At 43.0% G+C, this 126,611-nt stretch overlaps 12 protein-coding genes across 18 annotated transcripts; 4 read left to right on the forward strand and 8 right to left on the reverse strand.

The window, feature by feature from the left end:
* Positions 1–1,669: 1,669 nt before the first annotated feature.
* On the reverse strand, positions 1,670–7,008 carry mettl13 (methyltransferase 13, eEF1A lysine and N-terminal methyltransferase). Its single transcript, XM_053430011.1, has 9 exons — positions 6,318–7,008; positions 5,640–5,912; positions 5,078–5,546; positions 4,785–4,984; positions 4,512–4,701; positions 3,612–3,776; positions 3,267–3,479; positions 3,032–3,163; positions 1,670–2,509 (listed from the first exon to the last, which is right to left on the reverse strand). Exons 1-9 carry the CDS (start codon positions 6,468–6,470, stop codon positions 2,220–2,222), a joined length of 2,085 nt encoding a protein of 694 aa, XP_053285986.1. The 5' UTR covers positions 6,471–7,008; the 3' UTR covers positions 1,670–2,219.
* itpa (inosine triphosphatase (nucleoside triphosphate pyrophosphatase)) lies at positions 6,686–8,489 on the forward strand. 2 transcript variants are annotated; one of them, XR_008339662.1, is made up of 8 exons: positions 6,686–6,795; positions 6,982–7,039; positions 7,120–7,184; positions 7,268–7,341; positions 7,425–7,456; positions 7,565–7,677; positions 7,935–8,109; positions 8,204–8,342. XR_008339662.1 is itself a non-coding variant. In XM_053430012.1 (8 exons), exons 1-8 carry the CDS (start codon positions 6,733–6,735, stop codon positions 8,337–8,339), a joined length of 618 nt encoding a protein of 205 aa, XP_053285987.1. In that variant the 5' UTR covers positions 6,686–6,732; the 3' UTR covers positions 8,340–8,489. The 2 variants fall into 2 exon arrangements, 1 of the variants encoding a protein (XP_053285987.1); XM_053430012.1 differs by having other exon boundaries at positions 7,935–8,011; positions 8,204–8,489.
* A 2,683-nt stretch (positions 8,490–11,172) lies between these two features.
* On the reverse strand, positions 11,173–18,496 carry rangrf (RAN guanine nucleotide release factor). 4 transcript variants are annotated; one of them, XM_053430013.1, is made up of 4 exons: positions 18,303–18,496; positions 13,195–13,566; positions 12,462–12,640; positions 11,173–12,285 (listed from the first exon to the last, which is right to left on the reverse strand). In XM_053430013.1, the coding sequence occupies exon 4, from the start codon at positions 12,281–12,283 to the stop codon at positions 11,714–11,716; it is 570 nt and encodes a 189-aa protein (XP_053285988.1). In that variant the 5' UTR covers positions 12,284–12,285; positions 12,462–12,640; positions 13,195–13,566; positions 18,303–18,496; the 3' UTR covers positions 11,173–11,713. The 4 variants fall into 4 exon arrangements, with proteins under 4 accessions (XP_053285988.1, XP_053285989.1, XP_053285991.1 ...); XM_053430014.1 differs by adding an exon at positions 15,937–15,994 and having other exon boundaries at positions 12,462–13,566; XM_053430016.1 differs by having other exon boundaries at positions 12,466–13,566.
* Positions 13,249–23,573, forward strand: vamp4 (vesicle-associated membrane protein 4). Its single transcript, XM_053430017.1, has 8 exons — positions 13,249–13,479; positions 15,514–15,615; positions 18,098–18,144; positions 18,345–18,395; positions 19,730–19,830; positions 21,832–21,911; positions 22,056–22,107; positions 22,213–23,573. The coding sequence occupies exons 2-8, from the start codon at positions 15,550–15,552 to the stop codon at positions 22,236–22,238; spliced, it is 423 nt and encodes a 140-aa protein (XP_053285992.1). The 5' UTR covers positions 13,249–13,479; positions 15,514–15,549; the 3' UTR covers positions 22,239–23,573.
* Positions 23,574–27,279: 3,706 nt separating this feature from the next.
* On the forward strand, positions 27,280–36,084 carry myoc (myocilin). The gene is made up of 5 exons (XM_053430018.1): positions 27,280–27,998; positions 31,363–31,428; positions 31,512–31,604; positions 34,656–34,867; positions 34,949–36,084. The coding sequence occupies exons 1-5, from the start codon at positions 27,512–27,514 to the stop codon at positions 35,528–35,530; spliced, it is 1,440 nt and encodes a 479-aa protein (XP_053285993.1). The 5' UTR covers positions 27,280–27,511; the 3' UTR covers positions 35,531–36,084.
* A 767-nt stretch (positions 36,085–36,851) lies between these two features.
* On the reverse strand, positions 36,852–58,947 carry prrc2c (proline-rich coiled-coil 2C). The gene is made up of 34 exons (XM_053430333.1): positions 58,569–58,947; positions 53,102–53,271; positions 52,789–52,963; positions 52,540–52,649; positions 52,100–52,225; positions 51,701–51,981; positions 50,922–51,001; positions 50,435–50,580; positions 50,203–50,290; positions 49,805–49,976; positions 49,080–49,722; positions 48,815–48,987; positions 47,557–47,806; positions 47,240–47,450; positions 44,616–47,156; positions 43,837–44,000; positions 43,582–43,736; positions 43,065–43,461; positions 42,873–42,958; positions 42,585–42,779; positions 42,244–42,498; positions 42,059–42,151; positions 41,809–41,910; positions 41,522–41,693; positions 41,124–41,333; positions 40,847–40,968; positions 40,547–40,767; positions 40,187–40,418; positions 39,986–40,096; positions 39,589–39,783; positions 39,393–39,490; positions 39,066–39,192; positions 38,735–38,977; positions 36,852–38,629 (listed from the first exon to the last, which is right to left on the reverse strand). The coding sequence occupies exons 2-34, from the start codon at positions 53,214–53,216 to the stop codon at positions 38,378–38,380; spliced, it is 8,541 nt and encodes a 2,846-aa protein (XP_053286308.1). The 5' UTR covers positions 53,217–53,271; positions 58,569–58,947; the 3' UTR covers positions 36,852–38,377.
* Positions 58,948–63,732: 4,785 nt separating this feature from the next.
* LOC128448409 (flavin-containing monooxygenase 5) lies at positions 63,733–70,019 on the reverse strand. 2 transcript variants are annotated; one of them, XM_053431047.1, is made up of 10 exons: positions 69,862–70,019; positions 69,268–69,714; positions 68,527–68,715; positions 68,185–68,350; positions 67,688–67,830; positions 66,659–66,855; positions 65,580–65,727; positions 65,275–65,482; positions 65,121–65,193; positions 63,733–65,015 (listed from the first exon to the last, which is right to left on the reverse strand). In XM_053431047.1, the coding sequence occupies exons 2-10, from the start codon at positions 69,397–69,399 to the stop codon at positions 64,598–64,600; spliced, it is 1,674 nt and encodes a 557-aa protein (XP_053287022.1). In that variant the 5' UTR covers positions 69,400–69,714; positions 69,862–70,019; the 3' UTR covers positions 63,733–64,597. The 2 variants fall into 2 exon arrangements, with proteins under 2 accessions (XP_053287022.1, XP_053287023.1); XM_053431048.1 differs by having other exon boundaries at positions 69,268–69,721; positions 69,862–69,997.
* Positions 70,020–70,914: 895 nt separating this feature from the next.
* Positions 70,915–76,086, reverse strand: LOC128448410 (flavin-containing monooxygenase 5). The gene is made up of 10 exons (XM_053431049.1): positions 76,072–76,086; positions 75,474–75,593; positions 74,810–74,998; positions 74,022–74,187; positions 73,758–73,900; positions 73,436–73,632; positions 73,127–73,262; positions 72,560–72,779; positions 72,274–72,346; positions 70,915–71,303 (listed from the first exon to the last, which is right to left on the reverse strand). The coding sequence occupies exons 1-10, from the start codon at positions 76,084–76,086 to the stop codon at positions 70,928–70,930; spliced, it is 1,635 nt and encodes a 544-aa protein (XP_053287024.1). The 3' UTR covers positions 70,915–70,927.
* Positions 76,087–80,529: 4,443 nt separating this feature from the next.
* Positions 80,530–87,714, reverse strand: LOC128447876 (dimethylaniline monooxygenase [N-oxide-forming] 2). 2 transcript variants are annotated; one of them, XM_053430267.1, is made up of 11 exons: positions 87,577–87,714; positions 85,678–85,821; positions 85,332–85,520; positions 85,074–85,239; positions 84,799–84,941; positions 83,540–83,739; positions 82,847–83,080; positions 82,016–82,137; positions 81,861–81,933; positions 81,682–81,751; positions 80,530–81,601 (listed from the first exon to the last, which is right to left on the reverse strand). In XM_053430267.1, exons 2-11 carry the CDS (start codon positions 85,807–85,809, stop codon positions 81,245–81,247), a joined length of 1,686 nt encoding a protein of 561 aa, XP_053286242.1. In that variant the 5' UTR covers positions 85,810–85,821; positions 87,577–87,714; the 3' UTR covers positions 80,530–81,244. The 2 variants fall into 2 exon arrangements, with proteins under 2 accessions (XP_053286242.1, XP_053286244.1); XM_053430269.1 differs by having other exon boundaries at positions 85,678–85,834; positions 87,577–87,647.
* Positions 87,715–88,853: 1,139 nt separating this feature from the next.
* On the reverse strand, positions 88,854–93,260 carry LOC128447877 (flavin-containing monooxygenase 5). Its single transcript, XM_053430270.1, has 10 exons — positions 92,553–93,260; positions 92,113–92,301; positions 91,845–92,010; positions 91,438–91,580; positions 91,139–91,338; positions 90,847–90,982; positions 90,535–90,754; positions 90,377–90,449; positions 89,878–90,130; positions 88,854–89,739 (listed from the first exon to the last, which is right to left on the reverse strand). The coding sequence occupies exons 1-10, from the start codon at positions 92,682–92,684 to the stop codon at positions 89,590–89,592; spliced, it is 1,662 nt and encodes a 553-aa protein (XP_053286245.1). The 5' UTR covers positions 92,685–93,260; the 3' UTR covers positions 88,854–89,589.
* A 131-nt stretch (positions 93,261–93,391) lies between these two features.
* plpp6 (phospholipid phosphatase 6) lies at positions 93,392–100,368 on the reverse strand. Its single transcript, XM_053430271.1, has 2 exons — positions 99,720–100,368; positions 93,392–97,370 (listed from the first exon to the last, which is right to left on the reverse strand). Exons 1-2 carry the CDS (start codon positions 100,198–100,200, stop codon positions 97,003–97,005), a joined length of 849 nt encoding a protein of 282 aa, XP_053286246.1. The 5' UTR covers positions 100,201–100,368; the 3' UTR covers positions 93,392–97,002.
* A 620-nt stretch (positions 100,369–100,988) lies between these two features.
* prdx6 (peroxiredoxin 6) lies at positions 100,989–106,373 on the forward strand. The gene is made up of 5 exons (XM_053430496.1): positions 100,989–101,201; positions 102,316–102,472; positions 103,682–103,825; positions 105,016–105,162; positions 106,037–106,373. Exons 1-5 carry the CDS (start codon positions 101,110–101,112, stop codon positions 106,160–106,162), a joined length of 666 nt encoding a protein of 221 aa, XP_053286471.1. The 5' UTR covers positions 100,989–101,109; the 3' UTR covers positions 106,163–106,373.
* The last annotated feature ends 20,238 nt before the right edge of the window (positions 106,374–126,611 follow it).

Raw genomic sequence — 126,611 nt, forward strand, 5'->3', positions numbered from 1 at the left:
CAGATCTTAAATTCGATCTCAATGTGTCTTTGGTGCGTTCACACATGTTCTCAAAGCTGTACACTTGTGATCTGATCAGCTGAGACTGATGTTAAGACCAGGTCTGAACTGGGCCTCTTACTGGTGTTGACGGACACAATGATAAAGCCGATCCTCTCCAAAGAATCAGTGCAACAATATCACAACTACACATATTTCATACAAAAACATTTCAATGTAAGATGAAGGATGAAGAAGGTGTAGTGACACATTCACAAGACATATTAACAACACTCTCTCTCTAGCACACACACGCACACAAACTCACACACCCACACACACACGTACACACACAGACAGATTAAATAGAGTGAAGACAAAAACAACAGGTCCCAAACTGTCAGATATGGCGTCTTCACAATGAGTGGCCTACAGATGAATTGCCTGATCACATCTCATACCTGTGACTCCTCCTACCAGGAGGAGTCCTGGTAGGACTCCTCCAGGCAGATCCAAGAGAGTCAGGTATATCCCTGCAAACACACATGTCAGATTTTTAGATTTTATGTGGAACATACACTAACGCAGTGTTTGACCATGTGGGGAATGAATCCATAGGTTGATGGGGATAGGAGAGTTGTCTAGATCTGTTCGTCTCTGCCTCTAGGTCCTTGCAGAACTTCTTTCTCTTACATTGGAGAATTCAGCATCATCAACTGGACAAACAAGACACAGCAGGCACAGGAAAGTGTGAACTGTGCATGCTAATGTTGGCTACTTTAAAAAAAAAGTTTTTTGGGTGGTGTGCCATAATAGACAAGTATAATTTGGTGAACAAGTGAAATATTATACTGCCATCTTGTGGTAGCTTTACATAACAGATGACCCAAAAATGAACTATAGAAATAAGTGTGTTGAATCCACCGGTGTTGGCATCAGGCAGCCGGAGGATTAAAGGTCTGCAAGTGACAATTCCTGAGCTCCATGGAAGAATGTCTGTTGGAAAACACAGACTGAACTGATGCATGACACATGCAAACTCTTGTATCTGATGTGAATTCATAATATAGTCTTGGCCTGAACATTAGCTCCACATCCACCATTTTAACATATTTACACATGCTCTACTTAATGTACATGCAAAGATACGACGATAATGGTAAGATAATATGTATAATAAAAATATAGACAGCTCAATAACTCGAGTAACTAAACAAGTAAATACCAAAATGAATACTTAAATATCTAAATAAATGAAAAAAATACAGTTTGGTGTTGAAATGGGCTACTTATATGTATATTTCTACATTTGTATGTTATTTATGTAGGCGGGGTTAACTGTGTCTCTAGTCAGACAGTTTATAGTAGCAAATGAGGGGCTGTCATTCAAAGTGTATCATGGTGTCGAACATTTCACCGACTGTATTGTGAGTGCACAGCTTGACTCTACATTCTATACTAGGACCACACTATACTTGTTCCACACAGTGGTGATCAAAAAGTATTGTTATGTCACCAAACAACAAACCGAGGGGGCCAAGCCTGATTATGGTAAAGCAGAGGTTAAACTGCTGTTCTTAACCTTAATAATTTAACATTGACTTTCACTTTGTGCAACTAAAAACAGCCCGGCTTCAGACGGAGTCAACACCACCTTCATAATTAACATACTGACACAGAAATAGAGAAATACATTATTATAGTATTTATAGTAATAAATAATAGTACAAGTACATATTCATTATATATATTAATGCACAATTGTGGGAATAGATAAAAAGATAGAATTACATACATAACCTTTTCCCTCAGCAAACTGTATGCGTTTTTTAAATCTATTAATGAATTGACTTATCTATTCCTGCATATACATACTTTTTATTTTGGCCATGTTCTGTGCCCTTGATAGAACACAGACAAACTCATGGCCCATTCTGAAAGTACCCAGACTGATCTGAGCTGCTTCATTCTAGCGCAATGAGTCAAAGAGCAAGAACCATGTTCTGTACTGACAACTACTAGTAACTTGGAAGAGAAACTATAGTTATATAGATACATAATAAAAACAACAATAACGTGAATTCATTTTTTGTAGAAGCACCACAATAAGATGTCAAGATAAAACATTCTTTACTTGTAATTGCATGTTGATGTTATACATCATATTACTTTACAGTTGGCAAAGACAAAGTACTTTTTCCCATATTTCATCCCATTCACCATATTGATACAAACAAACGTTATTCTACTTTAAGGTCTTTTAGCAGCTCTGCAATGTCTATATGTGCCTTGTGGTCGCTGCTGCCGTTCGAGCTCAGGGCGCTCTGCAAATTCTTGGCAGCCTGGTTCAGGGACTGAGGGATGCGGGCGCCGTCCGATGCCGCGTTTCCTCCACAAGAGCACAGAAGGACTTCGTTGACCTCCCCTTCAATCTTTCGAGAGAGAATACTGGGGAACAAGGTGCTGAGACGCTGCAGCACGCTGTTCCTCAAGGCCGAGTCACGACACACGAGATTCAACATGAATATGCCTGGTTGAGTGGCCGGGAGAGATAAAAAGGGAGAAACTTTTAAATATAGGTGAAACACAAAAATCATTCAAATGTTTTATAGCCTTTTAATTACATCGACCAAAAAGGTTATGGTTTCATCCCTTCCCCTTTGTTTGTTGCTTGATTTTATTTGTCAGCAATACTTCAGAAAAACTCTTTGGATAAAGGAGTAGATGCAGGTATATTTGTTCACTTTCTTTAACATGGTGAGATAAGGTGATTTTTGTTGATCTCATGGAAATAATTCATGGCTCGTGATGAGTCAGGCACATTTAGGGGTCAGATTTCTGTAAGAATGTGCAATTTGGTGCAGCTTGGTTAAATTTAGGTGGACTGTTGGGCCCTTGGGGAAGAAATGTGCTCTACTGAGTGTTCTAGTTGTCTACTGAATTTATCAGCAGGAATGCTGCTGATAACACTTCTTCCCACAGAGTATTTGTCATCGTTTTATGGAAAACTTGACAGATACATATTTTGTATTCATTAGTAATGGAACTGTACCTCTGGGCGTCAGCAGGCTGCAGACCTTCTGCAGGATGGAGGTTTCCACAAAGGCACCAGGCGGACAGCTCATACCCACAGTGCTATCTTTATTGTCTACATCAAACATGATGACGTCAAACAAACCTCCACCTGCACAGATAAAAAAACAATGTCACTTCTTTGTAAAGTTAATATATTGACTGGTCCAGCTTCACATTAAACTGCCCTCTTTCCTCCTCCCTCCTTCACTGACCTTCCTTCTCGAGGGCACAGATGCGATCGAGGCCGTCCCCGAGCGTGACCGTCAAACGTTCGTCCGGTCTGAATCCGAACCATTCCTTCGCCACTTCCAGCACAACTGCATCTAATTCCACAACCTCAACGGTGACATTGGGCACAAAGTCCCGCAGGAACTGAGGCAGACCTCCTCCACCGAGACCCACCAGGAGCACCGACACTGGGACGTCTGCGAAGGGAGAGAAATGTCACAGTGAAGCTCAGTCAAGTGGGATGTCTAATGCCAGAGGATGAAAACCTGTGTCTGTTTTTTCTTCCTCTACCACAATGACATGACTGTAAGGTTGTAAGCTGAACTGACCTTTGCTCTCTGGCGCGCCCACCCCGAGCACGGTGAGGCCGGCCACCATGACCTCATGGTGAGCGCAGCAGAGGAAGCCACTGTCCACTGACAGAGAGGATGAGGACGTTGTTGGAGGAGCAGCTGGCTTGGTTTTCTTTTTGTTCCTCTTCTTCTGACTTGAGGCTGCAGGGACACAAATATTCATTTATTTAAACCGTACACATCCTAAATAAATGCTTTAAACTGGAGGATCCAAGACCCGTTCGATAATTCCGGGTCCTGGGTCTTTTAAAAATGATGTGTAATTACTGATGGGACTCAAGAAGACCCGGCTGGAGAGTGTAGATGATAGCTAATTAGCAACAGTAGCAGCAAAGGAAAAATCTTTATTTGTAAAAGAGGCGAATAGTCCGAGCTATCTTTATTTTACTGCAACAAAACTACAATGATCATTGTAAAAAATTTGCGTTTTGTCATGTCACCGCAAAAATAAAAGGACTTTTAATCTGAAATCACGAGTGAATTAAGTTAGCAAATCTGGTATTTCTATCACCAGGGAAGGATAATAGAAAACCTGGATGTATTTTACGAACTGTCTTTGAGAATGAATCATCTTCCTCATGAACAGGCACACGGGAGACGGCTGCTAAAGTTACAACTGGTACGACACAAAGTTTGGTTTAACACCTTTTGAATATATCAACTTGTTAAAGTTATCAGATGTGAAATCTGTTGCTATCGGGTCTGTGTCCCCTGGCCGGGTTGAGGTCCAGCAGTACTCAGCTCTGCATGGATCTGGGTTCCACCTGTCAAATGATAGACTGGTCCAGTACGGGCTCATTGCTAAGGGGATTTTAGGACCAGCAAAGAACTATTTGATGATAAACTGAAAGACAAGAGGAAGGAAAAAGAACTGACTGGTCTTTGAGGAAACGAGGCGGCTTTCTGATTGGACGAGGGCGGAATTAGACAGAAAGACAAGCCTGCGATACAGCTCTCCGTCTTCTCCTTTGACATTCTCCACACAGTACTCTCCGCTCAGCTCGCTCACTCCCCTGCTGACCTCCTCTCGCCAGCCCAGGTCTCCTCCTACCGACAGAAACGGCACCTGAGTGGGGACAAAAAAATCTAAATGAATTTTGGTAAATTATCTTTTAACATTTAAGGGCGTTTCTAAAAGGGAATGTTTACCTGCTGATTGGCTGGCATACCCGGAGGAGCAAGGTCCATCACCATTGGTGAGAGTTCTGCTTGGACAGCTTGCATGTCTGTGTATTCCTGATTCCTGTGCATTGCCACAATAACCAGGCGTCGAAAGTTAGCACTGGCTGCCAGCTGCTTTTGCCCCTCGCTGGAGCAGTAGAGCCAAGCTGTCTCGCTGCCTTGAGGCACTGACATGATGAGCAGAGGGAAGAAGGGATCACACAAGAACTGAATACAACTATAGGAAGGTAGAGACATGATGAAATAATGGGAAAACTCACCAATAAATATAGCAAAATGGTTTGATCTTGGCACCTTGGCTCCTGGGGAACAATCTTGAACTGTGAGTGTGTATCTGGGAAGGCCAGATTTGGTGTGGCAGAGAGTGAGTGACAGGTTGGAGCTGGCGTCTGTGCCTGTACGGAGCTTTTTTCTCAACACAGAGTAAGCCTGGTGCTCCCTAACCGCTGACAACAACTCAGAAACCTGCGTGAGACGCGTTGGGGCTCCATCCTCCCCGAGACACATCTCCAGGATGGGTATTGGCATCGGCTGTCGAAATTTGGTGCAGACCAGAACAAAGACGGGCAGAGAGAACGAGTCCTCTTCTTTTCCACTATCCCCCTGCAGGCAGTGGAGCCTCACAGCCCACCCCAGCTGTACAAAGTGCTCCACGGCCAACTTGATCACACTCTCCTGAGCCAACGTCACACAGACATACCGGCCTCCGACACTTAGCACGCGGCCCACCTGCGGATACGAGCAAACTTCTGTAAGGAGAATGAAAAGCTGTATGTGGATGATATGATATCTGTGCAGATAACAGCTAATTGCTTTTATTACCTCGGTGAGCATGTTCCTGGCCAGAGCTCCTTCCTCCTCGGAGGCCATGGCATCCAGCGTCCCTTTGTCCAGAGCAGCCTGGTAGCAGGCGTCCTCATACGGGGTTTGTGTAGCATCCACCTGCTGGAAGGTCAGTCCTGGCCTGCGCTCTGCATTTCGCTGGTTCATATGAGTCACCACTGTCTCACTGATGTCAATGTTAGTCAGATGTTTGTAGCCGACATCATAAAGCTGTTCACTCAGCTCAGAGTTACCACAACCGACCACCAACACCTCAAGGATAGGAATATACATATTTAGCTATTGTCACTGGCAGTGCAATATGCAGAAATGATACTACCTTAAAAAATAAGGTTATTTATTTATTACATTTTTATAGATTAAAAATACTATTTTATCTTTTGATAATTGAAATGCATTTATGCTGATACACTTTACTACGCCAATATTGGATCAAATGTATATATATTGTATATGTTTTATATATCAGTGTAACTTTTCATATCCTTTGCCTATATTATGTACCTAGACATATCCTGTACCTTTACATATTCTATAACTTTATATGTTTTATACCTAGTAATATCCTTTATCCAGACACATCCTGTACCTGTATACATCCTGTACCTGTACACATCCAGTACCTGTAGATCACTTGCACATAGACGTCATGTTTACCTGATCTTGTACTTTGATGTATTTGTGCAGGACCCCGCACAGTGTGTTGTAGTCTCCATACCACTCAAAGGCCTTGTCCCCTCTCTTCTTGAAGAACCTCTCCCAGTACTCAGCAGAGCTGAACTCCTCCGCGGTGCGAGGTAAAAGACTCATTCTCCACTAACAAGTTTCTCTTTACTGTGTCACAACCTGTGTTTTGTTATTTTCCTGTTATTTTCTCCACATGGCACTTCGCACTGACTTTTCACTCCGGATAACTTTGTTCGATGTACCACTCACTGATTGGTGGGGTCTTTGTAGGCGGAGCTACAAACTATCCGGTGATTCGCTGGAGCTCCCTGATGTGATTTTATTGGCCGCTGCTTAGCCGGAAGTGCTCGGTCCAGCTCTGATAGAAGTCCGTGTGTCGCTCATCATGGCCGCGCAAGCAGGAAGGTCTGTAGTCTTCGTTACTGGAAACGCGAAAAAACTCGAAGAGGTCAGACTGTCTAAAAACATTCGTTACATATATTAATTATTATTTTCGACTTTATCCTCGTTGTGCTTTTACAGACTCTGCTCGACAAACAGTGAGCACGAGCTGTACTAATCCAGAAGTTTGTAGTTTCACAATAATCTATAAACAGTCCTGCTGGATTCACGCTTTTCCCTTCACATCCATCAGGTCATTCAGATCCTGGGAGACACGTTTCCTTACAAACTAGTGTCAAGAAAGATCGACTGTAAGTATCTATCTATAGAGATCACACTTTTAAAGAATTACTGATGATTCATGTAATAATTGATCTGTTCCTTTGTCAAGTGCCTGAGTACCAGGGGGAGCCCGATGAGATCTCCATACAGAAGTGTAAGGAGGCTGTAAAAGAGGTACAGTCACTAAACTGTAACTTCTGTGTATGGGCAGCGTGTGTGTGACATGATTGAGATGTGTGTTTGTTTCTCCCCTGCAGATCGATGGGCCGGTCATAGTGGAGGACACTTGTCTGTGTTTCACAGCGTTAGGAGGCCTGCCCGGTCCTTACATGTTCGTATACTAACCTCTTCAGCTGTTTATCTGTCATAGTGGTAACTCACAGTAATAATCACAAGTGATCTTTGTTGTTGTAGAAAATGGTTCCTGGATAAACTCAAGCCAGAAGGTAAGAGTGGTGTTAGATGAAATACTGCACAGTTATTACAAGAGAGAACGTTAGAGCTGGATATAAACATAGAGTGGTCTCTAATCAATGCTTAATGTTTTGTTGTAGGCTTGTTTAAACTCCTGGCTGGGTTTGAGGATAAATCAGCGTGGGCCCTCTGCACGTTTGCTTTCTGTGCTGGTAAAGACGAACCAGTGCAGCTCTTCAGAGGGAAAACAGAGGTCAGAGCCTGTCTCTATCAGTGTGGGGGTGTGTGTGTGCGTGTGTGTGTGTACTTATACGGATGTCTTTGTGAGGATAATTTTGATCCTCACTTTCTGACCTACTTCTAATGGGCTGTTTTAGGATTAAGATTTTGTTTTAGGTATAGGGTTAGAATTAGATTAGGGTAAGGCTTAAGGTCAGGTTTTCAGTTATACAAGAATGTGTACAAGTGTGTTTTACTTTACCTTTTCTCTTTTCTTTGGGATATTTTTAGGGGCACATTGTGGAACCCCGTGGCCCTCGAGACTTCGGATGGGATCCATGTTTCCAGCCAAAGGGATATAGCAAAACGTGAGCAAGGATTGAATTTCCCTATTCCTGCCACAAGGGGGAGCCAGATGTTAACTCATTGTGTTGGGGAAACTACGTAGCTAGAATTTAATTTCTAGGTTAGTTGGATCTGTGGTTGCCATTATATCTCATTTGTTTCAACGTTAAAAAGAGACTCATACTCACTATCAATTATGTTGCTCTAATCTACAGCTACGCTGAACTGCCCAAAGAAGTGAAGAATTCAATCTCTCACCGCTACCGGGCACTGGCTGCCATGTCTGAGCACTTCTCTCAAACCAAGGATACCTCACCAAAGAACAAGAAGAAGAAGGAGCAGGAGGATTAAACCGTCACTTTAGGCCAAGTTTCTAGTTTCTGCATCAAACCTCAAATCATCAGATTTGCCAAAGCAGAGGATACTTCTTCACATTAAGAATCTGTCGAATTTGTTTTACAGTATTTTTAATAAACCTTGCATTCATTTATAAAAAGAAAATTCTTTGTGATGCTGACTTCTGATTTGTAGTGAGAGTTTTGATCAGTTGAGCGTAGTAAAAATATCTTTCCTACCTTATGGGAGGATAACTGAAATTGCTCCAAGCTTTTTTTCCCATTGTTGTCTAGGGGATACTCAAGAGAGATTTTTAGAATTTTTACTTTCAAAGACGGACAAAGATAGACTTGGTGAATAACATAAATCATGAAAGGAGGAGCTCAGAGGTCCTGATTAGAGGAGCAGACGACTCTGGGGCCAAGAACAGCTCCTGGACCTGGCGAGGAAAACAGAGGGTTGTTCGTGCTGGAGTCCGAACAGAGGGGAAGTGGGGCGGGGGTGTGGGAGTAGTGGAGAGGGAGATGATTTGTGCAAACACAACAGTAATGACGGGGGGAGTTTGGGTAATAAATGACCCTGGGACTTGAATTCTTTGAACAGGAACTGTGCATACACCTGTGACAGATGCCTCCCAGATGTACCGAAGCTCCAAAACGTCACACATCCTCCTAGTGAGACCAGGAAACCGGGACAAAAAGAGGAGTCTACTTTATTCAGCACAGATTACAGCAGGCTGTTGATAACATTCAGCCAGTAAAACCACCACTTCTTGAGCAAAACAGAAGTTTTTGTTGGTGACAGAACTGGATTTCTGCTTGTTTGGACATCCAGTTTTGTTCAGGGACTCGTCCGGAAGCTGACAGTTGTTGTGAGCAGGAACAGGAAAGATGTATTAGTCTTCATCAGTGAGACGTCACTTCACATGTCAGCAAAGTTTTTCTTAGCAGAACATGGAAGACGAGTGCCAGACTTCGGGTCACTGGAGGTCAAAGACATCACCACGACTCAGGCATCCCTCCTTTCCCCCCCGGTGACTCAGAGTAAACATCGTTACTCTCAGTGCTGCAGATCCACAGGGGGCCTCACATACTGCAATTCTGAGAATTAAGAACCTTTAACATTTACAATGTCGGCTAAATTTAAAAGAACATGCTGTTGTTTTCTGGCTCCTTTCTTCACAGCATCAGTCTTCTTATGCCATACTCCCCTTTCTCCAACATCTGGATAAATATGAGTGTTCTTTAGTTTTAATAGACCCACTACAGGTTCCAATTTTAACTCTAAAACTATTTTAACTTAAACTTTTCAGACTACCTGTCAGCAGCATGCAGAGGCTGACATCACTGTGAGGGGATTTATTCAAAACTGATTAAATTTTGGTTGTCAAAGGTTGCTGTGAACACACATAGCACATTTTTTGTATAAGCTACTTTGAGAACGTCTCAAAAGAATCTTTTAAAATTTGGCAAAAATGTTCACTGGTTAGATTGTTGTCCATTGGTCAACGTGGTAAAACCTGTTTTAGCCCCTTGAACATATCCTGTGTGCCTCTAAGGGATTTCTTAGAGTTACATTTTCACAGTTCATCATTTTAACCCAAGACAGGATACACATTTTGCCTCTTAAGCCAACAGAGTTTCTAGTAAATGTTAATACAAGATATTTTTCAACTTACAAGAACATGAGCTCTGCCACTGATACCACATAACTGCCCAGTTAATGTCCCGTGTCTTTGTATGGAATCGCTCTGCCACAACATTTTTTCCCCCAACTTTCAAATGAAACAACAGAAACAGTCATTCTTTCGTTAAACTGTTCATCACTCTGTATAAACATGTTCATGTGAGAAATATCATGATGTAAACAGTTTGAGACCACTCCACTAGGAGTATCCCATAGGGGCCTTTTCAGGACCTGGAAATAGTTTTATAATGTTGGGGAATTGTTTCCTCCTGTGAGCTGCAAGTCAATTTTCTCAAACCCTTGTCAGGGCTGAAAAGACAGGATGTTTGGAGACTTAATTACAACCAGAACCAACAGCAGCAAATTATCCAAAGTAGACAGAGGGAGACTCTGCTGTTGTGACACAGTGAATGTTGTGGTGAACGAAGGAATGTGCTGCACTGGGATGCCTGAATTTATGAGATGTTAACCTGACGTGTTTGCTCTGGAGGATGAGGAGGGTTTTGATGTGGCTTTCAGGAGACAGACTGTGCTTCCTCTTATACGTTACACAGCTCTGACTGGATGCCAACGCCTGCAGAGATGAGTTTGGTTTAGCAGCAGACTGAAGTTAAAATCATTTAGAATTCAAATAGCAGAGCGAAATGGCTTCTTTTAAATTCAGCATGACTTTGGACTTCAAAAGTGCAGAGGGCTGGTTTTGATTTCAAAGCAACGATTAATAAAGGCTATTTTATAATTCTTATTTTTTTACTTCACCAAGCTAACCCTTAAATTAAGTCTTTTCATTCCAGGGTTCTGGCTAATGGATTACTCCACCATGAGGCCACTGCAGTGCATGATGGAAACCGTTGACATTACACATATTTCTGCTGTGACCTGTTATCTCAATTTTCACTGTTTAACGACCAAAACCCAGGTCCCACCGAGGACACTGGTGATCCCTCAATATTACCTCCAATATAACTGCAAGCATAACTGTGTAAGCATGAAAACACCAGAGGATGACGGCAGAATTTTGGGATTAAAGTAACAGAGGTGTAATAAGTGAAGAAAGAGGAGAGGCTCGGGGGGCAAAGGGCTGTCTAAAGGGAAAAGTGCTGCACATATCGTATTATATATTACAAAGAAATGGAGAAATTTCACAAAATGGATCCCAATCTTTGCTTGGCACATTTAGAAGAACAGGTTTGTATTTATTTTCATATTTTCCATTTTTATTTTTACTACATTTGCTGCTGCGTCGATTGTGAATTTCCTCTACGGAGGATCAATAAAGGTCATATCATCTTATCTCAAGTGTTGGAAGACAAAAGTGGAGAATCTGCATGTCTGCAGGGAATTTCTAAACTCATTCAAATTATGAATAAGCCTTACTCAGGCCATCCAAAAATAATGGAATAGTCCTTTTCTTTTCTTCTAAAATGTATTATGATAGAAATAACTTCACGTTGTGTGATCATTTGTTTTTTTCAGTTCATTTTCAATGTACGACAAAGTCAGAGGTGGAACAGAATGTGTATTTGTGTGTGTCAGGGCAGAGGAAGGACTGCTTTCAAGTCTTCTGGGCTGAGACTCAAGAGCGTCCCACAGGTCTGTTTATCATGGGGCCCCAGGATAAGCACAGTCCTGGTGGGTTTGAATGTAGCACACTGGTATCACAGAGATAGACTGAATGATATCAGGTGAGGCTGCCAGTGGTTCTATTCAAACAGCCCGGGGTTGTGCAGAGTCAGAGTCTGCAACAAGCGCTGAAAGTCCTGCAGGCTCCACAGCAGTTTGTGTGTCTCCAGAGCTGCTGCACTGGTGCTGTCAGGGCTGATGCTCTGCGGGTCATTGAAGGTGATCAGGACGTCTGTGGAGAACTGAGGCAGGCGGAACACACCCAGGTGAAGGGTCACCACGTTCCTCGCCTCCTCGTTGAACTTGGACACACTCTGCGTCCCCGTCAGCATCCAGGCTGAGCTGCACTGGGACAGGGACAGGTCCGATTTGGGCAGAGCCACAACACTGATCACCGCACAGGCCCCCGCCTCCAGAGCTTTGTTGCTGCCTGCGATGTCCTCAAAGTGATACCTGGCGGAGTCCGGGTCTGCCACCTGGGCCTGGTACTCCACCAGCTCCACTATGAGGCTCTGGTCGGTGTGAGTGTGGGCGAACACCTCCTGGTTGTCCGGGATCTCCCTCAGCTCGCTGATGTCTGTGGCGGTGTGGGGGATGACTGCTGACAGTGCTCCTCCAAACAGAGGATGAGGCTGCTCCGCTCCCTGCATCTCTGTGTGAGGACAGTGAGGGGATCTGTACAAACAACCACCGACACTGGTCTGCTTTCAACTTCCTGCTGTCACTAACCCTAACCCTATCCCCGGTTTATATGATAAGTCTAGAAATACAACAAGTAGCTGTTAAGTAGCTGTTAAACAGCGTGATACACACAGATCCGGGTCTTACCGACTTGTCACGTTGTTCTTCTTTCCTTCTTCGGGCTGTTGCTTTTCTTCTTCTTCAGAGTTTCCGGAATATTGTGGCCTAAAGAGCGTAATGCTGCCCCCTACAGACCAAGAGTGGATGTTGCTTTGGACCAGTGGTTCTCAAGTGGTGGGTCGCAAACCCCAGTGTGAAGCATGAAGCTTACAAAACAACAGTTTCAAGGGCTCAAGGTTAGAGAAATTTGAGTTGTTTGGTCCTTGTGCCGACATTTTATATATACAAAACACTTGTATAGAGCACAGACGTTTAGATAAAGCGATATAAATATATAAGAAATAAGTAAAAAAGGGTTGGGAGCAAATAATGCACTCAAAGTTTCAATGCTATTGACTAGATTGTTTTGTAGTCCCAAATGACGCCTATCTGTATATTTAGAAAGAAAAACAAAAATATATGCATATGGATTTGGATCTGAGGTAATCATGCATTGCTCTCCGTAAGATTTGTATGGTTTTATAATCATAAACTACCTCTTCAGTTGTTTCCACATTTTATTGTATGGGTGAAGATACATTAAATCAAATCAATTGTCCAATTTTGACACAAGTAAAAGTATTTATACAGAAATAGAGGTTTCCCTGAGAGTGATGTACTAACATAATTTCATATTAGACTACTTGAGTTGATCTTGTAATTGGTTGCGGTGAAGCTTAAAAATGGTTTGATGAACATTCTTTTGGCAAATAATAATCACCTTCATCATAATAATCCTAATAATTCCCCACGCTGTCAAACATCTGGATCCCTCTCCTCCTCCAGCTGTGTGTGGTTCCCGGTCAGCTGATCCAGGCTGAGCCAGAGAGAGGGATAAGCCAAGCGCTAGCATCCATGGTGATAATCCAGCCTCGTCGTCCGGGCAGCGCGTGAAATGAATGAGATCAACCTGTAAAAGACGCTTTGACGCCGCGGAGCCTCACCGGACCAGCACCAGAGTCTCTGTGCTAAACACCGAGCTTCGGATCTTGTAGGAAAGCAGCAGGTAATTAGCCACGTTAGCATCCTTAGCTTAGCTTGGCCGGGTAGCTTGGCCGGGTAGCTAGGCTTGACAGTGAACCAGGCGGCCTGTCTGAAACAGCACAGAGTGAGTTGTTAGTTAGCTACATTAGCAAAGGTTCGCGTTTATCACTGTGGTGTGGCAGAGGGCTGGAGTGGGCGAGCCTCAGTATTTGCTCTGTAGCTCAAGCTAACAGGCAGCTAAGCTAGCTAACTGCGATGTGATCATTCCATAGATGTCAGCTTCACTGTCACTCCCAGCTCCTCGCAGGGGGGGGTTCTTTCTAACGCAGCAGGATCTTCCCACATTCATTCAGTAGCATCTGTATAACTGTCCTCCTTTATTTTGTTATGACATGTTTCTGACTTAACTTCTCTCCTTGACTGGTTTTCTAAAGTCCCACTTGGCCTTTTTTCTTTCTGTGTCTGTGTTTGTCTTCATGCTGCCACTGGTTCAGTCCTCCTCTCTGCTGTTTACTGGACACTTCCTCTGAAAGGCCTTTTTCCTTCAGCAGTGCCAGACAAGGACGCTGCTGAAAACCCCAGTGTCAGACTGAACTGGATTCAATGGTATTAGTTGCATTGTTGCTGAGAGAGAGAGAGAGAGAGAGAGAGAGAGAGAGAGAGAGAGAGAGAGAGAGAGAGTATATCTGCAATGTTCCCCCCCATGAGTAATAAAGCAGGAGCTGAGGATCATTATTCAGTTTAGCGTCACTGGGACCTCGTTCAAATCTGGTATTAACATCCGTCCGGATGAGCACACACAAACACACAACGCACCCAAATGCGTCCTCAATATGTCCTGAGATTCAATCATACAAAACCACATTCCGAGGTGGTCTGGGAAACATGTGGCCACATTATTTGGCTCTGTGAACGCAAATGCATCCTGGGCCACATCTGAAGGGCCGTCCACTCAGCTGAGGTCGTCTGACCCCCCCCGGCACTTTCACAATAAACACGTTTATACTCTTTTCAGTGTCCATACTTTGATTGTTTTTTGGCCACAGTATCAACACTGATCACCACATAATGATTGATAGTGTCGTTTATAGTATTATCTGCCATCATATTTGAGCTGTACAAGATTAATTTAACCACTCCTGACCCCCCCCCCCCCCCCTCTCTCTCTTCACCTCTCTGTCTTGCTCACTCATGTCACACACACACACACACACATTGACCACATGCCCATCTGTAAACTGAGCCTGAGTAAAAACAACATCATTTGATCTTTGTGACAACAAATGATTAATTGTATATAGAGTGGGAAAGTAAGATCCATTCACAAATGGAAACAGGAGGCAGATGCAGATGCCAGGTGTGAACACATGTAGTTAGCGCTGTCCACTTCAGGTCCCATCAGATCTCTCAGGACACATGGTAATACCAGGTCTGAATAGGGCCAGAGTCCCTGCTGTGTTGTGTCACATTGTTTGGAACATGTAACACACCAACACAAACTCAAGGGGGTACAGATGGAAGAACATTATGTTTTCCACAGCCGACATTGTCGGGTTTTTCACTCAAAGACGCTGAGCAGTGATGACATTTCCTTTCATACGGTAGAGAGTGAGACTTACAGACGGCTGACAGCAGATACATGAGAAATCAAGACTTCTGTATTTTTAACTGACAAGATATTAAACTGTTTTTCACAGAAAGTGATGTTTTTTAAACATGTTCCATTTGAAAGTAAGTCTTCCGAGGAAATGAAAGAAATCCTCACTGTGACTAATAACAAAGTCAGACAGTCTAACAGGCCGAGTTAGGGCCAGAGTCCTCATATTGCTTGAGAATGACCAGACTCCTTTATGCAATCATTAGTATGTGAATGAATTTTGTTGTTGTTCTGCTCCCAGCCGCGGTCTGGTTGCAGTTATGCCTGCAACTCGGATTACTTACTTCCACCTGCCAATAGTAAAGTGCTTTTGTTCAGCAGGCTCAATGCACTGTCTGTTTTGGTTCTCTGCTTTACAATGTCACAGACTTTAACAAATCTTTTCCTCCTGTCCTCCAGAGGGAGCCAGATCAGGAGGAGCAGCCTGAAGCCACCATGCCCCCCAAGTTTAAAAGACACCTGAATGATGACGAGGTCACGGGATCTATCCGCAGTGAGAGGGTGAGACGCACGTGAAGGGAGGGCGGGGCCATGTTTCATCTCAAAACGTATTTCACCATTTTCTCCGGTCTGTGGGTTGAACAACATGTTTGCTCAAACAGAGTGTGCAGCAGTCTCCGAAGCATGCTTTCTCTCATTTGGTGGGTGTGTCAGAAGTGTTGCCCAATCAGGACACATTCGGCAGGGTTTGTATAAACACCCTGGATTCTAAAATCCTCTACAAATGGGCCAGCTGCAGCTTAGTGTTTGCGTCAGTTAAAGACAACCAGTAGATTTTGAAGTATTACACACGTATTTAAACCCACGTCATCTGGCTCATACCTTTCTGAACACAGCCAAGACTTAGTTCAACACCATCATCAGGACACAGGGGTGATTTCTGAATATGTTTAGAAACGGACAGTCAGCTGTGTTGAAAAACAGTCCAGCTGAGGATCTCTGCAAAAATAATGAAGGCATTGATTCCTTTTACACAATAAGTGCAAGTACATTGATGTGAGATTTCTTTTTAAATGTCCAAACAGATAGAAATGCAGAATTTTGCCGTAAGATATTTGGTTCACCAGACTAATACTAGTGGAATAACTGAGGGGAGAGTAAAGGAGAGAATAAAAGGGAGTGGAGGAGGTTGGGGAATTCATGGATGGTAACGTGAAGAATTCCCTTGGCCAAATGTCTGGAGATAATCAAAGCGATCACCCACCTCCACCCCGCTTTGTCCTCTCGCTCATTCTTTACTTTATACCATCATTTGTTTCCTCTATGGCATCTTGTTTACTCTCGTGTTGAAGTGGGATCAAAGGTAAGCTTACGGGGGAGAACAAAATGATCCCTTCCACCTAACCTGCTTCTCCTTTAGTGCTCCACCCCCCCTGTCCTCTGATAATAGCTAACAGTTCCCTTCACGTTGCCCATCTTAGACCGAAAGTAAGAAATCACACAGAAGGAGACTATTAGTGCCTCAGCTTATAAAGTTCCTTATGATCATGTGGCCCCCATCCCCTCAGCGTTCTTTGCAGATGGCCGTGTATTTACAAGAAAATAAAGGCCTATGTTGGCATGGCGGCGTCCATGGGGTTTCCACCGTGCTGAGTGTCATGTAGGATAGAAGATGAATACCATGACAGATGGTTTTGGATATAACTGAAGCTGCTTTTAGACAAGAACTGCACTCCAGATAATCCCCTAAAATCTTTTACAATGGACATTCTCTAGAGTTTCTCCTTCCAGCTCTCTACTAAGAACTACGGAGAATGTTTGAGTGATCCCACACTGAAGAAAAGTCTCCGGAGGATTCACTTTGAGAAAATTGCTGTGTTGATACCCCCAAGAGAATACAAATATCTCATGACGAAAAAGAGGTGTCATAACACAGAAGACACAAATAAGGATGTCGACTTATACAGACAACAAAATTTGAGTGGTAAACAGAAACAGTGTAGTTAATGCATTATGTGTCGCCTCCTGCGTGCAGTGCTGCACCACGGTCAATGTCTGAAAATGGCTTAACAACAAGGATCTGCTGACTTTGTGAAAGACTCCAGCATCAAGGACTTCCAGCGTCTAAACTTCTCCTGCGTCCTGTCTTTCAAATGTGATAAATGCTCCAGAACACATGGAGCAACACACTGTAGACACGCAATGTCTGCTGCCGTCCTTCAATATGATCTCGTAAAAATGCAGACCATTCCTTCCCAGTATCAGGGAATATAATCCTGCCTACAACTATCCAATGAAAAACAGACTCCTAACTGTCTCCTCCTGTGAGAATTTAATGCAGCTGTCCTCACTCTTTCTCCTGTCTGATAATCTCCTTTTAAGATCACGGAGATCTGTCTTTTCTTATACCTGAATCTGAAGATGCATTTTGGAATTTCAGCAAACTGAGTGTCCTTGTCAGAATGAGATGTTCAGGTGTCTCAGCCAGCAGAAGAAGGTTGGATTATATTGAGCCCTGGCAAGCACAACAGCAGAACTTTATTGGTAGTCATCATATCTTAAGTGCACTACAATAATAATAGTGCATTTGGACCCTATCTGCACATCATCTGAATGGCACATCAGTTTCATGTCTGCCAGTCAGCAGCACCAGTTGCGAGTGCCAGGAATGTACTCTCTACATTCTGGTTCTGGAACTGGCCTGAACTTGATGGGAAACATTTCCAGCTATAAAACACTTAATTATGGCCATTTGTTTTTAAAGTGTTTATCCACAGCAATGGAATCAATGACATAGTGTTGGTGGCAGGGTCATTACCCCCGAAATACAAAGTTGGTGTCAGACAAACACAACTTTCTAAAAACCAGTGGAAATGTTTTGGTTGTTCACAGTTCTTACACAGATACTGATCTCAGAACAGCAGAAAAAGCTTGATTCTGCAGTGAAGCCACCGTCCCTGCTCTCGTCACAAGACGTCCTCTGAAAAATATTAATATCCAGAGTTGATCCTTGTTTGACCTGTGACCTTTTCCTCTTTTACAGAGGAACCTGCTGGAAGAGGACTCTGACGAGGAGGAAGACTTCTTTTTGTAAGGATGAATTGTTTTCGGACACTGAGCTTATTAGACCAACAATAGATATGTAAAGTACATTTTACACAGCAGAGTCACAATTAAACACAATTTGTGACAGCAGTATTACCGAGTAACACTACATAGCAGAGTAGAGTAAAGTTGAAAGTTCCTACATTCAGTTGGTAACCTTGGCTTCGTTGATGTGTGTTTTCCAGGAGAGGCCCCACAGGACCCAGGTTTGGACCTCAAAGTGACAAAATCAAGCAGTAAGTACAAACACATTCCCCATTACAGCAAAAAGCCAGAGGTCAGAGCTGTTTAACCAGCGCTCATTAAATTTGGTGTTGGTGTTATGTAACCGTGGTTCAGCGTGTTTACCAGAAGTCGTAGTTATTAGCATATTGTGTAAGAGAGGCCGTCATGTGCAGGTTATTGTGTAACCTTCCCAGGACAACCCCAGTCCCACTGCAGTCTGTTTCCACATTAAACTGCAGTTGCAGACAAGCAGGAGAACAGAGGAGGTCATTGTTGAGACAGTCTGGCATCCAGATTTGTTTCTCCACGCTCTCTTCATACTTTACAATTTGTCGTTGTTGTTAGTGCCAGGCATTACTGATTCCAGGGTTGTCTCATGCTCCTCACCTCTGTGTGTGTGAACCTTTGAGGTCAGGTCCCTCAAAATAGTTAATTTGTGTTTGTGGCAGCTGTCCCCCACGTCCTGATGTCAATATTTACTATGGCTGTGTATATTCATGTTTCTAATACAAAGCTGAAGTCCATCTCTGACAATCAGTGGAATGATAGTGGAAAATGTGACTTTCTGTTGGAGTAAACAAACCCTGCTGACCCTGCATCCCTCAAACAACTCCTGCTCAAGGTTACTTTCAAATAAGATCGACAGAAGGCTAATATGCCCTGGTCATGCCACGCTCAGGTATGAGTTGCGTGAATAAAGCAATAGAGCAGATTTTTCAGACGGGTCAATGTAAGGCTGAAAATCATCTGACAGGCTTTTTATTGCCCACCAGCTGGACAAGGTTAGATGTAGAGGGGAGGATATTGCTGGAAAAACAGGTGCTCTGTGCTGCGAACCATAACAAACCAAATCCAGAACTTTGGCAGGACAAACTGCAGTTTAGGCCCATGTCTGACCAGACTCGTGTAATAAATGCAGTGTCGACTTTTAATCAATTTAATAAAAGGTGCAATATTAAGGGCATTAGCGTAAGAAGGCTTCAGTTAATACTTGTTTTTTCAACTTCTATTCGTGCCAGATGTAGTGAAATTCCCAGTAGGCCTTACTGATGTATCGAGTTCTCCACAATGGGATGGATGTAAGCTCCGTGACCTTGACCTTTGACCCCCCAAAAAATCGAATGAAAGAGAATGTTTGTGCCAAATTTGAGAAAATGCCTGAAAGGTTGGTTTCATGAGAATGGGATGACCAGACAACCCAAAAATTGTAATGCCTCTGCCGGGCCAAGGCTTTAGCTGGAGCTTTGGAAAAGAGCACAAATTATTGACAAATTTGGCACATTTCCCGTTTCATGATTTATATCCATTATTTACGATTCGGTCTCACGCCAACTCGTGTCCATAGGGTGCAGTCGCAGGTTGATGAAGTGATCGATGTGATGCAGGAGAACATCTCAAAAGTGATCGAGAGGGGCGAACGTCTCGACGACCTGCAGGACAAGTCGGGTAAGTCTCACCTGTGCAGTGTGTGTGTGTCTGCATGGGCAAAACAAGTGCTTTTTTGATTTGCAAAGTAAAACGACACCAGCAAAAACTCCACAGGTAGCATACACATGGTTTGCACATGGCTCTACGGATCATTAATCTCACCTCATGTGAGCATTGTCATGGGAAATTTACACTTGTTAATAGCGACATTTGTGCAATGTGCATCCAATTTAAAAGACAAACACAAGTTAATGATGCCTAGTGATCCTAAATGTGAGGAATCCACTTGATTATAATGTAATTTCAAATCAGTGGCTGATCTCAAACCTGCCTGTATGTGAGATACACTTAAATATTTTCATATAAAGAAACTTTATGCAAGAGAAAAGACCAAATTGAAACAAGCCCAGACAAATGATCAACTATTTGCATTAAATATTTTGAGCCCAAGAGGATACAGCATGTTCTGGCTGAGGTGATTGATGCATTTGGATTTTATTGTTCTTTAACTTAATCACCAAAAGTAGTTGAGCAGAGGCTCAAACACACGCTGCAACTAACAAGATGTCTTGTGTCTGAGCAACAGTCCAAACAGTCCAACTGTCAAATCATGATATTGGAGAAGAACATTCTCCTTAAATTCAACCAAGCTGTGACTGATTTTTTTCCCCACCAAGACCCATAAATGATTCCCTGGGAAATGTATTAAAATGGCAAAAAGCACCCTATCTCGTAGTATTAAAGAAAGATTTACAAATTCAAGATCCACCCCAAATCGTATTGGTCCTTTCTTGACCAATTTATGATTCGTTCACCAGGTTTTGTGAAAATTCATTCAGTAGTTTTTGCGTAATCTGACAAACCAACCAACCGACAACCGGACAGGAGTAACACAACCTCCCTGGTGGAAGTAAACATTTTCGCACCTCATTTACATTGTGTAATATTTGTCAAAAATTTGAGGTACAAATACGTATCCAGGAGTAGTAACACTTTTAAACAACCTGGACAACTTTGGTGGAGCAGGAATTTTTGTGTGTGTGAGAGCAGTTGCTTACACACCAGGTTTAGTGTTTTACCAGGTTGTGTGTGTCTGAAAGCGTTCTCATTCACACAGCTCCACTTTTTTCACTTGGTGTATATCAAGCATGTGTGTGAAACCTGTTAGAGTCACCCTGTTACACAACTTTTTACACACACACACACACACACACACACACACACACACACACACAGGTCTTCTTCTCTTTCTCCTCCACTGATGAAGAGATTAGGCTTGTTGTCCAGCCAACTGAGATAATGATACTCATCTGGAACACGTGTGGTTTGTGTGTGTCTCTGCAGTACATGCAGCTCTTAACAGTAGATTTTATACGAGTATACAATATCATGTGATTGACGTGTGCAGTCTGCCCCTCTGAGCCGTTTACAGGTAAACTGTTAACTGTTAAATTCCCCCCGATTAACAAGCATCTTCTCAGAGGTCCCGTCTGCGTGCTTCTCTTTGTAGTAGCGACAGGTCGTTAAAAGGCACATGGCCGAGGAAACCGCACACAGATGACAGACACAAAGGGTCTAAAAGGGGGACAGGGGCTTGGACAAGTAGGACGCCGCACGCTAGGGAGCCTCAATGTTCCTGTTAACATGAATAAACATCAAGTTAACAACAGTATCCAAGACACAGAAGACAGAGGGGCGTGCACGAGCAGTTTGGAGCGAGGACAGAAGGGAGGAAGCCGGAGGAAATGTGTTTTTCCTCCACTGGGTGTAAATTTGGCATCGTGCTGTTAACGTCAACAGAGTTAACGTTTAAATCTTCACCAGAAGCCTTACGTAACTTTAACACATTATAATAACTGCACACGCACAGCACAGGGCCACACAGCTCGAGTAACCTCATTTATAACATCAAACTGCAAACAATAGCTTGTTTATTGTTCACTTTGGTCTCTCTTCTGCTTTTTCTTTCTCTCTCTCCTCGCGTGTTCCTATCTCTCCTGCGTTCATGTGATTCTCCAGAGAGCCTATCGGACAATGCGTCTGCCTTCAGTAGCCGAGCCAAACAGATGCACAGGAGGATGTGGTGGAGAGACATGAAGGTGGGCTGTGTGTGTGTGTGTGTGCGTGTGTGTGTGTGACTGTCATCATATCTCCCTTTGGATTTTAGTTGTGTTGTGTTGCACTGTCAGAGATGTTTAGTATTCTAAAGGGTTTGTGTTTAATGGGCATGATTTCTCCGACAGATGAAGATGATTATTGCCTTGGTCGTGGTCGCTCTCCTGCTCATCATCATCAGTGAGTATGAGACCAAACCCCCCCCCCCCCCCCAGCAGTGTTCATAATGACTTAATGTGCTGAACTTCACAGTAAATATTCTCTCTGTATCGTTTTCTCTTTCAGTACCGGTGATCCTGCGATATCGCTAATGTCTGAGGAGGAGTTCAGGGGAGAACCTTCGTCTTCCTCGCTCCTTCTCCCACCTCTCCCACCTCCACCACACTTCCTCTCCTCTGCACACAGTCCTCCACTCCTGCTAGGGGGGGCCAGCCAACCACCCATAACCCTCCCCAGTATTAGCCTGTGTACCCTCAAGGGTCTGACCTCGACTTGCCCTTAGTACAGATCTTACCGTTGGCTTTGCCACCAAAGACTGCTGTGAGATCAGCACTAAGGCTCCGTTAGATCCCTGGCTTGAAACTTTGCTACAGAAAGGGAACACAGCGGGTAAGAAAAGGGGGGAGATATTTTAATGCAGTGGGGGAGAAAAGAATGACTCTCAGAGCTCTAGTCAATCAGAAGGATCGTTCCATTCCATGATACATATCACATGTCTGTCAGAACCTGGCTTTGCGTTGAAAGCAGGGAAACTCCAGGTCCTGTATATTACATCATATAGATATATATACTGTAAAGGCAGGTAATTCATGCCAACCGTCTCTTCTTAGTTTAGCTGGTCTGAATCTGCTGCAGCAGCCTGGTACAAAGACACCGTAACATCGACCAGATGAATCTCAGATGTCCACCCATGATTCTCTCTGTGTTCTCTTTGTCCAAAACGGACGAGGAGAACGTTTAAAGGGAAGATTTTGTGAACACAATTACATTTCTCTGTGTTGACACCAGGCAGGAACATCTGAGGTTCATCTGCTCAGTCAAAGGTGGCTTCTTTTTAATCAACATTATTCTTGTCTCCAAAAGTTCTCCTTTCCACATTCCTCCTCAAAGTCTGTTGTACTGTACAACAGGACCATGTTAAACCAAAACATCCGGGTTATGAATGTCTCTTAGCCACCTCTCACCTTCCCCCTCCTGCTGAGCACTGGGCCGGTTTCATTAGGCTGTCCTACTCTCCTGCGAGTGACATTAAACCGTCTCTCACTGATGCTTTTATTTCGGTAATTTTAGTACGGCTTCTTTTTTCGCCATTTTTACGTTTCCTGTGTCTGCCGGCCGCTCAGTGTGGAGCTTGGTACGGACGCTGGTGTTCCCATCGCCGCAGACGGGACACTTTGTCTCTGTGTACTGTCACGTTTAGGTTGTTTTTAAGTGCTGCAAGTTTAAAACTGTGAAACACACACTTTGTGTCTGGGTTGATTAATTGTATAATAAAATTAAGCTACATTGTCATTTTATTTTTTGTATGTAATTTATTTTAGCTGTAAATATTGATTCTGTAATGATGTACAATATTCTGGCATTGCATTGGAAGACTGTGGTATATCGATAATTTCTGCTCTGAAATAAATTGGTTTTAAAAGGCACTGGTCGTGTTTGGAAATAATTGACCGAATCACAAAAGAACTTTGAGAGGAATCAGTGGAAAACTGGAGAGGAAACCGAGGAGTAAGTGGGGTTGATGGAAAGATGGATGACTGGAGTTGAAGAGGGAAAAACTAATGGTCATGCCATCCATCCACGTTGGACCGCTAAGACTTTCTCTCCCCTTTCTTTTATCTCTTCTCATTAGCCGACCGTTTTATTGCTCTGTTATTTCACTGACAGCGCGGAGTCCCAAGATGGCACTAAAGTTGCAGGACCCGAGAAGAGTTATTGTTCTGACAGACGCGCGGCTCTCGTCCTCACAGGACAGGAGACGCACTGCGACAGCTCTGCCACCGCCGCACAACCCTTCTGAGGGAGTCGATCATAAAACCACACAGTTCTTTTACTTCTCCATTGATCTAAGGCAGATGGCTTTCCAGCCCGCACTCATTGCGGCTGCACGTGGCAGGAGGTGCCGGATTTATTGCAGCTTTTACCATAAGGAGGTCATGTCATCTCTTTCAGAGCTTGCAAGTGCAGATGTAGCCTTGATGCCATTGGTTAGCTGAGTCCTGCTCAGTGACATCAGGTAGTATCGTCCTGGTTGGGCCTGTGGACTTCATCATATCCATTTCATGGAACTGTACGTTCCATCAGAGACAGTGCAGGATTAGTTTTGGGACTATTTGTTAATTTCCCTGCACGTTTACAGGGCCCCTGGCATTAGCTGCTCATTAGAGAGACGATATCCAAGAAGCAGAAATCTGGTCAAACATTTAAATGCTTTGCACAAACCCCCTTCAACAACACATCCACTATAAATCTATAGAGTGCATGTAACTCAAACTACTACTGTATATATATAACTATAATGAAAGTGACCAGTAACTCAACTTACACTGTGTTTCATTAAGGATGGGGACTTCTTTACCTATATTTTCAGGGAGTGTCCTCCAGTAGCCAGATTCTGGTGAACGACTGAATCCAATCTAAGATTTGTGAGAATACTGTCCCATAAGCACCCTTGATATTTAAAGTGACGTTTAAAGTTAAACAATCAATCTGCCCTGAAATTATAGGAACAAGGCTCTTTGTGACAGGACTGGTGTATTCTGGGTAGGAGAACAGTGGCTGGAAGGTTTTTGTTCTTGCGTTTAATCATAATGCTGTAGTTATGCCTTTAATATAATGTACATAGTTTTAATGTCTGTTTGACCATGTGAGGCTTTTTACTGATGCATTTTTGACTCTGATAATTGAAGTCCTGGTTGGACAAGCAGCTGGAAAGTGTTACAGCTCTCACAGACAGCATTTAATATAATAGTGCACTTTATTTATACAACACCTCTTAAAATGCACTTTACGAGTTAGAATTTAAGGCAAAAAATAACAAACATAAGAGCACATAAAATTCAGTCACTTAGATCAGAGGCAGAAAATAAATAAAATATGAATATAAATATGAATCATAATAATAATATAGCTTTTTTTGCATAGCTAAAGGTTAAAAGGTTGTTCAAAATAATCCTAGGAGGTCATGAGAAAGTGAACTTGTAAAACGGTGTCGTTAAGAGGGATTCAGACGGATCTCCTCAGGGAGAGTGTTCCACAGAGTCGGGGTCCTTTAACAGAAACGGCCCGATCACCCTTGGTCCTCAGCCGAGACTGTGGAATGGTGAGCAGGGCCTTAGCTGAGAACCTCAGGTTACGACTGGGCTTAGGTGGAACTCGAGAACTGGCCTTAAAAGTCAACAAAAAATCCTAAAATCTATTATAAAATTTACCTGAAAAGAGATAGAGTTTGATTCTGGTCAGGACTTTGTCCATCCTCAAGCAAAAGGAAAATGAATCATTCCCTGTCATGCCGAGCTGTATTTCTGTACACCATGAGACATTTTTATCCCCCCTGCCTCTGCTGACACACCCGCACTGGCAGCAGAGGATGTTTTGATCCTCTGGTAGGAGCTCATGCTGGATGACTTCAGATTCCGGGCATAGCAGTGGTTATATGAGTCATATTAAAGTGAAATAAACTCTCAATTGAGAAGAGCGGACAACGTGCCAACCAGCATTAGTCAGTCTCCCACACACCCTGTCCAGAGGAGACTGTTGATCGCACACACAGAGCGATGGATGTGTCAGTAGCCAGAGGAAGTGGAGAATAAATCTCCAGACCATCTACACATGATACTGTGATATTTTTAAACACATCTCGTCCTTTTCTCGAATATTCCCACTTTGAAGTTGAGCCTCTTCCTCACTTCTCCTACTTTCCCATGTGTTTCTTTCCTCACTCTTCTTTTATGCCTCCATATCTGTTTACATGTGGGTTTGCTCTCTCTTTCCATCTTTTCCTTCTTCAACAGCTCTATTCCATCATGTTATACACGTGTCACACATTCACCTTCCTCCCTCCCTTGAAGATATTTCCCGTTACAGGATTTGTCCACACCTTGAGAGTTTGCAACACTACTGTTTTGGAAATCAAACTCATCCATTTGTCTTTCTGTCCTCCCAATCATCAAGTTAACTTCGCCCAGATGAATGTCTCTGGCACCGGTAAACATGTGCAGAGACACGAGGCAGAAGGAGCATCAACCTGCAAGTAGAGGTGTGTTTCCAAGAGTGTGTACACTTCACCTTGAAGTGTGCGCACTCCCCCCCTAACCCCCCTCTGCCCCCTCTGGCCTCTCTTGAGTGAGGCATCTGCGTCAGGTGATGTTTTACGGCTCGGGGGGGGACCTGGCGGGTCAGCAGTGGTGGATGATTGAGGAGTTTGAACGCACACAAGAGCGAGGGGACACAGAGCCGAGATTCAGAGAGCCCCAAACAAAGAGGCAGGATATGAAGGCAGGCTGAGAGACGTGAGGCCGGGGATTTGAAAGATGCACCTGCCTGGTTTGCGTGTATCACAGAGCGTCTCACTTTCAAATCTTTCATCCTCTCTGAAAATAAACACGCGCTCATCCAATGTATCACATGACTGCGGGATTGGCCTCGGAGGCTGCGGTTCGAGCTTGTCTGTGATATAGTGTTAAAGCAAAGAGATGAGAGGCCCACAGATCCATCCAGGCAGCAAGTGGAAGGAAGTGAGCGCAGATGCAGATGACCCCCGACAGCTCAATCCTGTTGTGTTAAGTACACATTTCGAAACGGCGGTGACTTGAGTCTGGGCCCACGTCTATGTTGTGGATCGGGTGTGTGGTCATTGATTGACTCGTAACGCGGACCCTTTGTAGCGGGGGCCCTTTTGGCTGCTTGTGTCACATTCAGGCCCCCTACCAACACGAAAGAGGACACCGGCCCCTCAGGAGGTAATCGTATCCGACGAGGCCCAGCTCACCCTGCCAGGCCGGGGCCAAATGTCCTCCATATCCCCTCGGACAAATGGGTCAGCATTGTGTATATCAGGGTGTTTTGACAGATAAAACACAAATAGATGAAGACATTGCAGATTGCAGGGGGTGAGGGCTGAAATAAAAAGCCATACTCTAAAATCCTAGACACGTGGTTTTGCAGAAAGTTAAACACACTTAAAATTTGTGTAAAAATGTGATGTTTTTACTTTACTTATTTCATCCCCCCCCCCCCCCCCCCCCTACACACGCACTTGCCTCTGATCCCCACCCTCCCCCTTTAGTCTTCTCCTCTGCTCCCCTCCCTCCCTTTCACCTCTCCTCTCTTCCCCTGCTTCCCTCCGTCCGTCCCCTCCAGATTGTATAAATATCTGTGAGCTGTCGGAGGGGAGCTCAGTGTTAGGAGAACCTGTCCACTGAGGAGAGACGAACAAGAGAGGGGAGGAGGGAAGCAGCTCGTAACAGCAGGAGCACGAGAGACACCTGAGAGATTTCTGAGCTGAGAAATAAAGAAGTCTGGACATTAAAAATATTGTTCATTGAATTTCAGGTTGAGTCTGTGTTGAGGGACAGTCTCCGGTATGTTCCTCCTGCTCTTGTTGTGTATGTGTGGTCTTCTGCTGCGAGGTGATGCACAGGACAGAGCTTCTCTCTGGAGGGGAAACGACCGCAGCGGGCGATGCCAGTACACCTTCACTGTACCCAGCCCTGCGGAGTCCACCTGCCCACAGACCAGTGGCCCAGAAATGGAGGGCCTGAAGACCAGACTCGGTCTGCTGGAGGGGCTGGTGTCCCGCCTGACAGGTGGGGACACCGGGGCTCCCCAGGCGTCGGGGGCCAGGGCCCAGGCTGAGCTTCAGGAGGCGCTGGACCGGGCTGCGGGGGAGAGGAACCTGCTGCGGGGGGAGAAGGAGCGTCTGGAGAGGGAGCTGGGGACACTGCAGCACAGGATGGAGGAGATGAGGAGGGAGATGGAGAAGCTGAGGAGCAGACCCTGTCCTCTGCAGACCCCCGTAGTGCCGCCCGGCCCATCTCTGCAGAACAGTGGCCCGATGAGACCTGCTGCGGGTGAGCAATACACCCACACACCTTACAGCTATTACAAAAATGTGCAATGCTTAATGAAATGTATAATTAAGAAATAGTTTGTTTTACTGTAAATATTATATTATTTCAAGTGTACAGCTAAATAAAATAAAATGTATATATATATATATTGTTATATAAAATCTGCCCTAATCCTTTGTTAATAAGATATAGAACTCCATGTCCCAACAACTGTCTCCCTAATGAAATATATGTTTGTGACTCTGACTAAAGGATAATGGATTAATTGGAGCAGTGAAGTGATATGACATAAATGTCCTCTATGTATGGAATACCATGCATGTATAGAGCCACACAAAACTCCAGTGCATAGCTTGGGGGTCCCAGGTATGTGTGTGTGTCTGTTTCTGTGCAGTGGTAAAGCTCAGATTCCTCCTGACCCCATATCCACCCACAAACAAGAAAAAGCAGGGGGGAACACTGTGTGTTCATGACACATGTACCTGCTTGTGTGCGTTCCACTTGTGTAGTTAATGTCTTGGCTGCCCTATGAGACTGCAGAGACACTTGTCTCAGGTTTCCCTGCTTCCCATTTCCCGCCTACATTTAGGGGTGATGGAGGCAGGCCATTGAGGGTCAGCTCAGTATTTATGAGCAGATCCTGCTTTGTTTATGACTGGTGTTTCCCTCCGCGTGGTGAGCAGGGTGCGAATAACCCGGCCGGGGGAGAGGGGCGGGGAGGGGAGGGGCAGCTGAAACGTGATGCACACCCTTCAAGTGGCGAGTCTCACCTCGGGGCTTTTGATGACGCCTGGTGGGTCAAGGCTGATGAAATGTGGGGGTTGGAGTCTGAGAACATAAAACCATCAGGGCTCCAAAGAGGTTAGGAGTTATCCTGGAGCCAGTGAGGTTAAGCTCTGGTGTGTGTTTGCAGTGGCCAAACGTCCGTCTAATCAGCCTCCATGCTCCTCTTCTCCCCCACCATCTCCTGTGGGTCACCAGCTCCTTGGATTCTCTCAGTTAAGCCAGCCCTCCTGGCTCTCACAATATGTTTCTTGTAAAAGTCAAGATTGCTGGCAGGAGTAAATCCTTTTTTTTTTGCCAGCGCCCCATTCACCGGTAATATTGTGCATTAGGAGAGCCCATCTCCTGCATACTCCAGGTTATCTGCTGAGCTCCTCATGTTTGCACCTGCAGACAGAAATACACAGAGGGGGCCCTTCAGGGTGACAGACACATGTAGAACAGATCATAGTCAGAGGAAGATGTGCGGTACCAGAGCAGAGAGGAGATGAAAGGTCATATTGAAGAGTGAGGATGAGTTTGAATTGTTGTGAAAACAAGACTTGTTTCTCAAAGTCTACCATCTGATAAGTTGTTATAGTATATTATGACTTTAGAAGTAAAAAGACAAAGAAAAGCATTTACACTGAAACAACAACTAGAGAGAAGACACCTCTGCCAAGGTTAACGCCCTCTCTGACTATGTTAAAGAAAGTGAAAAGAAATCCTGGTTCCGTTTATCTCCAAACTTTAACAGATCCTTCCAGAACATTTTGTGGGAATCCTGCTCAGTAGAGCTCATACCAACACATCCCTTATTTATTTTTCTCGCATAAAATTTCACACACTCAGAAATATCAGTCCCCTAACCAAATCAGATTTCGCACCCTTTCCATCCATCCCTGAACTATTCTCTGAGAAATCAAGGAGTCAGTTAAAATCTCAAAATGTTAAAGAAAGTAAAAAAATGTACAATCCTGGATCCACAACAAAATGTCACTGCTTCTTTCCCACCTCTCCACAAACTCCATAGAAATTGGTTGAGCAGTTTTTGCGTAATCCTGTTAAATATCAAACAAACAAACACAAAAACATAATGTCCATTTGGAGGTAAGAAGACAACAAACCTGTGCATTGTCCTCTCAGGGAGACCTGGGCTTCATAGCTCAACAAACTAAAACTGTGACACGATACTGACAAGGGTGAACAGTGAACAGAAGAAAAAGTTATTTGAAAGGGAAATTTAACTGGAATTGTTTTCACTGGAGGACTGTTATCATGGCCCAGCAGCCTAAAAGTCTTTCAAACTTAAAATTAAAAATTGAAAACTAAAATTGCACTGTCCAAATGAAGTTTATTATCAGAGTTCTCGTCTCAGAGGAAGTACGTGAAGTTAACTTGGAGCCGAGCCTGCTCCCAACACTCAGTGAAATTCACCGTGACGTTCAGATGTTTTCTTTCAACGTGAAGCAGAGGGAGACATAAATAATGTTCAGTGAACTCCTGTGATGTCTCAATCACCGAGCTGATCGAGGGCGTCCATCTATCGTGACTCCTTTTGGATGAAATGGCCTCTCTGTTGATTCTACGCTCCACATTAACATTGTCTGCAGTGAGCTTCAGCCCGGTTAGGGTTAGGGTTAGGACCGGATCCAGCTGAGAGCCAACAGCTCCACTGAACTCTGGTAGCAGAGGTTGATTAGACCGACCGCTCCACCGATTGAAATCAGGATCTGTCCGTTCTGTGAGCTTTATATTCTCCTCTCCACACAAAGGGCACATATGGCACACACATGTACGCACGCACACACATAAACACACACCTATGGCTTGTACAAGTATTTTCCTGTTTGCTACAGACTCACAGCGACTTTCTCCTGGTGTTTGTCATCTGCTCCGTTACCAAAGCTCCCTCCTCCTCTTCATCAACAGGGAGAAACAGCAACAGCCTCCAGATGCAAACGTTTAATGTTATCTGCACCATTGAGGCTCATTATCCACCTGAAATCACTAGACACTGCACAGACCACGGCAGGCATGTGGCCACACACATACTAACAGTCGCCCACAGACACACAAACACAAACACATACCACACATCCATTTTAATGATCCATTCTTATTTATATTCACAGTTTGTAGTTTTCCGACAGTGTTTCACACAGTGTTTTACAGTTTGTTTATATTTGACACAGTAATGACTTCCTGAAGGAGAAGGAGAGAAAAGACATAGATCAGGAGAAATGAGAGAAGAGAAGAGGAGAAAAAGAGGTGATATCTGACAGTGTTAGAGGAGAAGAAGAAGAAGACGTCTGGTTTGAAGTTTTGAAGATCGGAAGTTGACAGTGTCGGGGTGGGATGAGGTGTCAAGTGTGTCGTGTGTGTGTGTGTGTGTGTGTGTCGTATGTGTGTCGGGGCCACCGACTGTCTGACTCCAGAGCAGCTGGGAATCCAGTCGGGTCTATTTGTTTCTTGCTGTCCCGTTTCCTGCTGTCATTACTGTCAGAGCCACGTTTGGGAGCACTCTGCAAACTATTGTGTGATAAGTGATGTGGTAGAGAATCATGACCCTGTGTGTGTGTGTGTGTTTGTGTGTGTTTAGGCTCCAGTCAGATGTCTCACCTGATGACCCGGCCCAACAGACAGGGGGACAGCAGCAGTCTGAGAGGTGGGATATATCTTTTCTGCAGAATCACCTCAGCTTTACTGTTTTCTTTTCTTTCCCTCTCACTCCGTGTCTCCCTGTTTCAGACTCAGCGTGGCAGTTTGGACAAACAGGTTTCCAGGAGCTGAAGGCCGAGGTGACGGAGGTGCCAGCTCCTGATGGCGCTGATGACAACACAGGTCACCCCTATTTCAAACTATCATAAGAGATATACATTAATATCCATGGTTTCATTCTTAATCAGGTCAGAGTGACCATGAGCTAAGTTGAGGTTTTAATGAAGATTTCTACCATTTGAGGAATCTGCCTACTTCCATTGTTCTCAGTGAATTGTTGAAGCCAATTTAAGTGAACACATATCTGCATAACTCTGCGTGGATTTTATTAAACTGTTCACTTTTCAAGGTGAAAGGGATCTATTTGCAGAAATTTTATATAAAATAATCCGTGTGATATGTTCTGAATTGTAGGAATTGTCGTTCTCTTTACCCTAGAATGGGCCCTTTCTATTTAGATTCTTTCTATTTAAATAGGGATTTTTTAAAACCTAGATCCATGAAAATGTCAAAAGTCGCTTTGTCGCACAATGTACATTTTTTTTTATTCTGGATCCACACTCAGATTTGACGTGTTCTTCCCTTACTCTCCCTGACTTTCATGGAAATCGGAAAAAAAATTGTAATTCTGCAACCTGACAAACCAACGCTCACACACACGACAATTTGACACATATTTCCTGCAGCCACTTTCATGCTATTCCACTGACCGACAGTTGGTGGCGATAGCAGAAAGAAAGCGTAGAAATGTTTAAACGTAGAAGACCCGAAGGCTGTTTGTTACAATAAGAAAGACGATTTCAAACATGTCAGATTGTCCGATTTTCAAATGGTCAGAAGAGCCAAGATCCTGTAGCACACTATGATGTTCCTTGAAATTCCAGAGTCTTGCCAGCTCATACTGCTGTCACTCAGCCCCCTCTCCCCCTCTCCCCCACCTCCCTCACCTCCCTCTCTGGCTATCTGACCCTGCAAACATGACACTCATCCCCCCCCTGCTGACAGCCTCAAAGCAAATACTGCTATTAATACTGCAGCATTTGGGCCGGGACTACCAGAGTGGTGCCAGTTTCTAGGTATGAGGGCCGCCCTGAGTTTTTGTGGATGTCTCGTAAATGGGCTCTAACAAGGATGTCAGCCACATACACACACACTCTTAAACCTTGACCCTGGTAGGTCCCCCCCCCCCCCCCAAAAAAAAAAGCCACATTAAAGCTCACACTACCAAATGGGCTGGTTCTTCAGCAGGTTTCAATGATTGGGCAACCGTTAAAGGACATGTGGAGTCGCCACGTGAGGTCACATGATCTCTGATGAGGCTGTGCCACACGGAAGCTCCATGGTAATAGGTGTATTTATAAAACATATTCCCATCTAACCCTAAATCCGGTGCTACGTCCTGGACCTGAGAGCAAGGGTGTATTTTAGGAAGTGGTAAATATACGGCCTGCCTTATCGTTTTCCTAGTTAGAGAAGCAGAGATGAGACGTAGTGCAGCTGCTGCCCTGATGGTGGCGCCTCAGACAAAGTTGAAGTGATCAGAGACTTCAGGCAGCATCTCTGGACCTGTCTGCTTCAATGACGAGAAACATTGACATCATCACACCTCATATCAGCTCACACATGATCTCCATCGTCCCTCAGCCACAGACATGTACCTGTAGATCCTAACCCTACCCCCCCGAGGACCACTGACTGTGTCCTGAAGTCACCTTAAAACAGAAGCCCCCTGAATGATTTCAAGAAAGATCTGCTTCTTAAGGATCGATAACTCATTTTCGACCCTAAATAACTTCATAACAACACAGGGACACATGACCATAAGCTGATCCCTGATCTGAACCACAGACGGCTGTGCCACGGGAAATCATTACTGAGAGGGGAAACAGACCAGTCAGTGACAAACAACAAACCTAGCAGCTCCTCCCCAGCTTCCCACATTGGGACAGTCATTAGTCTTGTCGTGTGTTCCCAGTATCAGCTGGGCAACAATAAAACAGTCAGTGTCTCTGTGTACTGAAGCACCGTAGATTCATAAATCACCAGGATAGGGGTCATTTCTTTGATTCAATTTAAATATTTTGAACTTGTACGTAATTAGATCGGTGATTTTCCTTTAATCCCTTCTTTTCATTGACTGTATGGAGTAATGCTGCCCCTAGAGTTCACTGTGTACAAACAGCTGTAAACTACACAGCGCCAAATGCACAGACTTTGACAATGAACCTGAGCGAACGCTTATGTTCAGCTCAGCCTCCGACACCCACGTCAGTTTGTTTGTTGGTTGGTTTGTTTGTAAACAGGATTTCACAAAAGCTGCTGGACAGATTACCATGACTATGGGTCAATGTATATCCAGTTAAATACCGTGCAGATCCATATCAGGGGTCTGATCCAGGGTGTTTTTTTTCATAATTTCTATGATTTCCCATGAGAATAATTCAAGAACTCCTTGATATAAAAAATCTGGCACATTTAGGGAACTGATATCTAGAGGTGTGTGCAAACTGGTGCAGCTTGATTGAATTTAAGGAGATTACTGGGCCTTGGTGGAGGTTTGCGCTCTGAGAGTCACTCCAGTTTCTGCCCCTTGTTAACTTATGTCTAGCTATTTATTTTAACGATTCATAAATGGAGAGGCGGTGGACTAGTGGCAGAAACTTGGACTATGGGCAGAAAAGGTCTCTGGTTGGTCTCTGGTTCGACTCCATGGAGAAAAAACAAAAAGACGAACCTGGATTGATCTGTCCAAAAATCCAAGAGGATTCTCCCTACCCTTTCTAGTGCCCCTGAGCAAGGCACCTTACTCCCCCCAACATCTGCTCACCGGTTGGTTGCTCACTGCTCTGTGTGTCCTGCACCAGATGGGTTCAAAGCAGAGGTTAAATTTCCCTACCTGCATGAGTGTGCCTGTGCATGTGTTTGGGATAAATAAATGTATCTTAATAAATCATAAATATCTAAATAAATTCTTTGCTCAAAATGAATCACCTTGAACTGAAGCGTCTTTAATTTGCCCCTTTACATCCTGGGCAATTTTGCTTAATCCGTGTCTTTGTTGTGTATGCTGCTGTGTGGCCTTTCAAACTTCCCTCGTGTTTAGTCTGAACAAAAATACTTTGTATCTGTTAATATCCTCCCCCATCTCACATGTCCTCTCCTTCCTGCTCACAGGTTGTGGGGAGCTGGTTTCAGTCGGGGAGCCTGTCACTCACAGGAAAGCCGACAACATAGCAGGTAAATATGGTGTTTGGATGCAGGACCCTGAGGCTGTCTCCCCCTATGGACCCAACATGGTCTGGCGCATCGACGCCATCGGCACTGATGTCAGGCAGCTGTTCGGGTATGAAGACATGGAACAACTCTCCAAAGGCTTTCCATCCAAGGTGGGTTTCACAGGGCTCATACTCTATCATGGGAAAAAGCCAAGAAGATCTTGGATCATAACTGGTTATTGTCTGTGACAGGTGCTGCTGTTGCCCGAGCTGGTGGAGAGCACTGGGGCCACTGTGTACCGAGGCTCTCTCTACTATCAGAGACGCCGCAGCCGCACCATCATCCGCTACGACCTCGCCTCTGAGAGCACCGCAGCCCGTCGTGACCTCCCCCACGCCGGCTTCCACGGCCAGTACCCCTACTCATGGGGGGGCTACACGGACATCGACTTGTCCGTGGACGAGCAGGGGCTGTGGGCCGTCTACTCCACCAGCAAAGCGAAAGGGGCCATCGTGATCTCGCAGCTGGACCCCAACACCCTGCAGGTGAAGAAGAGCTGGGAGACCAACATCAGGAAGACCTCTGTGGCCAACTCCTTCATCATCTGCGGGAAGATGTACACCGTGTCCAGCTACGCCGCACCCACCACCGTCATCAACTACATGTACGACACCGCCACCAGCCAGGGAAAGACCATAGCCATCCCCTTCAGGAACAAGTACCACTACAACTCCATGGTCGACTACAGCCTGGCTCAGAGGAAGCTGTTCGCCTGGGACAACTTCCACATAGTGTCCTACGACCTCAGGCTGGGTCGCAAGCAGGTCAACTGAGGCCGACCCCGGTGACTGCTGAGAGGAGACGTCGGCTCACCTGTTCCTGCTTCAGAGACTCAGAGCGTTAGAGACAAACGTGTGTGTGTGGTAGCAGCAGTTAGAAAGACAACACACCATCAGTATCCAATATGTAGAGGAGCTAAACTACTGGAATCCACAAAGAAGTGAAGACGTTTGAGAAGCAGCGCCCCCTGCAGGTTTGCTTTCTTTTTTCTCAGCAGGAGGACTCTTGCTGTGGCACAGTCCACAAATATGTTGGTAGAGGAACTATTTTTGTACCGCCTTTGAGTCAGATTATTATTGTTTTTCTGTTTTCTGTGAAGATATAAGTACACATTATATTTGAGGTCTGAAAGATGGAGAATGGTTTAACACCAGCAGCTAAGTGGGATAATTAAAGCATACGATTTACAACCCAACCACAGTACCATGTTTCACCTGTTTTATTAAATAAAGTGCTCGCTCACTCACTCAGTATGGATTATTGCATGCACTTGTACATTGTTGATGTTCAAAATCATGATGAAATAAACTTCTTCCTAAATTACAAATTAATCTGGTTATTATGGCATTTTACACCTGAGAGATTATAGCCTATTAAAACCACTTCATTTGCAAGCTATACATTTGTTTTAACAAATCTGGTTGGAGATGTTCACAGATTTGCATTAATTGGCATTTCTCACTTCTTGACCTCAATAAGCAATTTAAAAGTACACTAGATTATTTTTAATTATCAGTAATTAAATAAGATGGAAACAGGACTTAATACATTTGTCACTCATTTCCAATAAGCCTCAGGCATTAGTAAATGATTGTACGTTCTCTATAAATGATCAATAATGTGATCAACTCTGCAGGCGTACACTTTAATAGGTTCATATTTTTGATCAGACGCGTTGCAAAGGTTTTCCACAGGGTTTGAAATCAAGCTGTTAAAGGCGTCATAATGATGCTCCAAAAAATAGTTTATTTAATGATAAACACAATGCATACTTTAATCTTAAAATTAAAGTAAAATTAAAATCCTTGCATAAATGTTATAGATTAGAATCTAGTTCAGTCGGAGAGGTTTATGTGTTGCAGTGCCATCTAGTGTTCAGAAACGAAGTTGATTCTAGCTCTGGTATAAAGCAACAAATGCTTCAACTTAATTATGGAAAAAGCTTGAAGTAAAAACCAGGCCTCACTGGAAACAGATCAACAGTATATTATTTTTATTAGTTTCTGTAACCAAACCAAGAGAATGTAAATAAGACCGTACATATTTTAATACAGCGATGAAACCCCTGTACAAGTACAACAACAACAAAAAAAAAAGATAATAAAAAAAAAAAAAAAAAATATTCATAACCCTCCCTCCCTCCCTCATTCAATGCAATGACTCTTCCCCCAGCTGGGGTAGATGTGTGGATGACAGCCTCCCCACCTCAGGGTGCATACCGCTGTACATTTCTGAAGGACCCTCGTCACCACAACCCCGAGATGAGAGCATTGTGGGTGGGACAGCCGGCCGACGTGAGGCAGAGAAAGAAAACAGCACTGATTGCTCTAATCAGTAAAGACAACAAAAACAAAAAGTGTCCCTTCTGCCCGTTTTCTTCGTTCTGTCCCGTTCTTGTCCCCCTCCTTAATGTGGGGGGGTTGACACTCGCACTGAAAAGTTCTCTATTGTTTAACAATCAACTCTTCGCCACTTCTATAACCTCTAAATAGCCCTATCCTGCTTTATTCTAGCTAAGGACACTGAATTCAGTCAATAGCAGCAGATCTGGGTGCTTTGCAGTGAAGTGTGTGTGTTTGTGTGACAGCGAGGATGGGTGTTAAAGCAGTGAAAGGTTGTGTGACAGTAGCCCCTAAACTGGAAAAGCTGCCTGTAGTGATCATACATCCTCCATGAATCCTGTAAATCCACTCAACCCTGCTGCCAAGGCAACAGCAATCCAAAAGGCTGCGACATCTCTGCGCTGCTTCAACCAAATGTACAGGAGAGTCCAGATACGAGCTCCGTCCTGTTTCTACTAGAACCCGACACACACTCAAACACGTCAGTGATTCTCAGGCAAGAAGATGAGAGCAGAAGGCAGGAGAGCAAAGGCTCACAGGCAGACTAATCAATAAATCAATCCTTTACGTCAATCAAATGCTGCAATTTTTCACATTACCATTCTGATCAAACAAAAAACAAAATGACAACATAATTTCTTATTTCACGTCTCTGTGCGGTGACTGTGGGTGAAACCGTTGAGGGAGTGTGTGCATGAGCACAAATCTCTGGATTGGTTACGATGGGTGATTGGGCAAAAAAAAGTGTGCTTCACTACATACACTGAAGATTGTTTGGACTACAAAAACATCTGATTCATTCTTTCGTTAACGAAACAGGTCTCTCCTATAATATGCACGACACTATTTGGGAAAATAAAATAGGTACAGAAATCGAGAGCTATAAAAATGGCAAACTCAGCAGCAAATCTCATCTCAAATTTTCTCTCTCCAACTCTCCTCTTATCTACCGTCACAGTAGATTTCTGTTGAACAACTTGTGCGGCCATTTCGTCGGCATCTAAACACGATGGAAGAATCCAACTCAAATGCCCCAACCTACAGTGGGACAAGACAGGGGAGAAAGAAGAGGAATAGGAATATATATATATTTATATATACGCAGGACAGTGCCTACTCTCAGTAACCACTACCGTTTGGATCTCTACCGAACTCATCCTCCTCCCCCAATATGTCCCCCATGGCAGATATGAGGTGGTGACTGAGTGAATGGGGCTAGATTCTCTCCTCCGCTCTTCCATCCATTTGTATGGTCATCCGAAGACTGTCAGGGGCTCTTTACTTGCCCTCTTCTGGTTTGATGGCCTGCGGTTTTATGGGGCCAGTCCTTATGGGCTTGGCCGTGGAGATGGGGGGTTTGTCAGAATCTGGGCGTTCGCCTCCTGCCTGGTGGTTTTGGGCAGAGGTGTCCAGGGAGGGTATTCCTCCCTGATCAAGTCGAGCAGCTTTGCTGGCTTGTGTTGCCTTAAGCTGCTGCTGCTCTGCGAAGAACTTCTGAGTGGACTGGAGCACCTCAGCCCGCTGCTTTGCCTAGAGGGGGATAGAGGGAGATACAAAAATGGTCAACCCACCCATCTCAGATTGGCCAAATGAACAAATCAGTATGACATAGCAGATCAGAAAATTTAAAGAGACCTTTAGGTCCTGTTCAGCCTTCAGAGACCCATGTGCGCCTCTTGGAATAATCGAGGGACCAGGGGGTCCTCGGGAAAGATGCTGGCTGTGCTGTGGATACTGGGGTCGGGGATGAGGCATTAGCCCACCACCCACATTCGACGACATTGGAGGGCCCATGGGAGAACGCTGAACACCCCCAGCAAATGAGTTAGCGTGAGGAGGTCGAACCAGAGGAGAAACAATGTTGGGCTGGGAGAGCATCTGAAAGGAAGAGAGAAAAATAAATGCATCAGTTTACAGGTGCATTTTACAAATAGTCAAAATACAAGTCATTTAAATCATAATATACCTGAGGGTTGAACTGTCCAGGGAAATGCTGCGCCATCCTCATCCCGGCAGAGTTGGGCTGAAACTGCTTCTGGTACAATATGCTGTTAATCTTACTGGACTGGCTGCTAGGAGAGGTGGAGCTGGCCCTAAAGGCAAACAAGCAGGACATTTATAAATAGTCTGTAAAAGATTAATTACATAAAAACACAACTCACAATGTGCAGAATATCCTTGAAAATAAAGTTTGCCACTTCAAGTTGTTCTGATTGTCCATTTTTGACCTTTTAAGAAGTCAGGTTTGGTGTGTGTTTGTCAGTAAGTGCGAGGATGTTGTTTCGGGTTGTACCTGTAATGACTGGAGTTGGGTGTTGTGCTCCTGGCTCCAGGGGGAGTTCCAGGCTTCACGTCCATCCCACTGCTAAAGAGTTTAAGATCCATGTCCATCTGCAGCGCGTCATAACACAGGAACATACACTTTAAAAAAAGTCATAACCAACCTCTTGAATCAAACAGAGTCACACATGTACACACTACTACAGTACCTTGCTGGTGGGTGGCGGCATCATGTTGTGGCTGGGGCCCATGATGCTGCGGTACGCCTGGGACACTTGAGGCTGTCGGTTGATGTTGGGGGGCTGGGCCTGAGGCGGCGTGGGGGGCAGTGCCAGGAGGGGTTGGCCTCCGCCCGAGCCAAAGTTCGACATAGACATTTGGGAACCAGGGTGAGGGACCGTCACCTTGAGGGAAATTACAGAAGCACAAGTGTTTGAAACTGAGAAACAAGCAAACGATTCACAGATTTATCTAATCAACAGAAACTTACGCTGTTTCACAACATTGGAAATCAAACACGCGGAAGTTTGATAACTGGTAAAATGAATAAAGCTCTTCACAAGGATAACAAACATTAAAATTCCATTATGTTTGCATGCAGGTTACCTGTTGCATTGCTGAACTGGGCGACTGAGTGTTGCTGTAGTAGCTACTCTGGCCATGTTGTTGCACCTGCCCCGAGTACATGTTTGAATGCTGATTCATCCCCTGTCGAGCCTGAAACAAGACACGTGTCAGATGGAAGACGTACAGTGGGCTCAGTATTTTATGGCAGAGTGAAATGTTGCCTGGGAGCACTCTGGTTACCTGCAGCAGGTGTGTGTCAATGAGCTGGGAGCCTCCCATGCCAGAGGGCTGGTTGAGCTGCGGCTCAAACAGAATGGGAATGTGCTGAGTGGATGACTGCTGCTGATAGGTTAGGCTGGACTGAGGCTTGCCCATGTCAGGTGCTTGCACGCTGGCGTAGCTGTGCAGGGATGGTCCTGACAGCATCATGGAGGCCTGTGACAGGCTGTTCTGCATGAATGCCTGCTGAGACCTGAGGAAAGACACATCAGCAGGATCAGATGACAGGAACAATGGCGCCTCAGAGCGGCGAGACTGGCCCCTCTGTGCGTTTTTGTTGTGAGAAGAGAACTCAATGTCCTGCGGTGTGTCTTGTGTTACCTGTAAGGCTGCAGCGAGGAGCTGAACAGATCTTGTGGCTGGGACACTGGAGGTCCAGCGCCGAGTCCTAGCTGGGGCTGGTGTGTATGTTGGTGCGCGTGTTGGTGCGCATGTTGGTGTTGGTGTTGATGTTGGTGTTGGTGTTGATGTTGATGTTGGTGCTGGGGCTGACCCTGCAGTGGAGCATACATGGGGATGGGAATCTGCTGCACTGCTGTTGGCTGAGGAGGGAAAACAGGTTATTTCTATCATCAAGGTTTAAGCATTCCTGCACTGAATTCTGAAAAAGTTAAATGCTACCTGTGAGAGTCCAGGCTGGAAGCCTTGCTGCTGTGCCAGGGAGGGAGGAGCCAAGCGAGGGTGGGGGGTGCTGAAGAGGTGACTAGTGTCCATGTAGAATGCTGGAATCTGAGCTGCAGAACCTGGACATACGAGAAATAAAATATTAGTGACTGCCAGCAGACATGCACGGTTCTTGAAATAGGAAAACATAGATGAAACAAACAACTATCGGTGCTATAACGTTTTCAACTAAATAACGATTAGAAAGCAGGAAACAGTGCCATGTTAATCTCACCTGCTGCAGACTGGGAGACGTACACCTGTGGGCTCTGCTGCTGGGGCAGGAGGGCAGGCACGCAGCCCAGCTGAGAGAAGCTGCTGCTACTGCTGCTGGAGCACAAACTAGCACCCTGCAACTGTTGGGGCTTCACCTTGCAGATGTTTGGGGGGTCAGAAGCTGTGGTGGTCTTGGTGCTGAGCGATGACGTTGTATAGGTGCCAGATCCTGCGGGGTGGAGGTAAACATATAGTGCAGACAAGAAGTCATGATGGGTGCCTGTATACTACTGATGCACAACAGGAAATGCCAAAAGAAAATAAATCAGTAACTTCAGTGCTGAACATCAGCAGTGTGTGTGTCAACAGACAATATGGAGGGAAATGTATGCTAAATGCAAGTAGAGCTGTTGTTACCCGTCAGTGAAGTGCTGGGAGTAACAGAAGCCACAGGGATCTGTGGCATGGAGGCCGAGGAGAAGGAAGAGTACGAGGATGCACATGACGTGATGGGGGATGAAGAGGAGGTGACCGCAGAATTCTTCTCCAGACTCGGGGAGTTCTCCCAAGCTTTACGAGCAGATTCCATCTGTACAGGAGACAGAAAGACGTCAGCACTTAGGAAACATTAAAACGTTAGAGAGGAGATGTGTATTTCTTAGGGAAATGAATGTTTCCTGGAATGTGTTGTACTATCTGTGTACCTTTAGTGTTAGGTCAACAGTAGCAGGTGAGACAGTGCTGAGGCTGGAGCTCTGCTGCAGGGTCTCTCGCCTAGGAATGGGCAACGAATGAGGCAGTGCCACCTGAGACAAGAAAGAAAAACACACAAAGCATTTAGAGAATGTTCAATAATTGGGTTTAAACTTTTTATACACAACTGAGTGTACTGATTTATTCAAATCAAAATGAAAGATGAACAAGGTTTTTTCAAGTGTACGGATGTCTACTCACATTTGTCACCAAACTTTCTTCTATTTTGTTGACTCCTGTAGGAACACTGTCAGCCAGTGAGGAGGAGGGGGCGGTGTAGTCAGTGACAGATTCCTGAGATGGAAACAAACATTTATAATCACAAACTAACATGTAATACTACAAGTATAGATAGTTGGGTGACAGTAATTGTGACAGTGAACTACCTTAGAGCTACTGATGAACTCTGCTGAGGGGACTGTAATCATGCCCTCGATGTCTCCCAGCTCTGGAACGCCAGTGTCACTGTTGGGAGGACTGGGTTCTGTGGCTCTGCTGACGCCTCCTCCAGGAACTCCTCCCTCCATGCCCTCGCCGTCTACTCCACGTGCGTCTTTGGCCTTGCGGTTCTTAAGAGAACGCTCTTTACCAATGGGACCTGGCTTATATTCCTTGGTTTCCACTGGTTCCATTTCAGGAAGCTGGGGAGGAAATGTAGTCTGTAGCAGAGTTTCACAAAACTAATATGAATTTGGATTGTGTAAGCATGAGCAGAAAGGAGCGTTACCTTCTGTGTTTTGATTGGGCCAGCTCGAGGTTGTTTCTGTCTCTGTTCTTTGGGAGCAGGGAGTTTGTTTTCAGAGCCCATCTCCATCAACGCTGGAACTCCATCACTGTCTGTGCTGCCTGCAGATGATGGTGCTCCAAACTGAATACTGTCGATTGCCAACTCTACACTGCCCTCAGCTCCTGGCTTCACACCCTAGAGATGAAAATTACAAAACATTTAAATTTCATGATTCGTCATACAGCAAGTGGATGATGCAGTCACAAAACACAGACACATTTTGCGTACCTCAGAAGAGACAGTGCCAGTAAAGGAGGTGAGAGGTTTGTTCCAGGCGCTCACAGAAGGCGGCTGAGGAGGGCTGATTGGACCAACTGGAATACACAGATTGGATTTTTAGAAAACAGGCCAACAGATTCACTCCTGAAGAGACATTTTGATAAATACATTAAAGTCATCAACATATACATATCCACTCACGCTTCTTCACATCAGAAAGGACAGTGGAGCCCGCAACCTTGTTGTCCCACAGCTCTGTACCCAGAGTAATGTGCGTCTGGGTGGGAACGGGGGGAAGGTTTTTGGAGGTGAAGTCCACAGCAGCAGGGGGGATGGTGGGCAGAGGAGCCACCGTTCCTTCCAGAGTCTGAGGGGATGCAGCAGGCTGGGTAGGCGGCAGGTGAGGATGCTGGGGGGCAGCAATGGTAGGCTGCTGTTGGGCCTGGGGAATAGACGCTGCAGCAGGCTGAGCGGCTTGTTGTTGATGTTGATGATGCTGCTGCTGCTGCTGTTGCGATGATTGTTTTTTAGCAAATCTTGGTGGCAACTTTCCTCCTCCCCCTCTGCTCTTCTCACCAGAGCCCTTTTTACCCCAGTTCTGTAAGAGTTGTAAGTATATTAATACAATATCTTTAAAAAAAACAAAACATACAGCTCCTTCTTCAATAAAGTACTGCACTGCTTTCAAATGACAGGTTGTTAAATTCCCTGTTACTACCTGAGGTGTCTGCTCTTCCTTTTTCCGTTTCTCCTCATCCTGAAGGCGTTTTTGTTGCTTCCGGGAGACCACCTCTGTGAAGCCGTCATCATTGGTGCTGGACTGAGGGTCCTCTGTGGTGGTGACCTCTGGTTGGTCGTCAATGATCACAACACCTACAATGAACAGACAAAACATTTTTTTTTTTAGATAACAAGCATCTAGACGAGTAGATTCCAGGCGCAACAGTATCAGAGAATACATGCATTTACTTACTGGCATAATTGTTGAGATCAAACTGAGAAAGAGCATTCTCCTTGGGCTTCTTGGGGACCTGTTTGGTCTCATCTTTGCGACGGGCAGTCTGCTCTTTCGAAGTTCTTTGGGCTGCTCCTCCAGCGGTTGATGCTGCTGCCTCTGAGTTCTGGTGGGCTAGAGGGCTGTTTGTTTGATATGTTGAGACAGAAGTAAAAATTTAGATTAATCACAAGACACTCGGTTACAAACCAGTCAGTGACATCAGTACTGATCTCAGAGTGGATGTAAACAAGGCCTGAGAAACCAACAATGCTCATGTGTAAAAAAGGACTGACTTGAGATCTGAACTAATCTGAAAGAGATCTCATTTGAAAACGGAGAACTAAGCCTCTATTTCTTTTCAACATCCTCTGACTGAAGAAGGAGTAAACAAAGAAGCTACTAGGCAGGAAGTGTTGACGATAACAGAAAAAAAATGTTTCACTGTGTTCAGGTACAGAGTCTATAAATACCACCACACTGACGACATATTTAACCAAACATTTCAATGGTTATTTATAGTACTCTAGAGGATAATTCTTAAACACATTCCAATCTTCACAGCTTATCGAGGTATGTAGATTGTTCTCCAGTATCATTTAGTGCAGTCATTAATTGGGCGGAATAGTAATCAACAATTAGTTTACAAAAGTTTTATTGTGTGAATAAATATGCCATGTTATTCTGGGCAAGTGTTAATGGAAGCAGACAGAGTAAATGCCTTAAATAAGACAAAAGCCTGATTGTTTTAAACTCACCCTTTGCGCCCTGCTTTGGGCCCTCCCCTTCTCTCCCCTTTGCCCCCAGTGTAGCCCCGGACTGGTTTGGCTCCACTGTTGCCTCTACGATTCTGTCTCTCCGCCGGCCTCTGACTGGAGAAACTCCTCTTGGATGCAGGAGCAACTTCACGTTTTGGAGTCACCCCTCCTTCAGGTGGGCTTTTATTGGGGGTCAAAGATCCCTGAGGAAGTGTGGGTGCCGCAGCAGAGGCAGCGGCGGCTTCATTAGTTGCCTCCAGTGCTCCTTTCCTCTCTTCTCGCTCTCTCCTTTCGTTGAAGTCGCTGCTTTCAGAAGCAGTCTCCCATTCCTCATTGGCTTGATCTGAAGAGTTCTGGTTGGACAGATCAGGGGACTTGGTACCGACCGCAGCGATTGTGGGGCTGCTGGTCTCAGGTAAGGACGCTTCTATAGTAGAGGGCAGGTCGGGTGCAGGCATAGTTGCTGCTGCTTCTGCAGACACAGTAACAGGGGTTCCTGGAGCTCTAGACAGGGTTGGGGAAAGGGATATTGGGGCAGACCTAGCAGAAATAGCAGGCACTTGGGGTAAATGGGCCGGTGGACTTGAGGCCGTTTCTCCACTACCTATCACGGCCGCCTCCCGCTCCTTCAAGCGTCTGAAGCGGGGAGGTTTATCTTGCCTGGGGGGGCGTGCTGGTCGGGATCTACGAGGCCTCTCTCTGCTACTCTGTGGTCCGTCCACAAATTTCTTCCCCTCAGACTTAGGTGGGCGCCGGTCATTGGGAGGATTGTCATATCTTTGGGCCGACTCCATTTCTTCAGGCCTAAATGTCTCCATGGGTTTAGAGGGCCACTGTGAAGAGGACTCTCTGGACATTGGCCGTCTAAGAGGGGCAGAGCGAGGGCCACCACGTTCCCTTGCTACACCTCGTCTATTGTATAACCCACCTCTCCCTCGCCGAGAAGGTTCTCCTTTAGGAAGGAATCCTGGCTTGGGCCTATTTTCATCATCTGCTCTGAATCCAGCCCTTTCTCCTATGTGAGGAGGTCCAAAGCCCGGCTTGTGGGGCCCAGATCGGACCTCGCCAGGGAGTTCTCGTCTCAGTGGACGGCTAGGTTTGGTGCTAGGTTCGCGGTCAGAGGGTCCGGTATCACTAGCAGACTCCCTTCCACCTTCACTTTCAGAATCTGTATCTGAACCCCGTCGTCGTCTGCGTTTTGGAATAACCTCAAAGTCTGAGCTTTCACTGCGAGTTTCACTTTCTTCCCTATTGCGAAAGGCAGCAGCACCTCCCACTGCAGGTAAATCAGAGCGTGATCGGGGCTCTCTGTAAGGGTACTCCGCTCGACTCCTGCCACGACCCCCCCTGTTGCGACCACTGTAGGTACCTCGGTAGCTGCGTCCTCTAGCGTAATACTCCCCTCTGCCACGTCCTTTGAAATTTGAGTCAGCAGGCCACTCTCTATCTCTGTCCTTGTCAATGTCCTTGTCCATGTCCCTGTCCCTGTCCCTGACCATGTCCCTGTCCCTGACCATGTCCCTGTCCCTGACCATGTCCCTGTCCCTGACCATGTCCCTAACCCTGTCCCTGTCACGTTCTCTCTCTCGGTCCTCCCGTCGATAGGCACGCGGAGGAAGATTGGACTCTTTTCTAGAAGGCAGTTTGGGTTCTGGATGTTTGTCATTGCTGGGTGGTTTGTCTGCTTTATCTTCCTGAGAAGAAGAAGTAGGAGGCCCCGATGAAGGCTGAGAGTCTCTAACTCTCTGAAGGCCAGTCGATGTTTCCTCAAGCTCTGTAGATTCTCTCTTTGCTTCACTCTGAGGTCTGCATCCCTCAGACAAAACAGCAGCTGCAGTAGGAGCCTTGGATGACTGATCTTTTTTGGATCTTTCTCCCCTCTCTCCTCTCTCCCCTCTCTCCCCTCTCTCGTGACGCTTCTCTCTCTCTTCTCTTTGCTCCCTCTCTTCTTTCATGTCCCTTAGGACAGGTTTCTTTATTGGCCCAGACCTGCGGAGGGGTCTCTCCCCACCTGGTCCTTCTCTGCGTCCAGCCCCTGATCTCCCTCCCCAGCGCAGCTCAGCTTTCTGCTTGCTGGGGAGTGGCAGAGGCAGCTTCTCTTGTTTGTGTAATCCATCAGCAGGAGGTGTAGCCCTGTGGTTCGTCACTGTAGCCTGGGAGTAGAGTTCATTTTGGGGCTTATCTTCAGCCCTTTCCCCTGTGTCCTGTGGCTCTAGGGACTTTGTTCCCACGGGTAGCCCATCGAACCTGGGCTCATCAAGCTTGAGGGAGTTACTGGAGCCCTGGGAGACGCTCCTTTGGAGCATAGCTTGACCAAGAGCCTCTACTTCTTCCCCACTCGGTAGGCCTGGTTCCTCAGAATCAAAAGCTGAGACTACAGGGAGGTCTAGAGGCCCAGATAAGTCCTCTGAGACCTGGGTAAATGTTGACAGGGACTCTGTAGGGTCCCGGAAGAAGTTACTCTTACGAGAGTCCAATGCACTATGTTCCTGGGGGAATATAGCTGGGAGAGCTCTATCCAGATCCAGACTAGAGTCAATTCTGTAAAAGAAAAATATAGATGCATCATATGTTTAAAGTAAAGGCTTCCATGTATGCCGAACATTCTCATAAATATCCTTTACCTCTGCTCGTTGGTATCATTGCGTCCTTTTGGAGGAGTAACAGAAGGTAAAGGCTCTGATTGTGGGTATGGGTCCGATCCCCATACCATCCGTGAGTCTGAGGCAAGGCCATGGTCACGAATTGGCCGGGTCAAGTGGTCAAAGGAGTCTGAGCTGGAGCTGGAGTTGTCACCAGGCTCTCTGCGCACAATCTGCTTTGGAGGCAGTCGCCCTGAAATGCATGAGAGTGATCTTGAACAGGCAGTCTGACACATATCATCAAAAACCTACATAATCATTCAGTAAAGTCTCCATTCATATTCAACATATCTCCCTACCAGGGTGAATATTAGTTGGTATGTCCATTGGAGGACGTCCTGACATCATGCGAGGGTCCATGTAGGACTGCATCATTAGCCAGCGGGGGTCAAAGCCCATGGAGGCCAGGTGCTGATGGTGGGGGCCCATAGGTTGATACATGGAGCGCTGTTGTTGTTGTTGCTGCGTAGTTGGCACAGCGCCACCACCTGATGGGGACACAGAGCCCCCACTCTGCTGTTGCTGCCATTGTTGCTGCTTCATCTGCTCCTAAAAGACAAAAGAAACAGTAAGATGATTAAAGTTCACTGTTTTTTTTAAGGATATACACAGTACAATATAGTAGGGCAGTCAAATTCTCCCTATTATCCTATTTGAATTTCATTCATTAAAGGTATAATTACAGTTCTAATTAAATTAAATGTATTATTATGCACCATGTATACAGCAGGGGGGCTCCTCTAGAGATTCAGGGTCTCATGATGACTTCACACCAGCAACAGTGCATCTTTTAATTGAGTTGCAATGTCTTTGACCAGTTTGTCACAGACACATGATTTGGGGGGCAGCTTTCTTTTCTTTTTTGTGTGCATAGCGCTCTTTCTTGGCAGAAGGGTTAACTAAACCATGTTGTTAAATGTAAAAAGAGGCACCTTGTTTGGACAACACATGTTACATTACATTTAGCCGACACTTATATCCAAAGCGACTTACAATAAGTGCATTTAACTGTGAGGGTACAAACCCAGAACAGCAAGAATCAAGTAAGTACATTAACTAAAAAAGCCAAACAGCTAAATGCAACTATAGTTGTGTGAGCAGCAGATCAGTGATGCAGCCGACCAATGCTCCACACCTGTGACCTCCGCACTACATTTTCAACGCATTTAAAAATGAATGAAAATAAACATTTGAATAGTAATTAAGCATTCAAAAAGTATTGATTTTTTTATAGTCAAACACTACTGTTCAACCACAAAACTTTACATATGTGCATTAAGAACTGAAGTATCCTCAAAATACTGATCTCAGTACACTAGCCCCCCACGTGCACTTCAGGCCTGAGTCGATGAGCAGATTCACAATGAAAAAATATGTTAATAACCTTTAAGGTACTTCTTACATTTCTTATGTTGAAGTGGAAGATCAAACTAAAAAAACATCCAAGTCCCTTTCAGTTTCAAGAAAAAAGCCCACTACCTAGAGCCGGCCCCAATCGATTTAACCAGCAACACTCAGCTCTTTGTAACCGAAGAAGCTGAATGCGGACACTCTTACCTGCTGTCTGAGGAAACGGGGTGGCAAAGATTTTTGAAACTGTTTGGAATAGCCTGAGGTGAGAGATGGACGCATAGCAGCAGCTGCTTCTCCTTCCAGCTGTGGGGGTGCCACTGAGACATCGTCACAACTTGGTGTGTCCATGTGAGGCAGAGACAGGTGGGGCTCATCCACTGCAGGAAAACGAAACCAATAGTATTGGGATTTATGACTGACACCATATATAATTTTTAAACAACTTCGAGATGAGGTCAATATTGCTCACCTCTGTTGTCCTCTATGTTGAAATAGTCTTGGATAGGCACTGTTGTCCGGTCATCCTGGTCTTCCTCCATTAGGGGGCCGACCTCAGCCAAAGAGCTCTCTCCCTCGCTCTCAGGTTCTGGAGCAACGACCACAGGTCTCTGGACGGGAGGGCTGAGCTGAGGAGGCAAGTGAACCTCCTCCTCGGCACTTGGTTCAACTTTCTCACATTCTGGCTCTATCCTCTCCATGTCTTGATCCACCTGCTCTGGGAGAGGAGCTTGCATTGGTTCTTCCGATTGTGAAACTGGGACCGAAGGTACAGGACTGGGTTCAGGAGCGGGAGCTGATAAGGGGGCAATCTCAGGGGCAGCTTCTGCCTCATCGGTGGTGGACTGAGCCGGGGAGGATTTGCCCTCAGTTGCCTGGCGGTGTTTTTCATTGAGACGTTTAAGTTTTTCTGCACAGGCCGCAAGCCTCTGTTCATCCATCCGCCGCTCTTCTTCATCTCTCCTACGCCTTGCCCGTTCTACAGCTTCAGAAACTTCAGAAGGCTTCTTGCGCTTCTGTCTCCAGGCCTCAGGGTCCTCATCGGGACCAGGTGCTGATGCAGTCTGTGGCTTGTTCCCCCGTGGAGCTGCTCCACTGACAGAACGACTCCCACCCTGGAGAATAAAATATATTATTAACAACACAGACTTCTCATATTGCTGCTAAATAGATCAGGGTGCACTTGTCCAGCTTTACCTGGTAGTCTTGTGAAGCAGTTGATTTACTGTACTGCCCCATACTGCCAGGTGATGGCGCTCTTGGATCTACGTTGTCAGCCCGTGAGGTCTTGTTGCCCCCACGGTCTTCAGACCCCTCATGACCTTCTTTTGGCCGAGGTCTTATACGTTCAACTTTCCCCATCAAACCCCTGAAGAACAATATCAACATGGATTAGAAACAAACTGGTTCTTCTAACTGGTTTCCTAAAGTTGATTTTCAAACTGTAGTTTTATGGAAACTTTCTGCAGGTAGGATATCTACAAATATAAGAAACGCTTTGGTTAAAAAAAATAAACTGTTATGCATACTAAGGACTGAATTGGCTAATTACAGAAAAGCAATGCATGTTAAAATATTAAGTTCAAGATACTCACCAGTTCTCTCCTTTTTCTTTAGCAGCTTGGTTTTCCTCATCATCACTGAAGTTTAGTTTCTCTGTGTAGTCCACCTCCATCTGAGCTCCTGGAATGAGAAAGGGAAAGGGTTGAGGTTCGCTGTGGGGCGGCTGTGGCCCTCGGCAAGATGCTGAACCCCGAATTGCCCCTCATAGAAACCATTTATTTTAAACACCACTTTTTTTTTTTTAAATAATGTTCTGTTACTGACCTGCCCAGCCCTCATCTGTATCAGCGTCCAAGATGTCCAGCTCCTTCAGTTCTGATGCACTGATGATTGCGGGCCTGTCTGGGTCTAGGCGCCAGGCCTGAGTCGGGGCCTGCTGGGGTCGTGCTGAACGGGCACCTCTGAGAGACCTGCAGAGATAGAAGAGACAAGGTAATCAAGGGACAAAATGAAAGTTGTCATCAGTCTGACATATACCAAAACTTTGAATGGGGGCAAAAATCATTTGTTGTATAAAATATATGAACAACAGTATTCTGTGTGGCATTGTCATCTTGCTCATTGTTAACACCTGGGTGAATTTCATTTTACAAATACTTGTTTAATTAAACTGACTAACTGTTTTTTTTGTTAATTATACAGGAAGAACACAAATTAGGATCGTTTGTTAAATGATCAAATTAGAGACAACTAAAACATGCATCTTTTCTTTAGAAGTATCTAGGGCTTAGTCATTAAGATGTGGACTCACTTTGCTCCATCTTGTGGTACAGGGTATCTGACGTTTGCTTGCCCGGTGCTTGCAGACAATTGAGGATAAGCGTGGAACATCTAAAAACACACATCACACAGGATAAGGACAAGATAAAAACTACAGCTAGATACTGTGAGGCCAGAAATATACTTGCTTTTAAAAATCACACATTCACATCCAGCTTGTTACTAAATGATCCCTCTTGAGGGCAAAGCAGAGAGTTCAGACCATATAAAACTACTGACTGCATGTTGCAAGTTGTAACAAAAATGGTGACACAATTTTTATATCATCTGTAAAATTAGTCTCAGTTGACCAGTGATGTGAAAATTCTGTGGCCAGCTCAAAGTGCTGATACTCATTGCGCCATCTGCCCTGTACCTACTTGTATTTCTGCTGGACGCAGACATAAGTCTATGACTTGTTTTACTCGTTTTTTGCAGGTTTCCACATCCACGTCTAGAAATACTGTTGATTTGTCACTGCGCATTGGTAATTAAAACCCTCCCCTCAGAAACCCCGAAAAGATACAGGCTTCAGCTATTGACTTGTCTATAAAAACGTATTATTAAATTTCCCCTGCAATTCATATGCTCATTGCATCTAGCGCATGCATAGCGCTATTTTCTGAGGACAGAAAGAACCCCAACTCTAAACGAATGCTGGTTATGTAAGGCAGCCATCATAGAAACTTAAACCTGCAATTAAAAAAAAGTACATCGCTGGCTTAACTGTGATATTTCGAGTTCTGTTTAGAATATTAAACTGGGTCTTACATAGGGTGGCATCATGCTCCTGAAAGCAGGATCGAATTGAGTTGGCACCCCAGCAGGAGGTTGCTGCCCCCCATTAAGTTTAGGCTGAGGAGGCCCAGTTGGGGGAAGCTTTTCCCTCTGACTGTCAGCGGTCACATCTCGGCCGGGGTCGTCAGCTTCTACAGGTGGTGTGGTGGTATCAAGGCTTGTACTTCCCTCCTCTGGAACCCTGTTATCCATCTCAGGAGGGCTGGGAGCAGTGGTCAAATTCCTGCCTCCGCCCTCCCTCCAACTGCCAACATCTACCAGGACAAGGGGAAAATAAGTATTTTTGATTTAACTTGGGTTCCTGAAGACCAGGGACACAGAACATTAACAGTGAACACTGAATGATGTTGATGTGCACGAGTGTGGGTGTACTTTGAGGTCTGAGGCTGGGGCCAGGTCCATAAGGCTCCTCTTCTTGACTGTCCCCTTTCTCCGCCTCACCAGCTGCTTGCAAGCTGGGAAACTCGTGTTGAAACTGGCTGCTCACACGAGGAGCTCCTGCACAACACATGTATGGAAATTACACGATTGATGATAATATGGTGACTTGCAGAGCAGCACTGAAAGATCTAATCCCCGGTTGATGTACAGCACACCCTCCAGCCTATCCGTAAATGTATCAGTAATCAAATGGTCTGCATCCCATCAAGGCAGCGGAGTGGTGTAAACAAGTTGAAGATATATTGATTCCGTTTGTTTGGACGAGTCGAAAATGTACTTTACAGTGTCCGGTGGAACCACAGCACTATAACAAAGGTAATCTGTATTTTATTAATAGGTGTAAAAGGGGAGCAAGTGGAGAGGATATTTACCGTCAAGCTGTGTCTGCTTGCTGTTGGCCCAGGACCGGCTGCCCACAACAGGCAGCTCCGGTGGCGGGACCACAACTGGTTTGATCTGCGGTGGGGGCGTATCCTGTTGCCTGTGGCACAAACGACACTCATAACTATAAAATCTTCATCTAATTTAGAAATCCTATTATTCCGTTGAGATGAGCTTTAGTAAATGGGATGTCCCCTTGTGTTAGTATTTGAACACACAAGCTCAAGTTACTAATTTACCTCTCCCCCTCTGCCTCGTTGCGGGACGCCCAGCCACTACCGTCTTTGGGGACAATATTGACGTTGGGGTCGTTTCCCTTGTTCTCTGCCTTCAGGCTGGGCAGGTTGGCTGGAGGGGGCATGCGCCGACTGGAAGCCACCTTGCCCAAACTCTGGAGCCCATGTCTGGCAGCCACTGGTTTGAAGAAACAGCAACATTAAGGTTTTAACAATGTCAGGCCAGGAATTTGTCTATCCTTTGAGTTGATAAAACATTTCCTTGATCAACTGCACACAGTTCTCTCATCAACTATTTTTAAAGGAACCTGCTTACCTGCAGTCTTCTGGGTTTCCAGAGATTTGCCCTTGTAGGTATTGAAGAGGTTAAGGGTTGCATACTTTGTTTTGCCATCCTTTGCCTTTGTACTCTGCCCTGACTTCTCGGACATTTCGCTGGATCCTCATTGAGTCTGGTCCTTTGGCCTCGCCCCCAGAACCAGCCTCCTATAGAGCAGAAAGACGACAATGAGATCTATGATGAAACAGTTTTATTGTAACTTGGCATAACACTCGAATGTGAGTGAACAAGTGAACTAAGCTGCATGTCGCAGCCAGCACTTTCAAGTAATGGTATTTAAAGGGCTGTTTCTAACAACATTTTCCATTCAGTTAAACAGAAACATAAGTTATAATACCCAACTAGTCTTAAGTAGGCAACCAATTTGAAACAGTTTAAATTGGGATCATTCCGTCTCCCGATACAAAATACGTTTTGTTTACACGGCGGACTTCATGAAGGATCAGCCTACTATCCAAATTAACTCTGACATGCCTGCCAATATGGCATTGGTTGACTCCAGTAGTTGTACACCAGCCTATTCTGACTAAGCCGATATTCAACACCATATGCACTTTCGAGATTAAAATACTGTCAAAGCACGTTGTATATTTCACCTTGGTGGCTCTCAATGTGTGTGCATTAGCATGGGGAAAGGAGGGCTGCAGCCCCACTTTGACAGGTGGCCGCCAAACATCTGAGACGCAACGTGGAAGCAGTGTTTTACATTGACAAATGTAAATTTGTTTAATTAAAGTATTTCTGGTGTCAAGTAGCAATTTGTATTCCTTTAGTTGAGTAGCTATGCACTTACCTAACTATTACATATGGTATATGATGGTGAGTGAGGTGATGATGAAATAGGACAATGACGGGGTCGGATCAGGATTTTGGGTTAGCATCAGTTTAATTATTATGCAAGTATTTTGAATTAAGCTGGAAGACCCACTGACTAGGTGAGTTGGGGGCAGAAGGGAAATTCTGCCTAATTTAGGAAATTGAGGGATGACAAGAAAAGTGAGTAAGAGTGAGTAGTACCAAGGACAGAGCACGTTGTCTTTTGAGTCACACAGGTCATTTATTATTAACGTAGCAGTGGGGGAACAGTGTCTGTGTGTGTGTTGTGTGTTGGGATTACAGCTCAGTCTCGAGCTGTAACTTGGCCTTGAAACTCCAGTGAAAGGGAAATACCTTGTCTTTGCATTAAAGAACAATAAAAAGACAATTGAGACACAAATGATCTGGATTAATTCATTGTTGAAATCCAAGTTGAATGAGGATTCTACATTTGGCCGAGCAGACGAGCACAAGTCTGTGGGAATTATTATACAAATCTGTCAAGTGAAACAGTTTCATTACTAGTCATTGAAAATCAATTTTAAAACAAAAATAGTAAGGTGCAGTAGTGTTGCTTGAAGGACGGAAAGGGAGAAAATTTGAATTCAGCAAGAATACTTAATTTTAAAAAAACTCTCTGGAGTGAGTCTACCACATTAGAAAAGAGATTCACTTTTTGGCCGTTGAGGGTGTTAGATGCCCAAACACACACACCACAAGCTACATTAAATGACTGACAGCAGTCAATAGGATTTTACTGTGGACTATTCTGCAGATATTTTTCATGGGTAAGTAATAACCTAATATAGGGGTTCGGGGGTAAATGATGATGTTCACAAGTGACTGACCTATGCCTGTCTGTCCGCTTGTGTGTGCCTGTCTATTAGACAAAAATGACAAATGTGTTGAATAAGTGAAATAAAAAAAATCATCATGTGGGAGGAAATAAATAAATAAATCTGGGAAATTAAAACTCGAGGAGAACAGCAGGCAAATTTAAGGTATTGGATGCAAATTTGATCATTTATATCCTATAATTTATATATTTTCTGGTACGATTCACTCGTGTTGAGTGAAAAAAATAGAGCAGACGCCAAAACCATCGCTTCAGAGTACGAGCCGGCTGCAACAGCTAACAGTCCTGTTTGTGTTTTTGTAATATGAGATTTGTTTTGGCGGCCAGTCCAGGCACGTGTGCATGTTAGTTCATGCCAATCCCTCGCCATTCTGATTAGCAGTGATCTAAACAGGACACCCTGGTGGAGCCACACCATTTGGTCCCTTTTCCTCACCATGTGTCTATTAGAGCACAACCACTTTATGCACACCTGTTATTTGTCCACTGCAGTACAATTAAAGGAACCATATTTTGCACCGTTCTGGGAATTGAGGTATTGGTCCCCCTAAAATGATATATCAGTGGTACCGGCTGGGTGGGGCTGAGAGACGAGTGTGATCCCAAATGACATCATACGGATGGACATACGAAACAAGACGTTTCGATAACACATTTCTTAGAATGGACTGAGTGAAAGAGTCCGGAGTGACTGTTTTCATACTTTGAGGGTCCCTACTGAGCCCCTTCAAGTAATTACAGATGGTAAAAGCCCAGAAAATGTATTTAACACAATACCGGCCCTTTAAACCCGAAACACTACAATTACACCCTCTTTTGACACACACAGCACGTCTATGCTAAGTAGGCTAATCATTGCCAACCAGCTACTTGTCATCATGGAAGTGTGCTGTGCTTGGGGGTGCAGTGAGCACAGGCTTGAAATTAGTTATAAAAATACATTTACTGACCAAAGTCTCTCAAGCAGAGGCTCAAACACTGATGAGCACATCCTGCAGATGAGATACGACCGATAGATTGTATAGGCAACATGTTGCTGAGAATGTTAAGGGATGAGGGATCTGTGGAAGAAGAGGCTTTGGTTTTGACTCTGTCATGAGCGAGTGCAAAATAGTGTGCATAGGTCCGGCCATCAGAGGGATATGGGATAGATTAGGGTGTGTTTGAATAAATGTACTACTTCCCTTGTGCACAGATGACATGTTACCTGTCCAATTACGCCAGACCACATTCGGAGGATGTCTTGGCCTCATGTGTCCACGTTATTTTCAAATGTGTGAATGAGATTGTGGTCCTAGCCACATTGAAGGACTACTCAACTGACGTTCTCTGCTTCAGTGGAAATACCGGTGCCGGAGTCATCGTTTAAACTGTAGCAACAGGCTATCAAGACATCATCGAAGACACATTGAAGTCCCAGACCACATTCAGAGGTGGTCTGGGAATGTGTGTGTGACCAAATTCTTTTAGCTGTGTGAACAGAGAGGCATCCATGGGCCACACTGATGGACCTCCTACTCAGCTGACTCTCCACATTTTCATTATGAACTGAAAATATTTTTACACTTGTACTCAGTTTCAAATACATTGATTTGTGGGAACAGTCACAATATTGATTTTCACTTTATTTTTCAAATATAAAATCGTAAAAATGTAACGCGTCGATTCTGTCAGATCTGCTTGTTCCTGCTCTCACACCCGTACGCTCAGACTGGTTAAAAAAAATAAAAAATAATGTACAGGTTAATTTGCATATTGAGCAGTGAAAAGACAATCATAAGTGCTCACTCTGGATGCATGCAAAGACATTCACCTGTGATAAGATTGCATGGCACAGATATTAATAAAAGGTCTTAACAGGGCCATACATGCAATGAGGGGAAACCGAAGGGGCCGTGTACTATAAGTGTTGTCAGGTGATATTGAGAGGGGGAGCAAGAAAAAAGATCCCAGATTTGTCATCAAGCACACAAAAGCATCACAGCTCCCAAGTCTCAATCTTCACAACCCAACCTCCAGCACAGCCCTTCACCCCTGGGGGGGCATTTCTTCTAGGCAAGAATCAGTTTTTTGTGCGTGTGCGCCTGTGAACATGTTTAGAATATTTCTCATAAATTTAGGCTGACTAACGCAATTAAAATTGCTGACAATCTCCCCTGCATCAAATCAAGTGGCCAGTAAAATGTGTTTTCTCTGCTATGGGGACAAGGCTTTACAGCAAGAGATCCACCATCCTGCGTAACAACATCTTTGAGATTGTCGTTCACTTAAATCATGGCGAAATTATTTCATCAACATAGTGAAATACAAGCCTCAGAGCACTAACTTGAAGATGTGACAGGAGGTGAAAATCATTCAAGCCATCATTCCTCACCACATGACCAGGCCTGTAAAAAGAAAACACATCCTACACAGCACTTGAACTGTCAGCACACATTCAGCATCTACCGATTAATCTTCACTTGGATCAGGATGAGTGCAGGGGGATCCTCCCCACCGCTGCTTACCATTTTTGGCTTAATTTAATTTATTCACACGCAAAGCGAATAAATATTATTGAGGTGTGGGTGTGGGGGGGCAGTCAAGGATTGGAAGACACTTAAGATTATTGTGGTGCTCCAGCACCAGGCCATCAATACCACTGAGATGGTCTCCCCTGGGAGCTGCTGATGATGATTTCACTAAGCACATGAGAAACTGGAGAGTGGCCGAGTTCTCATTACCTTAATGTACATTTTCTCCCTGTTCAAATTTATTTGTTAGTGCCAATTCTAGTTTGGCACTAATTTGTTTGAGATATGCGTTTGGAACTGCTTAAGGAAACTAAATTAAGCTGCTTGTAAAAGGGGCTATTTTTTATACCCATATCTATCCATATTTAAGTCTGTATATTGAGGGAAATAAAAAGAACACTCAAAGGAATTTCTTGTCTTTAAATCAAAACCTGAGCTTTCCTGTAGATACTTAGATACCACCTTCAGATCACTGATACAGCCATGTTGCGGACTGTCCGATCAATAAACTACTACTCCAATCAATACATGTCTGAATGGCCTCCCTAAAACGAGCCAGATGTGGATCCGTTTGAAATGGATGCTTATGGGAGAACAGCACCATGTTGCCTCATGATAATCAATCACATGGGGTTTTAGCACTGAGTCCTGAAAACATTCACACAGTAAAAATGTGATACTTTAAGATCACATTTGTTGGATAAGCAGGGAGACGATGGGACTTGCAAGAGAATTACTGAGCTCTGTCCTCATGACTCGTCAATAGAGACGTGATCGCATAGTGCTCGTTACAGGGATGTTAGTCCCACTACAATCAAATCTTAAAGCGCTGTAGGATCGTATCGTTTCAGCAAATCTCTGCCATTGATAAATGTGCAGGCCATCCCTCTCCAAGAGTCGGACTCCCGGTGGGCTGGGTGGCTCATACCGGCTGCGGGCAGAGGCCCTGTGCGCCCGGAACTCAGCCACACCGGGCTCACAAGCCACGTTCGCTGTGATGGGAGTTAAACTCGCAAACCTCCCGAATCCGACCAGCAACCCGGATTCGAGGCTACGTAACGTGGAACCCGGCGCTCCTCGCGAGCAGGCCGCCGGCTCGCCTCGCTCGAACAGTTTCGTTTCTCTCGGGTAGCCATCAAACCCACTTCCATCCCTTCAGTGGCCACAGCGTGCTAACCAGCTAGCGTGGAGCGAACAGCAACACATCAGCTGCCGGTGAACCCTCCAAATGCTCACCTCTCGCGGCGCTCACACCCACCTGCCAGCGGCGGTGCTTCCTTTGTCCTGTTCGGTTCCGGCGCAGCTCCGCTGGAAACCCGGTGTCGGCCTGGTTCGCGGTGGAGTAAAAAGTGTGTCTCGCCGGCGGATTACAAAAGCTGGCTAGCCCGCTAACCCAGTTCAGGCTAAACGCTGGTTAGCTACTTAGCTTGTCGGCTGCAAGCAAAACCGCTCTCCACATGCACGGCTCCCGTCTCGTGGCTCTTGCGCCGTCTAGAGCCGCCGCTGCCTCCTCGTGTGTTCGGCCGTCACTGCGAGAAACCGGTCCCAAGTCGTCCCGTGTTTCTGTGTCTGTCCCCGCCCGTGAACTCGCGCCAGACCTTTTTCCTAGTTGAGTGAGGCCCCGCTTGCGCCTCGGCCTGTCTCACAATCAAAGATGGCAGCCCGGAGTTGCCAGATTTAAGCCGTTTTATCCCCCTCTCGCTGCCTCCGAGCCGCCGTGCAGGTGCTCACTCACACATGAGATACCGTTACCACGCATTTTTCTTTAAACAATAAAAAATCTTGTTTCATGTTGACATTAGAATGATGGAGCTGTACTAAAATAGTGTTATGAATGAATATATACTTAACCACATAAAGAGGAACACCTATACTATTAATACCATATATGATCCCGATTTATTTGATATGCAGACATGTTGATAGAGATCCGACAGGGAGTATGATATCACACACTTGTTCACAGATATTTCTCTAGATTTAAATCAGGGATAGATCCTGCAGGGTCTTTGCAGTAACCCAAACACTCAGTTGTGTTTGTTTTGTGCCAAAAGTCGAGGGCGCAACAATTGTCATATTTTCCATCAATTTACCTGATGCTTTTGATAACCAGTCATTGATCACACAACAGTGTAATTGCTATGAAATGTAGCTTCGTAATTAAATAAAAAAACGTAAAATAATTAGCTACAGGCAGATTGACAGTGGGTATAGTTAGAAGTAAAACAGAAACCTAAGTGTTTATAAATTCACAATCACTTTGTGATAATTTTATTATATCATAATGCGAAGATTTTTTGATGTTAGCCAGAGTAGTGAATGGCGAATCTACTCTATAAGTGCTGTTGGTCTGTCTTTGACTCAGGAGCAAGTTGTTTCCATGTTAATATCAGATGAAAGCTGGTTAGAATCCCACTGACACTGACATTGTGGTCAATGTGTATGGTAGAACATATCGAGTGTGTGTTGCATTATATATAACAAAATATTTTTTCCAATAAATTACAAATATTTTGTAATAATGGTCAAATAAAACCTTCGATATTCCTGTAATGTCATTCACACCAAAGGACTTTCACAACCTGGCAACCCGAATGCAAACGAGTCACGCGTGGACAATTCTTGTTCCGGGATGTACCGGCGGTTCACGAGGGGCGCTTAGTTTGAAGTCTATTTAGGGTCAACTCTGTCTTTCTGTCTGTCTGTCAATAAATTGTCTTGATGAATTGGAAATATAATAATAAAACAAAGAAGAAGAAATATTTCTTCAATTATCTGAACAGCTTTAAGTGAATATGTACTAGAAACTTGAATTTTAACTCATAAAAATTGTCAAGTAACAATTGTCAGTTCACAATGTTAGCCACAATTGACTTAACGATAAAATCAAGCTGTTTTTGAATTTGTATTATTATTATAATTATTATTATTATTATTACCAAATCCACTTGTGAATTTATTGAAAATGGTGTTTATGACAACAAAAAAACTAACACTAATGGACACATTCTCCTACACAAAAAGAATCGGTATTGATTTGATATAATGATATCTGATTTCCGATTAAATATGTTGAGTCCTATTGCTACAACTGTACCATGATTTAAAAGAAACCAATCCAGATTGCTGTGTTTGACCTCATGAGATACAAAGAAAGAGGGACTCCTTTAATCACATGATCCCACTATGATTCACACGCAGACTTTACACATAACATCTTCTGGTTTCATTCATGCAAAGAGTAAAGTTCTGAAGCCACCGTTAGGGGGCGTCATTGAACAACGTGCATTCATTTTGTTTGTGGTGCAGCCCAGATAGTGATGTTATATAAATCTGCTAGAGATTAAGTGTAATATTATATAATATCAGTATTTTGTATAGCTTTTGTCATTAAGTCTGGCTGAGATTATTTTTGTTTAAATTACCAAAAACTTAACAAAACAGTAAACTAAATGGTTCATCTGGAACATAAATAATCCTGACTCATTGACTTAATACATTTTTACTTTTGACATATTTACACATGTTGTATTCATATTAAATATTGCATATCTGCGGTGTCTTTGATCTCTTTCTTAACTATAAGCACCAATTCCATATAATTACGTCAGCAGTGCGTCATACAGCCATAATCATGTCAGAAATGAATGAATAAATGAATGAATGTTTGAATGAATTGTTATTAAATGCACATCGCTCTGTTCATCTTAGTGTAAGAACGAAGTCTCTTTATGCTGGGAACAAAATCCTGTCTTTTAATAAATTCAGATATGTAGTGTGCAAGGATTCCTTCCTCACATGACCTCATGTTATGAATCAGATGTGACTGTAGACTTCAGCCAACCACCAGAGGGCAATCAAAATGTTTTGAATTCAACTTTCAGGGGCTGTCATGTCACAAGTCATTGATAAGTACAAAATGCAAAACCACAAGTTGTTGAGTACAACAACAGCTTTACAGTAGTGTTAGTATACTTTCCCCCCCTAATTTAAATAAATTATGTGTTAGTAAACAGTACCATATTTAATACAAATATGATAGTAATAAATAATATGGCTTCAATTATTATTACATGTTGCGACTGTGTTAAAGTTCAGTGTGTATATCTGTGTAAAGAGATACAGATTATCTTACTCATTAGCAGGATAAGCACAATAAACCTGCTTCTGGTGTAAGAAGACCTTGATATGTGTTTAAAGTTTGTATGAAAGCTATTCTGTTGTTACAGTGTTGTGTAACCACATTGTACAGAGTAGGCTTGTTCAGTGTGTCTAAGGTTGATTTTCAAATAACATGGACGTCCCTTTATATTGCCACAACACTATCACTTCTTGCACCGCTTGAGTAAACTTTCTGGTTTATAGTCAGTATAGCTGAGGAGCAGGTTGGTTGGCATCGATGATCGATCAGGTCCTCATGGAAAATTCCAATCAATCAATCAAAATCTGATCTCTGCTTTAACCTGCAAGACTTTGTTCTGGGCGGCAGAGAGACAGGGAGAAAATGTTTTCTCTGTTTCTCAGCAAGAAACTATGGTGGAGCTGCACACAACGTTAAAGTGAATGTTTGTCAGCCTCAAAACTGATTTCGTTTTATGGACGTCAGACCTATTGCCTACTTTATATCACCACCTGGATGCCCTCTGCCATAGTTTGTCACAAGTTAATAATTATCTAGTGTATAGAAATAGACCTGAGGAAAGGCTCAGACGCCACTCCACAATTACATAAGCTGTTTGGTGAAGAAAAGGAGCAGGGATATTTGTTTTGAGTACTCAATTTGAAATTAGATTCAAAAGGGATATTAAGTACTCTAGTTGCAATGGGATCAAATTTATACAAATATTCCTTTTATCACAAGCTGTATTATAAATATAATTTTGAAGTAGAAGGGTGCTGTTGCAGTGTTAAAAGAGTCTTACAAAAATGTCCTTTGAATGGCTCTTTCTTTGGTTATGTCCCTTGGTTCAAAATTAGTTATAGTTATCCAGCTAAAAGGCATGCATACAAACACCAAAATCTAGATTAAGGCAAAGTTCAAGCACAATACAACAAGGTGAGGCTTTATATTACAGCAGGTGAGTAGTTAGATCAGAGTGTGTGGATAAAATGTACATAAACAAACCTTCCACTTAGCAGCTCGAAAGGATATTTATCAGAAGAAATCAGATTGATGGCAGAAGGATAATTTGATCTCAACCTCAGTGATGAAATGTAAAGGAGAGCCAGCTGCCAATGAAGCCGTTGATCTTCCACCCTCACAGCTAAGGAACAGGAGAGGGTAAGGTCCCTCTTGCATAACTATCACTCTATATTTTCTTCCCATGACTGTAACTTGGGGTGTACAAAACCTGATTGCTCATGAAATTCACCTCCCAGACAAGACAACTGTCCGCCAGCGGTAGGGGAGAGCGGGGTAATGTGAGACATCGGGTAATGTGAGACACCACCTGTATCTAGGCAACGGAACACATTTGTGGTCATGTAACCATTATGTTTTCAAGCCCCTCCCAGTCCCCCCATTCATTGAAGGAGAACTTGTTACTGGTGCTGTGGTAAGTATTTTTTTTTACAAAAAAATTTTTTTTGCGTGTAAAAGTAATTTTTTTTTGGTTTGAACTTAATCAACTGCTGTGTCAAAACAAATTAATTAAGTTAGAAAAACTTATATCATACATGTTGATGACCTTCCAACATATAAATATTGGCCCAATGAAACCAGATTTTGTTAATAGTTTGTATCAGGATGAATGACAATAACAGTAAACTTGAACTCGACTTGAACCTGCAAGAAGCCACTTGGATGAGAGCTGAGATGTCCTGACATAGACTTTAAACAACCAGGTCCAGGCTTCGGAAGAATTAGCCTTTTTTTAAATCCCTAGAAAAGTGGTTGGACTGATTTGAAATTTCCTCAACAACTCATCTTAAGTGTCTTGTTTATTTGTGTGTTTAGAGGAAGGTAAATACCGGAGGATATTTTTGCCAAAAGGTTAATAAATGAATACATAGTTAAGTGTGACTGAACTTAAACAGTCAACTTTGACATAATTGTAAAAATATCAAAATTATTGTTAATTTTGTAAGCATAAAATGCCTTTGTTTTGATTTCATTGTTTCATGTTGAATTTTGTGTAGTTGTTGAGGTGTATGAAGAATATTTAATGAGAATAAATAGGCTAAGCAATGTTTCAGGCTGGTTAGACTATTTTATTCTATTTTATACTTTCTATTTGATTTTTTAGGTTGTAATTACTTGAGCATTGCTAGAAGAGAGCCTGTGACTCAAGCATGAGAGATACATCAGGGATCAGAGGCATGAGCAAACTTAGGGCAACAGAACAAGAAGTGTGAGGTTAAACTATTAGGAGACCAAAGGACTGGGACCAAGGTGACCTAAATATACAATGGAGGCAGAGCGATTATATTTATATATTTATTTTGTATTTTAACAGATTGATTTTAAACATAAAAAGAGTCGCCAAGAGGAACAGGAAGGATACATGGAGGGAAGTGGGGAAAGGATTGGACTGAGAGGAACAGCAGGACTGGGATAGGGGGGATGGAAAACATAGTGGACTCTGTACATCACCTTGAAAGAAAGATTAAAAGGTAAAAAATCTACGGGTCATTGGCCGTTTTTTAAAGTTAAGATCCTCATAAATGAAAAAACGAAGTAATTTAAAAAATGAAGAACCTTCGTGAAAACTGAATTTACAAAGAATGTGATTTTTGATAATCCTAAATCACTAAAAGTGTGGTAAAACCTATTGGTAGGTGTATCACAAATAAAATGAAGGTGTTCTCTGGGGGTAAAAGCATCATTTTATTTGCGTAAAAGAACCAAACAAACCTATCAAAAGATGAAAAGTTACAGCTTTCGTAATTTATCATGCAAGATCTGAAAATATATTTTGATTAATTCATTCAAAAACATAATTATGGAAATCTTAGTTATTATTATACTAAGTCAACCCAGACCCACTCAGAAAAAACATATATGTTCATACACTGTTTTTGAATATGAGTCAGAGATTAGCAGTATGAGTACACAGCTTTGCCAAGAAAATCAGAAGGTAAAGCGCTTCTCTAGTCTCGATGACCAATCAAAGCACTTTACAGTACAGTTACACATTCAGGTCCATACAGTGCTTCACTTTTATCTATGAGAAGGGGCATCTGGTCAAAGGGCCAACCTTATGATTTGAGGACACCCGCTCCGACCCCTGAGCCGCAGCCGCCCAGATTATTACAAGAAACATGTGTACAAAAATTGGATGAACAAATTCACTGTACAGGAAGGTACGCTCTGATCTGGTCCAGCAGTGCAGTGGGATCTTGTAGGAAAGCAGGAAGGTTGCTCCTCTGAATGTACGCAGCCACGCCCACAGCAGCAGCAGCTGACAGAATCAGAAGCCACTTGTATGACCTCTTGGGGTTGTGGTCATCACAAGGTCTGGTCTGCATGGGCTTAACCACTCTCTCCCACTGCGTGAGGATGGCCTCACGGGCCCCGGCCCACTTTCCTGGCCCTCTGAGACGATACTGGTATGGCGAGCACGGACCGAGCAACACGTTAAGTGCCAGCCTGGGATCGGTCAGCATTATCTTTAGGAAGTTTGGCCGAACTCCAACCTGTTCTGCTAACTCATCCATGTAATTGACATAGTCTACCTGGATGGTGTGTCTCTGACTGGCCACATACCTGGAAAAGAAATTCCTGCAGGTCATGTCGTGGAATTCAAAATTGGACAAATGTAGATATAAAATATGTCAGTGATCACAAATTTAACCAAATCCACTGCTGTACCTTTTGGCCATGGTGTCCTGTTTGCACTGGACATCGTTTAGCATGGCTGCCACTGAGGGAAGCTTGGCGCAACCTGTGGGAAAAAGCTACATTTAGATTTCTCTTTTAAAACACAAAATACATCTGAAAAGTACAGAAAAAGTTGTATCTTTACCTTTAAAGACACGTGTGGCCCATCTGCACTGCATCTCAGAGATGGGCATGATGGCTCCCAGTGGCTGTATCAGACCTATGATGGCCAGTGTTGGACGGTCCAACTCAGGGGGAAACACAAACTTGTAGAGAGATGCTTTGTTCTCAGACACCGAGACCACAAGTGAGGCCAGGAACGGGAAGGAAAAGCTGTAACCTGTGGCAAACACCTGTAAGACATGGGACTCACGTTGGTCTGACACTACTTGGCAGCGTTACTGAGCAGAGGTGTAACTGTGAGTGTGTGAAAAAACTATCTCAACCTACCACCTGGTCAACTTCTTCCACTATGCTCCCATCGTCAAACTCCACAGTGGATCCTCGAAATCTGCTGATGTTGGGTTTCACCTGAACCGTCCCAGACAGGATGCGGTTGGGAAGCTCATCATTCACTGTGGGATGTTGGCTCCTCAACCTGAGATTTATGTTAATAGATTTGTGGTTAGTTAAATATATTTTTTTCTAGATGACAAATAGCAGCATGTTGATCAGAAGGAAGATGCGGATAATTTTGCCATAAAGCCATAGAAATAACAAGTCTTTAATGTTCATGGACTTTAAACTACAGAAAATGCATCATATGGGGACCACGACTACTGACAACAGCCGCCGATGTTGAGGAATTTTTGAGCATCCTCACACATTACTCTATATGCTACTATATATTATTGTATATTATCCTTAATCTGTACGGGAGAATAGTGCCTGTCTAATTACAAACACACTCCTTTCTCTCTCTAAGCATTACCAAAGTCCAGGTTAGGGCCAACTAACAGTACAGTCTACGTTGAGGGACTTTCATATCTAATTCAGATGCGCCAGACAGAGAGGCACCAACTTCAACTCTTTTGTGTATTTCACCAGTGGCAAGTTATAAAGGACACAATGTGATTTAGGAATGCATAAACTAGGCTTAACTATCCAATAAGATGTGAACACCTACACTTAACATACAATCTATTCTAGCCCTTCATGGATGTGCTGTTTGAATGGGTGACGCAAGTAGAAGGAGATATATGGGGAGGCTGTGGGAGACATCTTCAGACTTGGGGGTGACAATTGCTCATGTTATTGTGTTAGCGGTTGTATATTGTTCCACCTTCTGTTCTCTTTGATGTATTAACTCTACATTAAAACCCTCTGCATAAGACATCAGCTGCTGCCTGAGTTCTCCTATCACCAGCTTCCAGAAAGCTTCCATAACATTCGAGATATCTTCTTCTGGACTAATGTACTGGACATTTTCAGCCTCAAGCTCTGCCGCTTACACTACTAACACATGCTGTATATAAGAAAGAAAGGCTGCTTAGTCACAATATGAAGCTTTAAAAAAGTAGATCCAGTACCTGTGCTTTGGCTTCAGATTGTACAGACTGTGATCAAATCTTTTGTTGAGCCTCCTCTCTCCAATACCACACACAACACTGTTGGGAAGAATGTTCTGGATAGCTGTAGACACCCTATTAAAGAACAAATCAAGGGGTATGCCATTGTCCCAAACTCTGTTCAGAATCCAGGCTCCTCTTCGAGTGCTCAGGTAAACCTGAGGAGAGAACACACATGGTAGACAGTCATAATCATACAAGATCCCTGAAATATTAATATGCAAATGTGGCATGTACAACTGGAACTCCAAAACTCTGATTTGAATTGGTCAACATCGAAATAATACATATTTAAATAAATAATCTTAAAATTATCCAGAGCTAAATAATTATGATGTTAATATACCAGATGTAAATAATTTGTATTTAAATAATACAGACTCAAATAATACAGATTCAACCAACCCTGATTAAGATTCTGGCTCATTAAGATGTTATCTTTATAAAATATTTAAAATTTAACCAAAATTTAAAAAAAACATTCTCCTTTTTCTCATCACTAAATTTGACAAACTGAGAACTTTTAACACAATGAAAAACACACGTTTCCTGGATTTAATTTGTTTAAAAACTATTTCACATAAACCTGTGTCCCTGCCAAATTGGTATTTTAATTGTATTGCTTTACCACCGACAGTGTTTCTACTAGGAAGCTGCTCCTGAACATTTCACCTAGTAGTTGTATCCAATTATTAACTTCGTGTCCTCGCAGCCTTGGGGTCATATCTGAGTTGTTTTCTAACCCCACAAACAATCACACAATCAGGTGGAACATTATCTAATCAATGTCTGCAAATTAATTCAAAGGTTAACAGTATTCCAATATCACCTAAACTGTCTGTTGTTCTGAATATCTTCTAGATCTTGACTGCAATGATGAGCAATGCTCTGCACTGAGCAACACAATCAGTGAGTGAAATCATTTCTTTATATGACCCATGACTTTATAAACATTTAAGACATTTAAATGAATCAATATCTCAGTCCAACCTGTTTGCTGACTCTGCTCAGCTCCACTGCTATGTCGCCGCCAGAGTTTCCTATTCCAACCACTACCACCTTTTTATTCCTCCACTCCTCTGAACTCTTGTAGTCTCGACTGTGGATATACTTTCCCCCGAAAGTTTCAATGCCTGACAATAAAGAAAACAGAATTGTTACAGCCGCCCAAAGAATATCTACTGTATATTATATGAGTTTAATGGGTGGATGTGTGTTTCTTTGGCTGCAAACTGTTCCATTCATGCAAAGGCCAGTTTAGACCTGGTATTTACATCCATCCTGAGAGATACGATCACAAGTGGACAACTCTAAAAGTGTTCAAATGTTCTGTGCATGTGTCTTCTGTGACCACCTGGGATTGGATCTCAACTCCCTGCTCTATATGCAAATACATATGCACGTTATTAATTTTCCTGATGACAAAAGGCTCCTGCAGGGAGAAGGCCTCTCAAGGAGGAGCACTGTGGTATCAATGCCATTTGTACCTGGGAAGTCTTGGAGCGGCAGGTTTGGGTGGCAGTGATGTCCAATACAGATCATCACAGCGTCAAAAATGTGTCTCTCTCTTTTGCCGTCCTTGGTCTCTATCTCAACATCCCACTGGCCTGAGTGAGAGAAGTCGGATCGCTGCTTCACCATCAAGACTCGGGTCTGTGCGGCAGAGAGACGGAAAGAGTTCAAACACAGACTCGTCTTTAAGGAATGGTTACAAATATTTACTATAAATGTAATTTTCTGCTGTGTTTAAATGAGAAGCATTTCAGATGTGAATCTAAGGGGAAGGACGGTGCAACAATTCAGATGAAAAGAAAGTGAGGACTTCTTACATTGAAGCGTATGTGCTTGGTGAGCTGGAAGTGATCAGCATACATCCGAAAGTAGTCCATGATGAGCGAGTTGTGCATGTAGTTTGGGTAGTGTGCAGGGATCGGAAAGTCGCTGAAACACATCATCTCCTTGGAGGTGTTGATGATGACAGATTGGTAGATGCTGGCCCTGTCTGGCTCCGGGTTCTCCTGCAGAACAGAAAATCAACCAAATTTAGTGAGATAACTGATCCTGTGTCAGGGAAATTCACTTGTTACAGCAGCGGCAGCGGATTTAGAGGTTACACATCATGCAATTGGTTTTCTATCACTCATTGCATGGTCGGGTCAGTGATAACCCTGCTGGAGTGGGCGCCCAAGGTAGGTAGGGGTAGTATGGGAATCGAGTGGGAGGCATGGAAGGATTTAGATTTCTTTGTAACTGTGTTGTTCTTGTCGTGTGATTTATGCAAATCTTATTTATATTTTTATATTAATATTTTATTTATTGTTTTTTATTATACCTTGATCCAGAGTGCCACACAAGCTCGAACCCCTTTTGAGCAGCAAATTATCAAAACAGGGTTCAACAAGAAAGCAAGTGAAAGTACAAGATTGGAAAAAAAATAGGCTATCAAATAAAATGAAAAAAACTAAATAATAACTAAAACTAAACAATAATAGTAACAATAATAATAATGAATTCAACTGACTGATATTATGTGGCAAGTGAGACAGTGCAACCTGCCCCCTGTGACCCACCTTGAACCTCCAGAGACCACCGATGTCATCGCTGCTCTCATAGCACACAGGTTCGAGCCCCTCGTCCAGGCAGCTCTTGATGGCGGTCAGACCCGAGCTGCCTCCTCCGATCACTGCCACACGACGACTCATCCTTCAGCTCAGTGGAGGAAACAACCAGGATCAGATCGGTGTGGAGGAGTCAGATCCCAACAGTGGCCCTACACTGCAGTGTGTGGTTGGATGACACGTCCTCAGATGGTTTATATACCGAACAGAGGCTCTGCTCCACTGAACTTTGGACTTCCTCTGCTTCCGTTAGTTTCCGGAATGATCTGCAAAACCAAACCTTCACCGCGAGCTGGATGTTGGTGGCACTTTAGGTTTGGAACACGGTGACCCTCCAGCCCGAGCTGCAGTTAGGACGACAGCCCACAAAATGCTGTTGACTCAGTGCTCGGGCGTTGTCTGCAAACTCAGAGCAGAGAAAACATTCATCGGCTGCTCTGATCCCGATCTCACACACCACGCGCACTAAAGTCACCGTCCACTGTCAACAGCGCGCGCGCGTGTGTGTGTGTGTGTGCACGCACGAAGTTAGCGCTGATTTCTTACCTTTTTCTCTCTCGAGGAAATGTTTTTCTGGTGCGCCCACAGTTTGTGTGTCCCACACTAGAGGGAGTGAGTGAGGAATGTAGCTCGAGCTGACCCGTGAGACCTAGAGGAGGAAAAGTAAACAGCGAGTCTCTCTCCAATTATGAGGTGGAAACAGCAGCTGGAAGCTCGGTGGGACATGATGATGGTCTTCACAAGTGACGCAACTTCGCAAACCTAAATTTTTGCTTAAATCCTGGCTAGGGACTTGTTAATAGTGGATCATATCTGCTCTTGTGAACAAGTAATTATCCGTCAAAACATACATTGTGAAGCATAAATCATAAAAACACATCCTATCATCATGCAGCCTGAATGTATGAATCATTAAGGTCGCACACTTTAATGTGAGTCATTATTACATCTGTTGATGTTTAGAAATACAGAGATGTAGTCAGAGTAGAGGTGGACCAAAACCAAAATAAACTCTGAGCCTGTTCGAACCTTGTTTTCATGCATGGATTCCTCTCTTAAAACACACGAGTTAATAATAATAACCATTATTAAACTCACTGCTTACAAATGTAGACTACAGCTCATGGACAGTTTTGCAAATCAGCTCTTTGTTTGTACAAGGGAGCAAATTTAGCTTAGTGTTTGTCTCCATCTGCTGGGTATAAGAGCAACATAACAGCCCACTGTAATTCTTTACTGGCATTATGCAGTAGATAATAAGCTTCAGTAATAATAAAATAATAATAATAATAGAGTGCTGAAACAGAATGAACACATGAACTGCTGAGCATCCTTTCACTAATCAGTCGTTGCTGACCTTGATAGTTTGTTTAAAATATATATTTTTTGCATTTAGAGTTTTTTTAAATAATTAAATGGTGAAGTGCATGTTAGATTCTAAGTTAACCGTTCTTTTGATGGACATTCAGCTCATAATATCTTAATCTCACATCCAAAATGCCAAAAAGAAACTGCCATGTTTATTTTAACATTTTTTATTTCTCATTCAAACAGTCTAAAAGCAAGATCTGTCTACAAAACTTTGAAATGGACACATACATAGCCATGCAGCTCACTGAGCAGAGGAGAAGAAGCAGAGTGGCTTGTTATAGCAGAAGCAACACAACATTGTAACACCTGAGAAAATCAGTACGCTGCTCAGACTGGAGGAAGGTCTGGGCTCTGGTTCTGGTACCACTCTGGTTCTGAAGGGTTGAATCACACGCTCCCACTGAGTGAGAATGGCTTGACGGGCACCAGCCCACCGGCCCGGTCCAGTCAGACGATACTGATATGGAGTACATGGACCCAGCAAAACCTGCAGAGCCAGTCTGGGGTCCTTCATCATGAGCCTCGGTATGCTTGGACAAGCCCCTACCTGCTCTGCCAGAGAGTCCAGGTAAGTTATGTTCTCCACCTGCAGGGGGTTACGCTCGGAGCAGGCATATCTTAGGGAGGGAGATCCAAAAAAATATGAATGAACCAAAAATGTGTTTCAGTTGCTTCACATTTGACAATAAAGGAGGAAGATTTAAGACATATTTGCTCAAATGATGATATTATCAAAATATGGAGGTGTGAATTCACTTCAATCAAATTCTCCTTTACAACATGTATAAGTGCCTCTGTTTCACCAGTGAGTGTAGCCCATGATTTTATTTATAAGAAAGTGAGGGGGAAAAACCCACTGAGAAATGAAATTGCTTTTTTGAATTTTAAAACTTTTCTTAAGTTGTTTACAACTCATTCTGTGGAAACAGCATAACAGTAATATGATTGAAGTGTCTTCACATTTTGGGATATTAACTTTCCTTTATTATGTTTCATAGTGTCAGTGACTGTGACACTAAGCGGTTTCTGTTTTGTCTATTCCTCTTGCATTGCATAAATACATCTTGTTGCTTTAGCTGTTCCTGCCTCAATTGCCTGTGTTCAGCACATTGAGTCCAAAATTTCAAAAAAATCAATTAGTACATTAAGGTAATTTTATGTTTCTGTGCCTTGCTCAAATTATATAATGCAAATTGTCAGTATGACAATAGAATTTGCCATGGTTTTAAACAATAAGGCGTCAGCAAAAATTCAAGCAGGGAACAGAAACAGCAAATCACATTCAACTAGGTTTTGTCCAATCGCAAACAAGAAGTGCTGGCCTCCCTTTCCTGTAATCTGTAATGTCATGTTATGTGAAACATTAAATTTGACTTTGTAGTGTTTTGACCCTAAAGGCCACTGTAAGATTGGCTCTGTGCAGCAGAACCGACAAGTAAAACCAACAGAAATATGGGAACTTTAATGTCTAAGGTGGAATTGTTTAATTCCCAGCATTTAAAGTACTTTCTGAGCTAAACACAAATCATCTGAAATGTTTTAATCCGTCAAAGAACGAGGCTACAGTAAGATAAGATCATTTCCTACCTCTGGTGCATTGTTGTGGTGTCTTGCTGAATTTCCTTCACTATAGTCTCCTCTGAGGGGAGGGTTGACAAACCTGCATGGGAGAGAATCAAATCAAACAAACACAAAAACACACCAAAGCCTAAAGAAGACACAGTTATCATGGTGCTTCAGGGGATTTGGGTATCGCTGTAGCTACTAACTAATAATGTCAATATTCAATTTGAGGATTGGAAGCAACAGTCTAGTTTGAAAAAGAGGTTCATGGTTCAAATATCACACATATGCTTTTCCCATAATTCTTTACCTTTAAAAACTCTAGTAGCCCAGCGGGCCTGCATCTCAGCCAGTGCATTGACAGCCCCCAGGGCGTGGATGAAGCCCACCACCGCCAGCGTCGGCTGGGTGAGTCCGGGAGGGAACACGTGTTTGTAGAGACGCAGCCTGTAACCTGAGTTAGCCTGCAGGGCTGAGGGCAGGAAGGGGAAGCTGTAGTTGTAGCCCGTGGCAAACACCACCACATCCACCTGTGTGAAACAAATATCACACTTTGAGATTGAATAAATATTCCCTTCAAACCAAAATGACCAAAGTAGCATACCCCTTTAATAGATGGGGTATTTGTGTGTGTATGTGACCATCTTCTAGTTTGTGCTGCCAACTAAATCAGATCTGCGGCTTACTTTGAAAAGTTAAATCCGGATGGCGTTGAACAGAACAGGGTGGTCTTCGTTCTTTGACTATGAGCATTTAAATGATTTTATTGTTTTTCCAGACAGGGACTTGAAACCATCACGTTTTACGTCTACAGTATGTGACATGGATCAGGGACAGACAAAATGTTGATCCACCCTTTAAGAAATGTTCTACTGACCTTGTTTATGACGCTCCCATCATCAAAGACCACACTGGACCCACTGAACTCCTTCACGTTGGATTTCACCTGAACACGACCTGCAAGGATCCGAGCCGGCAGCTCGTCGTTTACAACAGGAATCTGTGCAAAAAATCTGCCACAAGAAAACAAACCCGCACGACCATCGTTAAACTATGAACTCACTAATGGCATGCATGGCTGCACAAATAGCAAAGGAAATATGTCTGTTATTGTGGGGTGTGATAAAATGTAATCAGTGAACATTGATCATTCAATGAAATAAATGTATCTGCAGTATCTTGATACCCGTGTTTGGGTTTCAGGCCGTATAGTTTGTGGTCAAACGCTTCGTTCAGCTTCTTCTCCAGGACACTGTTGATCCACGAGGGGAAGAGCCTCCGTATCATCAAATGCATTCGAGAGGTCCCAACAAGGTCGGCAGGAAATCCCCCCTGTGCTACACGGCTGACCACCCACGCACCGCTCCGTGTGCTAAGGTACACCTGCGAGTCAGGTCACACCAGAGAGAGGAAATATCAGTGTGCTTAATACACTTTACACTGTCAGCAATTGGACACTGTTGTACTTGAAATTAAACCAATACTTAAAAAAATAGGTATTTCAGTACCTTCTCAGCAACTCGACTTATATCCACAGCAATATCACCTCCAGAGTTCCCAATCCCAATCACCAGCACTCTTCTCCCCTGCATCCCCTCAGCACTGCGGTATTCCCAAGAGTGGAAATGTCTTCCTTCAAAGCTCTCAATACCTGAACCGGTATAAGAAGAGAGATAACGGACCATATTAAGCTGTATTTAGATAACATGCACAACAACTGCAGTGTTATTCTTGCTAATGTGAAGGGGAGTACTCTTATGAATCCTGGCTACCTGTGAAGTCCCTGAGTGGCAGGTGAGGCTTGGTGAAGTGTCCTGTGCAAACTATCACTGCGTCAAAAACACGAGTGTCCCTCCGACCCTCTCCGCTCTCCGTCTCCACCTCCCACCGGCCTGTCACATCGAAGTCTGGGGTCGGCTCCACACTGAGCACGGTGCTCTGAGACACAGGAACCCATGGTTTAATTAATGCATTCTAAGCTTCCGGCAATGTATTTATATTGTAATCCAGTTTAGGAATATACATGAGACATCATAAATACACAGGGTGGTTTACGACTTTACGATTTAAAGGGGACATATTATGCCCTTTTTTATGCGGCCACTTAAATGTCTGACGGCTAGCGTTAGCTTGCTCGTCCAAGGCCATGTAGCGAGACCCCCTTCATGGGCATGGTGTGACCGTGACGTTTATTTCGGTCGTAATCCCATTCGACGCACTCTAGCGTATCATTTCTGACATAGAGGAACCACAGAGAGGAGTTGTTTTTTTCGAAAGTTTTTGTAACGGTAGACCTGCCAGATACCAAAATTAACGTGTAGAAGCACTACAAAAGTGGAATTTTCATAATATGTCCCCTTTAAAACAAAGTGTGGCACTATTTCTGTCGTCCAGGGAAGCACTCCAAATCATCACTACATTCAAATTCACCTACTTATTCTCCATAACCACCAACAGACTCTCTAACTGTCTAGTTTCATCATTTTCACCTTCACCATGATTCAAAGTCCTAACAGACCTGTGTTACATTATAATAATTCTCCTCTCGGTAATGACTGACCTGGAAGTTAATGTGTTGCAGCAACTTGAACTCCTGCACATAGAGGCGCAGATAGAGCAGCACCTCCGAGTGGTGCATGTTGTTGGGGAGCTCAGCAGGAGGAGGGAAGTCACTGAACGACATCATCTCCTTGGAGCTGTTGATGACCACCGACTGATAGATGTTGGCTCGTCCAAGCTCTGGCTTCTCCTGAAAACGATATGATGGACACAAGATTCAGATTGCTCCATCTGAAATCCAAATCCAATAACGGGACTTTTAGAATACTAGATCACTGCGGTGCCTGTCTGGTTGGAGCATGAACTGTAGATATATTAAGTACGACCCTAATTAACGATTTCAAGCTCAATAGGTTTTTTATTGTGGTATCAGAGTATAAATGAACAGAGCTGGATTTCTGGTGTGAGCTCACATTGTTGTAGGGAGGTCTATGATCTATTTTACTGTTAGTGTGTTTGCATTCAATCCCATGTTAGCATGTTCTGCTTTAAATAAGAAATATATTTCCAACAATTATTTAACATTTTAATTGTTGATTTGTCCATATGATAAAACAGAGGGTTTCCCTTTCATTTACTGTCCTTAACAGACTAAGAAACCCATGACCATGATTGACCATGATTACAGTTGCTTGATATTTATACATGAAGTGAAAAATATTCACCTTAAATCTCCATAGTCCTCCGATGTCATGGCTGCTCTCAAAACACGTCGGCTCCAGGCCTTCATCCAGACAGGCCTTGATGCTGGTGAGACCTGAAGGTCCTGCACCGATCACTGCCACCTTCTGAACCATACTGGAGAGGACACAGGAACGAGGGAAAGAGGGACTGTTGTTGTTTTGTACTGTGATGTGAAGCCATTTCATGACGAGTGTGTTTTGTCCTTCGCACCCCTTTGTTTTCCAGTCATTGATTAGAAAAAGGTGTGATTGAGTCAATCAAGATAATTGCGTTAAATCCAGAATGAGATGCATCAAGGGGCGGTTCCATGACTTACTTGCTTCAATATTGTGTGATATGGATTTTTTAAAAGTATTATTGAAAAGTTAATGAAAAACTCAGACATGTTCTGGGGACGGATGAGTGTGTGAATTTAAATGTGGCTATGCAAGGGCAATGTTGGGCCTTGTGCCTGGTGACATCCCAGTTGAGTGAAGAATGTAATCAGCAGTAGACAAACCATAATTAAAAAAGATTCTCAAATAAATAATTTATAAATAACAATAAAGAAATTATTTACTTTCTTCGATGCCACATTACTCTCTTCTGGTTCATGTTTTGATTTTTTTATAACGTCATCAAAACAAGAAACTGCAAAATGATAATAAATAAAGTTTTTCATCTTAGACTCACATTCCCATAAATATTCTGTATGGTGTGTACACACATGTAAGTAGAAAATGTGAAGCACGACTTAGACTAACTGTGCACCTCTGTCAACAAATCAGAAAAACATACATCCACTTGACTTTCACCCAATTGCAAATAGCTTTTTTCACTGCTTTGCACCACAACTTATAACAGACTGTGAAACATTCAAGCTCACTTCTTCTTCTTCACAGCGAGAGAGGACTCACTTAGTACAATGTCCACCTTCTCCTTAATGTAAATGTCTTTTCTCCCCTGTTTACAGACGATACGAGCTACACAGTGATGTTTTCACAATGTTTTAACCTGTCTGACTTTCCGGATGTTCACTCCCATTGGCCGATTATCATTTCAGAGGCAAGCTCCTCCTCTTCCACTTCCGTCCTGTTACTGTTTTCAATCCGCTTTGCTGAGGCGGGAACATGAGAGTGACCTCTGACCGGGCAGGGTTGATGCTGAAAATGACAAACTTGGACTGAATCATTACACATTGCACATATTACTGTGGCGTTTCTTAGCTGTTTTAATAAAACCACTGATTTTCCACTTGCTAATGTCAAGAATTATATGTGCCCCCTCCTGACCCTGCGGTGGCCGAGGAAGACATTAGACTTTAGACAACGGTACATGAGAAATAGATTGAATGTATTATATTGATCAGTTTAGCAACTACTATGCAAAGACATAGGGGGCAATGTGCTCATCACCTGACGACACTGAGATCATGTGTTCTTTGTTTGTTATTGGTCTCATTGAGGAATGAACAAGCCAAACAAAAGAGGCTCAGATTTACAATCTGAAAAATACTGGTATTTTTAGCAATTAGTAAGAAGAAATAATGAGGAAAAACTATTGTAATTTTAAAATTAATATACATATTTTTAATAGTTATCAACATTCAAAAATAGGCTATAATTTGTATTTGAGTACATACAAAACTCTTGTAAACTGAACATCCTTCTAGCATTTAATAAAGACAATTTTTTTACTTTTCTTCGGCAAACCTGGTGTCTGAAGCCCTTATCTATCCCCTCATTTTTTTCTCAACAATTAACAATTGAAAAGAAATTAGATGGTAAAATGGATTGAAGCTTAAGTTTAGTGAGTATTTTTTTTAACAATCCACACCCACTGTACTACATAGGGATATGATCACTCTATAAGTGGATATACATTTTAATAGTATATTCCTCTCCAGGTTGATAACATCTTGGAATGAAAATGTTAAGATAATAAAATCCATAGGTAATGTCAACATTTCATAAATCTAGGAAACTTGCTGATTGAAATTCCTCCTGTTCTCCCATCCAATGAGGCATCAAGATATATGTATCTAAGGAGTAAATGTACGCTCTAAATTGAAATGAAGAGATGAAAAGACAGAGTCTATGAGTCTTATCAAGTAGATTTTATATCACAAGGAAAAACAATACAGCATAAAGCACAACCTGAAATCATTTAGTAAAAAAAGAGAACCCTAATATCCCAACGTTAAATGGCAAATATGAAACATTTTTGTAAACATATTTATTGTAAATTTTGTGACATCAGACAGGAATCATGCTAAATTGAAATCGGAGCTCCTGCTCCAGCAACATTAAAGAAAGTGTTTTCCCTTTTGAAGGTGACTTTCGTTAGCCTCTCAGCCTCCTGTAGAATTAGGGTTCAATTAGAAAGAATAGTCGGCTACCACTCCGAAATATACATGAAATCAATGATGCATTATCTGTTAAATTGAGCAACATGTTACCAGGGTCTGGAAGTCACCGAGGTTCCAAACCCAGACTGTGCACTGACACTTAAGATTTAGAAAAACACATATATGTTACACATTGGATCATACATTAGCTGATCAGTTCACAGTGTAGGACTCGTCTACATTCATTGTCGGAGGGTAATGCTGTGCTCGTTTTGCACTCGGGTTCATTTTCCTCAACCTCATAGTGGTGGGAGAGCAACTCTCTCCATTGTTTTGATTGTGGGCTGTAGTATTTTGCTGACCGTCTTATTTATTGGACGTATACAATATGTACATTAAATTAAAAGAAAAGGAATAACCAACAAGTTGTCAAAAAAATGAAAAGCCAAGAGGTGGAGAGACAGAGAAAACGAGGGGGGTCAAAGTCTTTTAAAAAACTGTCGACTCTTCAGTATGAACTTGTTGTCCTCCAGCTTTTGCAGCACTTCCTCATTTAAAAGCTTCTCTGAGTAATGGGCAGTCAGCAGTTTCTCACAGTTTTTCCCTTTCAACTTTTTTTTACATTTTGATACAGACTTCTGTTTTTTATTTAAATTACCTCTTCTACTCCAATATATTTTTTTTAACGATGTCTTATTTTTATTTATTGAATATGATTTTTATTCTAATATTTTATTATTCTTTTAATCATTTCACCTCTTCTACCCTTTTATACTTTTATTAAATATTCCATTGTTCTTGAAATTTAGTTTTAAACCGTGTTTTTAGATATAAATGCTTTTCTATAAGTTTTCTCTATAGGAGGATAAGAAGAAGAAGAAGAAGCCGTTTATCAACTTTTTATATAATCTATGGACTCAACCCAGCTCATGAACTATAACTGGAAGTTCAACTTCCTTCTCGGTTGTGCTGCGGCTGCAGCTGGACCCAACTTGTTTCAATCCCCTTTGCCATGTTGGGAAAAAACGAGAGCAATCAGACAGAGTTCACGCTGAAAAGGACAAACTTTGGACTGAATTATTAAACATTACACATAGTACTATTGATCGAACCATAACAAAATAAACCAGAGTGTGTCTTTCTTTTGTAATCCAGGATAATGATCAACTCTGACCTAACCTGACAAACTGAAGTGTGACACAGGGGGGTTAAAATATCACTGCAGTGGTTAAAGTGGGGAATTAATTATGCTTAAGATTACGATGATGGCAAAACAGGAAAAAGTGCAACTATATCAAGAAGGTTGGGCTTTCTCAAGAAGAGAAAGAAAAGATGAATCTAAGTTGAGAGAACAATCTAAGAAAAGATTCCATGAAGACCATCAACACAAGCAGATGTTCTCACAGTAGTTTTAGGATATTTATGTTGTGTACCTTACTGGTCTAAGGCATCTTAGAGCATCTCATATTTGTATCACTCTGGTCCAGCCTGAAGACCTGAATACCAGGGCTCTGCACGAGAGAATGTGGATATGTTTCTGGATATTTTTAGAGGCAAACTCAAGACCTTCCCTTTTTAATCAGGCTTTTTATTTGATTATTTCTTAATTTTTTTATCTCTGAATTTATTCATACACCTTAGACTGTTTTGCAGATATATCCATTTACTCTATTTAATTTAATTATTTACTTATTAACCTACTTTCTCTACTTGGTTTTTTAACTTTACTATCATACTTTTTTCTATCTCTGGTTTTATTCGGGAGAGGCGGTGGACTAGTGGCAGAAACTTGGACTATGGGCAGAAAAGGTCTCTGGTTCGACTCCACGGAGAAACAACAAAAGACTGGATTGATCTGAGGATTCTCCCTACCCTGTCTAGTGCCCCTGAGCAAGGCACCTTACTCCCCCAACATCTGATCCCCGGGCGCTGTACATGGTTGCTCTGTGTGTCCTGCACCAGATGGGTCAAAAGCAGAGGTTACATTTCCCTACAATTGCATGAGTGTGCCTGTGCATGTCTGTGCATGTGTTTGGGATAAATAAATGTATCTTATTTACTGCTCTTTTAGTATTTATCCTTTTGTCTGTATTTTACATTTTTCCTTTCACATCTCTATTAGAATTCGAGCTGTATATTTTCCGGATTAATATTAGTATTTTATTCTGTATTTATCTTTCTTTTCAAGCCCTAGGTGTTTTCTATTTTCAAATGTATAATACTGATGACAGCTGACTTCCTCCCAATATTTGTCTTGTTCTGGATGCATGGATGGGAGTCTATGGATCGCATGGGGTTTGTTTTTATTGACTCTGTAAAGCATTTTAGAGATTGATTGATTGATTTAACTCCACTTTGTGTGTGCACCTCCATTTCATGATAAACTACGTACAGACCAAGTGCATTTGGTGCTCGGTAGAACAAATTTGGAACTAATCACTGTTAATTCAATTTTTGAATGCATATTTCATTCAAGGCAAGTGCATTTTATTCTATCATAAGTTTGTTGGCAAATATCTTTGATTCAGTTCAGTGAGTCAACTGCAATAACAATGCCCCCTTTTTTAACGGTTACATTAACACATAATTGTCTAAATTCAAATCAAACACAATAGCAGAAATATAAAGATGATGATTAGGTAAAAAGGAGTCCCCATCAATCTTATATCTCAGGAATAATGAATAAAAAAATGGACAATATTCGGGCAAACTTAAGAGTTTTTATATACGTAGTTTATGTATTTATGTTTGAGACTTCCTGTAAACAATGAATCAGATCGTATAGTTAAACAGCAGGGGGAGAGAGAACTTCAAGAACAGAATTAAAACAGTAAGGCTTGTCGTGCCATCTGGAACATGAACAGGTAGAACTTGATCGTGAGGGTATTCAAGGTGAGGAGTAAGTAATACCTTGAGCACTTGTGAAAAGGAGCACCAGGTACAAAAGGGGAGTTGCAGGTAAAGTTTTACCTGCAGGAGCAAGGCTGGCTGTGTTGCTTTGTCTCATGGAGGTTGAGTGAGACAGGTGCACACCTCCAGTCTGGTAAGAGGACAATAGCTCCAGTGTGTGGTGTTTTGTGTTATCAAGGTATTGAATGTGTGTGACCCATTCATTCGTCTCACGTATTTAAGACCTGTTTCCCAGCAGAGTTTATCCTGGCTGAAAGTAGGTCAACATATAATGTATTTTAAGATTTGGTCATGGAATTAGCAGTAACTCTATGGTAATTAAATGATCCACAGCTTCACAGTGAGACCTTGTTCTTTCAACAACCGGAATTAAAGCATATGAACCAAAAAAGTTGGATGAATTACTTCCCTACTTGGGAAATTGGACCCTTCAAGAGGCACATGAATCCAGCAGATAGATAAGTGGCTGTGTCCACAGAGACGCCTGTAGGATGAGAAGCGTCATGTTCTTCTGGTTTAACCAGTATACCAGATGTCCCTCAAAAAGATCTTGATCCTCTCAAAAAACCTAGCTGCACCCTGCAGCGCTGGAAGATTTTTCGACAGAAGTACAGCCATTATCACACCTCCTCCCAATGTGAGCAGCCCAGGGAGGGAAAAGACAGACTTCCCAGGCTCTGGTTCTGGTACCGCTCGGGTTTTGAAAGGCTGAGCAACCCGCTTCCACTGAGTGAGGATAGCGTGTCGGGCTCCGGCCCATTGTCCAGGTCCAGTGAGACGAAACTGATACGGAGTGAAGGGACCAAAGACGACCTTCGCCCAGAGCACAGGGTCTCTCAGGAGTAGTGCCAGAAGGTTTGGCTGAACTCCTACCTGTAATCGTAGGTCTAATATGAGTGTGTCTTTCATATGTACAAAGTAGCACAGGTTCACCCGAAGCAAACTGAACTGACCTCCTTGGCCATGAAATCCAGGTATGTGACGTAATCCACCTGGAGAGCAGCCAGTAGTGGGCAGGGGTAGCTGAGACCATGAAGGAAATTAAATACACATAAGTTTGAGTTTAATTATTTTCTATCACACACAAAAATAATGATGGCCATTGTAATATCAGTGTGTCAATGATCTCTACCTTTTCATGGACATCTGTCTATCAGACTCAAGGACTTCCAGCATTTTCTCCTGAGAAGGAAGATGCCTCGAACCTTGAAGGGAAACAGCACAGAGTAACACATCATGCTTATTAGTCCTTTTAGTGTGAGTTTGTGTGTAAAGCTGTGTATTTACCTGAAAAGACCTTGACAGCCCACCTCGCCTGCATTTCTACTGTGGGCATGATTGGTCCACTTGTTCGAAAAGATGCCATAATGGCCAGTGTGGGGTGTTGGAGAGAAGGAGGGAACAGTCTCCTGACATCAACAATAATTGTGAAGAAATGCTTTGAAATTATGAAATTATATTACAACAATAAGCAATAGCTCCAACTAAATTGAGATCGTCATACATGAGTGTTCGATGTACTATAACAGTCTCGTAATTATTTTGGTGTACTGTGTAATGACGCATCTCCACTTCCTCCCTCCCTCCCTGAAGGCCAAATCTCTGGATTCTTCCGTCTTGAGCCTGAGTATGTGCAGTAGTGACCTGGGAACAGAGATGCTGTATCGCGGTCCTGCTGATACACATGCTTGACCAATCACAAGTCAGTCTTAGCTGTCAATCATGATGTTTCAGCCTGTTTTTAAAGCAACAAATAACCAGAAAAAGTGTGATAAGAACTACCTAATATGACAGATAGCATATATGATAATTTTTTAGGGACTTGTACCTTGACTTTTTAGTTTGATTCATGTTCCATCGACAGACCTGGAGGAGTCTTCACTTATTGGGAAGTGGAATGTCATCCTACTTTATACACCGTCTATGGCTTTCATGTTTAATTTAGTTTTTACTAAATGTTATAAAATGTCCACAAACAATGTCATTTTGTAGAAATTTTGTGAAGGTACTTTTCAGAAAGCATTAAAAAAAATTATCATTATAAAATGTTGCATATAGACTGTCCATGGACAGGCTTAAGAGAACAAGTTATCAGTTCTATCTTTACAACACACTTACTTGTACAATGTCAACTCTCCATGAGTCCCCTCAGACAAAGCTGGAGGCAGGAATGGAAAGGTTCCATTATATCCAGTACAGAAGACCACAGCATCGATGTTCTCCTCCACTGTGCCATCTTCAAACACAACTCCCGTTTCCACAAACCCTTTCAAGTTGGGCTTCAGGACCAGCGCCCCTCGAAGGATTTGTCCAGGAAGATCGTCATTGATCAAAATCCCTCGGTCCAAAATTCTGTGAACGTGATGAAATGATAAACATGGAAATAAAACTTATTAATCACATTACCGACTGAAACAGACCTCACATTTTTTACTTTGTTAGGCATGGACTGGACATTTTCCAGAGTTTTCCTTTCAAATATGAAGAACGCAGCAGGAGAATCAGATTCAGGAGCATCCAACAACAGGACATGGTGTATAAATTCCACTGGGTTTTCGTTTACACCACATCAACACTGCCATTGGCCCTTACAGTCAAAAGCTCTCAAATCTTGTAGTCTTTGTTGCCGTTCTTTACGTCTAAGACACCTCTTTCTCATCCTGAAATATTAGCAGTCTTACAGTTTCACACTTGTTGTGAAATTCAAATTTCCAATCATTTTATTTTTGGCTGGCAGGATGAATGGGGGTTTAAAGACAAAAAAAAAAACCGTGACATAAAAAGTAGTACAACAGGAAACCCTGGTGTCACCTGTGTCTGGGCTTCAGGCCATACAGTCTGTGGTCATATTTCTTGTTCACAGCTCGCTCCGCTACCCAGTTGATCAGGGTCTGGGGGAGGAGCAGCTTGAGGATATTGATGCGTCTGGAGATGTTCATCATGTCCAGAGGCAGACCACTGGTAGACATCCTGCCAACCACCCAGGCCCCTTCTCGTGTGCTGAGAAATGTCTGTTAGAGAGAAGAAGAAGAAGGTGTAAATTTATGCATATTTTCTGTAGTTACAGTAAAGATGAGAGACATTCAGAATAATGTGTGACACTGAATGGCAGCGTTCTGTTCCTATCATAGACCTTAAAGATGAACAATGTGTCTCCACTCGCTCCTGCTAAGTAGAAATGATATCTATGATTGTGCATTGGGATCCACAGTCTGCGATCGGGATGGAGTCGTGGTAGCGAGATCCTTCCGACACAGACACTCCACCAATCGTGAGTCTCTGCTGTCAATCATGATGTTTCAACCATTTTCACGGCAACAAATATCTAAATAGAATTTCACCGAGGCCCAACAGTCCCCTCATGAAACCACATTTAAATTCTCTAGATCTAGAATTTTTTTAATCTGCATCAAATTTCACACACCCATAAATATCAGTCCCTTTAACATGCCTCATCAAGATCCATCAATTATTCTCTGTGAAATCAACAAAGGTGTAAGTACCAGCCATCTGCCCCCTGATCCAGATCCGCACCAAGAACTAATGAGTTTTTTTACTGACCAATACCACACCTTTCTACCAAGTTCCATGGTCATCCGTTTGGTAGTTTGTGCCTAATCCTGCTAACTAACTAACAGACAAACAAACCAACTGAGACAAATTCTTTACCTCCTTGGCAGCGTAATTACCACTAAACTTAGCATAAAAATTAAAACCAATGTAAGAAGAATTAACTAAAATTACAGAAACCATCTTTGAGAAACATTGCTTTGAAGTGTGCTTTGGCTTTTCAGTTTGTTCCACTTTGGCTTCACTTTTGATGAGCAGTCATGTCGCCCATCTTTATGTTCATTCTATGGTCTCTATACAGTTAGATAAAAAGGGATGCTGATGTATAGAAAATGTCTTCAACACTATTTTGACATGTAATAAAACTTTACACTGTAAGACATTATAATGTATATCTAAGGATAAACCTCATTACAAAAATCTACAGAATTCTTTCAGGACCAAGTGTATGTTGTCAATGAGCATTAGCGACAAGGCTTTTCAGCTCTTTTCTGTCTTACCTTCTCAGCAGATCTACTGATGTCCACAGCAATGTCCCCTCCGGAATTTCCCATGCCAACCACCACCACCCTCTTTCCTCTCAAGGCCTCTGCATCTTTATATTCCCAGCTGTGAAAACACCTGCCAGTAAAGGTCTCATATCCTGGAGGGAAACAGATGGTGCAGTGGCAAAAGAAGACAATAAGGTGTGCTCATTCCCCCCCCAAAAATGATTCCACTTTAGATCCCTCAGTGTGCTTGATAATACTGATATATCAGCGGTTTGTTGACTGACCTGGAAAGCCGGACAGGGGTAATGTTGGATTAGTGTAAAGACCTGAACACACCAGGACAGCATCAAAGACGAGCCTTTCTTCCTCTCCATCCCTGTTCATGATCACTACGTCCCACTGACCAGACAGAGAGAAATCTGGTCTTTGTGTCACACTCCTCACCGTCGTCTGATGAGTGTGCACAGTGAAACATGTTAAGATTTTTGATGCTACATAGGTTTGTGTGATCAATCCGTGACACTCTTGGCGTGTTTAACAACCTGAAAGTTGATGTATCTGAGCAAGTGAAAGTGCTCAGAATAGAGGCTGAGGTACTGCAGGAGCTGAGAGTGGAGCATGTAGTTTGGATAGTCCTCCGGCATGGGGAAGTCACTGAAACACATCATCTCTTTTGAGGTGTTGACCACCAATGAGCGATAGATGCTGGCTCGCTGCGGCTCGGGGGCCTCCTGATGACTCAGAAAAACAAGATATAAAGAAAACAAACACTCACGTTTTTGTCATTTAATCCAGAGACTATAAATTATTTCTATGTTCAAGCTACGCAAACTTCTATAAAGAAAGATCCATATGGGGGAGGCTGTGACAAGCTCAGCCCCTTCTCACCTTAAATCTCCACAGGCCACCGATGTCATCACCGCTTTCAAAGCAGACAGGCTCCAGGCCCTCATCCACACAGATCTTGATACAGGCCAGACCTGAACTGCCTGCTCCGACCACCGCGACCCGACGAACCATGACTCAACGCCTCTGTAGAGAAGGACTGAATCAGAAAGAGTGTATGGCTCCAAGGATCAGGGAAGCTGCAGCTAGGAACTACATTGCAATATTTGCACTAATCAGTATTAACTGTTTATCAGTTTATCTTATTTCAATCATTCCCTTAGTCTACTGAGTAGAAATACACTTTATTTTATCATCTTAGCCTTGAGCTCTTTTTTTTCTGATCTGACTGTGTGTGTCGCTCAGAGCGAGTGAGTGTGGGGGGGGGGTATGCGCACATGGAGCGGGTCACTCTGCGCATGCTTTAACGCGTTAATATCAACAGCCCTATATACAGCCCAGGAAAAAATAAAGAGACCACTCCAAATTTTTCTTAGTCAGCATCTCTACGTGTATGGCAGCCATTCTATTCTCAAAAGTATTTGGGATAAAAAAAAAGTGACTATTGACCATGCCAAAAGAGTTAAAAAAAAAAGGTTTTGAGTGAGGAAAAGAAGGGGTTAAATTCTGGTTTTACCGTCAGAGGGATACAGTGAGCGCCAGGTTGCTTCCTTCCTTAAAATTTCAAAGAACAAGGTCAAGCAGCAGACATCAGGGACAGTGGGACTGTTAGAAACAGGCTCCTAGGGGCAGGGCTGAAGTCGTGCAAAGCTAGAAAAAAGCCCTTCAGCCAAGAGAAGCAAAGAAGAGCCAAACCTTTTGAGGTTTGCAAAAGACCATAAGGATTGGACCATATAGGACTGGAGTAAGGTCATCTTCTCTGATGAGTCCAGTTATCAGCTTTGCCCAACACCTGGTCATCTAGTGGTTAGACTGAGACCTGGAGAGGCCTACAAGCCACCGTGTCTCCCACCTACTGTGAAATTTGGTGGAGGATCAGGGATGATCCGGGGGTTCTTCAGCAAGGCTGGAATTGGGCAGATTTTTACTTTTTGAAGGACGAATGAATCAAGCCAAGTAGAAAGTTGTCCTTGAAAAAAACTTTCCTTCTGCTCTGGCAATGTTCCCCAACTCATAGTTGGGGAACAAGGAACAAGGAAAGTGTTTTTTCCAGCAGGACAATGCTCCATGCCACACAGCCAGGTGTGGATGAAGGACCACCAGATCAGGACCCTGCCATGGCCACCCCCACTCTCCAGACCTAAAGCTGCATTGAAAACCTCTGGAATGTGATCATGAGGAAGATGGATGGTCACAAGCCATCAAATGAAGCCGAGCTGCTTGAATTTATGCACCAGGAGTGGCATGAAGTCACCCAACAGCAATGTGAACGACTGGTGGAGAGCACGCCAAGACGCATGCAAGCTGTGATTGTAAATCAAGGTTATTCAATCAAATATTGACTGAAATTAAGACATTAGTATTTCGTTGTTTAAAAATGAATATGAACTGGTTTTCTTTGCATTACTCGATATCTAAAAACACTGCATCTTATTTTGACCAGTTGTGATTTTCTGCAAATAAATGCTCTACATGACAATATTTTTATTTGAAGTTTGGAAGAAATGTCAGTAGTTTATAGAATAAAACAAAATCTTTCATTTTACTCAAACACATACCAATAAATAGCAAAACCAGAGAAACTGATCATTTTGAAGTGGTCTCTTAATTTTTCCCAGAGCTGTACATATACATGCTGCATCGGGCCAGCCCTTATGTTCACGCTTGTTAAACTTACTTGGCCAAACCCCTGTACGAACAAACACCAGCAGCAGCGTGCTCCTTATAACTTAGAAAACACAGCGCACCGTGCAGCCCCCACATTACAAATACTGTCCTTACCTTTAAAAGGGGAAAAGAAAGAAACGAAGCGGACAGGATGTTGCTGTCTTCAGGTCCAAAGTGTACTGAACAAACCGCACTCACCACGCCCCCTCTGCTGTCTGAACCCGGAACACCGGGGTGATCACAACCTAATCTCTAGGTCAAAGCAATAGATTGCAGATTTCACTGATAATTCAACCTTTGTAAATAAACATTAGTAAATAACAGCCATTTCTCCCGGTGCATTTTCACAAAAAAATTAAGGAAATTAAAGCGTCTATCTTACAAATTTCAACATTCAGTGCAAGGTGTTCGTCGATTACATAACCATTAAATCACTAATGTTCTGCTCCTCTCTGTGACCCCCCCCCCCCCCCCCCCCCCAGCTCCATAAATTGTCCACGAGTTCCCATCTGTTGGATTTACCCAGTCTGAGTATGTGTTACTCATCAAAGGTATATTGATCATTATGTGATGATTAGTAGTGATATTGTGGCGTCATTTCAAACTAATCAACATTTCAACTGTAGAGAGACGTCAGTGTGTTTTTTATTTTTCCCTCAGGTTCTGGGACTGTCATAAATAAGCCACCCAATTATTTTTTAGAATCAACTGCTGCTTTGAAACAACTAAGTAGAAGACTTACTGAGAGGTGGTGCAGGTGTAAATCAGAAACCAGAGAGCAATCAGAACTCCTCACTCCAGAAAAGTCCAAAGTCCACATATTGGTGAGATCAGTCTCCATACATTTTCAAAATAAAACAGGAAGTCTTATGAATATCATGCTGCAACAGTAACTCAACTGGTACAATTAACCATTGTTGATCTCTACCGTCCACCTGGTCCTTTGGGAGATTTCTTGGAGGAATTAGATGTCCTCTTCTCGAAGATCCCAGAAAATGGCCCTCCACTTGTCCTTCTTGGTGACTTCAACATCCAGACAGGGAAGTAATCTGACCTATTTTGACTTTCTTCCTTTGCTCTCTCACTCAGTCCTTCCCCTCCGACTGACGAAGCTGGTGACCTCTTTTTCACAAGAAACTGCTCTAGTAAACCTCCCTCCCTGAAGAAACCCACACTCAACCCGTCTCAAGGGCACGCAATTTTCCAGTGTGTGGCCAAATAACCCAGGGACATAAACAAAACTAAACAAAAGAAGACTTTCTGCCAAGTAACAATGACAATGAGTGTTTATCAGCTACGAACACTTCACTAGTCTTTTCCTGTAAATAATTACATCTCACTCTGATGTTTTCCTAAGTTTTTGGAGAGATGGACCCAAGAAGACACCCTGATGAGATTTATGAGGTTTATTCCCATTGGAAAATATGACCTATTTATAGTGTGAAACAACACAGAGATTTAATACGATAACAAGATGGATTCAGTGGATCTATCCTCGGACAACTGTGTTCATATGCAACTAATTCATAATGTCTTGTTACTCCAACTGCCATCTCCAATGCAGGAGGTAGTGGGACTTTCATGTGGTGCAGGGGGTGGGGAACGTTAATGGGTGTGAGAGTGTGAGACTGGGACTCTAAAGAATTATTTCGGTTGACTTTGCCAGTGTTCATTGTTTACAATACTTATTTATGACTGTTTTACTGCAAACAATGGATTTGGTTGGAAACAGGAAATGTTGACTGCAAACGTAGTAATAACAATAATACAGTTGGTCTTGAACAACTTGTCTTGAAAATGTAAAAAAAAAGGATTTGTTTTGAAATTATAATGCCATTGTTTCATAAGAACATTTTTTTTTAGAAGAAAGTGTTTAAAGACATCAAATATATAGATACAACTAATGAAGACATTACCCCAAAAGTCAGTCCCATCACAAGCCAAATAGCAGGATATTATGACTAAGCTGGACTTTTCAGTATTTCAGGGATCCAAAACCGTAGCTACGTCATTCGGTTTGTGCGTTTCTGTATTTTATATATTATATATTATATCTTGTTAAGGAGTCTGGTGCTATTTTGGCAGCTTTCGATGCTTTCGATTCGTGTGACTGCAGTCTCCGGAGTATTACAATGTCTTTGGATGGAGCTTGGACAGCAGGTTGGGCAGAGCAGTCGGGTGGTGCACATGGACGTAGTAGGCAGTGGCTCCTCCGACCATGAGGGTCAGGCTCAGCTTAAACAGGCGGCCGGTGGTGGAAGGCTCATGCTCCACCAGCTGGAAGAGATGGAGTAGGGTTAGGGTAAGTGTTTTTACATTTGGATACTGTACTTTATGTTTAGATAATGTAAGATGTATATTAAGCATCACACATAAAACTTGCATAATGCAGGAGAAACTAAATGAATTTCAGACCTTTCTGGTTTTCAGGGGCTGGTACATGCGGTCGAACTGGGTGAAGATTGCTCTGCGGGCCCCTTCCCATTTTCCTGGCCCCATCAAGCGGTACTGGTAGGATGTGACGGGTCCCCAGAGGAGCCTCTTAAACAGAGGATAGTCGGTGAAGAAGAGCCAGAGGAGACTTGGGAACACTCCAATCTCTCCAGCTAAGTCGTCCATGTAGTCAACAAAGTCCACTTGCAGGGGTGTCAACTTTGATACAATAAAGCTGTGGGGAGGAGAAACCAGTAATGATTGACAATTTATAAGTTAAATGTAAAAACATTAACAATGTCAGTGTCTAGTCCTGCTGACTGCTTGTTCTGCCGCCCACGAGTGCTCAGAAATCCATTCAACCCCATTATTGTAGCTTTAATAAAACAAGTTTGAACGTATATGTGCTTCATCCTTATAGGATAGAAAACGAATGGACAATATTGGTTGTAACATTATTGAGGCAAATGAATAGTTTTACTTTTTCTCAATGTCCTTGGTGTCCCTCTCCACAGCCTTGATCATGGCCTGGTTTGAGGGCAACTTCTTATGTCCTATGGAGAAAACATCATTGGACAGACAGAGGTCAATTTGCAGACATGGACTTTAATAGCAGCTGACGAACTGGAACCGCCTCACCTTTGAAGACACGTGCGACCCAGCGGGCTTGCATTTCGGCCTGAGGCATGATGGCTCCAAGGGCATGGATGAAACCCACAACAGCCAGAGTTGAATGCTCCAAGGTGGGAGGGTAAATGTGCTTGTACAGACCCACACGGTGCCCTGACTTGTACAAAGCACTGCTCGGCAAGAAGGGGAAATCGTAGTTGTAACCTGTCGCGAACACAATTATATCCACCTGTAACAACAAAGGCAGGAAGTTATTGATAAGCGTCCATTTTCTACGTTGTAAGTGAGAATTCTTGGGTTTGTCTTAGGTCAATTTCGGACCTTTTCAACAAAAGTGCCGTCATCAAACACCACGGTGGAGCCACGTATCTCTTTCACATTCGGCTTGACAGTGACCGCTCCGGACAGGATCTTCAAGGGCAGATCATCGTTGATCACTGGAATCTGACTGAAGAGCCTGGTGAGGCAGCAGAAGACAAAGATATTCTGGTGACAGGGACACACGTAGAGTATCTCACACTCCAACACATCGCACATTTCTTCTTTTTGCAAGGAGTTTATGCCTAAATACCACAGAGCAATATCCTGTGTCTCTGTCCCGGCAGCAACCTACCTGTGTGTGGGTTTGAGGGCGTACATGGTGTGGTCATACATGGCATTGACTCTGCCCTCGCCGATCCAGTTGAGGACGTTGATCGGCAACAGCTGGAACAAGATGTGGACGAAACGCGTGTTGTACTTCATGTCCACGGGCATGCCATTGTCAGAAACCTGGCGGATGACCCAGGCACCGCGACGAGTGCTCATATACATCTGCATGATGAGAAGGAACGACAGATCACAATCTGCGCCGACAATCATGAATCAATGTCCAAACCAAAGTCAAGCACAATAAAAAGTGAATTCCGAAACCTCCTCAGCTACTCTGCTGCCCTCTGTTGCAATGTCACCTCCAGAGTTACCAATGCCGATGACCACCACCCTCTTTCCGTACATGTCCTCAGGTCCCTTGTAATCCCAGCTGTGGAAGTACTTCCCCTCAAACGTCTCAATTCCTGCAACACCACAAATTTATTGTGTTACTCTACCCGTTGTCCTCTTAGTAAAATCTTGGAAAAAAGTTTGTGTGCACTCCACTAAACCACAGATTGATAGTTATGTTATTCCTTCCTGTTATTTGGATTTGTGTTGGAACAGATGTATGATCTCATGTGAAAAAACATATGACAACCAACATGTTGCTGCAAATTCCTCAATGTCTCAGACGCAAATTGTATGATCTGTCAAGGCATGGGAAAGATTTATGAACATGTCTGTACCTGGGAAGTCTTTGAGTGGCATGTTGGGATAGGTGAAGTGACCCGCACAGCAGATCACAGCATCGAACACGTGGCGCTCCTCCTGTCCATCTCTGTTCTCAGTCACCACTTCCCACTGACCAGTGCGGGAAAAATCCGGCCTCTGTCTGACACTCTTAACCAAGGTCTAGAATGTTAGAAAAGTAACATTTACAGTAAATGTTTTAATATCTTTTGGACTTCAGCAACACAATATTATGAGCCGCGTGCTTCTCTCTGCTCTTGTTACCTGGAAGTGAATGTGCTGCAGCAGTTTAAAGTGTTCTGCATACATCCTGAAGTATTTCAGGATTTTAGAGTGGTGCATGTAGTTAGGGTAATCAGCAGGGATGGGGAAGTCACTGTAGCACATCATCTCTTTGGAAATGTTAATCGTGAGGGAACGGTAGATGCTGGCTCTGTTTGGCTCTGACACTTCCTGCAGAGAAGAGGTTTCAAATTACAAACAACAGAAAGAAAAGCAAGCAAAAAGAATATTAATGATATGAGAATGGAGTGGCAATTTCAGGTTCAGTATCATGCCCAAGGAGACTTGGTCAAATGTGATGTGCTGTGAGTCCATCTGAATTAAACTACAGAAAGAACAGTGTTTACTTTGCTCTGTGTTCAACACATTGCCACTGCATTAATACAAATGGTTGCCAGTGTTTGTTCTGAATAGTGACTTGCCTTGAACTTCCACAGTCCACCCATATCATCGCTGCTTTCAAAGCAGGTTGGCACCATGCCCTCATCCAGACAAGCCTTAATGCTGGTGAGACCGCTGGGGCCGGCCCCGATCACTGCTACTTTATGCACCATAATTGAACTACAGGAGGAGAATAGAAACAGTTAATCTGAACAATCAGATTGAAGCGTGATATAATATGGGTCTTCAGTGTTAAAATATTTTCAATACATGTCTTGTATCTTTCCTAGAAATTTTTCTTGTGTGGTTCTTTCACTTAATTTAGTAGAAGTAAAAAGAAGAAGAAATTAATATTATTTAATATTATTAATAACATTATTCAGGCTGTGGAAAAAAAACTTGACTAATACATTCATCCTAATGTATGCTTGGATCTGCACTATGTTTAAATATTTTGCCAAAAGCTACATTTAAAAAAGTGATACAGCTCAGTCTTGTTGACCGTATCAGTGCAAAATATAAAAAAAGTAAACTTCTTTGCCCTGATAATGAACTATTATCAACCTATTGTGCAGTTTATGACAACCCAATTTGAATTTCATTATTATTATTCTTTCACTAATGTCACGGTTAAAAAATATGCATCAAGTTTTTCTTCCTACCTTGATCCTCGTGTGTTGCTGAAGAGTGACAAAGCTCTACGAATCACAGACTTTTATATAAACATTAGAAATAAAGACGTCCTTCTCTCCCCCCCCCCCCCTCCCTCCCTCCCTCTCTCTCTCTCTCTGCCAAACAAAATCGTGTTTTCTGAGATAAGACTAAAGTTCACTTTCGTTCCCCTGACTTTAACAAGATCATCTAAAAGACTTGAGACGGGTTCAGATTTCTTCCCAATTTAATTAAAAACCACCACTACAATCAAATTATCCGGGAATGGCCATTCAGAGAAAATGGAACATAACACAGTGGAATCTCATGTCATTACAGACATATGTACAGGATACGCATTAACAATTTATATCATACAGCAGGCAAGACTGTGTGCAGTGAAGTATATTGGAGCTGGCTTCATGTTTCACAAAGTGGGATTTACCTGGTAGCGGAATAAATCAAAATATGCATCTTTCTTATGAATGGTGTACAAAAGGTGGAATGTGCAAAATCTATCCCTAACACAAACAGACGGAGCCTGTAGTAAACATTTTGTCTGATATTTCAGATTCTTCTCAATATCAACACATAAAACAAGAAATAAATCAATCATAAAAAACGTTTGGTCAGGATGATATCCAGCATATTTAGATTTGCCACAGAAGTGCACTGAAATGAAAAGGCTGCAGGCTGTCATCGCATTATCTTTCCACCGATGTTGGGGAGATCATTGGTCACTTATCGCAGAATGAGGGCACAGCAAGACAGAGGTCAATAAAACAGTGTGCGAGTGGGCACCAGTATATACAACAGTCTGTTAAATTAAGCTGGTTCATACCAGATATCAGGATCAACTGGTTCACAGGTTAAAAACCCTTTCATGAAGTGAAATACAATAGTAGTAAAAGCTGCACACACACAAGAGAGGAAACATTCGATCTGTCCACTGAACTGTAAACAACTGATACAAAATTACACTGAAACCAAAAATTCACACATCTGAACAAAATCCTGAATAAAAGACAAAGTAAAAACAGACCAGCACACATGGAAATTAAAATGCACCTGCAGATTTACAAGTTGTGGTCTCTGGCAGTGCTAAAATGAATGAGTGTGTGTGTGAAGTGCGCAAGCGGTTGTGCATCATCTTGACAACTTGCGTAATATATGGTTAGAACATTAATGTTGAATCTCAGCTTTGGCACAGAACTCCCAGTCAGTGGGTTGGTGCGTGGATATGGTTTAATCATCAAACATGCTGACTCTAGGCATTAATGTGTGAACCTGACGACCAGTCAATGAGACGAGTGATGGGAAAGATTAACTAGCAGAAATAGATAAACACAATATGTAAACATAAAACATGCGAGGAGCAGTAGACATGGCCCACATGGTGACGTCTAAAGATTCATGGTGACGTTCAAAGAGTCACTTCTTCGTTAATAACTTGCCACAGTTCAACACTAACAGTTCTTGCCTTTACTGATTATTGCCTTGAGTCTGACAACTGAGAATAAGTATTAAACAGAGATAACGTAAACACAGGAAAAAGCATTCAACTCTAAGAGGGAAAGAGCGTTTGCCATCAGGAGCCCAAGGCTCTGGAATGAATTGCCTGAGGAAAGTAGGCTCTCTAAGACTGTTGTCTTCTATGTTTCCTCAAAAGGCATATTCCTAAATTTACTTAGGATGCCAGGCTGCTGTTGTCCTTTAGACATATATTACTATATTAGTATATATTACTTCTATTTACTTAATTCCATATTTTAAGCATTTGTTTTGCTGTGCAGAACCTTGTACTTTGTATTGAAAAGTGCTCCATAAATAAAGTTATTATTATTAGATCTGTCCAACCGTTACTCCACAAATCATATTCAAGTCAGTGCATTAGACAGTTTCCACAGAACTGTGGAATTTAGACGAAATATGCAGGTTAAACTTGGGACTTATTTCCGTCTGGGCAATAAAACAATAACTATCACAATATTATTTTCATCAAAATCACTATGACAAAAGTCAATATATATATATATATATAAGTCCTTCGATGTACATCAAAAGCGTAAAATTGCAAAAAAATCTGAACAGATGCAGAAAAATGTGGTCAAATCGTTGTTAATCTTCCTTTTTGATGCTTTTGAAGTTCTGTCCTGTTGAGTTGTTATCTCACACACAGCATCGACTTCTGTCGGCCCACAGTTGCAGCTCTCTCTTTTATCAAGTGATTTTTGGGAGTTTCTCCTCACTCTTGTCGAAAGTTGAGGGCAGAGGTAAAGTCGCACCTTGTTGAACCCTACGATCAATCAAAATTTGAATGGTTGATAGACTGCTGAGCAAAAATCTGTCTTTAAACTTGACGGATATAAATAATGTGACATTCCTCAGGAAAACTTGTCTCTTAATATAATTTAACCACATCTCCCAGTTCTAGTCTGATTAGAAAATATTTCATGCAGTCGGTTGCAAAACTCTTCACTTCTTTCCTGATCTGCCCACTGATCCATGAACCCAAGCAGTGCACCAGGACATCAACAGACAATATAGCTGAGATGTCATCATATAAACCTGATGGCAACATTAAAACTGACATATTTTTAAAGTGGAAAACTTTAAAGTGCCACTTCAGCCCCACAACAAATGTTTTTTTATTATTTATCATAATCTGTTATTTTTTCATTAATATTTAAACTATTTTCTTGGACAGAGATTTAGTATGAAAATTATGACGAAGTAATATTATCCTCAGTCATCGAGGTATAACGAAAATTTTATAGGAAATTTAATTTGCTTCCCTCCGCCGAGGACTGTGTAACTTGTTTGTGTCGAATCAGCTGATTGAACCTGAACAGTCACAGATCTCATTTTGCTTTGTCAAGATTTTTTGCTTTTCTGTGACTCCGACTTCACTTGTTTGCCTTATAAATAAAGTTCTTTAACTTCTAACAGCAGCCAACAAGACAAATCATAAATATACAGCCATTATTGATGTTTTGAAGTCAAGCAGCAGATCTGTTACCACTTCACCATCAGCCAGGTCTAACAGTGGTGACCCCTCTTCAGGCTATTACACATTAGTAGATTAAAAGCTCATAGCTTTTCAGTGACTATGTGAAGAAAGGTATCAAGACTCAAGTCCACTCAATAAATAATATTCCTTCCTCCTATTGACAAATGTATTGTACAGTAGTTCTTTAACCTTATTAAACTAATTGAAATGAACTATAGAGTAGAGGACTCCAACACACACACACTTCTCCTTCTGACTGAATAAACTGTGAAGAAAAATAAATAATTAAAAGAAAGATAGAAATAAATATATATATATATATATATATATTTCTATCCTTAGACCATGGCACATTTTTTTAATGAATTTTGATTTAAGTAGTGATTCAAGACGGTTTACTTATATGAAGACAATAAAGTGCATGATATCAAGTTATTTATGTGCATGCCCTTATAATGATTAAGTTTTGTTGGTTTTCCATCCAAGTTAACTAGTCATCTGTTTATGTGATATACTTTGAATTATTGTGTGATGTTGTCAAAGCAATAGGAATGACAATGTGATATGGATGTGTGAATAGATACATTTTCACATTAACCATGAATCAGGTCACCTGATGGGGCTTCAAGAGGTAAACTGGTCAAATCGGCCCCCTTCAGGTCTTGTATGAATAAAAAAGAAGCTTGATTTAAGACAACAGAAGAAGACAACCATGTGTGATGGAGATCTCCTCTCGAGACAAACAACCATCAATCCTCTCAAAAGGTGTGCAGGTGCTCTTACAATCAAGATTTAAACTGCCACGTTCCCTCCTCCTTCAGTCCTTTGAGTTAAAATAACTGTCCCATCATCCCCTGCAGGGTCTGAGGGGAGAGCCACAGCATCTCCACCAGGTTGTACTGCCAGTAGCCCATCCAGAACCCAAACACCACGTCAGTCACGTTGTGCCTTCCCAGCATCACTCGGCTCAGCCCCACCAGGCCGACCCACAGCAGGACCAGGACCCTCAGCGGGGCGGCCAGCACGAGGTGAGTCAGGAAAAAACGTCCGCACATGGCGGCACGGGTGGCATGGCCGGAAGGGAAGGAGTAGCTGTCCACGGAAAAGGTGGCGAACATGTCCATGCGATTATGGGATGGCCGACGTCGACGCACCACTGCCTTTACAATGCCAACCAGGAGGATATCCAACAGCAAGCCTAAAAGACAGAAAGAGATATGTTACAGAATAATGTGTGAGGAGTCTGTATTCATGCAATCACACTGAAACCGAGGACACTGAGAAACACATAAGAAGTGCCAGACTGAAACATTAAGAGACAAAGAGAACGGGTACATTACGTTGGTGGATTGGACATGAACCTGATTCTGAAGGGATAGTTTCTCTTCTCACACTGATGTAGTGTATTGTTGGTTTGAAGTTTAGTTTCAATTATTCATTTGACACCACTGAAAGTTGAGACAGACTTATGATTGGTCGAGCGTGTATTGGCTTGACTTTGGCACTGCTGCTACATACCATGATCATTAATGCACAGACTATGATGCCAAATGATATCAAAAGTGCAAGATGATGATACCCTTATGCAAATGTTGAAAAACTCCCCATCACTCTTTCCCCTGATCCAGATCCACACCAAAATGAATGTCTTCTTCCCTGACACATACCACATCCCTCCTCCAGGTTTCGTGTAAATCAGATAAGGGTTTTTTGTGTAATCTTACATACATACAATAAACAAACATACATACAAACCAACCATGTGGTTATATCAGTCCAAGCAACCTGGATAAATACTTTTTCACAACACACATCAAAACATGTCAAATGGAGTTTGACACATTTGCATTTGTGTCCATTTAAAATGTAGCATGAGAAATTTAATCAACATGACTTTTTCAAATACTGTTTGCTAAAGTGAAACCACATAGATTTAATCAGTAAGATGGAACTGAAAGGAATAAATGCTGCAAAACAACAACTATTAAAAAAAAAAAATTACTTTCTCATGAAGAGTTAAAACATTATAATGCCACATATACAGTATGATATTTGGTAGTGAACAGGGTTATCACTACCCTTCTTTACAGCATACTGGACTTTTAATATCTATGTGTCATCGCATTGAGCAGTGAGATTTATTAACAGTTGCTTCACTGCTGAAAATGTAATGCAACAGTCAGACGGCACTGTATAAATCCCTGCTGAGAACAGCAAATTGTTATCTGTCAAATTATTATGCAACACACTGTGTAACCATCAGGCTCCAAAATCCTACAAACATTTGCTGTAGTACCAGAGGCCATGTATACAGAAATAACCTGTTAACTCCACTGAATCCTCGCATCAAGCTTTCGTATCACAGCAGAGAAACTCCTACACGGAGGTCTTCCTGAAGCAAACTGCATCTTTACACCAAGTTCCGTGGAAATCCATATTTGTGTTTTTCTTTGTTGCATCTTTCCACTCCAACTATCAACAGCAGGATGTATCTTGCAAACCACATTCAGATATAGGCCGGCTTGCCTCCACCCGCCTCTGCATTATTCACCTGTGTGTGACAGAACACGCCACTGGGATCAGCCAACACTACTGGAAAAGCAGAAAGTCCTGTAACACCAGCAAGAGTACCAACAGAATAAAATGAAAACAACCACACCCTGAAACAACACTATCCATGTCAAATCAAAACCACAGACTGTATAAGGAACTGACAGCTTCCCAAAGTTGAAGCCAAAATGTATGAACCCGAGGAGTTCACCTGGGCAAAGGGCAATAAAGGACAAACTGCAGTAGCAAATTAAAAGACCTCATTCAAACAATGTGAACAATTTTACAGAGCGAAAGATAACTGACAAACTAGTCGAGTTCATGGCCCTGGAGGCCCAAGCTGTCAGTTGCATGATGGAAAATTTGGAGCCCCGGTAAAGTTAGCCAGGTTGTAATTACATATATTAAAGGTTAACCTGATCCAGGCCAAACAGAAATTATAGATAATCGTCACCTCCATGCAGCGTTAGCAGGAGCATACAACTGTTAAAACAGGTTTTACACGTGATCTTCTAGATGCACTGGTATGAGATCAGCCGATACCCAAGGTTCACGTCTCGGGAGTAGTATTGGGGAGGGAAACATAGTATCTGTACCATTATATCTGATGACCCGTGTTTGGTTTGGGTCAATCCTAAAAGACACAACACACTGGAAGGTATGTTTGGTAATAACGATATAAACAATAATAAAGTGCAGTGGGTTGGAGAAGAGTTTTGCAAAACACAATACAATCTGCCTATGTAGGCACTATAATCGCTGGATCTGAAGCATTCACCTGTTTGCCAAGCTGAGGGATGCAGCTGACCAAACAAATGCCATAGGACTACTGAAGAAAACACGTGTGTTATGGGTAGTGGGGTGAAAACAGCTGGATGCAGGCCAGGATGGAGACCATGTGAAAGGGGGAGGCCTCCTCTGACTGTGTTCTAACCATAGATTCTATAGTTCTAGCCCCCTGTCAGACGGAGACATGTTAGCAGAGATGTAGTTTTACCCATGAAGAGGTTGAGCATGACTTCTTGTCCTGCAGCAGTGTCGCTCTTGTACAGGCAGTAGGCGGTCCCCACCAGCCAGGGGATGCCGTGTCCGGAGATCTCGATCAGCTTCATCAGGGGGCGCATGCTGCCCCACGACGAGTCCTCGCAGGCGCACACCCCCAGCTGCTTGGACAGCCACAGGTCGATGGCGAGCAGGGAGCTGAGCGCTACGCGGACGAAAGACGGATTCAGCCGTATACCGTCTTCGTCCGGTGCAGAGCCCGTGGAAGAGCTGGAGCCCCGGCGGCGCGTGGGGCTCTCCGAGGCCCGGAGCCGGGCCGTGGTCGGGTCGGAGCCTTGCCGCTGGAGCAGGTGCGGCGGAGGCGAGGAGCGATTCAGCGGCTTCGTCAGTGACTTGAAGTCGTAGCGGCCGTTGGCGCTCCCGAACACCGGGCTTCCTCCGCTGCGAGCCGGGTTTTTAGCTTTAGGAGACGGCATGTTGCCTGTGAATGTACCGGTGTAGACTGACTGTCGAGTGGGAGCACCGCAGCGCCAGAGGTTCCGCAGTACCAGAGGTGCCGCAGTGATTTGAGGGTCTATCGCGTCTTCAGCTCATCTGCTGTGGCTTCACTGTTCACATCCCGGCTGCCGTAGTTTTCACCAGGAAGCTGGTTGACCCGGAAGTACTGGTCATATACTTATATTATTAAAGAGATTCAAGGTTTACTGCATATCTCCTTTGGCATAGGAATAAAAATATTTTACTTTATTTTACAAGCATGTAATACTTTATTTGTGTTTTTGAACTACAATCGAAAATATCAAGATTTAATATATAAAAACAAAGCAGACGCAGCAACTAAATACAACGCAATAAAACAATTAAAAAACAATGTCAAACTGAGCAAGGATTAAAACAATGCAAACTAAAAGATTTTTATGTTGAATTTCAGACCGTCAATGATTTGTCAATAAAACTGTAAAAACAGAAACGTTTTTGTTCTTTTAAGTACGAAGGTGACGTTTCAGTGATTGTTTGTGTATATGCATAAAATCAAGTCGTCAACTGACTGGATTTTACGCATTTGTAGCATGTACAGTACAAATTATGATATTGTTTCTTTAAAATAAATGTTATGCCTTTGATACATGTCTGCTAGTGTGTAGAATCAATGAAACTGTTGTGTATATGACAATATCAAATCTTGACTCTTGAATCTTGATATTTATTTGGTTGGTGGATGCATAGATATAGATCTATGGGTGGATGAGCTTACGTCACTGAGCTGTGGTCCCTCCCTTTCCGGGTCTAGTCATATGGTGCAGTTCTCACCAAAAATAAATTGAGTTCTTCTCTGAGCTGCAGACACACACACACACACACGCAGCACCACCACCACCACCACCATGCCTGGACTTCTGCTGGGAGACGTGTTCCCGAACTTCGAGGCCGACACCACCATCGGCCAGATCAAGTTCCACGATTTCCTGGGCAGCTCGTAAGTTCAAGGCCCTACCCACACACCGGCACGCTGCCTGCAGACTGATTTATTCTGCGTTTATTTAGTTATTTTTGGAAAACAATTTAATCGGTCATGCAACGTTGCATTGACCCACGTGATGTGTTTCTGTGAAGGCCTGTAGTCAGACCGGGGAGCTGACACGTGTCTGATCTGTACAAGGATTAAATCTGAATAAAAAGAGCAGATCGCGTGATAGAGCCTGGAGGTATGTGACGGTGACTGTGCAGTGACACCTGCTGGCTGAATGAGATTCTTGCATAAGCATGAGAGGCGGATCAGATCAGGCATGTTCATTGGCTCATTTCAACTATAAGACAGTTCAGGGCTTTAAATGTTTAAAATGTAACGGTATCACGACAACTGAGTTAGGTATATTCCTTCTTTCCTCAGTGGTAATAGATGTTTGAATGAGAGAGGCAACCTGTTGTAATTGTGTCCTAGTTTTTCAGCTTTTCATTGTTGTTCAGCAAAGGCTGGTTTGAGCCCATTCTGCAAGTGTAAGTCCATCAAATGGAAAGGTGGCATTTAGAACAGCTAATTTCAACTATGTTTGATAAAAACAGACGGTTTTGCAGCCGAATAAAACATTTTCTCATGTCACTCTTTAAATCAACACCAGCTTCCAGTGTTTTCCATTTGAAAAAAACAATTAACTCTAACCAGGCCTCTGGTCACGCTATGAAAAAGTGATCCCAATGCCTGTGAGGAGGAGCTCTTCTGTGGCCTCTACCTCACTACATTACAACACAATGAGGAGAATCATGTGAGGGAAGAAACTCATGTGATGTGTGACTGAGGTGAATTATCCATTTAAGAAGTCAACCGTTGTATGACCCATTTCTACCTCTTCTAACTAAGGGGCCACGGTTCACACAGAGGGGGCAATTGCATAATACTTTTTGCTCCATATATGGCTACAAACCTGAGCCTATACCAGGACGTAACACAGCCACTCCATTAAAATCTAACCTTTACACTAGGTCGGTCTTAAAAAGAGTTACATGACCGCTGGATGACAATGACCCTCGTTCGTTCATAATACAACTTTTCTCCACACTGAGGTTTCTGATGTGTATCCTTTCCTCTGCAGGTGGGGCATCCTGTTCTCCCACCCAAGGGACTTCACTCCGGTCTGCACCACAGAACTGGCCTGTGCCGCCAAGGTCAGCGATGAGTTCAAGAAACGTGGCGTGAAGATGATCGCCCTGTCCATCGACAGTGTGGAGGATCACCACAACTGGAGCAAGGTCGGGTTCACACACACACACACACACACACACTGTATTACTCTACCGCTGATTGATTGAGGTCTAAAAAGCTAGTTTTGAACAGGTTAGACATCTGTGGGTGGAATAAATTAATTATAGCATTTAACATTCCTCTACGTTTATTATGTAACACTGACGTTACAAGCCTGCAGGTAGGTTATGATCTAGAAACATTAACAATAGTTTTATACATCAATGTGCTCCTATGGTTATTATCCTTTCACTCCACATGCTTATCTATTGTAGACAGGATCCATGTTTTACGTGCCTGCTTGTTGTCCTGATTTCATTTCAGATTCTTCTGTAAAACATATTTTGATGACAGGTTTTAGTTGGTATGAATCAAAGCTGCTCACAGACAAATCTAAACAATCCAGCATCAGATATGATGTTTGCACAACTCTCCACTGCTGTGACTCCGGAAGATGTTTTTGAATAAAAATGCAGTCTTAAAAGCCCAATGAGTTGATACACATTTTTTGTATGAGGTTTAAATCATCTTTATTCAGGCTTTTTATAAAATTTTAATGAAAGTCTAATTATATCAACTAAATCAAATTAAACTTGATATAACTATATTTTTCTGTTTGTTTTTTTATTTATATTTCCATAATTTAATTCAATTTAATGCAATTATCTTAAATCAAAGTAATGATTTATCTAAATTCAATCACATTTTAAGTTTTAAATTAAACAGTTTTCAAAGTTTCTTTCAAATCCAATCATGTAGCTGAATCGGTTTTAAGAGGAAACCGTGCCATTCAGGAGGATAAGACACTTAATGAATTTACGCTCTGGAGTTTATAACTCCTGGAAATTAGACTCAGTCAGTATAATTATAAATTCTAAATCTTGAAAGTTCTGTAACTCTGCCTGTGTTGGTGGAAACTGAGGAGTCAAACCTTCATGGTTAATGTCCACCCTCGGCACAGACGGAATTCACTTTTTGACCTGAGTTGCCACTTTACAACATCGCCTCCTCAAACAGACCAGTGATTGGTCAAAGTTCAGTGGACCAGCGTCACTTTGTCGAAAAGTAAATAGCAGATTTGGCCGTACAGTACCTCAGCATGTAGTTCATAGTGACTTGTAACTTATTGCTGTTGTTAAGTCAGGATGGAGACAATAAGTAACTAAGGATGACACTGACATAAACCCTTTGTCCCTGTGTCCGTTCTCTGTGAGTAGGATGTGATGGCATTCAACAGTGAGGCTGAAGGTGCTCTTCCCTTCCCCATCATCGCTGATCATAAGAGAGTGCTGTCCGTGCAGCTGGGCATGCTGGACCCTGATGAGATCGACAAAGATGGATTGCCCCTCACCGCTCGCTGTGTAAGAAACCCCTCCTCCTGCTTACCTGTTCTAACACGCATCCTCTTCACCAGTGTATCGTTATAAAATTCAAATTAACAGATGCCAAATTAGTTTGTCTTAAGCAAAACAAGAGGCACTAATCATACTTTTCTTTGAGTCTGTGGTCCAAACTCTTTTGCAGCTGCCCAGTATAACAGCAATCACTTCCTGCTTTTCCTCTTGCTCCTACGGTTCCACTCTTTCCGACTTCCGGCAAATACACCGTCATGCAAAAGAACCACACAGTTACCATTAATACTGGTGTTTTCTCTCTGCTCTTCACAAACAAAATGAAATGTCATCAGTCCTGCTGGAGCTGATGGTTCTTCATGGTGATCAAAGTGAAACCACACCAAGTTTTACCTCACAGCAAATTAAAACTATTTAGCTACATGCCTGAAAGCAGTGGTGGATGTAAACTAAATACATTTGCTTAGATACTATGTATTTTTTTATTTACAGTTATCTTTCACTTTTACTCCATTACATATACCAACAAATATCAGAACTTTCAACTCCACTTAATTTTTACAGTGCTGTGTGTTACATGTTCATGAAATGGGAATTTATCTGTTGATCAAATTGAAGCAGGTTAGTTAAAATGAGAGCGAAGTTGGTCAGCAGCAGCGACGCCAAAGCCGAGACTGATGTAGTAGACTTACAGTATATTTAAAAGTAAATAAATACTTTCTTTTACTTAAGTAGAAATTTTTTTTTTTTTTTTTTTTATTTTTTTTTTACGTTTTTAAAGTAAAATGTTTGTGTACCTCCCCCACCATTGACTGACAGAGCTTCAGAGGGGTGGGGGTGAAACACACCACTCTCACCCTCCAACAACCGGCATGAATTAATAATTCAGCAAATTTATATAAACATGTTCATTCACAAAAAATTATATACATTTATTAACAGAAATGAAATATGTAATTAATGTAAAGTATTTGTCAGCCACAAGACATTTTCTTCCTCGTTTGCCTATAATGAAAATTAAGTTAGATGAAAAGGTGGCATGATTTGGTATAGAAAATTTATTTGATGAAAAATTATATGAATTCTTTAGGTGAGTAAAACATCATGTATTTGCTTGCTATAATGGACATACTTACATTAAAAAAAGGATGTATATTCTGAGTAGTATGCTAAACCTTTGTGTGCTCCACCCACTTCAGGTGTTTGTGATTGGCCCAGATAAGAAGCTGAAGCTGTCCATCCTCTACCCGGCAACCACTGGGAGGAACTTTGACGAGCTGCTCAGAGTCATCGACTCTCTGCAGCTCACCGCACAGAAGAAGGTTGCCACACCGGTCGACTGGAAGGTACACACCCAAACTTTGTATTAATATCTGTCAGCTGCCTGGCTGATCATTGGAATCAACCAGATGGACGCACAGTCCTCAGATTCTGTCATAACAGTTAGATGAACTTTGTGCACACATCAGAAACAAGGCGAGGCCAGTGTGGACATCAGAACAATGTAATGATACACAGCCATTTCAGATGTTATATTATAATGAAAATAAAAGAACTCTCTTTCCAAATCTCTACACCAGTATAGAACTCATCAGTACTAATAGATTGAGCCAATTATTTAATTTTAATTATTTGTTTCCATTTCTTTTGAGTTGTTTTAGTCCAATAGATTTACAGTGCCTGGAGAAGCGACTGGTGCTAAGCTGACTGTGCCCTTGCTCCATCTTCTTATTTTTTTATGACTATTATTATTATAGTTTTTTAACTTCTTGTCTTAACCTCAGCAAGAAAGCACCTATGAGAGTTTGAGTCATATAAATGTCTGCCATTACCCTTTTCATCCCCCTATCTGTACTTCAAATATTTTGTCATTGTTGGATAAAGTGCAAATATTTTAACATCTCCAACAATTGAATTGAATTGTATTCAGATACAGTATAGACCTGACAGTCAGTCCAAATATTTCACGTGACCGGTGCAGACTCCCACGCTCCCTCCTCCAACACTATGAAGCCAACTGCCAACAAGAGTCCATTCACTCCCAATAGGAACCAGATTTGAATTCAAAATTCATGCATCACATCCAAACCTTTTTGAGAGGCTACACTAAACAAAATGGCCGTAAGCCACATGACTCAGGGGCCGGATGAGGCTTCTGCACGTATATCATCACAACGGAGGCTAGAGCCACACTTACCTGTTCCTTTATGTCTCTTTCAGCCTGGTCAGAAGGTCATGGTCATTCCCTCACTCTCTGATAGTGAAGCTGCTGCTCTCTTCCCCAACGGTGTGACAACGAAAGAGTTGCCTTCTGGGAAGAAATACTTGCGCTACACTCAGCCCTGAAGACTTCATCCTGCTCTAACTTACAGCTCTTAGACTCCTTGGCTGTTGAGTCACAAGTAGATCTAACCCAAAGCATAGATGTATACTTACCTGGTTCTCTGACGGGTGCATGAGGTCAAGCCACCTGCCGAGCTATGAACTAAATACATCCAGAGTGTCATCATAACGTGCCTTGTTTACTATTCCAAAATAAAAAAACTTTTCACACTAACTGTCTGAATCTTTGGGCTGTTTCACAATTTAACAATAGTCTCTGTCACCACTAGGGGTCCTTCCACAAACTGAAATATAAATTACACCCTGCTGCATTTTTTTATGTAGTACCATTATTCAGCAATAGGTGGCAGTATATGCACAAAGATTGGTGCAGCAATGATGTTTGACAGCTCAATGGCTGAAAGCACCAACCTCCTATCAACAATAGCTGTGAAAGGGAGTGGTACCACAGGAACATGGCTAGTTTATTTACCTTTTCCATTAATGATAAATCACCTCGGCCACATTCACGCGACATCTACATTATGCCTTGTTATATTTCTTACTGTTGAGCTCAAAAACCTTTCCGCTCAATACTTTTACGCATGTACTGCAGTTCAATGCAATTTTAAGGTACCTGTAACCATTTGCTGTTATACTATAATTCACATTTTGGAAGTAATTGGAATTAAAGTCATTATGTTTATCTTACACACCAGACACACACAAAGATTTCAGCTAAAAAACAAACATGATAAAGCAGTTACTCACTTTAATATCAATCCATGTATATTTTTAAGCATCATTCATTTCATGATCATATAGATTCATCTTGTTAATCCCAATCAAGTGCACATATGTAATTCTTTCTTCTGTAGAAATTTTAATGCAGAACATTCTGCAATAATTTAGTATTTTTATATTTTCGTATTGGCTCGTTCAAGTAACGCCTTTCACCGGTTTAGTGCATTTATTGTCAAGGTGTTAACATGGTACGGTTTCATTTCACAAACAGCACAGGCTCTAAAATTGATTACACAATAATAAATACATTTACCCTCTTTAAGCTAATAAAAACCAGAATAAAATGAAATTACCTCCAGTAAATATAAACAGAAACATGTTTGTATGAATCCATAAAGCCACAATACTACCCCTCTGTATTTCAGAGAACGATGAAAGCCTGAGGTGAAGTTTTCTTTTTTTACGGCATGATGAGATGGTTAAATCGTCTCATTAGGTCGACCTCAACTGTAGACAAGACATTGAAGCCAGGACTGAGGTGTAGGTTTCCCCTTTGAGTTATTCAACCCTTAAAACTGCACGGATGGGAATCGTATGAATTACTTCAAGTAGTCAGAGGGTGAACACTGATCACACACACCATACACACACAAACCATACACACACACTGAAACTGTGGCCTTTGCATTCACTCCGAGTCTGAGGAATGCCGAGGTCAAACAGAAGAGATGGGATTGCACTTGAGCAAAGAGGGAGGCATACTGTGTGCAGGGCCAGATACAATATCTGTGAGCCCTCCCTCTTTTCACTCCTGTCATACAGACAATTTGAACTGGAATGTTATTCTTCTTTTATCTTCATCATCAGTTTCTCACTTAACACAGTCCACCTACAAAAGTAAAGAGGTTTCCTTTCTGTGTCTAGTCTCAATTGCAGATGTAGATATTGGATAAAATGGCATCTATGTGCAGGTAAAATGCGATGAAAGTACATGTATCAATCGTGGGGACCCTTGCCCTCTACCTCCTCCCTCTGGTCTCCCTCTCCCTCTCTGGTGGCTACTTTGTCCCCAGGAGTCATCCACACATCACAACACCCACAGAGACGCACCGTATACAGATCAAATGCATTTCTCAAATTCCAGACGACAATAGCCTGTGCCAGAGCATGAGAAGTGCTTTGGGTGTCAGACACTGGCTTCATTTCCAAGTACCAACCAATCCCCTACCCCACACCACCTCTGTTTCTCCCCCCTCCCTGCCTCCCTCCTGTTCATCTGTCACTCCCTCAGTTCTGGGCTATCGAGCCTGCTCACCCCACCTCGCCTCTGCAACACATGTAATATAACACCAGCAAAGAGCCAGGTCTCACAGGGCAAAACACACACACAATACCAGCTGCTGCTCTCTCTCTCACCCTCTCTTTCTCTCTCAGTGTAACACACACACACACACACACACACACACACATACTTTCTCTGCTTTGAGAGGAGAGGCCTCCTGTCAAACATGTCTTATCTCAGAGAAGATGTTTTCCTCTTACATGCACACACACACACACACACATACACACACACACACACAGACACACACACACACAGCTCCAGTTGTCCTTAGGAATGGTGACCAGCAGAGACTGCACACCAGCTACACAAGCTTCATGTTTGTAGCTGCTACCACAACATTCATGCATCTGGCTGCGTTCAGAGACTTAAAGGAATAGTTTCATATTTTGTTGAAATACTCTTATTTGCTTCCTTGCCAACAGGCAGATGTTTACATTGATACCATTCTTCTCAAACCACAGCTGGCAGCTGCTGAGCAGAGCTTAGGTTAAAGAGTGTAAACAGGGGGAAACAGCTTAGCCTGCATGGCTTTCTCAGAGGCTAACAAATTCTTAAAGTACATTCATTAACATTCATTTGTATCTGTAAAAACGAGAATATGTGGTGATGGCACGGCAATGTCATGGTGGTGTCAAGTCTCCAGGAGGTCACTGTAGTTGGCAAAGCACATAACCTTCTGTAAAGGAAAAACATGAGGTTTTTTACACATAACACAGAAAGTGAAGCCAATGCAGACGTGCCTGAAACCTGAATTCTCTCCAATGGCCTGCAGAGGGCCACTCCGCTAGTTGCAAAAAAGTGCGTTTCTGTAGAAGTCTATGACAAAAGTGTTCTCTCTGGATTTATAATGTCAGTAAACATGGGTTCAGGCGCAAGTTTCAATTCTTCAATAGGCTATGACTTTCACTTTATAAATTACAATCCCATTTAGTGTAAAAATTGATGAAAAAGCATTAGGACATGGATACCAACATCATCACCCAACAGCAGTTCACTTGTAGCCAATTGTTTTTAATTTAAATTTTGTATGGCATTGGATGGAAAAGATATGTTGTGTTAATGATTTTTAGATGTATGGGTATATTTTGTTAGACAGAGTAGGGAAAACTGTTTCCTCCCCTTTTCTAGTCTTTATGCGACGCTAAGCAGCAGGAACCAGCTGCTGGCTATAAATTCAGTGTACACACATGAGTCTCCTCATCTGACTCTCGGCAGGAAGGCAAGTAAGCATATTTCCCAGAATGCCTTCAAAGGTGTAGCAGATCTTTGACGTAGGGAGGTAACAGAACAAAAACACCATGCACAGACACACACAAGCACACACTCAGTAAGTACGTTTCTATGTGTGGGTGTTTTTTCATGAGCTGGAGCTTTCTATGGAAGAGGCCATTATTCCCATGCTGTTTGCCAGGCTTTGACTTCCTCACCTGAAGCTGCCCATGACCTGCAGGTTAACAAGCCAGAGACCAGAGCTGCCACACAACGCCCAAATGCGCATGTGCTCTCACATACACGAGCTATGGCTTGATGCTTTCCAGACGCGCCCCTGGCCTCTCTCCCTCCTGCATCGCCTGGCACCCTCGCCTGCCCCACTCTCCACGTCTCCCACACACTTGAACACCCAAGTGTACATTAGCACTTCCCCCACCTCACCCAACTGCTTATCAGAGTTTAGGCTTCTTCAGCAGAGACAAAAGCACGAAACAGGCAGGTCCTTCTCTCACTTTCTTCCTCATTCACGCTGCTGCTTAATCTTCCTTATTATCCAGAACAGTTTAATTTTGAACTTCAGCATTTTCCGGGCATCAACTTACCAAGTGGGATAAAGATAGAGGTACAGATCGAGGTGAGAAGACTGAAGGTCAGACAGACAAACCTACATGTTGACCCGAGGATTTGGATGAACTTTAAGGAGCACTAAGCGCCTCGCAGTCCACACTCACCCTTGAGCTTTCCTCACTCCCGCTAGTGCCTTTCAACAGACTCACACAAGCCTGCACACACAGAGGTGAAGGCATAGTGATAAAAGTGATGAAAGTGTATGATACAAGTGCCGAGATAAATGCCATTGTTTTGATGACACCTCGTAAATACGGCATCCAGACAGGCTATTACCGCGGAGCAGGTTAGAGCCAGTTAGTGCTCCGTACAAGCCGGGTGATAAATGAGAAGGTAAAAGTGCAATCACTCTCTGTGCTTATCTTTATCTCTCTCTATTAATATCACTGTCTTTCTCCTGCTTTTTGCTCCCCCCCATTCTCTCTATTAGAGACACATTGATCACCAGCCACTGGCATATCACCTGAGTAATGGCGAAGGGTGTCTGGGCTTTCAAACAACCCCTGCACAGCGCCAACAGCTTTATCACAGCGAAAAAGGCAAATGGCTGCTCACATAATAAAGCGATCCTCTTTATGTGTGTGTGTGTGCGTGTGCGTGTGCGTTTGTGATCATAATGCAGGGGTCTATGCCATTAAGAGGAGACATCAAACACAACTTAATGCGAAACACAGACCGCCAGCTAGGCCACAAGAAGAAGCACTACCACTCAAGACGCACTCCGAATATGTTGAAGGGTTTTACATTTTCAGCTTTTTCAGAAAAAACATGGAGGGAAATGTGCTTATTTGCTTTCTTGCTGGGACTACATCAGAAGATTGATACCATGTTTACTTCGGTTAAATTTGAGACTAAAGTCTGCAGCCTATTATCTTGACATAGCATTAAGACTGGACACAGGGAAAACATGTTAAACAAAATGTTTAATTAATGCCAGATTGTTTTGTTTTTGATAAACAACTATGAAGCTTATTTAGTAGTAAGTATTAGAGGGCTCATCATCAGACAGAGCTAGGCTATCTGTTTCCATCTGTTTCTAGTCTTTGTGCTAAGCTAAGTTATATTTTTACCCTGGCTGCAGCTACATAATTAACACACACATATATGAGACTGGTAACGGTCTTCTAATCTAGATAGAAAGTAAGCCAGTATCCTGGGCGTGAAAGCTGCCATCTTGCACATTTGGGGCCAGATTCGAACAAAATTGACACGGTTGACCAATCAGGAGTCTCAGCTGTCAATCGTCAAGCTAAAATAAAAAATGATAATTTCATTGTTTTCTGATGTGTATTTTATATTATTTCTTTGGTCAATGTCCCATCCGCTGACACGGAGGAGGCAGGATTTATGACCTGTGCCGCATTCAGCCACCAGGTGGCGATCGAGACACCTTGGCTTCACTTTTGGGGGCCATCATGATGGTTTGCAACAGTTATGACATTTAAGAGGTAATGAGTAGAAAATGTATCTAGTCAACAAATTCAAGAACCAGTGACAATAATAACAAGCAACTTGACCATGAACAGGACCAGATTCAATTCCTCCTCATGCTGTTGTCCTCACACAGAAACCTGACTCCAGCCGTACAGGAAAGGAGGTGGAGACGCCAAAAACCAAACAAAATAAAGCAGAACGGAAAAAGATAGAGACCCCACAATTCCAAAACCCTGTTGCTGTTTTTTATCCTCTGTGTTCTTTTCCACTGATGGTTTATTTTTCTTAAAGCAGAGGGCAGTCGGTGTGAGAGGTTAAAGGGAATGTGCTTGTGAAACTCTATCGCTGAGGGGAGACAGAGCGAGTGCCACGTTTGTGTGTGTGAGTGTGTGTGTGTGTCTGTGAGTGTGCATGATGTCGAGTGCGTGGCAGTATGTGTGTGTTCAGTGTGATGTGGTGGAGAGAGTGGAGGAGGAGGAGGGGGCAGAGAATGGGTGGAGGCTGCCGCGGTGAAATTGAAAAAGTGAGAGCGAGGGTGAGCGAGAGACGTTGAGGAGAAAAAGAGAGGTGACATGGCGTTGCCGTAGCAACTGTTTAGGGTTTGGATTATTTTCCTCAACCATAATGGGCCTAGTTTGGAGCATAATGAAACCAGTCTGGCTTTCCTGGCTCTCACACTCCAGGTCATGTGCGCTTACACACACACACACGCACAAACAGACACACACACGCACAAACAGACACACACACAGGGCTGACAGAATAACAGATGTTTTGCTTTAGCACTTGTTTATGTTCATCCAACAGTGGGAGAGCAGAGCCATGGTTAACTCTCAATTAAAGCGATGATCATAAAACAAGCACTTGTAAACAAACACTGCCAAGCTAACCTAGAGCCAGGGAAGGCAAAAAGAGCCGTTTGATAGTGCTATGATGACACAAATATATCTGCCTGTTCCGGCCTGGATGGCGAGAACAATGTGAATATTTTGGGATGTTAAGTTCTCTCAAACTCCCGACACGGTTCCACCTTAAAACCCCAGGACGAAGACACAGTGTCTTTACTGCCCAGTTTACCGTCCTCGAAGGGAGACCTGTATTCAATCCTCTTGTTCTAATGCAGCTTGCGGGTTTCACCCCACCGGGAACCAGGGAGTTTTCTGGGTTACTGCTTTCAATAAGTGCACTTATAAAACTTTGCGTGTTAATGGGGCTTTAAGCCAGAATATGTTACACATGGAGAGTAATAAGTCTCTGCGTGTGTGTTAAAGAAGTTTCAGAGGTGTGTGTCAGAGTGTGTGTACGTGGGTTAATGTCTCCTCTGTGTGAGCGTAATGAGCTCCCCTGAGCCCCCCCCCCTTCACCTTCCATGCCTCCATCGTTCCCTCCCTTGTCCTCCTTTCCCCTAAACTTGGCCCTATTAACCCCTCACCCCTCATGTTTATTTGAACAGGGGATGGTGGGGAGGAAAGGTGACTTGATGGCCTGTACACATGTTTATTTATACATAGGTAGGGCTGACTATACGAGGAGGAGGAAATTGGTTGTGGGGGTTGAGTTTGAGAGACATTGGTTCGTGTTTGGGAGCCACCACACTGCCACGCTTCTCTGTAGAGCAAAAATCATGAGAAAACCGCTTAGACGTCGGGTCAGCAGCTTCACACCTTGGACTGACCCAGTGGCCATGATGCTGAGGTGGACTTCACCGCTAACACACTGAGAGGTCACAGGCTGTTAAGGGAGGCTGCACATCTCCTCCAGCCTGCCCCAAATCTGTCTGCAGTCATGGGTCAGGAGCTGCCCTTTACTGGTGACTGTATGGTTGTAGCCCACCCGAGGGTTTAGCTTTGTTTAACTTTGACCAAACTATACTCTACACTGTGCACACTAGTGTTCAAATGTTCTCTGAAAAACTCCAGCACCCTCCCATTGATTATTGTTGACATATTGCCAGATTAAAGGCCCCTGACATGATTCTGAGACTTTAAGACACACTAAGAATCCTTCATATGTTAAAGGATTAATAAGACATTTAAAAAAAAAAACAACACTTTAGACGTTAGATGAGAAGACCAAATTCACCCATGTCTGTAGTAAATAGTTGGAAGAAGCAGACAGTCAAGTATAATTTATTTCTGGTAATTTGGGTTTAAATGAGTTATTTGATTCTATAAAAATGGGGTGAAACATCATGATTGACCACTGAGAGTGACTCATGATTGGTTGAGGACATAGGGGCGAGGTTTGGCTTCAATTGTGCAAGATGTTCATATCCAGGACAGTTTGGCGTCATTACTGTACACGTCGTCCATCCTTACATTCAAAACTTATGAACACAATTTTCCATTCATCCACAGAGGTGGCTCAGGAACAGAATACATTTAAATACCTTTACTTCAGGGTATCTAAGATGATTGCCCTCTCACTCTGTGGCATCTGAGTTTATCTGTCAATCTGAATAACAAACTGAAAGTCAAATATTTGCAGTTTGTTCTTGGATTAGGAGCAGTACTACCTGAATCAGAGGCAGCCAGTGCAAGAATGTAAATGAAATGTGACTTGCTTGAGCAACCCTGGATATTTATGGAACTCTTGAAGGCCTCTGTGATATTAGTTCTTGTCGTAGTATAGTATTTGTATCAGGATGCTTTGGACACTATCATTGCAGTCACAAGCACAAATATGGTTGACTGCAGTGGCAATTTTAGCCTGAAATTTCTGGTGTGGCAATTTTGTATGATGTCATGTCACCTTCACAAAAATAGAGGTAGCTGATTATTATAAGCAGTAGGCCTATATAGACCAGTAAGATATACTATGGCCTGCATTTTGAGTGCCATCAGGGAGCAGAAATCCTATTTCAAATACATTTCACATGCTTTAGCGCTCGGCGCGACACAAAGATGTTGCCTATCATACAGCATTAAAGTAAAATTATTGCAACAAAGTAAAAAGATTAGACAGACACATAACTCAAATAACTTTTCTATCTATCTTGCCTGCAGGCTAGCAAGCTAACGTAACAAGACCGGTACAGAGACACGGATACCGGCTCATCACTACTAACACATAAATACAATAGTAAACTTGACTTACCACAGACTTAGCCGAACATCAAACCGTATTATTCATCTGATATGTGATAACCCGAGCAGGCAACAGGGTGGGAGCTGGAGTCGTGTTTTGCCTTATTCGAGTCGAGTTGCTAGGATGAAAGTGCCCCCCCATCCGATGTTAACTTCGGCCTGTGTGGTTCACGCTCATTGGTGTTTCCATGGCAACAGTCTTAAGCTTGGGCCGTTGCCCCCAGAGCAGAGACGGACGGCAAGAGAGAAGCTCAGTTCACAGAGCAAGCACACAGAGAGAAACACACACGAATCAAATGACTCCGAAACAAGACTATAATGCTCTTGACTCAAGTTTATTCACACACACATTCACCCTACTTTGCATATAAAATAAAATAAAATATATTTTGCCACAAAGTACAGATGTATTGAGCTTTCTGCGAAACAGCGCCATCTGGACCTGGTGGGGCAGTGCCCCACGTGCACCTAATGTAGAAACGGCATTGGTTGACTGTTTTATTTCCATACTGTAAATAAAAGGTTACTTCCGATTTACTGAGAAAGACTATCATAAACACATCAACATTTCAGTAGCAGGGTCTCATTTGCAACTTTTTTGGCGGGAAGTTTTTTTTTTTTTACACTAATAGTGGAGTGACGAGTGAGGTGGGGGTTAAGGCTTCAGAATAGAGTGTGACCTCAGTGGGGATTTCCCCTCTGTCTGACGCGCTCTCTCTGCTCCCTTGTCCTCAGCACCCAGTGCAGTATCCCTTCTCACTCCAATGCCAGATAGGGGTAGCCATTTAGGCCTCTTATAGTAGGATTAGTGACATGCTTCCACCTCGCTGCACCTGATCTCACGCTGATGACATAACTGCTTTGTTACTGCGGGATTTAATGATAATAACTTATACAAATCTCTTTAGCTGTGTCTGAAACCACCCACTCGTTCACCATGCCCTAATCACTATATAGGGACTTCTGTGTAGAGGATGATATTATGAGCTTTCGGGAACTACTCAGCGCAGACTTCATTGTTGCAGGATTATGACAAACAACGATTATGACATACAACAACAACAGTATAATCTAAAATAAATTTTGGATATTCATTTTACACCTAAGTAATACGTAAAAAGCCTGTTGAATGACCAAATTAAAATGAAGGTGAAAACTTGTTTAATACAGTTTGTGCTGTGATGTGCTGCTCTGCTATTCTTACATATTTTACCATTACTCACAGATTTGTCTCATACCGCTCATTAAAAACAAACATACAGTATCACACCATTATAAGGTTCGTACAAGGTACGTACCCTAAAACAGACAGTTTAAAAATGTCTGTGAAAATACTGCCAAATATATCCCTGTCTTTCTTTATCCTCATGACAATTCAGATATATGGATTAAAATTAGGAAGAAGGGGAATCATCAGGGACTCAAGGCTGAGATGTGCTGCCCTCCTCCTATCATCTCTCTACCATTTTTTCTTCCTGTCAACGCCGCTAGCGCAATGCATGAAGCTATATATTGCTTGTTTGGTGTTTTTACTTAACATTCAGACAGCATTACAAAATAGTGAATTCACCGTAGATTCACCATGATTTCGTACACAAACTGAGTCTGTCTTCCCTTGCTCCTTTGAAAAACAATGCTTCCCATGGATTAGCATGTGGCAGGCCAAGCTATTTTGGAAGTTACAATCCTCATGAAAACTAGTAGAAGCCCTCTGCGCCGCCTGCCATGATAAATGCTGACACTAATCGACCTGATGGTGAGAGAGGGGGAGAGAAATGAAAAGAGAAACAAACATGGGAATGAAAGAAGAGAGATAAGACACAGAAAGAGAAATTCAGTTGAGACATACGGAGGCATGGTCCTGAAAATGTATTTTACAGACAAATGGGGACACTGAGCGACAGACGGCAGAGGTAAGACAGGGCGACGCCAGCAGGATATAGAACGAGGTGGATGGAGGTGAAAGGCAGACAGAAAAATCACAGGTCTTTTCAAGTGTTGCCCAGCACTGGTCAGGTCTCAGAGCTGCTGCCAGGGTGCAGTTCTCAGTGCCACTCCAGCACAGTGAGCCTTTGTAACTCTGGTCCTCAGTGGAGCTGAGGGCCAATCCAGCTGGCCCACACCCTGCTAGGTTCTCTCATGTCAGGCTCTGACAATCAGGCATGGTGGGACGTACAGTGGGTGCTGGGTGATTTTTAGTGTTTCTTACTTTACCTCTCCAAAATAGCAACAAAAATCGACTTGATACCATTTACAGGGCAAACTGGGCAAACGCTACACATCACTGCTCCAGCATTTTAACAGCAAACAGAGCCCCTTTAAATAGAGGTCTTTGTTTTAATGCGTCCATTGTGGTTACTACTCTGCCGGGAGCTCTAAATACGGAACGAACAATACTTATACTGTACCACATTGAATGGTGTTATATTCCAATACAAGCTCACTGTGATGAAAACCTCAAGCATGCCAGCTCAATATTTTAACAATTATGGAAAGTGACAAATCGCTTATAACTGTTGTTTGTTTAATTCACTTGTTTCCCTTTTTATTTTGTCTGATAAAAAAAATAACTAAAAGTACAAACAACTGCTGCAAGCTGTCTGTGCATATTTATCGGTCACCCTGTGCTTTGTCCATCTGATTGATTGAAGGCCTGTTCTGCAACCAGGCCCTTTGGCAAATAAGAACTGGTATGGTGAATCCAGGCTAGCTGAGGTATGGATAGATAATGTATTGCAGTGTTAGCACCGCAGCTTCACAACTATAGAATCAGTTTGGCTTCTTCCCATAGACTGTCTATAAAGATGGACGATAGAACAGCTCTTCCGGCTTGAGGTGCCACCATCTGGGACAATTTAACGTTGTATGGTCAACCCGGAGCTAGCGTCCATGCAATAGCAGAAGTATTGTCAATGATGACCAATCATGAGTCATGGTCAGCTGTCAATCATGACAATTCTACGGTGGCCCTGAGAGCTCAACGAACAGCAACTTAAGAAAACACATGCAAGTTGACAAAACACAAGCAAAGTAAGAAAACATCTTCATCAATTTCACAACACAAAACAACACATTACAGAAACGCGCAGCAACTAGACAAACGCCCTGCAAATAGACAAACGCGCTGCAAATAGACAAACGCGCTGCTAATAGACAAACGTGGTGCAAATAGACAAACGCGGTGCAAATTGAGAAACGCGCAGCAAATAGACAAACGCGCAGCAAGTAGAGGAGAAAACACAACGGAAGTGTTTCCAGAGGACAGCTAAAAGTGATGAACACTGCTGCCACAAAAACGTCCGATACACCATGCAAATTAACTTGGCCCCAAACACCTTAGAGATGCATTATCTAATGATATAGCTGCGCTAGACGACATTGCCCCTGCTTCCAATGAAACCGTCAGGAACTTGGGAGTGATCTTTGATCCTGATTTATCCTTTAATTCTCACTTAAAACAAATTTCTAGGACCGCTTTTTTCCACTTACGTAATATTTCCAAAATTAGACATGTCCTTTCCCAAAAAGATGCAGAAAAACTAGTCCACGCCTTTGTTACATCGAGACTGGACTATTGTAATTCATTATTATCTGGCTCCAGCAGTAAGTCGTTAAAGACTCTACAGCTTGTCCAAAATGCCGCAGCACGTGTCCTGACGAGAACAAAGAGAAGAGAGCACATTTCTCCAGTATTAGCGTCGCTACACTGGCTTCCAATTAAATCTAGAATAGAATTTAAAATTCTCCTCCTCACCTTCAAGGCCCTTAATAATATGGCGCCTTTTTACCTTAAAGAGCTGTTAGTACCTTATAAACCCGCTAGAGCACTCCGCTCCCAGAATTCAAGCCTACTTGTCGTCCCTAAATTCTCTAAAAAAAGAGTAGGAGCCAGAGCTTTTAGCCATCAAGCCCCTCGGCTGTGGAATAATCTACCACTTTCAGTTCGGGAGGCAGATACCATCTTTTCATTTAAGAGTAGACTCAAAACCTTCCTTTTTGATAAAGCTTATAGTTAGAGCTAATTAGTGCGCCAGAACGTTACTTGTTCTATTTTATGACACATGACACACGGAGCTTCTCTTTCCAGCTTCTCCTTCCTCTTCTCCATCCCTATCCCCCTTCCCCGGAATCCCTTTGCTTTATCACCCGCAGATCCAGGGCCTCTGTGGCCGCACCATGGATTGCGGTTTGTGGATCGTACACCGGGGGTCGCGGTGGTGGATCCATTGTGGCGGATTCTGGGCTGATCGTGGTGCTGGTGGCGGACCCTGTGTCGCGTTGGCATTGGGCACGGGCGGTGGACCAGGACCGCGGTGGTGGCTTGTGATGGGTCCTGGTGGGCGGCGGTGGACGGTGACTGAGGACTGGAGTGGCGTCTGGTCTGGATGGTGGATCGTGGTCTGGATGGTTGCTGACCATGGACTGTGCTTGCAGCGGGACTGCTTGGCATGTCATGTTGGGGTTGTCCTTCGGGATGTCTACCCTCATCAAATGCTGCTAGAGACTTTGATTATTGATGATGTTTTCCTGCACGTGGCATCTATTGCACTTCTGTCCGTCCTGGGAGAGGGATCCCTCACATGTGGCTCTCTCTGAGGTTTCTACATATTTTTACCCTGTTAAAAGGGTTTTTAGTAGTTTTTCCTTACTCTTGCTGAGGGTTAAGGACAGAGGATGCCACACCCTGTTAAAGCCCTATGAGATGAATTGTAATTTGTGAATATGGGCTATACAAATAAAATTTGATTGATTGATTGATTGAAATTCGGTTCCACAGAGGGTTCGGCCAGCCGCGGCTCTGGAGCCGAATGCGGGTCTTCAGCCCCTCGGCAGTGGCTGTACAGTACAGTGTTGTTCATATGTTTCGCAAACGCTGAACTTAACAAATCAGTTTTCATAGTATTAACATGAACGTAACGATGAACGTGAGTGAACGTCACGTCAATTTTTTAAATCATCATCGTATCAGGCCATCATGAAATACCAGGAGCGGGCGAGTGTGTGTGTGTTTGTGTGTGTCCCGGGGCTCCGACCCCGCCCACTCACTCGGAGAGACCCATCTGATCACGGAAGATGGTCCGATCTAGAGACATGCCGTCTTCTCCTGTTAAACTGAATAAACAGCGCTAAAAACAAGCCCCTGTTTGTGAGGCAAGGTATTGTCCATAGTGTGCAGGGGATAGGAAACCTTTACTATCAAAAGAGCGAGTGGGCGGGGTCGGAGCCCCGGGACCTGGGACCTATATACAGTCTATGACCGGGACCGGAGCGCTCGCTACACACACACAAACACACACACACACACACACACACACACTCGCCCGCTCCTGGTATTTCATGATGGCCTGATACGATGATTAACGTGACGTTCACTCATGTTCATCGTTACGTTCACGTTAATACTATGAAAACTGATTCGTTAAGTTCAGCGTTCGCGAAACATATGAACACCACTGTACTGCTCAAGAGCCGCGGGTGGCCGACTCCTCTGTGGAACCGAATTTGCATGGTGTATCGGACGTTTTTGTGGCAGCAGTGTTCATCACTTTTAGCTGTCCTCTGGAAACACTTCCGTTGTGTTTTCTCCTCTACTTGCTGCGCGTTTGTCTATTTGCTGCGCGTTTGTCTATTTGCTGCGCGTTTCTGTAATGTGTTGTGTTGTGTTGTGAAATTGATGAAGATGTTTTCTTACTTTGCTTGTGTTTTGTCAACTTGCATGTGTTTTCTTAAGTTGCTGTTCGTTGAGCTCTCAGGGCCACCGTACAATTCACCCTGTATTAGCGTCAAATAACTATCTAAAACCAAACTTACCAAGAAAATTACTTTTGAACAAACATCAGTGTTCAAAGAACTTCCTAAAGTGACAGAAACCATCTTTAGCATGTAGATAGATTTTTCCTTTGGCCCATGTCCCATCCACTAACATGGAGGAGATGGGTTGAGGACCTATACTACAACCAGCCACTAGAGGGATAATCAACATGATTTGTTTTCACTTTTGAAGAGCTATCATGCTTTCGATCTTTACATGTTCAATGCTTCTCCATTTCCTCAAAATGTAGAAAAATGAAGCCAAAACATCAGGGAATGTGTGCCACCATCTTGGGCTTTTCACATAATTTGGAGCCAGATGCTGCACAGCAGTTGAAATTGTAGCTAGTGGAGACACATTAACAAAGTCCCACCGATACATGCACATGACCAATTGCGAGTCAGTCTCAGTTGTCAATTATGACATTTCACCCCATTTTTAAAGCACCATATAACAGATTACAATCAAACTTACCAGGGAAATTTGCACTTCAACATACATTGGACAGAAATGTTGTGGGAGAAAAGATTTATTTGATGTGTACTTTTTTCTTTTTAGTTTGGTCCATGTCCTGTTCACTAACATGGAGGAGGTCAGGTTTATGACCTATTCTGCAGCCAACCACCAGGGGGGCAAACAGGATCATTTGGCGTAACTTTTTGAGAGCTGTCATGTCGTACATCTTTAAATTCAGTGTTTGCTTACTCCAGGTGCAGGTTAGGTGAACTGCCTATGACACACTGCAGGTGTGAACATTATATTGAATGTTATCAGTCAGCCTTTCCAGGTTTCACCTCCCTGCAAACGTGACCTGGGTTAGTTTTTACCATCTGCATCGTGGGTGTGGATAATGTACTGCTGCAATCTGGACACCATCTTGGGCCTCTCAGTGCAGCTTATCTTACTCTTACTTGGGAAAAATCAAGAATTTATGTGCTGCATGATAGGATTTTAATATTGCTGAGATTGTTTGTTGAGGGAGGCCTCTAAAAGAAGTATTTATTACACTGCTTAATTCTTGCCCCATATTGAACCATACTTTTTTTTCATCTTATGAAATGAAACAAAAAAGTGGAGTTATCTTCAAGTCTGAGATGACCCCAGATTCTCCATCCATACTAACATTCATCATCAGTAATATGCAGCCTCTGAAGGTTTTGTCAGAGTTAAGAGGTGCATATAAATCACAGCTCAAAAGAAGGAAGATAACGGGTGAGGGGGGGGTAACTACAACCTTTCAGCTCCTCCTCCCCTCCTCCCCCCCTCCTCTTGCAAGATGCACAGATAAGAACAGACAATCCATTTCTTTCAACACAGTCAAGGAGGAAAGGAGTTTGACTGATGAGCATGCTCATACACACAAGCACACACACAGACACACACACGCACGCGAAAAGACTGTGACAGGAACATCTCAAGTGTGTTATCATCTCTCTTTATGAGACTCTGACAGGAAGTGAGCCTACAGTTTAAATTACACGTCTCCGTGTCCCCAAACCTGTCTGCTCAACAAAACAGTCGCTTCTTCCGCAAAACAAAGCCTTTCGTATTTTACGGTCAAGAAGCAAGTTATTGCAGGTACAGGAAAACACACAAACACACACACACATATAGACACACACACACACTGAAGCTTGTCCTCAGCGATGATATATTAGTGATGGAGGTGTGTGTATAAAACAAGCAGACAGCTAAAAGGGCACTTTGCCACTTGGCAAGTCGCCATTTTCCATTTAACATCCCCTCCTTTCTCCTCCATTTCACCCTGCGTGCAGCGACTTGGCATTATTTTCACCCCGGTTCTCTCTCTCACTTTTTGGAATACAACACTTTTAGATTGTAACATATCAATCCATCATAGAGGAGAGAGTATATATAGAGGTATCCTGGTTTGGCCAGTTTTTCTAAGAGTAAGAAAGACTCTCTGGCGATGTTGGTGATCGAATCATCATCGCAGGCGTAGAGGAGGAATGAGGACAGATGTGGAGGGGGAACAAGCAGTGGGAAAGATTACTGGGACAGCTGCAGGCTGAGAAGCTACACTTACAACAGTTTGGCAGCAGTTCAGATTTCGTCTTTGTGCTAGGCTTCTTCTCAGCTCCTCTCCTTCCTCCCAGTTGAGCTTTTCCCTGCCTTCCTGTGACCGCTGTCAAATCAGGTATTTTTTTTAACCAATCTTTTCTCCTACATTCGCCTTCAACCCCCCCACCATCACCCAGTTAAACATCCCTTTCTTGCCATTTGCCAAAACCACAACACACAATTAAAGCTGGCCTGCAGTCCGTTTGTGAAGGTCGAGTTTGATGTGACAGCAAGAGGGAGGAGGGAGAGGGTGGGAAGAGAGGGAGCTGTTTGAGCGGGCCATGATGCACGAGTCCTCCACAGGAGAAACATGAAAGTCTTTTATCGTGATGTAAACATGAGCACCATCCTCAGATGTGGTCACCTGACACAGAGATTAACCATCACTTCTCTCAATCACCTACGTTACCAAGTGTCAGTGAATCTTTCCCATTGAAAGGGGACACATCCCATTTCTCACAGAGACCTAGAAAACAGATACATTACGTTACATTACATGTCATTTACTTGACAATGGTTATTAGATATCATCTTCATAACCAAAGTGTATTTGAACAGAGTTGTAGATTCAAGACTATATCTACTCTTTCTATGCATTATGAGAGTGGAATCTTATTTTCACAGTTTAAAATAGTTTAAGTTTCTCATGCAGCTTGGTATCAAGTAAAATAATGAATTGTGCATTCAGATTTTGATGCAGTATAATTACATTTAACAAGTCTTTTCCAATCTGGTGAAACATGAAGATTATGTCGAGCCTCAAACAATGGAACTCCATATGTTTTTTTCAATGTATTAACCTTGGAGGGAATGATACGATTGCTGAACACATATGGTAAACAGCCGGTGTATTTAAAGTGTTTAACAGCACAAGTCACATCAGCTCACACGCCGTTCATATATCAGGAGCAATTTGGGTTCAGTATCTTTCTCAAGGATCAAACCATGAGACTTATGGTTAGTGGACAACCCTTTCTATCTCCTGATCCACAGCCAGTGATGATTTCATCTGCAGCCGTTCTGTCTCCCCAGTGGAAGTTTAGGCAGGATGCTAACAGAACGTTGTGGAGTTTCTGGTGACATCTGGGTTCCGACAGTTTGGTGCATGTGTCACAAGCTACCATATAGCTTATGTGCCCAGAGGTCGTCTGCGCAATCAGCTTATTTCAATGCATTGCATTTTATTGTTAGGTGACCTCCAGTGGCTGTAGTAAGTATGACGGGAGCCAAGGAGGAAGTAAGTTGGGAGGAAGGGTAGGTCAGCTTTAAGACGGGAGACCACTGATCGTCTCTCATGTGAAGCCAATAGTCAGTGTAGTTTTTTTCATCGAAGACCTTAATAACACATTTATTATTGTATTGAAGATGAAGGTCCTTTCAGCTTATTGGAGCACAAACCACGATCTAACCCCCTAAACCCAACCACATGTTTTGTGCCTGAATTTAACCAAAGCGTGACTGTTCCCCACCCGCAACCCAATGTTTATCATTGTTACCATGACAATGAAGGTCTGCAATGCCTGCTACTGGTTCACCCCTATGGCTTGAATAGGAGTGTATATCGTCCATATCTGTGTATAATTTCTTAATGCTGAGTCAGATTGATTTAACGTTGCTACATATTTTTTACATTCCATTTTTATTTCACTATAGACTGTTTAATGTTTTAGAGCAGTATCACAGCCTGTTCCCAACATGTGTGTGGAGAATGTCCAAAAGAAGTCCCACAAAGGAAACTCACACGCACACACACACACATGCACACACACACACACACACACACACACACACACACACACACACACACACACACACACACACACACACACACACACACACACACATACACAGATTCCCCAGTGGAAACTCGATCCCCTTCATATTGCCAGTTCAAAAGCTGAGAGAAATTTAGTTTAGAGGAGAAGCTTGGAAGCTCAAACAACAACTGCAGCAAAACCTAATGAACTTTGTGGGAAAAAGATGAAAAGAAATTTGCTACAGGACAAATATAATGTATGTGTGTGAGTCGGAATGATGACAGGTTCCCAGAGTGGTTTTACTTACATGGAGCTCGGCTTCTCTGACTATTTTAGGCATATCATCACCAAAGAGCTATAACTGTGTATGTGTGCTTATCTAGAAAATGCACTAATCTTAATTTCCATCAAGCATAATGGTTTGTTCGGCTTTATATCATTGATTGTAATGGCCGAGAAATGGTGTACATGTGGTGAGAACCACAATATACTGAAACATTTACCGTGTTTGTTGGTGAAACTCTGATTCAGTCCTTCTGCTGTGCACAGCTATTGGAGAGTAGCCATCAAGTTGGAGAAAGACCCGACTGAAATCAGCAGCGTTTATTTTTCATTTCAGATGGACAGATTTCCCTGTGAACTTTTAATAGCCCAAAAAACGCCTGGAGGGATGAATGATAGAACAAGGGACAAAGAACTGCAGCCAAGAAAAGACAAGGAGAAGGACAGGAGAGCCGCCCCCAAGCCTGAATCCAAACTAATCTCTTCCCAATGCCCAGGATCTTTGTGCTTTTTAATATTCCAAATGTAGAATAAAGTCCAGGACATTACTCATGTTTATTCCTCTCCATCAGCTGAATGGGCCGTGTAGCTGGCAGGTAGGCAGGCACTCTCACTGGAGCGGTGTGAGCCTGCCAAGCTATAAAAGCAGCCATAAAAATCACCTCCAGAACCCGCTCAGATGCTGACCATATGGCCGCGAGTTTAACAAGGACAAACTTCACCTCCTCACAGCTGCCTGCTCTCTCGGGTTCATTCCTTCTCTCGTTCTACATTTTTTTCCTCCGTGATCCCCTTCACATGTACTATCTGAGCTGGCTGACTCCATTTCTGACTGGAAGGCTGAACAGCTACGACTCCTCCACTTACTGACATTCTCTGTAATGTTGTTGCCATTGTCTAAAAATTCTGATGTTATGGAGGCTCATGTTTAAGCCAATAAAAGATGAGCATTTATAATTTATATAATTAAAATATAGGGGTACAATTATCAGGCTGACAGAAAAGCAGGGCTATTTATTTGCAACCAAATTGTATATGTCTGAGAAAACAGTCTAAATATCACATTGACCTTGAACTCAGCTCCTTTATGATTATGAGAAAAAGGCTTAAGACAAAGGAGGAATCTTATTTAGAATTTCCTTTACAGAACTTCGCCTGCCAGTTCCCTCATAAAATGTGCGGAAAATGTCTGACTGGGCCCACGTGACGATACAGACGCTAAATATCTGGAAAATTCGTCCTGAGCAAGTGGGCATGTGGATGACGTTGTTAACGTTGTATAAGACACCAACAAACAACATGGCAACACCGTGGTTTTCTTTTGGGGATAAGGGCTGGCATCAGTGTCCATCAGCTGAAAATTCCGGATATTTTCCTGTTGTTTTAAACATGTCTCACAAAGATAATCTCCTAGAGCGTTCAGGAGTTCATGTCCTTGAAACGGCTCAAGTGTAAGCTGGTTATGTGAAAGCACATCCAACTAATTTTCTTCAACATCTTATACATTTATCTTTTTTTTCTTTGTGGAAAACACAATTAAGATCAAAGAAAAATAACTGTTCACATTAGTCATTTGTCACAACAAGGACAACAGATAACCTCGTACCAGCGATTCTCCGCCCCCTAGGCCCCTTTGCTTTTCAGCCAGGCTTTACGTCGGCCGCCCTGTCATTAGCCCTGAGCTTTAATTAATGGACACACCTGTCACCACACTGCACACACACAGCAGGTCACAGCAGGGGCGCTGGGGAATTCCCCTTAAACTGCGGTGCACATCACAATACCCACAGGTACATGTTGATCCGCCGCAAAGACGGCAGTGCCGTTTCTGCTGACATGTTTTCCTCCCACAGGTGTTGCAGCAGAAGTGGGAGTCGTCTCACTTGCGTGCCTGTGTGTGTTTGCACATGAAGCGTGGAGACCTGGGTGAAGTGGATGGAGAGCAATGCTAATGGAGCCATACTGTGGGATTTGCTCTGGTTGAGCAGAAGGAGAGGGGCGGTGGGTTTGTTGGTCGTCTGCCACGCTAACAAGCAGAGTTAAAAGCCCAGAGTGACAGCCCTATTAGAGGCTAATGGAGGCTGAGACAGCT

The sequence above is a fragment of the Pleuronectes platessa genome, chromosome 9 (assembly GCF_947347685.1).
Source record: "Pleuronectes platessa chromosome 9, fPlePla1.1, whole genome shotgun sequence".
In the NCBI taxonomy this organism is placed as follows: domain Eukaryota; kingdom Metazoa; phylum Chordata; class Actinopteri; order Pleuronectiformes; family Pleuronectidae; genus Pleuronectes; species Pleuronectes platessa.

Coding starts and splice junctions, on each gene's coding strand:
- plpp6 (XM_053430271.1), bottom strand. CDS start 100,200: ATGCCGTCTCCTAAAGCTAAAAACCCGGCTCGCAGCGGAGGAAGCCCG. Junction 97,371..99,719: donor CATGCTCAACCTCTTCATGG/GTAAAACTACAT, acceptor TCTGTCTTTTAG/GCTTGCTGTTGGATATCCTC.
- LOC128448409 (XM_053431047.1), bottom strand. CDS start 69,399: ATGAGTCGTCGTGTGGCAGTGATCGGAGGAGGCAGCTCGGGTCTGACC. Junction 68,716..69,267: donor GTGGTCTCTGGAGGTTCAAG/GTGGGTCACAGG, acceptor TCTGTTCTGCAG/GAGAACCCGGAGCCAGACAG. Junction 65,483..65,579: donor TGGAAGAAGTTGACCAGGTG/GTAGGTTGAGAT, acceptor CATGTCTTACAG/GTGTTTGCCACAGGTTACAG.
- itpa (XM_053430012.1), top strand. CDS start 6,733: ATGGCCGCGCAAGCAGGAAGGTCTGTAGTCTTCGTTACTGGAAACGCG. Junction 7,185..7,267: donor GTAAGGAGGCTGTAAAAGAG/GTACAGTCACTA, acceptor TCTCCCCTGCAG/ATCGATGGGCCGGTCATAGT. Junction 7,457..7,564: donor GGATAAACTCAAGCCAGAAG/GTAAGAGTGGTG, acceptor GTTTTGTTGTAG/GCTTGTTTAAACTCCTGGCT.
- prdx6 (XM_053430496.1), top strand. CDS start 101,110: ATGCCTGGACTTCTGCTGGGAGACGTGTTCCCGAACTTCGAGGCCGAC. Junction 103,826..105,015: donor TGCCCCTCACCGCTCGCTGT/GTAAGAAACCCC, acceptor CACCCACTTCAG/GTGTTTGTGATTGGCCCAGA. Junction 105,163..106,036: donor CCACACCGGTCGACTGGAAG/GTACACACCCAA, acceptor TGTCTCTTTCAG/CCTGGTCAGAAGGTCATGGT.
- vamp4 (XM_053430017.1), top strand. CDS start 15,550: ATGCCCCCCAAGTTTAAAAGACACCTGAATGATGACGAGGTCACGGGA. Junction 18,145..18,344: donor GAGGAGGAAGACTTCTTTTT/GTAAGGATGAAT, acceptor TGTGTTTTCCAG/GAGAGGCCCCACAGGACCCA. Junction 21,912..22,055: donor TGTGGTGGAGAGACATGAAG/GTGGGCTGTGTG, acceptor TTTCTCCGACAG/ATGAAGATGATTATTGCCTT.
- mettl13 (XM_053430011.1), bottom strand. CDS start 6,470: ATGAGTCTTTTACCTCGCACCGCGGAGGAGTTCAGCTCTGCTGAGTAC. Junction 4,702..4,784: donor GTATGCCAGCCAATCAGCAG/GTAAACATTCCC, acceptor GTCCCCACTCAG/GTGCCGTTTCTGTCGGTAGG. Junction 3,777..4,511: donor CCTCGTTTCCTCAAAGACCA/GTCAGTTCTTTT, acceptor GTGTCCCTGCAG/CCTCAAGTCAGAAGAAGAGG.
- LOC128447877 (XM_053430270.1), bottom strand. CDS start 92,684: ATGGTGCATAAAGTAGCAGTGATCGGGGCCGGCCCCAGCGGTCTCACC. Junction 92,302..92,552: donor GTGGACTGTGGAAGTTCAAG/GCAAGTCACTAT, acceptor TCTTCTCTGCAG/GAAGTGTCAGAGCCAAACAG. Junction 89,740..89,877: donor AGCCCCTGAAAACCAGAAAG/GTCTGAAATTCA, acceptor CATCTCTTCCAG/CTGGTGGAGCATGAGCCTTC.
- myoc (XM_053430018.1), top strand. CDS start 27,512: ATGTTCCTCCTGCTCTTGTTGTGTATGTGTGGTCTTCTGCTGCGAGGT. Junction 27,999..31,362: donor CCCGATGAGACCTGCTGCGG/GTGAGCAATACA, acceptor GTGTGTGTTTAG/GCTCCAGTCAGATGTCTCAC. Junction 31,429..31,511: donor GGACAGCAGCAGTCTGAGAG/GTGGGATATATC, acceptor TCCCTGTTTCAG/ACTCAGCGTGGCAGTTTGGA.
- prrc2c (XM_053430333.1), bottom strand. CDS start 53,216: ATGTCCGAGAAGTCAGGGCAGAGTACAAAGGCAAAGGATGGCAAAACA. Junction 47,451..47,556: donor ACCAACTAATATTCACCCTG/GTAGGGAGATAT, acceptor CATGCATTTCAG/GGCGACTGCCTCCAAAGCAG. Junction 40,768..40,846: donor TCCAGCCTGGACTCTCACAG/GTAGCATTTAAC, acceptor TTCCCTCCTCAG/CCAACAGCAGTGCAGCAGAT.
- rangrf (XM_053430013.1), bottom strand. CDS start 12,283: ATGCAGGGAGCGGAGCAGCCTCATCCTCTGTTTGGAGGAGCACTGTCA.
- LOC128448410 (XM_053431049.1), bottom strand. Junction 74,188..74,809: donor TGCAACACATTAACTTCCAG/GTCAGTCATTAC, acceptor CCTGTGTCTCAG/AGCACCGTGCTCAGTGTGGA. Junction 72,780..73,126: donor ATGGGAGCGTCATAAACAAG/GTCAGTAGAACA, acceptor TGTTTCACACAG/GTGGATGTGGTGGTGTTTGC.
- LOC128447876 (XM_053430267.1), bottom strand. CDS start 85,809: ATGGTTCGTCGGGTCGCGGTGGTCGGAGCAGGCAGTTCAGGTCTGGCC. Junction 84,942..85,073: donor ACCCCTGTCCGGCTTTCCAG/GTCAGTCAACAA, acceptor GTTTCCCTCCAG/GATATGAGACCTTTACTGGC. Junction 82,138..82,846: donor GGAGAGTTGACATTGTACAA/GTAAGTGTGTTG, acceptor TGTTGATGTCAG/GAGACTGTTCCCTCCTTCTC.